This window comes from Protopterus annectens, chromosome 7.part0 (genome assembly GCF_019279795.1).
Source record: "Protopterus annectens isolate FY-2018-M chromosome 7.part0, PAN1.0, whole genome shotgun sequence".
NCBI lineage: Eukaryota > Metazoa > Chordata > Ceratodontiformes > Protopteridae > Protopterus > Protopterus annectens.
The window spans coordinates 254919061-255063239 of NC_056739.1; the positions used below are offsets into that span (position 1 = coordinate 254919061).

Below are 144179 nucleotides of genomic sequence, written 5' to 3' on the forward strand. Positions count from 1 at the left end.
GCACTACAGCTGTCAGGTTTTTGTTAAAAAAAAGATTGTCTTTTACTTTTAAAACTGTAGAAAACTGTTGGCTGTGCAGTAGCTAGCATTTTCTACAGTTAAGACCACTCATGGAGTGCTACAGCACTAAGGTTTGACTGGTATGCACTAAAGAGCAATCGAGATGATGGATGGCCAATCACAACCCCTAACACTCTGCACCTGGGGCAGTTGCCCATCTTACCCCACCCTAGCTACACAACTGCTCCATGTTAATTTCACTGTACTTAACTGAGTGCTGTTTGTAATAATTGTCCTGAGGTGGGAAAGCCCGCTGTGCTCAACCTTGTTTTACTTCCCACCTACCCCACCTTACTAAACCATCATACCTCACACAACACCTATCACTTGTGATACCAATTCCCTGTACCATCCCAAGCAACTTTACTACTATCCATAGCTCTCAACCTCTTAGAGTAAGAAATCTGCACAAAGGCATAAATAATGGGGTGACAAAGGCCTAAAAATAGGGACAATTTGTAAATAATGCTCTTACAATCTTAGAAAGTCGATAGAATAACAGGTTTTGCATTAACATGAATTTTCTGATGGGTATGATGTCTGAAACTCAAAACTCAAATGTCTCATTATTTTCTGACCTCACACTCAATAATTTGTTAATGATTTGCCAGAACCATAACTGTATCAGAAAGACATGAAAAATATGAGGCAAAAATCTGGACAGTTGAGAGGTATGCTGCTATCAAAGAAACACTCTTGTTTCTATTCTCCCCTTTTCTACTTCCATCAAACATTTAACTCTATTTATCTGCCATTTTCCCTCCCATACAGCTTTGCATTATACCATCTCCTACTCAGACTCTTCCCCAATTGTACCTCTAGTTCATTCCAGAGCAAAATTCCCTTTTCTTTTCATCCCTGCAACCTTCTATTGTATATTACAGTCAGATTAGTAATTATCTCTTATCTTTTCCTCTATATCTCTCAGTCTTCCCCTTATCTCACTCCATACTACTTATACCTCTCTAAGCTCAATCTCTCTATATCCTTACACAATCAAATTGATACTGTGCTTCTTACTTCCTTTCCCTATCATACCTATTCTACAATGTTAAAAAGCTCCTCACTATATAATCTCATCCTTATTCATATCAATATTTCCCTAAACCTACTTATCAATCCTACCTATTATCTTACTCATCTTACTTCTCCTATTAATCTGTACTACCTATAACTGCATCCCCATACACTCACCCAACACACACTCACCTCTCCATACATCCCTCTAAACCCCATAGCTGCCACTACTTCATCTTCTACCACTAGTAGTTCTCACTATATTCACACTTTGAACCAGTTATCACAAGTTTCTCCCTGTCTGTTACATACGCACCACACAATACATAAACCAGAATACCACAACACATTTGTCTGACATCTCCCCCAGCCTACTTGACATTAATTTCATTTTCACCTTAAATATAAGTAAACAGCACATGTGCAACCATTATCCAAAATCATCTAAAAACTCAAACCAAAATATGTGTCTCTTCAATAGCAACATTGCTAACTGGACAATAATACTGGGAGAGGCTATACACCCCAAACCTGGACAAACTCATCTAACCCCAGACCCTACCAAACCAGCCCCTCTAAATTCTGAAACAGCAACAGGTTACCTTTCTAACCACCTAGGACGTCAAGTACTACACAGTATCTAACAGGGCTCTGTAACAAACCCACAGAAGTTCATCCCTGTATAGTCCACTATTCCCCTGATCTCTTTATAGCCACAGAATCCTGGTTAAAGCCAGTTATCGAAGATAGAGAAATAATCACACCAGGTTATAGTACACTCAGTCTATACAGAACTAACAAAAAAGAAGGTGAAGTTGGGCTTTCTACAGAAATGTTTGAGATCTCTCTATTTACCATGATTCCAAACCCACATTCAACATAACAGAACATTTCATCTCACGCTTCAAACTGAATATTCAAAAATCTCTAACCATCATATGTCTATACATATATACACACATCTATATACATATATATATATATATATATATATATATACACACACACACACACACACACACACACACACACACACACACACACACACACACACACACACACACACACACACACACACACATACACATACCATCTACTAACAACATTCCCATCCTGGAACAGATCATCTCTTGTTAGGACATGTTAACATAGAAAACTGACAACAGATAGCACAAGAAAATTTAAATTCAATTCATATACATGGCTTCTCTCAATTGATGAAGACTCCAACTAGAATTAACATGGCCACATCTAAAGAATCCATTCTAGATGGGATTCTAATATACACTCCCAAACAAAGTTGCCACAAGAGTCACCCTAACTGATAGTCTAAGCGACTACCAGCTAAGTAACATAATCAGACACCCCACACAACCCCTTAAGGTTCATCACTAAAACACAGTTAGGAACCTCAGTAACTTCAATAAATAAACGTTTCCTTCTAGCCTGCTCCAGGCCATCTGGTCTCCACTTAAAACTCTTTCCCTTGATAAAGCAGTAGACACATTTACTACAATATTTCTAAATATCCTGGCAGAGCAAGCACCATTAAGAACCAGAAGAGTTGCAGATAAACCAGTCCCTTTGTTAACAAAGAAGCAACTCATGCAGTTTAGACATAAAGCCTAGAAGAAGGGCTACAAAGAAAGTCTCAGACATCCCTGCAATAATGTAGGCAGTTAAAGAACAATAGCAAACAACGCATAAAACAGGATAAAAAAGCTTATAATAGCAACACCCAAAATTCATTATCCAACAATCCAAAAAAATTATATGAAATCAATATATACATTGTTCAGTCCTAGAAAATCTACCCAAATGAGCCCTAAGAATTAACTCTCAAAGTATTGCTTATCAGTTTAGCTCACATTTTATAAATACAGTAGCATAAAATTACTACAAATCCTGACATCACATGCCAATTATTGAATCCACAGCAGATCGTCCCTCTCACCACCATGCCATCATCTACAATTAAAAATATCTGTGTTCCCTCAGGACAACAATCACTGCCCCTGATCAACTTCCATATGAATACCTCAAACTCACTGCAGATAGCCATACATATCTTGTATTGACTCTAATAAACCATTCTACCAAGAAAAATATGTCCCCACCTTATGAAAAAAAAAATCCTGTATAATACCTTACCATAAAGCTGGCTCATCAACTAAGCTCACAAACTACAGACCGATTGCCATTTTCTCATCCTTATCCAAAACCCTGGAAAGTTATGTTTATTCTCAACTTACTACATATGTTACTTCTCATAACCTCCTCTCACACAGCATGGTGTCAGACCCAGTCACAGTACAACCACTGCCCTTCTAAGGTTCACAGATATAATCACAATAAAAATTCAGGTATTCTATCACAATCCCCATTTCTGGATTTATCCAAGGCATTCAACACAATCAATCAAATTTTCCTAACTAAAATATTTTCCTGTGGTTTATCACCCTCCTCATTTAACTTTTTATTTACTTCTGTGATGATATAAGGTAGTGCCATCTGTGCCAGGAAAAGTAAGGCAGTTTATGTGTGACATATGCCAGCATAGCTAGCTGGAGTTTTATGTCATTTGACTATCAGACTGATTTGTATAGATGCTTGTGTTAAAAATGTATTTGTAAATTTACTTGTGTTAAAAATGCATCAACAGTGGGTCCTGTTGGGCAGAAAAGAAAGACAGCATTATAACAGATTAAATGTATATGTTTTAACTGAGAATTCTAAAAGGGAAGAGGTTAATTTCAGTCCAGCTAATTTTAAAAATAGGTTGAAAATTAAATGGGTTGGTATAGGCCATAAAAATTTTATCTTTTTGGTCTGATTGCAGCCAGAGACAAAAATGTCTGGGAAAAAAAAGGGCTAGGAATCTTTTTATGTTGTCTTCAGGGATGAACTAACTGCTACCTTGGAAGGGTGGAAGATTTTGAAATTGATATAGTACAAACTCGGAGCTTTGCTAAGATCTGTTGCAGTATCTGAAACCTATAAAACAGAGTCAGGTGACCAGATGTGATGTCATTCTATGACCAGCACTGAAATGGATTATTTTTTCATTTATTAGTGACAAATATCCCAGAACTCTCACAGCAGCACTTTATTTTTCAGAACCTGACAGGGAAGATCTCTCACAGATCTCACATAACTGCACACCTCATCTTGCCTTGCTGTAGTAAGCAACAACACTCATCATCTTGCCTTGCTTTAGTAAGTAATCAGGGAACAGTACTTCTTTAGTCAGTCAGGAAAATATAGTGAGATTAGTTAATTACTATTTTTCTGAACTTGTGTGAATCTCTCCAACTTTGTTATTTTTTATATCTCCTTTGATTGAAACTCTGGTGTTTATTGTATAACTAGATATTCGGTATTCTCATGTTTTCTATTTTATTCTTTATTATTAAATATTTCTATACCTTTCATTGTGTCTGGTCTTTTAGAGAATAATTTTAATATATTAAGAGTACTTATGCTTATTTTTGTGACACTGTGGCCACTCCTGAAAGCCTTGCTGCATTGGTCAAACTCTACCATTTGCAATAATATTAATTTTACTCAGTATAACTGGGTACCCTTGCAAGTGCCTTAGAGTAGCTGACTGGTGGAAGCGGAATTACCTTAGTCTGGGCAGAGGGGGCAGAGCTGGTAAATCTGTGCCAGCCTTTCCCAGGTGTGTATGCATGTGTCAGCTACTTTGGCTGGGAACACAGAGCTCCAAAATTGATCAGTGTAGAGTCTTGTTTGTGGCCTGGAGAGAGACAGAGACAGAGCGAGAATGTACAGCACCACGTATGGAGTGTGCTCCCTGTGTGCTCTTAAGGGAAGCTGTGCTTGGTGCAAAAACTGTATCTGAAAATACTGTGTGTAGACTTCTGAACTCGGGCTCTAATCCCAAGGGTCTGGACACACAATAAGTCAATTTGTATTTATTTGTGCAATATATACTTACATATATTCCAAGTAAGTGGATATGTGTTTATTATATCCATAGTCAGTATTATTTAACTCACTCATGTGCAATATTAGACAAATAACTTACGCATTTCAATCTGAAGTATGTTTTGTATTACTTTAAATAGGGTAGCTAAACTCAGGGGAGAGTAATCTTTTCATATATGAGTGTTGGTAAATGTCTCTGCTCTTTCTTGCATGTATTGGGATAGTACTGTATTTGTTAGTTATATTTATTCCTCTACTTGTATGTATTGTTTCACTTTCCTTTGTAATCTCAAGAAATGATCTGATACACAAAATTTAATTTAGGCTACACATGTGTAGTTCTATATGACAACAAAGTTTACTTTGACTTTGACTGTATCCATTTTTGTTCCTAGTGTCTGTCTCTCACTGGTGTCAGTGGTGAGGAGTGATGCTCTTTGATTACTGGCCAAGAATAGGGACCATCACATATTGGTGGCAGCTGGGTGGGATATTAATTGAACTTCAGTAGTCTGTGGGAAGTTGTCACTGAAAGTGTGTGTACTCTCAGCAGCCACAAGGTAAACATACAGAGTTTCATTTTTACAACAGTTGTTTTTTTTTTTATTTTATTTTTGTTAGTTTAGTTTAGTCAGGGAAAGCAGGCAAATATGTCAGCAAAGGATTATTTCAAGCTGACAAAGAACTAGTTGCTCAAGGTGTGCAAAGCCAAAGGAATGGTGCATGCCAGCCTGACTAAAGAGGAACTTTCAGCCTTAATCGCAGCTGCAGCATGGACCAACAACCAATCTGGTAATGGGGATGTGCAGCCTTCAGAAACAGGACAGTTCATCTTTTCCTCAGACTACTTAAAGCCCCATCTGGAATTAAAGATACTTGAACTGGAGGACAACTGTGGAATTAGAATCAGCAGAGAGACTGAAGAAAATGAGAAACAGCACCAACATGAGAGGGAGATGCTGACTCTTCATCAGGATCATGGACGTAATGGGGAAGGGAATAACTGAACCCCAGAAGCAATAAAGGTCAGTAAATTTCTTCCACAGTTTACAGAGGGTGACAATTTTGATAGTTTTATTCATATATTTGAAAGAGTATGTAAACAGTATAATGTTGACCAAGGGCTCTGGGCATGGTTCCTGACCATGCTACTCTATGGTAAAGCCGTAAGTGCTGTTTCTAAATTGTCTGCTACTGAGTCTTTAAACTATGATAAAGTTGAACAATGTTTATTGGAATGTTTTAATACCTGAAGCTTACAGAAGAACGTTTCCTGAGCATAGATGCAGGACAGATAAAAGTGTATGCAATTATATTGCTGAGTTAAGCACGTATTTTCATAGGTGGGTGAGTGGATGGTCAGGTCACCACTTTTGAAAGGCTGGAAGACCTTTGTGTGAGGGAACAAGCCCTTAGTACTTTGCCTGAGGACATGAGAATTCACTCTGCAGATGAAAAGGGTATCTATACTTAGCAAACAGGGCACCACTGCAGCAGGGGATACCTAGTGCTGCACATGACAATAAGGGAACCCATGGTGGGCAGCCTAAACTACCCAAACAGAGTCCACCAGTAACAGGGGAAGCTCATTAGTTAGTTGCACACTGAAAACAGACAGCATGAGCAACAGTAAACTTATCTTCCCTTGAAACTCACAATTCCATGAAAATGAAATGAAACTCATTCCCTTGAAAATGCACTGAAACTCATAATTCCCTGAAAATGTGCTGAAATTCAAACTCACAGTTCCGTTCGTAGTTTGGTAGTCAGTGTAGCGGATTCAAACTCTTGTCTCCACTGGAGCTCACAGTTCCTGCAGCAGTCTGGTAGTTGGTATAGAGGATTCAGGCTCTTTTCTCCTTTAACCAAGTTACAGAGTCAAGGCTGATCAAGTTAATTGACTAACCTGCCCTCCCCCTTAATTAGAGCATTACACACCACACCTCCATACTGCTCAACCTCTTAGCATAAGAAATCTGTACAAAAGTTAATGTACTATTATCATAACTATATCCTTCTCTATTATCTCATCTCCTTTATCTTCCTTGTGCCTCCTCCCCTCTTTCCTTTCTTTCTTTGGGCTGCTTTAAGTCTATCTTGTCTTCCTACATATTAGATTATGAACATGTCTTTATAGTAACAAATGTTGTTGCATAAAACTTGACAATCTATGCATACTGATTACATTGCACTGCATGTACCTCCCTGTATTTATAAAAATATGTTTCTATACGACTCACGTAGCTGTTATTTTTAATTTAAACTCTTTGTAAATGATGTAACCAATGTCAACAATGCCTGAATAATGGAACTGTTACTCGCGAATGAGACTGGCTGCAACTTATGAAATAATGCAATGATATCCGTGGTGTCTGTATAATGAAACTTTTCACCACAGACCTCTGCTGAAAAAGGGTACTGCTCAGTCAACAAATACCAATAAATGAAACTATGTATCAGCCCTCTCCTGGCCAACTGGCTAGTTTGTCATCCCCTATCACTGGGGTGAGGACAAGTATCATTTTGATGGCAATTAAGGTGATTTAAGAGTTTTTTGTTTTGGCTCTACCTTTTGTCTATGGCTTCCCAACTTGTCAGCTGGAGGGGATATGCTATGAGCTGTCTGCACAATCATACCTCACTTCCTCAAGGGACATTGCTGCAAGCAGCCTTGCCCCTTTATACCACATCTGATGTTTGAAGAATCAGTTTCCAACAAAGAAATCACTCTTTCTTATGCTTTCCAAGCATCCACTGCACTTTACCCCCGCCCGGAGAGGTGAGCAAACCATGATCCTTCACTCAGCCAGGATGCCCAGAGATTTCAAATGCTAATTATTCTTATTAAATTCAGAACATCACGTCTTCTAATTAGATCAAGTTTAATATTGCAGCTCTTTTCACCCCTCCCAACCTTCCTACTTTTCCATCAATAAACAGCTTGCTCTGACACTGTTCAGCTGCTATTTTTTTTTTTTTTGGGGGGGGGGGGGGTTATGATGAAAATATTTGAGTTATCTCTAGCCTGTATAGTTAATGCCAGAGAACCAGTATGAAAAAAATATTACACCAAAGATTGATGGTCATCATACAAAGTAAATGAGACAGTTATGGAATACATGCAAAAATGAAGTTGTGCCAAAGAAAGATCGCAGCTGAAAAAAAAAAAACAATCTTTCAATATTAGTGCTGAAAACAACATGTAAAGGAATAATTTCCTACTGAGAATATTTTTCTTTGAGAAAATATGTTATTCTATGACTACATTAAGAATATTAAATGCATTGTTTTGCTTCTGTAGATTTGCACACATTGCTTATCCTTGGATTCAAGCCCTGATATTTGCAGTTCAGGAAATTAACCGGAATCAGCATCTGTTACCCAACATCACCTTGGGATTTAGAATATTTGACTGCTGCACTATGGAAGCAAGAGCAATACAAGGAGCTTTCTGGATGCTTTCCAGCCAGGAAAATCCAATTCCCAACTACAAATGTGAGAAAATGTCAAGGTTAGTGGCTGTACTTGGAGGGTCTCTGTCATCAACTACTGTCCCCCTGGCACGTATCCTTGGTCTCTACAGGTACCCACAGGTGACTATTTTTTAATATATAAAAGTGAAATGATGCATTTATTATAGTCTAAGCACGCTGACAACTCATCATTTCTAATAGTCTTCCTTGAAATCAGAAATGCTTCTGGTAATAAATTCCCTATGAAGCTCAGGCTCATTTACCAATGAACAGGAAGGCCATAACAGACTGCATTGTACTGTACATAACTGTGGGCTGTCAGCAGTGTTAGCAAGTGTTACAACTTAGTATAACAATTTGGCAATATATTTAGATCTTGATAAATTCCGAATTTGCTAAAGTGCCTGCAAAGAATATTTAACCAGACATGTTTGTTTCTCTTCAAATAATTTTGTATTTCTGCTCAGATTTTTTTTTCTGTACAGGGTTTTTAAACAAAATTATTTTTACATTATGTACATAGTAACAGGAAATTCACTAAAACATTTCATGATTTCTGAATTTATTTACCATTTACTTGTTCATTTGTTGACCTTGTAATGTGATGGGGCTGGAGTTATTTTTAGTGGAGACCTGGAGTGAAAAAAAAGTTCAAAACTGAAAATACTAGTTACATATAGACAAGTTACTTACTAAAAAGCACTATTAGAAACAATCCAAGTTCAATCAAGAGTTACGACAGTGGACTGTTAATGTCCAGTGCAGGCAGTGCAGAGGTCTTTCAGTATACTACTACTTAACAAGTGCAGCAAAACAGCAGAATTCAAGAGTTCACAGTTTCCTATGAGAAAGACAAAAGTTCACAAGAGCAAATGTCAAAAGACCAAACTGGGAACAATGAAAACCCAGAAGGTGGAATAACAGAGACCTTGGTTATGTGTGATTATGGTTTTGCTTTTATAGGTTCATAGGTTTATATGAGGTTGCTCGGCTAACGACGTTAGAACCGTTACAAGCGTAGCCATGTTAATCCCAAGTATCCCCATTTGTTCATTTTTGGATAGTTCACAGAACGAATTTATGAAAAGAGTGGGTCTGTGATAAACATTGACTACCCCTATCCATTAGGGACATAGGTGCCACCCCAGGGGTGAATTTGCAGTCTCCCATCCAATTATCTTGGTTGTGTATGAATAGGGTCAGTGAGGAGCTATGTTTTACGTGAATCGGGAGTCTATTCCACAAAAGCGGCAAACTCTGGAAGATATTTCTGTCTCTTGAACATGATCTGTTAATATCACAAGCTAGGTTGAGATCCCTAGAGAGAGACAGAAAGTCTTGAGCCATTTGACTTGTGGATGTGCATTAATTCAATTAGGGCAGGGTTGGAGATTGCCCTATAGGCCAGGCCAAGTCACTTCTCAGCAGCCTATAAGATACAAAGAGAAGTGACAGGGCTTTCAGCCAGTCTATGTAGGTCATGGTTTGGAGTCCCTGTATTTTCTTAGTGAGAAATCTCTGAGTTTTCTCCAGCTGCTGCAGGTGTCTGGTGAGGTACATGCAAAAGGGTGCATTATACTCTACTAATGATCTGATGAGAGTCAAGTACAGTGGAGTTATAAAATCCCTTAACATGGATGCTATGCCCTTGCTTATGAGGTGTGCTACGTAGAATACTTTCCTTACCACTGTTGAAACTTGGAGGTCAAAGTTCAGATTGCTATGAATCTGTGTTACCAAGTCTCACACCACTGGGTTGGAACTCGGGGGGGGGGGGGGTGTGCTGTCAATATTGTAATTTGTAGGAAATTCTGTTTTCCCAAAGGAAATAATAATGCATTTTTTGTATTTAGTTTTAGACCATGGCTTTGGCATTAGTCATTTGTTTGTGTTAGCCCTTCTTGTAATATGTTGACATCAGTGAGGGACTCAACAATTGCTCCCAGTTTGCAATCATCAGTGATCTTAGTGAGCCAAAGGCCATCTACTTTGTAGCTTGGAATTCTGAGAAATAGATGCCAAACAGTAAGAGGCCCAGCACAGACCCCTGTGGTACTTCACTGGTGATGGGTCTACTGGTGGAGGTGGAGTTACCAATTTTGGCAAGAGTGTGTTCTGTCGGTGAGCCAATTGGCTACCCATCTAGTAACATAAGGGTTAATCCTTATCTGGGAGAGTTTCTCAGTGATGTCAGAGTGGGGAATTGTGTTGAAAGCCTTGGCAGGCTTGAGATAGGCTGTGTGCACTGTCTTACTTTTGCCCATGGCTTTGGTGATATTTTCAAAGAAGTCTATCAGGTTTAATGAGCATGATCGACCCTTAATGAAGGCAAACTGTGTTGGGTCCAGCATTTGAAGGTTGCCTATGTCCTTGTTGTTAAGTTCCATCATAATTCTTTCCATGGCCTTGCAGATGAGGATGGTTAGACTTATGGGTCTGTAGTTCAATGGGTCAATTGATGCCCCACCCCCTTTGTGCAGAGGAATTACTGTTGCTGTTCTCCATTCTGCAGGCACATAGCCAGTTCTCAAGCTATGATTAATGAGAACACCAAGTGGGTCCAATAAGTCTTGTATTAGATTGTTTAGTAAACAACCTGGGATATTATCTGGTCCCACTGATGCTGTGTTTTTGGCCTAGGCAAGTGCAGGGATGAACTGATCTCTAGAGATACTAGGCAGAACACTGGTCAGGTATCCTTTGGGATATGGTAGGTGTGGTTATCTGGGTGATTATTGCACTGAATATGTCAGCTAACAAGTTGGCAATATCTTCCTGTGTAGTATGAGTTATCCCATCTCCAAACAGCTTGGCACATAGCTGGGCATTCCCTTTAAGGCTTCAGATGTAGTTAAAGAATGCCTTATAATTATCCTTGGCAAAGAATGTGATTTTAATTTCATAATTTGCTTTAGAAGACTTTATAAGCTTTTTGATTTTCCTGTTTAGGCTTAGGAGGGAACTCTTTCTCTGCAGAGTGATATTCCTTCTTGCTTTTGGACAACAGTTTCTTCCTCTTGTTATATAATCTGTTTATACTTGAAGTCCACCATGGTGGCTTGTTTTTATGGGAAGAACTGGTTTTGATCCAGTCAGGTACAGCAGAGATGATGTAGTCACTTAAGTGTTTGTACAGGGCATTTGCAAACACTTCTGCATAGTGATCATTCATTTAGTAGGCTGTATTTGGCTTTGCTGAAGTCTTTTTTATAATTTTTGTTCTTGATAGGGTGTATGTTCCAGTAATTACTTCAAATGAGATTGATATGTGGTCTGACTTAACCAGGGAGCGCATCACACATGAGGAAGTAGTGACCTCTACGTTGGTGAGTACTATGTCCAGAACATTAGAGCCCCTAGTGAGGATGCAGACTATCTGCTCCAGAACATTTGTGTTAAACTCCAGGAGCCTCAGGGTGAGCATGCTTTTACTTGTGCATGTCCCCTGGTCTGCGGAAGGATAGTTGAAATCTGCCATGACTAAGCTGCATGGCAAGGGATTCTAGTAAATCAAGGTAGGTGGTGTACTTATCCTGGTTCATGGTGGGGGAGCTATAGCTAGTAATGATGTGGTATAATACTTTCCCAATAGTTAATTGGCATGAAGTAATTTGAGCGAATCATGCTGTTTGACCAGTCTCAAAGTGGATTTGGTTTTAAGGAAGATGGATACACCTCCACCTTTGGTTCCTTTATGCTCATTTTGAGGTCTGAACATGTGGAAGGCATTATAGCCTTGCACAGTCAGGGTGCTCTCAGCAGCCTTTTACCAGTTCTCAGTAACAGCACAGATGTCAGCATTCTCCAAGGTGAGAGGTGCTTTCAGGGAGTGGAGTTTCTTATTTAAACTCCTAGAATTAAGCAGCACAGGTCTCAATTAAATTTTGTTACACTTGAAAATTTGTTGTTTTGACATTGCTTAAAAAAGGCACTATGAGAGAGGCAGGACCTTTGCCAGTATCTGAAAGTCTAGGTGGGATAAGTGCAGACCATCTCTACCTAAGCAGCAAGGTCTGTCTACCATATCCTCACAGGCTTACAGGACTGAAACCAGAAGCTGATCTAATTGTTGAATTCAATCATTTTTTGTTTATATTGTGGCATCATTCTGAGAAAGGGTAGGATACTGCTTAGAGCTAGGGACATATCTGCCTGGGACACATAATCAGAGAGTTCTGGCATGTCTCTCTTCATATAGTCCAGAGAGGTATATGTCAAATTATTCACTTCCGTGTGGACTATGACAGAGTCAGAACAGTACTTGTTGTTGAGTGAATTGAGTGCATGCATGATATGTTGGATCTTGGCACCTGATAGACAGCTGAGCATGACCTTCTCCTTGCTCAGTCTGGTGGGGGGAACATCTGTGTGTCTTACTATGGAGCCGCCGATGACCAAGACATTTGATGTGTTTCGACTTAGGGGCCTATTTGTTGAGACACGGATATGTGTGTATTCATAGGTTCATAGGTAGGTACTAGGCTATTGGCCCTAGGGCCTATATAAGCCTAGCCAAAGGTACCCTGGCTTTCGCCATCCAAGAAAATTATTTTCCTGTGCCACTGTTGAGCAGAGCCACAGAAGTGATCCCCGGGGTGAATTTCCTATCTCCCATCCAATCATCAAGATTTTTCTTGAACAGTGCTAATGAGGAGCTTTGTTTGATATAGATAGGTAGTTTGTTCCAGAGTATGGGAAGTCTCTGGGACAGGAATCTATCCCTCCAGCATGTTCTGTTTATTGTGGTGATAAGGTTTAGGTCCCTAGAGCATGTAGCTCGTAGGGATTGGCATTTCTTTAAGTGGAGCATGTCCAAAAGCTCTGGGTTTGACATAGCTTTGTGTGTTAGGCAGAGATTGCCTCTGAGTAGGCGATATGCAACAGAGTAAAGCTGCAGTTTTTTGAGACGGTCTGCATAGGGGATCTCTTTGAGGCCAGTAATCCTCTTTGTGAGGTATTTCTGTGGCCTTTCCAGTTGTTGTAGATGTCTTGTGAGGTACATACCAAAAGGGGCATTGTACTCTATAATGGGTCTAATGAGTAGAGGTGAACAATGACCTCTTTTTTCCTGGATGAGAAACCTTTTGTGATGAGGTGTGCCACATAGAAGGATTTCCTGACTACTGCGGCGATGTGATTATCAAAGGAGAGACTACTGTCCACCTGTGTCCCAAGATCTCTTATCACACTTTCAGTGTTAAGTAGACTACCACCTATGTGGTAGTTCATGGGTACTGAGTTTTTACCAAAAGGAATGACAATGCACTTTTTGGCATTGAGCTTGAGGCCATGGCTTTGACACCAGGCATCTGTCTCAGCAAGGCCCTTTTGTAGGATGTCCACATCTTTTGGAGTTTTGATTATGGCTCCTAGTTTGCAGTCATCTGCAAACTTCGTTAGCCAAAGACCTGCTGTTTTGGCCTGTACTTCAGAGAAGTAGATACCAAACAGGAGAGGACCCAGGACTGAACCCTGTGGTACTCCACTTGTCACTGATCTGAAGCTGGATTTGGAGTCTACTACTTTCACAGTGTGGGTTATGTCAGTGAGCCAGTTGGCAACCCATCTTGTGACGTAGGGATTTATAACAAGTTTAGTGAGTTTATCTATAATTCCAGAGTGGGGGATGGTGTCAAAAGACTTGGCGAGATCTAGATAGGCTGTGTGAACCACCTTACCCTCATCTACGGCTTTGGTGACTGCTTCAAAGAAGTCTATCAGGTTTAGGAGACATGATCTGCCTTTTACAAACCCGAACTGGGTGGGGTCCTATGTTTGGAGATTACCAATGTCATTGTTTATAAGTTCCATGATGATACGCTCCATAGCTTTGCAGACCAGGCTCGTTAGGCTAATTGGGCGGTAGTTTCCAGGGTCTGTGGTGGCTCCCCCTATGTGGAGTGGGATAACTGTCGCTGTGCGCCATTCAGTGGGCACATAGCCTGAGGTGAGGCTATGATTGAACATGGTACTTAGGTGGGGTGCCAGTTAGTTCTGTAGTTCATGTAGAACACAGCCTGGGATATCGTCAGGTCCCATGGATGCTGTGCCCTTGGCTTTGGATAGTGTGTTTTTTACCTGTGCAGCCGTGATTACAGGAACTTTGCATTCTTCTGGTATAGAGATGGGCCCTTTAGGGGATGACAGAGGGGTAAAGTTAGCACTGAACCTATCTGCCAGGATGTTGGCAATATCCATTGGTTCTGTATATTTAGTGCCATTGTGCTGTAACTCAGAGCAGATCTGAGTGTTGCCATTGAGATTCTTGATATAGCTATAGAATGCTTTGTGGTTGTCTTTAGAGTCAGTGGCGATTTTGTTTTCATAATTAGCTTTGGAGAATTTTATGAGGGATCTCAGCTTCTTACTGAAGCTGACCAGGGAATTTCTCCATTCATGGGATTTTACTCTTTTTTGCAACAGTTTCTTTCTTCTGTTGTAGAGTTTGTTTATGGCAGGGGACCACCAGATTGGCTTTTTTTTTTTTGGAGGATAGCATCTTGGTTCTGTTAGGGATTGCACGATCCATGCCCTCATGTAAGTGCTTATAAAGTGCATTTGTGTAGGATTCAGCAGTCATACCTCTATTGTCCGTCAGCATGGGTGTCGTGAAGTTTGCCACTTCTGTCTTAAGAAGCGTGAAGTTGGCTTTGGAGAAATTTTTTACTGTGGTTTCCCTAATTGGGGGTGGGGGAGGAATGTGGATGTCTAGGGTGATTAGCTTATGGTCAGATCTGACCAACGAGGAATTGACCTCTGGTGTGGAGCACCAGTTGCCCATGTTGGTAATAACCAGGTCTAGGATATTGCTGCCCCTGGTGGGGGTGTGGATAAGTTGATCCATGGCATTGGAATTTATGAATTCCAGAAAACGTTGAGCACAACAGTTGGTACATGAGTAGTTTTCCCAGTTAATGGTAGGGTAGTTGAAATCGCCCATTATTAGGGTGTTAGGTTGTACCCTAATATTTTCCAGTGTATTAAGAAATGAGGAGTGGGAATCCTGGGGAATGGTGGGGGATCTGTAGCAAGCTACAATTCGGATTGCGGTCTTAACCAGAGTTAGTTGCACTTGGATAATCTCGGATGCATTATGCTGAGCAACTAGCCTGGAGGTGTGGATATCCTTAATGAATATGGACACGTCTCCGCCTTTAGTGTTTCGGTCCTGGTTAGGTGGCCGAAAGGTTTGGTATGAATTATAGCCTGGTAATTCAGGGGTACTCTCTGGAGCCTTGAACCAGGCCTCTGTCACTGCACAGATGCCAATGTTCTCCATTTTAAGGAGTGCCTCGAGAGAGTGCATTTTGAGGTTTAGACTTCTAGCATTGAGTAGCAATACCCTCAGATTCTTCTTGCCTGTACCTGTTAGGGTGGTGAATTTGTCATTTGAACCTTGCCTAAAAAAGGCACTATAGGGGTGGCTAGAGCCTTAGCCAGTATCCGGAATCCCAGGGGCGACAGGTGCAGGCCATCTCTGGCAAAGCATCGTGGCTTGTCGATCATGTCATCCCAGGCAGACAGATACTGGATCCCTTTAGAATGACACCAGAAGTTTAGCCAATTGTTGAACTCAATCATTTTATCCTTGTACTGTGGTATCATTCTGGGTGATGGCAGGATGCTACTCAGGGCTAGGGTCATACCTGCCTGGGCTACAAGATTGGACAGCTCCTCCATGTCCCTTTTCATGTAGTCCAAGAGATACATCTCAGGTCATTCACACCAACATAGACAATGAGAGAGTCATATTTGTACTTGTTGTGGAGTGACCTGAGTGCATGCGTTATGTGGCGGATCCTGGCACCCGACAGACAGCTGACAGTAACTTTCTCTTTGTTTAGCCTGGTGAGTGGAACATCAGTGTGCCTGACTATAGAGTCACCTATGACTAGAGTGTTGGGTACGTTGTTATGCCTTATGGGCTGTGGTTGAGTGGCACACTGAGTTTGTGGGCTATGTGTCATTTGTATTGTGTTGGGGGGTGGAGGTTGCTTGTGTTTCTGCTTTGGAGGTCTCTGTTGCTTGGGCATGTTTTTACTGAGAGCCTCCACGAATGTGTGTTTTGTGTTTCTATGTGTGTGTTTTGGTGGTGTAGGTTTTGAGGGACTATGTGCTGAGTGTGGTGTGGTGCAAGTGTTTACCTTCTCCTCTTGACTGTCTAGTCCAGTCTTGGGGGAAGAGAGCTTTGCTTCCAGTTTGGCTATATAAGTGCATCTCTCACAGGTTGTAGTGTTGGGTGGTAGGAGAAGAAGGTTGTCTGTGTACATGAGGCAATTACTGCATTGCCCCAAGATGCCCAGATTCATCAGGTAGACAGGAGAAAACACCGGGGGCTGACCCTTAGACATGCCTGGATAGGTGCTTATTTGTTAAGTACTAGAAACTGTTTTCCTCTAGACAGTGAAAAAAGTTGAGTGCTGTAGTAATTTGTAGCTTATTTAGTGCTTGCAATAAGTTCTGAACAAATGCTGAAACAAAAAACTGGCTAGTTCCAATAAACAAAATTAAGCTATAAGGCTTCCCTCCAACACAGAAAGGCTTGGGCCCTAGAAGCCTACAAATAGTCCTGGACACAACAAATCTATATCCAGGCTAGACTACCCACAGGAAGGGCAGGAAACAAGCTTAGAAAAAGTTTTTTTTTTTTTTTTTTTTTTTTTTTTTAGTGGAAAGAGAGAAAGGAGTAGCAGAAACTAAGCTGATTGGCTTTCTCAAATGTTCTCCCTGTACTGGGTAGAATGAGGTAATGACACTAGACTGGGAGGAGGGTCCCACATCAAATTTACACTAGGGGCGGGGAACTGCAAAGCCATCAACTATAAAAACACTATACCAACAGCGAGGGAGGGTGGGAAACAAACTGCAGAAATGCTTCTCACAGCTGAAAAGCAACAGTGAGCCTTTAAATGAAAGTTTTAAACAGCTAAAGGAGCCTCTAGAAAAAAAGAGTTTAACTGCAACAACTTATCAGAAACAAACAACCCAACGGATGCTTAATAAAAGTGGACAATTTCCAGTTAATACCTCACACACAGTGAAACTAGCTAGAAAAATACACAGTACACAAAGTGCTATAAATAACAAAGAAATAAAGAACAAAATAAACAAAAAACAGGATACTTAATGTTATATATTATAGCTCCGAGTTTGCTGAGTGTCCTTCCTTCAATTAGCTCAGTGTAAAATTGCAGAACACTCACAAATGGACTTCTTAGGTAACAGAAAGTTGAAACCTGAGGCAGCTTTTAAGAAAAAAATCTCAAAAGAACCAATGAGGTGCTTAGTCTAAGCTGTAGTCCAGGTGACCTCAGTCAGCCAATGACCTCAAACAATTCTCTCTCACTGAAATGCCCGATGGCTTTGGCTAAACCAAAATGTCCCTGAATATGTGCTCAGACACACAGCCTCCACAAACACTAGGCCCAAATACAAGCCTGAATATGGAAATGCTACAAATATCCCCACTACTTAGAAACAAACTGCAGAAATGTTTCTCACAGCTGAAAAGCAGCAGTGAGCTTTTAAATGAAAGTTTTAAACAGCTAAAGGAGCCTCTAGAAAAAAAGAGTTTAACTGCAACAAGTTATCAGAAACAAACAACCCAACAGATGCTTAATAAAAGTGGACAATTTCCAGTTGATACCTCACACACAGTGAAACTAGCTAGAAAAATACACAGTACACAAAGTGCTATAAATAAAGAAATAAAGAACAAAATAAACAAAAAACAGGACTGGCACATTGGCACAGATGTGTAATGGTTTTTTTATGCTTAGCGGTGAGTGTGGATGGTGTGCATTTGGGAGGTCTCTGTTCTTCTGTTAGGCTTTTACTGAGTACCTCCGTGTATGTGGGTTTATGTGTCATGACCTTATTTTGTGTGAAAGGTGAGTTTTACTGTACATGAGAGGTGAAGAGTGTGCTGGCAACCTGTTTGATGTCTAGTTTGTTTTTACATCAGAGAAGTGACTCCAATTCCACAGTGTATTTGCATCTCTCACATAGGTTGCTAGTTTGCTTTAGGAGTAAATGATTGTCAGTATACATGAAGCAATTGCTACATTGCCTCAAGATGCCCATATCAATCAAGCTGACAGGTGAAATGATGGGTAACTGCCTGTCCATTGTGGCATGATTTTTCTGAATGTGGTATTTGGGAGATCGCAGATATACCCCAGGGATTACCTCAGTGTCACTGCTCGACAGAGGCACAGCAAAATAATGGGTATAGTTCCCCATACTAAAGGGGTGGCGTAAGCCACAAAACTATGGGCTAGGCTTGTAAATGCCCTCGGGCAGATAGCCTAGTATGAACCTATGAACCTAAGTGAGCTAGCTGGACTTAGTCACAAACAGCAAAAATGAAACAGCAAAAATGAAACATCAATTCAATTAAATACAGTTAAAGTACAGCGCTGGCTTAAAATATACTTATTTTTCAGTTTATTTTTCAGTGGATGCCTTGGATTTTAGTGCAGATGCCCTCCAAACCTCTGGCTAAAGTTGCCAAACGCTGAGCAGCTCCAGTAAACTGAGTGCAAATCTGTGCAAATATGAGGCTTATATATAGGCAAATTTAAAAGTTTTAACAATTACCAATGGGAAAGCCCCAAACTGAGCCATTTTTCAGCAGTCTCTACCTCAGATGGGTCCTGAGCTGCACACTTCTACCACAAGGGTGAAAGGAGGCCCTCTTAATGTAAGATGGCTGGTTTAAGAGCACAGTGATACCAAACAGTATAGATTCAGCAGGTCTGAATCTAGCCTATGATATGTATGACAAGGAAATACAATTTATAAATGGGAAGGAGTAAGAGAGAGTCACTTAAAGGTCAAAGTGAGAGTGTTTAGTAGTATATTATTAGATTACCTTCAGTGGTACCACCCTCTGCACAAACTGGCAGCTCTTCGAGCAGCTGTGAACAGTGGGAGACTGTGGAGAGCATTTCCTATAGAGGATTCTAAACTAGAGAGGTTTGCTTATATGCAAGAAAGGGGAACCCTGTTTGCAGGAGGCTTTTACACGAGCAGAATGAAAGACTTTTATAAAGTTAAACCCGCAGTCCAGTCAAATAAACACAATTGGCTATAGACCACTAGTTCCCATCTTGGATGGGTTGAATTTAGCTCTCTGCTCCCACCAGAGTGCAAAATAACCCTTCCAATATAGAAAAAACTGTCTCTGAGCTCAAGTGCAGTAACAAATGCTTTACAACACCAGTAAGAATTCTTGCAATGTTAGGCAACTTTGGAAATAAGTTTACTAACCATGAGAAATGTTCATAACACACAAATACTTTGGAAAACTTAGAAATATTTTGGCAGACGCAGTATCAGAGGAGATTAGGAAATATCAGAATATTGTTAAAACAAACCAACAGCAGTACAGTAACAGACAGATGGAGTTTCTTTAACAAGTGCAGGCTGAAAAACAGTGACAAATTCGACAAGATAAATAAATGCAGCACAGAAGTGTTAAATATGACTGAAACAGTTATAACAAGCATGAAATATGTATTTATTTTTGTAGGCTGGATGATTTTAGAAGCAGTCTAAGTCTTGTAATGACTGGTGTCCAAGCCAGGCACAAGGAAGCTCTGAATAAATCAGCCATCTACTCTATAGAGCTCATCTACTCTTTTCCCCACTGCAGTGCATTTTCATAGTTTGAAAATATAATTATAAGGAGGTTTTGAGGGTACAGAGGGGCTCTTGTGAGCCCTCATTCTTCTGCTAGGTTCTTCTGTGTGTGTGTGTGTGTGTGTGTGTGTGTGTGTGTGTGTGTGTGTGCGTGTGTATATGTATATATATATATATATATATATATATATATATATATATATATAGAGAGAGAGAGAGAGCTAGCTAAATGGGCACCTATCCCAAAAAATATTACCCACCTTTCCAATCAATATCCATATATCCATGTCTTTCCTCAGATATTTCTATAGTTGCTTCCTTCTGTTGTTTTCCTCCTTGTCTATATTGTCCTATACTCCATTTTACACTCTTATCTCTATCCATCCTTTTGCACATGAGGTTGGGGTGTCACTTCAACAGAGACAATTATCTCAAGCCAAGTTTTACACCACTGTGTGGTTAGCCCTGCCATGGTAGTTTATCCATACCACTCATCCACACACACACACATACCTACGGGCAATTTAGTGTGTCCAGTTCACCTACTGTGAGTCTTTGAAATGTGGAAGGAAACCCCAGCACCCCTCTTTTATCTGATAGATTTAAATAACACAGTAGTCCATTGCTTTGCATCATATACTTTTCCAGATTGCTGCTTTTATGCATGCGTAATGGCTGACACCTGTCAAGGTACACTTAAGCATCATGCACAACCGAAATACATGCAGCATGACTTATTACTGGAGTTGTGTTCCTTAATTGCATATCCATTTCTGGTTAATAATGAAATTAAAAATGAGCTCTGATTTCTACAAAACCTTTGACCTCATAACCACGTCACACACAGGAGTTAAATAGTGAACAGCTCAGCAAGGTCAGAGGTGCCACGTTTATGAATCCTTGGAGTAAGTATTTTGTGACTGTGCCCATCCGCATCTCGTAAACAGGTTTCCTATTGTCAAGATTGCTCCTTATATTTGTGTCAGATTTTTTCTGCAATTGCAGCTCTGCTGTGTTTGATGCATATAGCACAGAGAAATAAGTCTTAATTTGAAAGGGGAAATGGCTTCATTTTTTTCTGAATTAGTATTCATATTTTCCTTGATACTGGTGCTTAATATTATGTCATCTTTTCAGCTAGGCCTGATTCTCATTAACCAACAGTTCTAGTGTTATGTAAATTTTGAGAATGTACAAAATATCAAAATCAACTTTGTGGATCCCTGAAATGCAAAACCACTGACCAGAAATAGTTATAGCAGGCTTTGTAGGAGTGATAATTGCCATCTAGCAAATAAAGGAGATATGGAGTGTGCCTGGACTCCACTCATGAGTGGAACCCAGTATACTACTCTCACAATGCACTTCAACAGAATAGTGTTCCCCTTGCATTCCTCATTATTAAAGGAATACTTTGTTCTGGGTAGTTTTCTAAATTTTAATAGATAATAGTGTGTGTGTTTCAGAGGTATGGAGAGCTACACTCATTAAAGAGATGGCTATTAGGTTGTCATTTTGTATAGGAACTGATTACTGGCTTGTTACTTTGCTATAGGACAAGTAACACTCCTTCATCTTAAGGGTAGTTTCAGAAAGTACATTAATAACTTGCCATACTGGGAAGCAGCCTTTTACTGACAAAGTAGTCTGGCTGGGTGGGAGACTATGAACAACTCTGAGATATGTCAAGAAACATAGGGTTGTCTCTGTTCACTTAAATGTTAGTGAGTGGAAAATAAAACTATTGAGAAATAGTAAAGGGAATAAGCACATGGCTATGGTCACTACCAAGATGCACAAGGGTGTGGGTCTTCTTTGTTTACCAGGGTGGAAATGGTATACTTATAAATGTAAGTTTGTTTTTTTGGGGGGAGGGGTGTTTAGAGCGCCATATGCTGACAGGTTGAATAGGGGTGTGAATATTGAAACATATTATCCCAAGAAGAGAGTCAGTTTTGAAGTGGAGGTCATAGGTTGCTGCTGCTTGTGTGTGTGTGTGTGTGTGTGTGTGTGTGTGTGTGTGTGTGTGTGTGTGTGTGTCTGTGTGTGTGTGTGTGTGTGTGAGTGTGTGTGTGTGTGTATGTTTGAGCGCATGTATGTATGTGTGTGTGTAGGTGCTACTTGTAAACATCTGATTTCCCAGGCTAAGGAAAGTATGCCTTTCTTGTTGTTCAGTCTCTCTATATGGTAGCTTTCTCGTGTACATTCTGCAGTGAGTTGTAACCTATAAAAATATATCACCCCATCACCCACATCTCCATGTATATTTAAGTAGACTTCATATACTATTTAGGTAGAAACTAAATAAGCATGCATGTCCAGGTGCAGTGTGGCTTTATGAATCAGCATTCCTCCATTCTGAACATATGCTTGGTGCAAGCTTGCATCAAAGTGCATGAATTACATACAAGATGTTCATAAACCCCAAATAACAATTTCTTCCACTTTCATTTGACTTACTAAACTACTCAGAATTAGTTTGTAATGAACATTGAATTTTGCAAAGCCTTTACTGGGTGATCATGCATCAGTCTCTGCAGCAATCATCCTGCTAATTTAATATGTTGTCTTTTACTTTAGATGAGCCATGCTGCTATTCTTCCCAGTCTAAGTGACAAGTACAGCTTCCCTTCATTCTTAAGAACAATGCCAAATGGAGAGGTCATTGCCCAGGCAACAGCCAGTCTCCTCCTTCAATATGACTGGATATGGCTTGGTCTCTTATATGTTGATAATGATTTTGGACATCAGAATTATCAAATCCTAAGAAGCAAAATTATTCAAAATGGTGGATGCATTGAGTTTTCTGAAATTATTCCTATTGTATATACAAAAGAAAAGAACCAGCATATTGTTGATACTATAAAACATTCAACTGCTAAGGTGGTTGTTGTTATCACAAATGAAGCCCCTCTGATCCCGTTAATTGGGGAGATTTCCAGGCAGAACATAACTGGAAAGGTCTGGGTTGCCTATCACAGCTTGTGTACCTATGCAAGTCTTTACAACAAAGATCTGATTCCAACTCTTAGTGGTATGCTTGACATTTCTGTTCACAAAGGTGATATCTTTCATTTTCAAGAATATATTTATAGTCTTCATCCTTGGAAGGTCCCAGATGATATTTTTACCAAACAATTTTGGGAATCAGCATTCAGCTGCAAACTGTTATATAATACAAGTGCTGGTACATTACCCTTCAGTGGCACGATTGATGAAAACTGGATTTGTACTGGTGAAGAAAGACTGGAATTACTCCCGCCTTCTGTTTTAGATATTTATCAGTTAAGGTTTACCTACAATGTCTACAATGCCATTTATGCATTTGCTCATGCTTTACATAACATGTTTTTATGTCACTCAGGAAATGGCCCATTTTATAACTCTACTTGTACCAGCTATCAAGATTTTCAGCCCTGGGAGGTAAAATATATTTTTGTGAACAGAATTAAAGGTTTAAAGGTAACCACACAGAGACTGAATAGCTGAAAAAGCAGGCTTACATATAGTAGATCTATGTCCAAGATGGCAGTTTCTTGGTATATTCAAATACTTAGGAATACTTAGGACTTCAGCCAATCCTCACAAAGAATATTAACATCTACCTAGCCTGTCTTCCTCCATAACACCCTACCTCCACAAACAAACCACATCTGATTTATTTTTCTATAAATATCTTAAAACCGAACATCCAAATTTATGATCAAATATCAAACCAAGACCAAAATATAACTAGCCACACACTTTTCTCTGTAAAATATCAATTCAAAAAATTAGTGGAGATATTCACTCCAACCCCGTTCACACTGTTCATAAAACCATCACTTCCAACCCCAAAATAAACCAGTCACCTAATAAATCTCTGCAAAAAACAGAACCCAAACCTTACTAAATATGAAGCTAAAAGTATGTGCAATGAAGTCTATGACATATGTGCTTATCTTGCTACATTCACACTCCTGATGTAGTCATAGCTACTAAAACCTGGTTAAAAAAAAAAAAAAAAAAAAAAAAATTGGGATACAATATACTCAGGCATGACAGACAAAAGAATTGTGCAGGTGATGTAAAAATCATCTATAAAAATTCCCTAACCATTACCTTACTTCCACCAGAAATACCCAAATTTAACAATGCTGAACAACTACTAACAGACCTAAAAATCAATAATAGGAAAACGATATGTTTAACAGCAATTTACATAGCACCAGAGAATAATGCTGATACTGCTAAAAGCATGCTGTATCAGATATCCCAACAAATTAACCATGAAACTATAATACTTGGAGACTTAAATACAGACTGACAACTCAAATTCCACTACTCCCACTGACTCCATAAACTTGCACAACTTCAGACAATTAATAACCACACCTAGTAGAATCAATAAAACTTCAGGGAGACTCTCAATATTAGACTGGATTCTTACAAACACACCTGACATACTGAAAAAAGTAGGCTGCCTCTCAGATAGCATAAACAACCACATACTAATGTATGGTATTAGAACTCTCAATAACTTAGATAAACATATTATCTATAATCAAATACAAAATACAACCAATTTCAGCCAAGATATTTTCAATGAAACACTAAAAAAATTTCACTGGAATGTACTTAGACCAATGCCACTAGATACTGCAGTAGAACACTTTAATATATTCTTAGTGACCTTAAATAATATAGCACCAGTATGTAATAAAAGAGTAAAGTCCACCCCCACACCATGGCTGAAAAAAGGAAATGAAAAAATAATAATAATAAAAAGGGATAACAAATGGAAAAAAAATGATATAAAAATAGAACTGAAAATGCCCTCCAGCATCTTAGGAACCTTGCAAAACTCCATGCCCCAAATGATGTGGATATTCTAAAAAAGGGCCTTACAGAAACAGATGCTTGGTGCCAGAGCCATGGGCTCAAGCTTAATGTCAAGAAATGTATAGTTATCCCCTTTGGGAAAAACCATGTACCCATGAATTACCACATAGGTGGCAGTACACTAAACACTATAAGTGTGATGAGAGACTTAGGGACACAGGTGGACAGTGGTCTCACCTTCGATAACCACATTACCACAACAGTCAGGAAACCCTTCAGTTTGGCACACCTCATCACTAAGGGCTTTTCATCCAGAAAAAATGAGGTAATTGTCCCACTGTACTCATCCCTCATTAGACCCATTATAGAGTACAATGCCCCGTTTGGTATGTATCTCACAAGACATCTGCAACAGCTGGAAAGGCCGCAGAAATACCTCACTAAAAGAATCACAGGCCTAAAGCAGATGCCCTATGCTGACTGTCTAAAAAACTCCAGCTATACTCTGTGGCATATTGTCTACTCACAGGCGATCTCTGCTTAACATACAAGGTCATGTCAAACCCTGAGCTGTTGGACATGCTCCACTTAAAGAAATCCCAATCCCCCAGAGCCACATGCTCCAGGGATCTAAACCTTGTCATCACAATGAACAAAACATGCTGGAGGGATAGGTTCCTGATCCAGAGACTCCCCATACTCTGGAATAGACTGCCTATACACGTCAAGCAGAGCACCTTGGCCCTCTTCAAAAGGAACCTTGACAATTGGATGGGAGATAGGAAAGTCACCCTGCTAGACAGTGGTCCAGGGAAGTAAATATTATGGGAAGAAATATCTGGGGAATTGTTTGGCTAGGCTTGTATAGGCCCTAGGGCTGATAGCCTAGTACCAACCTATGAACCTATATCAAACTAGATAAGCAAACATACTATACCAGCCTACAAGACAAACATATAAACAACCCAAAACCTTTTTGGTCTTCACTACTCCACCCTGTCAAGACCATTAATCCCTGCTCCAAAAACAGACAATACAACAGACTCTATCCCTACACAGTTTAATTTCTGCTTTATACACTCAATATTATCTTTCTTAGACACTAACACATCTGCCCTGCTCACTCTACCCCTGGCCAGTCAAAACCACCCACAGCTCTTCATTTTTAGTTCATCCTTGGGATTCACTCGTAAGGAAGTTGCTCCTTAAACTAAAAGCTACTTCTGTGGCTGTAGACCAACTACCATCAGACTACCTAAAAATGGCTGCAGAAGTCATAGCATTCCCTGTGTCCATAATACATAATAGGTCCATAGCAGAAGATACATTCCATCAAAAAATCCTTCATCCTACCACAGCACAAAGAATGCACATCTACAGAGTTTAATAACTATAGATCAATAGTGATTTTCTTCCCCCTCTCCAAAATGTTAGAAAAATGCATACATATGCAGCTGATGCAATAATACCCGACCTCAAATAACTTGCTCTCAGAAACACAACATAGTTTTAGGCCCCATGACAGCACCACTACTACTCGACTACATTTTACCAATATAATAAAACAACACAGAAACGATGGTTTGCTTGTGTCCACCATGTTCTTATACTTGTCAAAGGCATTTGATACGGTCTCACACCAGCGACTGCTCGTTCGACTCTCCTCAATAGGACTTTCACAATACTCATCGTGGTTCCTTAGTTACCTGTCTGGAAGGCAACACGCCATTAAATGGCAAGAAACCTACTCTTCCTTTCAACCAGTTACTACAGGTGTCTCTCAGGGCTCTATCCTGGGCCCTGTCCTATTTAATATATTTAGTAATGAACTCCACACCTCTACACCTCCACTCACCTTGCCAATTTAGTTCAGTATGCAGATGGCTCAACATTAATATGTGCAGCCTCACCACTAAATAAGCTCCAACACATTACCAAAAAAAATGTATCTCCTTTGTAAAAACCTGGCTCAAAGAATCAAACCTCCTATTCAACCCAAAGAAAACTAAGTTAATGCTTTTCACCTTAAAAAGTTGCCAAAATCAAAAGCAGTCCTTTACCATAAAGTCATTAAATAATACTGTCATTGGAACTGTAACTCACGGTAAACATCTCGGCGTATTAATAGATGACAATCTCAAGTATAACCATATACTGCACAACATTAAATCTGCACACCAGAAACAAAGTCCCTTTATAGGATCAATGGATTCCTTACAGAAACTTCTAGAAAAACTCTAGCCACCACTTTCTTACTGCAGAGTCTCCTATACACCACTCCGATACTAGCATAAACAATACTCAAAAAAACTTGCCTCCTGCTACAACAAAATAGTTAAATTTGCCACCAGTCTCCCTCATAGGATCCACCATTGTCTTAGATTAAAGCAAATAAACTGGCTTGAGCTGCACAACTGTATAACATTCTCACAAATGACTATAGCACACAAACTCAATCATCCAAAAAAACACCCCACACTAAAAAACATATTACTACCCTACTGTCCAGCAAGGGACCTCTGTTCTAGTAACAAATTCATATTACTTACAAATAAGCTAAATAATGTTCAGGAGACTCGCTCTATTGCTATTGCATTGGTATACTCTGGAGTAGTATCCCCATATAAATAAAACTCTCCAGCAAACTCAGTAGTTTTACACCACAGCTTAAACAACATATTAACTGATGCTTATCCTGTATATGCTCATCGCAGGGATAAAACTTTTTCACTGTCAAATACTATCTAATTACTCTCCTTAAACATAATATTCTCAACCTCTTACTGAAATGACAAAACAATTTTTATACATAACTAAGTTGCACGTGTGCTGCCTCTTTAGTAACTTCCACCTCTGTAAAATCTTAGAATGCATATGTATAAATATAACTACTGTTTGTGTACAAATGTAACTACAGTTTGTGTCTAATGTAAATAGAAACGCAACTGCTCTGTGCTTGACTAGAGCTTATTATAATGCAATGAAAGCAAATTAAGCTTTTTCTCCAAGCCTCTGCTCAAAATGGCTATTACCCCGATGGACTTTCCCAGTGAACAAAGAGACATAAATAAATAAATAAATATTCCCTTTTCTCTGAGGTATGGTAATTATTAAGTTAGCATATACAAGTTCTGGGGTGTGGGGAAGCTTGGCTCCTGCTTCAGGTGGTGCAAGCACCCCTGCAAAAAAGAAGTTTAAAGGAGAAGAGCGATGTTAGAGATTCACTAGTCTCCTGAACGTTCTACTTTTTTTTTCAGTCTGTCAGCAATTGACATTGAGTGCCGACGCTTCAATAGGGAGTCTCATTAAAACATAACACTCATACAGTTAACAGTAATGTATAACCAAAAGAAAACACCCAAAATCCAGGAACTGTGACACAAACAGTTTAATAACAAGAATAATGCTGAAAAATTCCTCAGGAATTCCTGAGGAATTTTTCAGCGTTATTCTTGTTATTAAACTGTTCGTGTCACAGTTCCTGGATTTTGGGTGCTTTCTTTTGGTTATTAGTGAATACTTTGCACCTGCCTTTCTTATCTGTTTATTAGTTAACAGGAATGTGGTTGATTTCTATTTTGTAGCTAAAGATTGCACATTGTAAAGGGATAAGTTGCTGCAAGCATAAGAGACTTGAATGATGCATTTTTAAATCATTTCTGCTTCTGATTGCTTCAGATCAAAAGTCTCCAGTTTTACTAGGGTTGCACAACATTGATTATTTAAAGTTTGTGAAACTGGGTGTGGGTCTTCACATAGGAGAGAATATGCATTTAACCCTAAAAGCAAAAAATGTACATTATGTTCATTCCTTGAGTACTATCTCAACAGAATGTACTGTTAAGGAAAATGCCTGCAGAAGTAGAATCCAGAAAAAACATTTCCAGCAGTGGTACTCTTAACAGAATATCTGCAAATATTCCAAGTATGGCTAATTAGATGGCCATGAAAGACTAATTTTGAAACTGAACATTGTTGTGAAGAAATAGTTTTCTTTGTACAAATTTATGTAAACATATAAACAACTGATATATTCAAGTGAATAACAGAAACTAAAGATTTAAAGATCTAACATACGGGGAAGGAAATATGGCTAAAGAAAATGTTTATGTATAAGAAAACATTAAAGCATAATAATAGCAATTGCTTTGAAAACACTTATCACATTAAGAACAGCAATGTCAGTTATTTTAAAAAGTAAAGCAATCAATCAAAAATTAAACAAACAAGGAAACAGATTGCATTGTACAATAGGTAAACTAAACCAGAATTATAAGTCAGAAGGTTATAACTCAAATGTGCAAATTTTTAAATACTGCCTCTACAGCATCCTGCATACTTAACTCATTCCCTCCAGTACAGCTCTTTTGAGTGGGTACCTTTAACTCAGAGCGGGTGTGACTTGAGCCTTTGAAAAAATAAAGTTATCACTTTAAAGTTCAAACAAATATTCATATGTCTAGAACCGTAAGTGTTACTAAAAAACTATAAATGGCAAACTATTCAAGATAAATTATCTTTACATCAGTGGCATTCATTCAGTTTGATGCTTTAAACTGGATTTTTTAAGTCAAAATAAAGGCAGTGAATATTAATTTTGTAATGTTGCATAAACAGTCTGTGACATCTCAGTAGCCATTCAAGCAAAACACATACTGCCAGCAGAATTTTCTTCATACAGATGTGAGTTTTCAAGTGAGGCAATGGAGATCTGTCTGTACTACCTGGAAGCTGAGATATTTAGAGAAATGAAAATTATTACATTACAAGCAAACTGTATTCAAATAATATTCAATATCTTTTTATCTGCATTAGACAGAAGTCAAATATCAGTACAGTTGTGTTTGTCATTATATATGCTTTAAGATGAAATCTTCTGATACATTGTATGTAGCATGGTTTTGGAATCATTAATGCAAATATGAACAAGAAATATTTGACACCTAGAGGCATCAGTAGGAGGTAACTGCAGAAACACTTGAAGGTGCACTTAGCTGTAATGAATAACAATCTAACATTGATGCCAAAAATATTAGAAATAACAACTATCAAATATGGAATTAAAGTAGAGATCATGGCATTAAATATTCTAGGAGTCATGGAACTGTAAAACATTTTATTTCCCCCCTCAGGGTTGTGCTTCTGCTACTGTCTTATATAAAGGCTCAGTTGCCTAAAATAATGTTTCTTACAAAACTGTGCTTTGAATATATGTAAGAAACTAGTGAATATAGTAAGTAAGCACATGGGGTACTAAAGATGTAAATTTAAACACATCTCTCCGTCTGTACAGATAACAAACAAACCATACCAGTATTATGACAGGTAACACCATTGCTAACATCAAACTAAAAACTCATCACTAAGGATCATAATTCTCTGCAACTTTAGTAACAAAAAGTTTAGCATTTTCATTATAGCATAAGAAAAAGATTTATGTAGGAGCATATAATAACTTTTATGTGGTTCTTGGTTGTTTTGTGTAATAATACTATTACAAACATTTTTCTTATAAAATCCTCCGTAGATGCCACATTGAAAGCACTCGTTTAAATATCCCAATAGAATTCAGCCATCTCAGCTTAGTAGATGCAGCTATTCTCTCTACTTCCCCATTCTAAGTAAAGGGATATTACTAAAATCCAAGTTGTAGTATTAACCTCTGACAAGGCTATTACTTACCTCTTGTCACTAATAAGGCATAATTCAAATGTAAAACTCAAAAAATCTGCAGGTATTGAAATGATAAAAAATCTCAGTTTAAAATCCAGAAATAAAACATAAAAAAATGCCAATATATAATGAATTAAAAAGATTTTTCAATATGATGACAGATAAAATCATGCACTCAATCCCATAGTAAATAATAATATTAAAACCTATGTGGCACAATAAAAAACGTTTACCCCCTTCCTTTTAACAAATGTTTATACCACTTCTGTTCAGCAACATCTTAAAATACAAATTAAAAATAAAGCAGAATCAATACTAGCACACAGCCTTAATTGTAATCATTTCTCAGCACACTATCAAAAATGTATCTACCTGCATGGCATGACATCACCGTTGCTAAAACTCATCATGCTGATGCTGTTCACTAAAAATAAAAACAAAAGTTCATACTGTTTGCATAAAACACAGACATATTCAAAGCCGCAGACCATAGTAGTTCATTTAAAACAACCCTCCAATCTCAAAACATCCAGACACACACAAGATAATACATTCATAAAAAGCCTGTGCAATCAAAAATGCAAGTTAATGAAAGTCAATAAATTAATATACACAATAAAGTAAATACAAAAGAAACAAAAAACAGCTATTGTGTGGGAAAACATACAAAAAAGATAACAGATACAGCTTTGGGGTTTTGAAGAACTCTTATTTCATAGTAAGGGTGGTGGATGGTCACACAACATAATACAATCAAAATAGTAATATAAAACAGTTCTGGGAGGTCAAATAGGTAAAACAATAATAAAAAAAAAAAATGAACAAACTTGTGGAGCTGTACAGTCCTGAATAGAATATATTTCTCTGAGGTCATTAAATCATCAATGAGACTGGTCACTGAGAACTAGAAGTATAAAGAACTTGTATATTTCCCAAACTTGCCTAATACAGCAACTTCAACTTTTGATGGCTCATTGGGGGCAGCTAATTCTTTAAATAGTGAATTTGATGCATTTTTAATTAGGAAATGAAGCAAAAGGAGTGTTACAAGAACATAATTAGACATTTCCTTTCCTTTGTTAGCAACATTTGGAGAACTATCCATATAGACCTGCGCTAATCAAATTTTCTTCGCAAGCATAGACATTATGGATATTATGGAGCTGCATAACTCAATTCAAGATTAGAATTTTCTAATACTGTAGAAGGACATTTTTATCTAGCCGACAAAGAGTGAACAAAATAGTGAGTGGAAATCTTCAGGAAATACTGAGCAAAAATATCTCCATTATCAATGGTGGATTTTATTTTTAAAGATAGGAAATATCTATAAAAACATACTTCGAAAGGAAATTTACTCTGTCATAGTACATGCTGGTGTGTATGAATTGAGATGCACCTCTCTGGACTATATGAAGAGAGACATGACTGAACTCTCAGTCCTGGGCAGGTATGTCCTTAGCCATAAGCAGCATTCTACCTTCACCAAGGATGATGCCACAATACAGACAAATAATGATAGATACTGGATCCCCCTGGAGTGACACCAGAAGCTAAGCCAATTACTGAAATCTGTCTGCCTGGGAAGACATGGTTGACAGTGCACAAGAGATTGCCTTTACTTGTCTCCTCAAGGCTTCCGGATACTGGCAAGACACTTGCCTCCTCCATAGTGCCTTTCTTAGGCAATGTCCAAACAACAAAACTTCTGACATAAAGAAATCCACTAAAGGCAAACTCAAGGTCATGCTGCTTAATGCTAGGAGCTTAAACAGTAAACTGCACTCCATGGAAGCACTCCTCACCTTGGAAGATGCTGACGTTTGTGTAGTCACTGAGACTTGGTTCAAGGCTACTGAGAGCAGCCTAGCCATACAAGGCTACTAGGCCTTTCACATGTTTTGACCCCAAAATGACCATGAAAGAGTCAGAGGTGGAGGTGAAACAGTGTGACTCTCTGGAGCTACTCCAGATCCAGTTAACTATAGGTAAAATACCCTCCAAGTCATCACTAGCTAAAGGTCCCCTATCATGAACCAGGAGAAGAGCAATGCCTAAGTGGACTTGCTAGAGTCACTCAGTATACAGCCAAACACCTTGGTCATGGGAGATTTCAACTATCCTTCTGTCATATGGCCGACTTACATGAGCACAAAAATGATCACTATGAGGTTCCTAAACTTTTTTAATTCAAATGCCCTGGAACAGTTGGTCTGCACCCCCACAAGAGGCTCAAATGTCCAAGACTTAGTGTTCATCAACATGGGGGGGGGGTTACTTGACTACCACATGTGTGTTGACCTATTTGGTAAGGTCAGATCTCAAATCTGTCTCATCTGAAGTAAATATCAAACCTGATACCCCTACAGTAGTAAAAAACTGAAAACTTTCTTCAAAGCAAACTATTTCCTACTAAGCGATGGTATAAAAAGTTTCAAAGTCCCTGCCAACATAGTCAACAATGACTCCTATGCAGGTGAATACACAAATGCCTTATACAGCCACGTAAACAAATTCATTGACTCTGCTGTACCCAACAGGTACAAACTAGGTCTTCCTGAAAAAACAAGCCACCCTAGTAGACCGTAAGTATAAATAAGCTATACAAAAAGGAAAGTAACTAATATCTAAAAATAGGATAGAACTTACTCATAAGAAGACTACCCTCTACAGTTTGAACAAGCAAATCAGATATCTTGTTAATTCTTCTAAGGCTAACTATGCATCTAAATTAGCATCCCTAGCTAAAGTCAGCCATAAGGCATTCTTTAGCTACGTCTGAAACCTAAAAGGGAATGCCCAACTAAGTGCTGAACTTATAGTAGATGGTACCACTCACAATGAACCTGAGGAAACTGCCAACCTGATAGCTGACAGATTTGGCAATAACTTCACCACCTGTCCCCACCAGACATACCTAAAGGCATTCCTGACACCAATCCTCTACTGAATATCTCCAAAGAACAGTTCATACAAGCACTCTCCAAGGCCAAAAATGACCTCTATGGGACCAGATAACATAACACAAGCTGCTTAATAAACAATCTAAAATAAGACCTACTGGATTCACTTGGCACTTTCTCTTTACCTGGGCAAAGCCAGTTCTCAAGCTATTGTTAGAGTGGGGAACAGCAACAGTAATCCCCTTGCACAAAGCGGGTCTATGAACTGACCCTGGGAACTATCGACCATAAGCCTAACCAGCCTTATCTACAAGGCCATGGAAAGAATTATCATGGACCTAATCCATAAGGATATAGGCGACCTTCAAACCCTTGACCTGACTCAGTTTGGTTTCCTCAAGGGTAGATATTGCTTATTAAAGCTAGTGGACTTCTTGGAGAATGTCACCAAAGCCCTGGATGAGGGCAAAATAGTACATATCACCTATCTTGATTTAGCCAAGGCCTTTGGCACAATCCCTCATTGAGGTATCTCTCCCAGCTGGGGATTAACCCATACATTACTAGATGGGTAGCAAACTGTCTCACTGACAGAACACACAGAGTTGGGGAGTCCACCTTCACCAGTAGAGCAGTAGAACAGTTACCAGTCCAGAACTAGAAGGAAGTGTGCTGGGCCCTCTACTATTTGGAATCTATTTATCTGAAGTCCAGGTGAGGGTAGATGACATGTGGCTTACCAAGTTTGTAGATGACTGAAAACTGGGCACAATCAGAGTCCCCAGTGATGTTGACATATTACAGAAAGGTCTGACACAGATACATAATTGGTGACAAGCCCACAGACTAAAACTTAATGCAAAAAAATGCCTCATTATCCCCTTTTGTAAACAAGTAGCCCCTGCTAATTATGATACAGATAACACCCCTGTAAGCTCAAACTCAGTGGTGAAAGACTTGGGAACACAGGCTGATAGAAATCTAAACTTCGATAACCATGTGTCTTTAGTGGTAAGAAAAGCATTCTGCTTTGCACATCTAAAAATAAGGGCATCGCATCCAGGACCAAGGAAGTTATAGCTCTACTGTACTAGACTTTTATCAGACCACTAACTGGGTACAATGCTCTATTCTATATGTAGCTCACCAAACACCTGCAGCAAATGGGGACCACAGAGGGTTCTAGTCAAAAGAATCCAGGGCTTACAAAACATGACATACATGGAAAGACTGAAAGCCCCGTCACTATACTCTGTATCATACATGCTGGTGAGAGGCGACCTATGCCTGGGCTACTGAGCAGTCTCAGACCCTGCCCTAATGGAAATGTGGCACATCTGGAAATTAAATGGGACAAGAATAACTCACTCCAGGTATTTCAACTTAGCCTGTGACATTAACAGAACATGCTGGAATGACAGATACATCTCCCAGCAACTGCCACGCCTCTGGATAAGCTCCCACTTTTTGTGAAGCAGAGCTTCTCAATGACAAGAACAACCTTGACAAATGGTTGGTTGACCATAAATTCACTCTGGGGGTGGCACCTATGTCCATCATGGACACATGGTGATTGAAGTTTAGATTGCTATCAACCTGTGTCCCATGTCTTGCACCACTGAGTGTGAACTTAGAGAGGTGTTATCTACATCACAGACTCACTCTGCTAATATCAACCATCTAACTATGGTCAATAATGTTAGTCAGGTTATTACCCGGCTAGGCTTGTAAAGGCCCTAGGGCCACTTGCCTAGTAACCTCCTATGAACCTTTGAACATATAAAAACATTACTTAAAGAAAATATCTGGATAAAATTGAGCAATTCATTCCTTCCTTGCTGTTGCCTTTCCTTTTATCTAGCTGCACTGGTGACAGAGAAGGATAAAACCTTAAATACATCACAGAAGACCTGAATTTAATTAGTGGCTTTGGGATTGGATTTTTCAGGTAGGGAGGACAGATGTGCTTATTCTGTGGTTTAGCATTCTGGGCATGTCTGAAGTGGCACTCTGCTGTAGACCAGAACCAGAGATTAAGTCAGGCTAGGGGGATGGGAGAACAAAGAGGATGTGATCTGGGGCAGTGCACACACTTAAGGATACTCCCCATTACATTGTCTGGTCTCATGTGATGAACCCCGCATGTGATTAATGATGGTGGCAGGAAAATCCACCACAAGCTGTAATCTTAAAGATTCTTCCTGTCCCATTTCACTCCACTTGTCTGGCAAACCTCTTACCCTCTGAGCCCTTACATGGAGGGTGATGACTTTATACTCTGGAACTTTCTTTGTGTGGGTTAGACCAGGGTGATGTCAAAATAGGATTTGTGGAGACTAAGGACTACAGAGAAAGGCAGGGCTTAAAGTCAGTGGCAGTAATAAAAAAATATGTGCCTGTGTGTGTGTGTATTTTTTATATATATATATATATATATATATATATATATATATATATATATATATATATATATATATATATATATATATACACACACACACACACATATATATATATATATATATATATATATATATATATATATATATATATATGTGTGTGTGTGTGTGTACCCATGAACTACCACATAGGCAGCAATCTACGTAACACCGAATGCGTGATAAGAGACTTTGGGACCGAGGTGGACAGTAGTCTCTCCTTTGATAGTCACATCGCCACAGTAGTCAGGAAGCCCTTCTATGTGGCACACCTCATCATAAAAGGGTTCACATCCAGGAAAAAAGAGGTCATTGTTCCCCTCTACTCGACGCTCATTAGACCCATTATAGAGTACAACTCCCCTTTTGGAAAGTACTTCACAAGACATCTGCAGCAGCTGGAAAGGCCACAGAAGTACCTCACAAAGAGGATTACTGGCCTCAAACAAATGCCCTACACTGACCGCCTCAAAAAACTCCAGCTTTACTCCGTAGCATATCGCCTACTCCGAGGTGATCTCTGCCTAACATATAAAGCTATGTCAAACCCAGAGCTGTTGGACATGCTACACCTAAAGAAATCTCAATCCCTCCGAACTACACACTCTAGGGACATAAACCTTGTCACCACAATAAACAGGACATGCTGGAGGGATAGATTTCTGTCCCAAAGACTTCCTATACTCTGGAACAAGCTACCCATCTATGTCAAGCAAAGTTCTTCATTAGCACTCTTCAAGAAAAATCTTAATGAGTGGATGGGAAATAGGAAATACACCCTGGGGATCACTTCTGTGCCTCTGCTCGACAGTGGCATAGGAAAATAACTTTCTTGGGTGGTGTAAGCCATGGAACCTTGTTGGCTAGACTTACATAGGCCCTTGGACCGATAGCCTAGTACCTACCTATGAACCTATGAACCTATATATATAAATATATATATATGTGTGTGTGTATACATATGCACACACACATACTAAATAGTTGCTTGTGTGTATATTTATATAGGTAAACCTGAAATTATATAAGCATAAGATCAACAGTAAAAAGATCTATAGAAAAATGGTATATATTGTATGGTGTGTGTGTATGTGTGTGTGTATATTTATATATATATATAGTTTGCAGGTGATGTTGTGGGTGCAGAAAGGCTTGCCCTCCTGCAAAAACATTGAAAAACATGATTCAGTTTTTCAGATTTTTCAGTGATTTTCTATGTAGTTAGATTATGTCACATGTTGAAATGTTTTTTTTTTTTTTTAACACCAACTCAGAGATCTCACAACAGTGGGAAAACAGCGTAAAACCTCTCCTGGTATAACTTTAATTTTCTCAGTGTTTTTCTGTTAAGATACTTTTCAGTTTAGAACTTTTTACTTTTAGATATTTTTCTGTTGCTCTTATGTTGTTTAGATCATTTCAGGTACAAATATATATATATATATATATATATATATATATATATATATATATATATATATATATATATATATATATATATATATATATATATACATATATATATATATATATATATATATAGTAGATACATAGAGAGACATATACATATACATATAAAATTGGCTTATAAGAAGCTAAAAGTAATATTTCTGTCAGTTCATAAAACTCATAGTTTGATTTGTCTTTGTAATAATTCCCATAGCTTGAAGATATTCATGAAATAACATATAATCAATTACTAATCATCTCAGAAAAAAAAATTAAATTACATCAAAACTTTACTTAAAAAAGAAACAAAAACAGTACACTAGTTTGATGACCAAAACAGTATGTCAAAGGCAAGGTATAGCTATAACACACTGAAATTATTTGTTTAGCAGTCATCTGAATGTCCATAATGACCTCTTCAGGATATCTTAGTGATGAGACACATTTTATAATCCGTTGAAATGAATTAACCTACCTAAAGCTGTATTTTTGTATTTCTGGACTGTCACATTATTAATTCAAGAATCAAAGAGTAGGCATAAATTTTCTTCTTTTGCATTGTATTGGAAGACAGAACACATCTAAACACATAAATAAACATATATATATATATATATATATATATATATATATATATATATATATATATATATAAGAATTACAATATCTGATTTGTTTACTCAGTGTATGTTGCCACCACTTCCTTCTGTTACAGTTTTTATTGAACTTCAACAATACTATGTGAACTTATATGGCGGTTTTCTCTTGGAGCTGACTTAAAGGTTTGAATAATACTTTAAACATTAAAAGGCACTGCATAGCATCAGGAAAACCCTGAACAGCCACCTCCTTTTTGATCCTAGTAACATCTTTATGCTAAATTTTACCATGGTTTATTTGTTAGCACTAACCAGTTTTACAATTTTGTTGTTTAATCATGGGTTGTAGAAAATATTTGGTTTAATATTTTACATAATAACTGAATTTATTAGCTGTTTTTATGGATTGCTTTTCTAGATTCAGTGGTCCACACACTATGTACTCACTCATTGCAGTTTTTTCTGAAGAAGTTTTTGACACTAATAAAGAAAACAAAGCGTTTAAAACCAGTTCAGCTCAAGTGCTCATAAATTCTGCGCTTCAGATGTCGCTTAGTTTTGCCAACATAGAAGGCATCACAAGAGCCGTATGTAGCTACATATATTAATCCTTGTGAATTATAGTTAGAATAATTGTTGATAACAATTATCCTATTCCTAGCCTCTATGCAAAATTCTTCACCCTGTTATATATGTTTACACTGATTACAGGCCCCACATTTAAAAGTCCCCCTTCTTTTATCTGTGAACAATCTGTGAATTAGCTGCATATTCCAGTACATTTTTAATGTTCTGACCTTTCTTAAACACCAACTTGAGAGGCTTATATTTAAACAATTCCAAATCTGTAAGCTCAGAAAATTGTTTCCATTCCCTTTCCAATATGGATTTAACCTGGTATGCAGTCCCACTAAAATTAGTAACAAAAGCCCTACTAAAATCTCCATTAATAATACTTTTTTTCTGAAATGTTGGGTGTGCACTGCCATAACCAATTTAAGTATTTGAAAATGTAGGTTTCCTATAGCCCATTGATTTAAACCCATTTCCAATATTGTATAATGTCACATGCAGGTAATTACATTGCCCTGTTGTCACTTGGTGTGTAAACTGGAGGACATTTGTAGTTTGAAATAAATAATTCATAAACTCCTCCAATTTAATCATATCTGCGATCCAAAATATGCAGATATCATCCAGGTATCTGGTGTATAGATTCCAACATTGTGCATAAGGACATGTATGTATAAATTTATATTCCCAAACTGACAATAATATCGGCATAAGTGGGGGCACAACTGGCCGCCATAGCTACCCATTGTTCCTACTGAAAAAATCCCCCCTCAAAAAATAGAAAATTATTTCTTAACACTAGTTCTGCTAATTCCAAACAAAGAAAATGTAATTTTCAGAGATATTTACCCACTTTCTTAATGCTTCCTCAAGCCACAATAATCCTATGTCATGTGGAATAACTGAAAATAGATCCACAATTGCAATGCACAAAAATACTAAACCATCCACACTGTATTCGGGCTGTATTCTGCCCTGAAAATCCAAGGAATCTGTAAAGATATGTGGGTGCCCCCACCCCCATATAGCCTTTAAATTCTAATCCAGTAATTTTTCTATAGGTGCTATCTTAGAGCCTTCTGAGGCTACATCAGGCTTAAATGGGGGGGTCATCCACATCCTTATGTACCTTGGGTATACAGAATATTGAAGGAACCCTAGGTGAATTATTTTGTTAATATGAGTATGTCTGAAAATCAATCACCCTTTGATCAAATAAGTCCTTCATTGCTAAATCAATTTTCATATAAGCTACTGTATTTATCTACACCATGTAATAGAGAAAGCATTTTGCCCTCATATGCAATTTTATCCATGAGGACAATGTCCCAATCCCTTGTCAGGTTCCATTACATTTACTTTAGAATTAGAACATAACTGATTCAATAGGGTACCCTCTTCCTTAGTCAAATTCTTTCTAGTGCAAATTTCTTCTTGATTTTTATACAAGTTTCTAATTTCATTTTCCAATACACTTTCCAGGTTTTTTAACTGTGGATTGAACACACTACTTTTCCTGGGTACCCCAACATTAGAGGTTATTGTTCCATTTCCACTGAAAAATTGTTCCAAATGAATTTTTCTGGTAAACAACTTAACATCGATAAAAGTTTGTGATAAATTACCTTTTTTCATGGGTATATATTTAAACCCCTTCATAAACAAACTAAAAAGTTCCTGTGTTACTTCTAAGGTACTATAATTAAAAATGTGGAAACCTTGTCAGCTTGCAATATGTGAACTATTTAGAATACAGGTTTCAGTACCCACTTGTGTTCCTACCTGTATATCCCCTGTTGCTCCCTCCCCTCTGTTGGAGGGGGGCTTTTAAAAAATGGTGATTATTTTTATTTTTCTGCCTGAATCTTTCTGACCCTCTTGGGGATATATAATCATTGTCACTGTGGTGTTGCATTTCCATCCCTTTGGAATTAACTGATATGTTATTATTCTGCCCTAATTGTTCTGATTCCTGCAAAACCTGTGAATAGGCTCTACCACTGTGTAAATTATTATGCTGTGACCTAGGCAATGGATATTGTTTACCTTCTCCATATTCTTTCAGGTTGCGATCTAATTTTTTACATTTCCTGTCTAGAATATCTTCACATTTTTTATCTATGGCACTTCTGAGATTAAAGTACTTGTCCTGCTCATTCTGCACTCCAAACAGCAAGTCATTTTTAATGCATGTGTTCAACACATCAGTATGCTCCTGTAAACTTTTCATCTCTCTTTCATTGTTACGAATAATAGCTTTTAAAATTTCTAAACCACATCTGTCAAAAATCACAAGTAACTCTTTATGAAATTCAGATCCCACTGATACATTGTTCAGGTATTTATATACCCTCAGTCCTTTAGGCACTATCCCCTGCCTTATACATTCCCCCAAATAAGCATTTTCAATTTTTAAAATCTTAAATTTAACCAAAGCCTCTTGCAATTTATTAAGGCTTATGCCGCAAGTGTCCGTGTTTCCACCATTGACCTGTTGCGATGTGGTTTTGTGAAAAAATGGCTTCTGTTGCTGCCATTCATTGAGTTCCTGCTGAACTGGGTTGACAGCCTCAGCGGTTACATCATCTCCTGGTTCATTCACTTCCTTGGCCCCTTCATGTTGCCACAAAACCAACGGCATGCTATTTCAGGACTGTTCTACTTGTGCTGTGCCATTATTAATGGCTATAGAATCCTTATGGCGTTCACGGCGCCTGAAGTCTTCCTGGTTCCCAGGCACACTCGTGTTGGTTAGCAGCATGGCTACTCCCCACACAATGGGAGTCAAAACCTTCATCAGCTGTGTTAGCTGACTCTAAATCCTGCACAGTTCACCCATTTCCTTGCCCCGAGGAGCAGTGGGCCTTTCCTGGAGTGAATTTAACTCTTCAATGAGCTCCATGAAAAAACAAAAACCACAAAAGTAGAGCTAATCCAGAAAGTTGAAACCAATGAACCACGAATAACTGGATGGTAGATGATCTCCACGCAGGATACCAATAAATTGTAGAAAACAGCTTTATTAATAAGTATTTAATGCCGAACATACACAGTGCGTTTTCATTCGAGTATCCCCCTGACTTCGTAAGAAACAAACACAAGAACATCCACATTTACCTTATTTATACTGATCCCTTAATTGATAAATTGACTGTTTTTTTAAAGAAATACTGTTCATAATATTCATATATATAAAATAAAGTGCCTATCTAAGCAGAATCAAATACAAATATGATACAAGAATGTCTGAAGTCATAATAAAACAAGCTTAAAAATTTGAATTAATAATAATCATCTAAATACATAATAAATATTTATATAGTCATTAAACCCTGGGAATCTATTCGCTAACTTTTTTGCAAAATACATTGTAAGCCAATAGATTCCCAGGGTTAAATGACTCTATCTCCATTTTACCCATCATAAAGCTCAGATCAGCTAAATTATAAATTTATTTTTACATAATTCGTGGTACTTATTTCCCAATTCAATATGAACTATTATATCTTATTTTATATATTATATATTTATATTGTGTTTATTTGTGAAATTATATAATATTTATATAAATATTTATTATGTATGTATCTGATTATTATTAATTCAAAAGTTTAAGCTTATTTTATTATGGCTTCAGACACTCTTGTATCATATTTGTATTTGATTCTGCTTAGGTAGGCAGTTTATTTTATATATATGAATTTTATGAACAGTATTTCTTTAAAATTTTTACCACTCAATTTATTAATTAAGGGATCAGTATAAATAAAGTAAATGTGCATGTTCTTGGGTTTGTTTCTGATGAAGTCTGGGGGATACTCAGATGTAAATGCTCTTTTACCATCCAGTTACTTGTGGTTTATTAGGTTCACATTCTGGATTAGCTCTTCTTTTGTGTTTTTTGTCTTTTCATGCTGCTCGTTGAAGAGTTAAATTCACCCCAGCAAAACCCCAGTGTTCCTCGGGGGCAGGAAATGCATGAACTGTGCAGGATTTTGAGTCAGCTAACACAGCTGATGGAGGTTTTGACTCCCATTGGGCGGGGAGTAGCCATGCTTCTAACCAAAGTGAGTGTGCCTGGGAACCTGGAAGACTTCAGGTGCAGTGAACATCATATGGATTCTATAGCCGTTAATAACGGCACAGCACAAGAAGAACAGTCCTGGAATAGCACGCCGCTGGTTTTGCGGCAACATGAAGGGATCGAGGAAGTGACTGGTTTGACAGCCTTTGCGGTTACACTTTCTCCTGGTTCAGTTTGCCAGGAACGCAATGAATGGCTGCAACAGAAGCCGTTTTTTCACAAAACTACACCACAACAGGTCAACACTGGAAACACAGACATTTACAGAGTAAGCCTTAATAAATTACAAGATGCTTTGACTAAATTTAAGACTTTAAACATTGAAAATGCTTATTTGGGGAATTGTATAAGGCAGGGGATAGTGCCTAAAGGACTGATGGTATATAAATACCTGAATAATGTTTCAGTGGGATCTGAATTTCATAAAGAGTTACTTGTGATTTATGACAGATGTGGTTTAGAATTTTTAAATGCTATTATACATAACAATGAAAGATTGTTGAAAAGTTTACAGGAGCATATTGATGTGTTGAACAAATGAATTAAAAATGACTTGCTATTTGGAGTGCAGAATAAGCAGGACAAGTACTTCAATCTCAGAACTGCCATAGATAAAAAATGTGAAGATATTCTAGAGAGGAAATGTAAAAAATTAGGTTGCAACCTGAAAGAACATGGAGAAGGTAAACAATATTCATTGCCCAGGTCACAGCATAATAATTTACACAGTGGTAGAACCTATTCACATGTTTTACAGGAATCAGAACAATTAGGGCAGAATAATAACGTATCAGTTAATTCCAATGGGATGGAAGTGCAGCACAATGGTGACAATGGTTATATATCCCCAAGAAGGTCAGAAAGACTCAGGCAGAAAAATAATAATAATAACCATTTTTTCAAACCCCCCTCCAACAGAGGGGAGGGGGCAACAGGGGAATATACAGGTAGGAACACAAGTGGGTAATGAAGCCTGTATTCAAAATAGTTCACATACTGTATGCTGGCAAGGTTTTCACATTTTTAATTATAGTACCATAGAAGTAACAAAGGAATTTTTTAGTTTGTTTATGAAGGATTAAATATATGCCTATGAAAAATGGTAATTTATCACAAACTAATATCGATGTTAAGTTGTTTATCAGAAAAATAAATTTGGAACAATTTTTCACTGGAAATGCTAAATTAACCCCTAATGTTGGGGTACCCAGGAAAAGTAGTGTGTTCAACCCGCAATTACACCCACAGTTAAAAAACCTGGAAAGTGTATTGAAAATGAAATTAAAAACGTATATAAAAATCAAGAAAAAAATTTGACTAAGGAAGAGGGTACCCTATTGAATCAGATATGGTCTAATTCTAAAGTATCTGTAATGGAACCTGACAAGGGAGGGGGCATTGCCCCCATGAATAAAATTGTATATGAGGGAAAAATGCTTTTCCTATTACATGATGTAGATAAATACAGTCAGGTGTCCATTAATGAAATTAATACAGCCTATATGAAAATTGATTTATCATTGAAGGACTTATTTGATCAAGGGGTTCCTTCAATATTCGGTATACCTAAGGTACATAAGGATGTGGATGACCCCCCATTTAGGCCTGTTGTAGCCTCAGGAGGCTCTAAGATAGCACCTATAGCAAAATTTCTGAATTGGAAATTAAAGGCTATATGTGGGAGGGAGCCCACATATCTTTAAAGATTCCTGGGATTTTTGGGGCAGAATACAGCCTGAATACAGTGTGGATGGTTTAGTATTTTTGTGCATTGCTGTTGGGGATCTATTTTCAGTTATTCCACATGACATAGAATTATTGTGGCTTGAGGAAGCATTAAGAAAGTGGTAAATATCTCTGAAAATTACATTTTTCTTTGTTCAAAATTAGCAGAACTAGTGTTAAGAAATAATTTTCTATTTTTTTGAGGGGGAATTTTATCAGCAGGAACAAGGGGTAGCTATGGGGGCCAGTTGTGCCCCCACTTATGCCGATATTATTCTGTCAGTTTGGGAATATAAATTTATACATACATGTCCTTATGCTCAATTTTGGAATCTATACACCAGATACCTGGATGATAACTGCATATTTTGGATAGCAGATATGATTAAATTGTTGGAATTTATGAATTATTTATTTCAAACTACAAATTTCCTCCAGTTTACACACCCAGTGACAACAGGGCAATGTAATTACCTGCATGTGACAATATACAATTTTGGAAATGGGTTTAAATCAGTGGTCTATAGGAAACCTACATTTTCAAATACTTCTATCCGTTATGGCAGTGAACACCCAACATTTCAGAAAAAAAGTACTGTTAAGGGACAATATGTCTTTGTACGTCATCTGACATCTTGTGACGAAGATTTTCAGAAGGAATGTTTGGTCCTACAAAGTATGTTTAAGGACAGGGGTTACCCAACAGAACTTATAGATAGTATACAGACAGAGGTTACACAAGGGAAAAAGGATAAATATACTCCAGTTTTGGGTACGGGTTTATTTACACCTACAACAGGAATAACACAAAATGTTGTGCAAGAAGAGTTTAGTAGGGCTTTTGTTACTAATTTTAGTGGGACTGCATACCAGGTTAAATCCATATCGGAAAGGGAATGGAAACAATTTTCTGAGCTTACAGATTTGCAAGTGTTTAAAAATAAGCCTCTCAAGGTGGTGTTTAAGAATGGTCAGAACATTACAAAATTACTGGAATATCAGTTAATTCACAGGTGTTCACACATAAAAGAAGAGGGACTTTTAAATGAGGGGCCTGTAATCAGTGTAAACATATATTACAGGTGAAAAATTGTGCATAGAGGCTAGGAATAGGATAATTGTTAACAATTATTCCAACTGTAATTGAAAAGGTTTAATATATGTGGCTACATGTGGATCTTGTGATGCCTTCCATGTTGGCAAAACTGAGCGATATCTGAAGTGCAGAATTTATGAGCACTTAAATGATGTTAAAAAGAAAAATAATATCAATGCCCTCTATAGACATACACTAGAATGGAATAATGCCCAGTTCTTTTTCTCTGTTATTGAAATGGTCCCAAGAGAAGTAAGAGGTGGTCCCTGGGAAACTAAATTAGAGTTTAGGGAAACTTTTTGGCAAATTACATTGTAAGCCAATAGATTCCCAACGTTAAATGACTATTTCCATTTTCCCCCTGCTAAAGCTTAGATCAGCTAAATTATAAATGTATAATTACATCATTCATGGTACTGATTTTCCAATTCAATATGAAATATGTTATTTTATATATTATATATTTATATTGTATTTATTTGTGAAATTATATAATACAAATATAAATATTATGTATTTATCTGATTATTATTAATTCAAAATTTTAAGCTTATTTTATTATGGCTTCAGACATTCTTGTATCATATTTGTATTTGATTCTGCCTAGGTGAGCAGTTTATTTTATATATCTGAATTTTATGAATGGTATTTCTTTTAAATTTTAACCAGTCACTTTATCAATTAAGGGATCAGTATAAATAAGGTAAATGTGGATGTTTTTGTGTTTGTTTCTAATGAAGTCTGGGGGATACTCAGATGAAAACGTTCTGTGTATGTTCAGCGTTAAATACGTATTAATAAAGCTGTTTTCTACAATTTATTGGTGTCCTGTGTGGAGCTCTTCTACCATCCAGTTACTCGTGGTTTATTGGTTTCAACTTTCTGGATTAGCTCTACTTTTTTGTTTTTTGTCTTTTCGTGGAGCTCGTTGAAGAGTTAAATTCACCCCAGCAAAGCCCCAATTCTCCTCGGGGCCAGGAAATGGGTGAACTGTGCAGGATTTTGAGTCAGCTAACCCAGCAGATGGAGGTTTTGACTCCCAATGGGCAGGAAGTAGCCGTGCTGCTAACCAATGTGAGTGTGCCTGGGAACCAGGAAGACTTCAGGCACCATGAATGCCATATGGATTCTATAGCCATTAATAATGGCACAGCTCAAGTAGAACAGTCCTGGAATAGCACACTGTTGGTTTTGCGGAAACATGAAGGGGCCGAGGAAGTGAATGAACCAGGAGACAGTGTAACTGTCAAAGCTGTCAACCCAGTTCGGCAGGTACTCAATGAATGGCTGCAATAGAAGCCGTTTTTTCAGAAAACCACACCGCAGCAGGTCAACGCTGGAAACACAGACACAGAGTAAGCCTTAAATTTAGTCAAAGCCTCTTGTAATTTATTAAGACTTTAAACATTGAAAATGTTTATTTGGGGGAATGTATAAGGCAGGGGATAGTGCCTAAAGGATTGAGAGTATATAAATACCCGAACAATGTGTCAGTGGGATCTGAGTTTCATAAAGAGTCACTTGTGATTTTTGACAGATGTGGTTTAGACATTTTAAAAGCTATTATTCATAACAATGAAAGAGAGATGAAAAGTTTACAGGAGCATATTGATGTGTTAAACACATGCATTAAAAATGACTTGCTATTTGGAGTGCAGAATGAGCAGGACAAGTACTTCAATCTCAGAACTGCCATAGATAAAAAAATGTGAAGATATTCTAGACAGGAAATATAAAAAATTAGATCGCGACCTGAAAGAATATGGAGAAGGTAAACAATATCCATTGTCCAGGTCACAGCATAATAATTTACACAGTGGTAGAACCTATTCACAGGTTTTACAGGAATCAGAACAATTAGGGCACAATAATAACGTATCAGTTAATTCCAATGGGATGGAAGTGCAGGACAATGGTGACAATGGTTATATATCCCCAAGAAGGTCAGAAAGACTCAGGCAGAAAAATAATGATAATAACCATTTTTTCAAACACCCCCCCCCTCCAACAGAGGGGAGGGGGCAACAGGGGGATATACATGTAGGAACACAAGTGGGTAATGAAGCCTGTATTCAAAATAGTTCACATATTGTAAGCTAGCAAGGTTTCCATATTTTTAATTATAGTACCTTAGAAGTAACACAGGAATTTTTTAGTTTGTTTATGAAGGGGATTAAATATATACCCATGAAAAATGGTAATTTATCACAAACTATTATTGATGTTAAGTTGTTTATCAGAAAAGTACATTTGGAACAATTTTAAAAAGTAAAATGTTAAATTAACCCCTAACGTTGGGGTACCTAGGAAAAGTAATGTGTTCAACCCGCAATTATACCCACAGTTAAAATACCTGGAAAGTGTATTGGAAAATGAAATTAGAAATGTATATAAAAATCAAGAAAAAAATTGCACTAGAAAAAATTTGACTAAGGAAGAAGGTACCCTATTGAATCAGTTATGTTCTAATTCTAAAGTACGTGTAATGGAACCTGACAAGGGAGGGGGCATTGTCCTCATGGATAAAATTGAATATGAGGGAAAAATGATTTCCCTATTACATGATGTAGATAAATACAGTCAGTTGTCCATTAATGACATTAATATAGCCTATAAGAAAATTGATTTATCATTGAAGGACTTATTTGATCAAGGATCAGAGGTGATTGATTTTCAGACATACTCATATTTACAAAATAATTCACCCAGGGTTCCTTCAATATTCTGTATACCCAAGGTACTTAAGGATGTGGATGACCCCCGTTTAGGCCTGTTGTAGCCTCAGAAGGCTCTAAGATAGCACGTATAGCAAAATTACTGGATTAGAATTTAAAGGCTATATGGGGGTGGGGCCACCCATATATCCTTAAAGATTCCTTGGATTTTCTAAGCAGAATACAGCCTGAATACAGTGTGGATGGTTTAGTATTTTGTGCATTGCTATTGTGGATCTATTTTCAGTTATTCCACATGACATAGGATTACTGTGGCTTGAGGAAGCATTAAGAAAGCGGGTAAATATCTCTGAAAATTACATTTTTCTTTGTTCAGAATTAGCAGAACTAGTGTTAAGAAATAATTTTCTATTTTTTGAGGGCGAATTTTATTGACAGGAACAAGGGGTAGCTATGGCGCCCAGTTGTGCCCCCACTTATGCTGATATTATTCTGTCAGTTTGGGAATATAAATTTATACATACATGTCCTTATGCACAATGCTGGAATCTACACACCAGATACCTGGATGATATCTACATATTTTGGATAGCAGATATGATTGAAATAAATAATTCATAAATTCCTCCAATTTAAACTAAAAATTTCCTCCAGTTTACACACCAAATGACATCAGGGCAATGTAATTACCTGCATGTGGCAATATACAATATTGGAAATTGGTTTAAATCAGTGGGCTATAGCAGTAAACACACAATATTTTAGGAAAAAAAAAGTATTATTAAGGGACAATATGTCCGTGTAAGTCATATGACATCCTGTGATAAAGATTTTCAGAAGGAATGTTTGGTCCTACAAAGTATGTTTAAGGACAGGGGTTACCCAACAGAACTTATAGATAGTATACAGACAGAGGTTACACAAGGGAAAAAGGATAAATACACTCCAGTTTTGGGTACGGGTTTATTTACACATACAACAGGAATAACTAAAATGTTGTGCAAGAAGATTTTAGTAGGGCTTTTGTTACTAATTTTAGTGAGACTGCATACCAGGTTAAATCTATATCGGAAAGGGAATGGAAAAAAAATTCTGAGCTTACAGATTTCCAATGAGTGACCTCCCAAACATCCTGTGCAGAGGCACATAGGATATATGCAAATGACCCACCTGATGTTTATAAGGGTCATTTGCATATATCCCACGTGCCTCTGTCACAGGAGGTTTGGGAGGTCACTCATTGGAAGTTCTAGCTTGGCTGGAGTTTTCATTTAGATTTTACTGATTGTTTTTTCAGTGTGACCTTCTCACTCTTTATTTTAATTTGTTAGTTGGGATATTTTGCAGTCACCCTAATGATAATGGACATCAGCTGGGTAGAACAACCCCGTGTTTCTTATGCTTAGTCAAACAAGGCCGAAATATGCATATCTATAGCTATAGGAGTTTGGCTTTATTGGCCTGAAATTGTCCATTTAAACAACTTCAAATGTAAAAGTCATGGGCGATCAGAATCGCTGTATAGCTGAAACACCTGATGTTCATAAGTGGCATTTGCATATATATCCTATGTGCCTCTGTCACAGGATGTTTGGGAGGTCACTTATTGAAAGTTCTAGCTTGGCTGGAGTTTTCATTTAGTTTTTACTGATTGGTTTTTCAGTGTGACCTTCTCACTCTTTGTTTTAATGATCTTACAGATTTGAAAGTGTTTAAAAATAAGCCTCTCAAGGTGATGTTTAAGAAAGGTCAGAACATTAAAAATTTACTGGAATATGCAGCTAATTCACAGGTGTTCACCCATAAAAGAAGAGGGACTTTTAAATGTGGCGCTTGTAATCAGTGTAAACATATATTACAGGGTGAAGAATTGTGCATACAGGCTAGGAATAGAATAATTGTTAACAATTATTCCAACTGTAATTCACATATGTGGCTACATGCGGATCTTGTGATGTCTTCTATGTTGGCAAAACTTAGCAACATCTTAAGCGCAATATTTATGAGCACTTAAATGATGTTAAAAAGAAAAATAATACCAATGCCCTGTAGAGACATACTTATTTTGGGACCATTTCAATAACAGTGAAAAAGAACTGGGCATTATTCCATTCTAGTGGAAGAGGTGGTCCCTGGGAAACTAAATTAGAGTTTAGGGAAACTTTTTGGCAAATTACATTGTAAGCCAATAGATTCCCAAGGTTAAATGTCTATCTCCATTTTACCCCTCCTAAAGCTTAGATCAGCTAAATTATAAATGTATTTTTACATCATTCATGGTACTGATTTTCCAATTCAATATGAACTGTTATATGTTATTTTATATATTATATATTTATATTGTATTTATTTGTGAAATGATATAATATTTATATAAATATTTATTACGTATTTATCTGATTATTATTAATTCAAAATTTTAAGCTTATTTTATTATGGCTTCAGACATTCTTGTATCATATTTGTATTTGATTCTGCTTAGGTAAGCAGTTTATTTTATATATATATATATATATATATATATCTATATATATATGAATTTTATGAACAGTATTTCTTTAAAATTTTAACTAGTCAATTTATCAATTAAGGGATCAGTATAAATAAGGTAAATGCGGATGTTCTTGGGTTTGTTTCTAATGAAATCTGGGGTATACTCAGATGAAAACGCTCTGTGTATGTTCGGCATTAAATACGTATTAATAAAGCTGTTTTCTGCAATTTATTGGTGTCCTGCATGGAGCTCTTCTACCATCCAGTTACTCATGGTTTATTGGTTTCAACTTTCTGGATAAGCTATATGGCCAGTATGGAAAGCTGCCTAGAGCAAACAACAGACTCCATCATTGGGTCACCACCAATGATCGTGTAATCTATTCCATTGGTTGTAGGTGATTTAATCATGTTGACTAATGTCACCGACTTTATATGGGTATTTGCCAATGATAAGTCGGTTGAGGACTCAGGCCACTCCGACTTATGCCAGGGACCCATGCTAACAGTGAGAAGTTTGGATGTGCCCCTATTGGCCCATGTGTGCCCACCATAAAGTCCAGTAACCTTTGTTCAGTAAGCTGTTGTCCAGTTGCATAGCATGGTTTACCTGGGATAGCAAAAGCTGGACGTAAAACCAATCAACCTGCCAAACATGAACTATGGATTGCTACAATCGATGCAGGTTCACTGACAGGATGCAACTTGGAAGTGGGTGACATGGTACAGGGAAGATGAACATCTGAGAGACTAGATGGAAGGGCAGTGCAGCAAAGATGCTTGGCTTGGGATCTAGAGCCTACTACTCAGGAGGAGGACAGGCTAGAAATGGTGTAGGAATTGTAGTGAGGGAGATGCTTCAGAAGGTAGTGAGGGATACCATTAGAACTGATAACAGACTCATGGCTATCAGACTCCAGACCAATGATAGGCTGAGATCACAAATACTGCTGTATGCACAGCAGGGTTGTGATAGCTAGGAAAAGAGTGCTTTCATTCAGCAGCTGCAGGACCTACTTGATAAACCAAGACAATCATGAATTGGTGTTGATAATGGGTGACTTGAATGCACATATCAGGACAGACAGAACAAGATATGAGAACTGCCTGGATCCACATGTGTGGGGCAACAAGAATAAAGGATAGGCCATTCTAGATTTTTAAACAGCAAGAAAAGAAAAAGTAAATCATTCAGTTAAGGCTGGAGTAACAGTATAAGTCAGATCCAAAATGGTAACAAAAGCTCCTCCCAAACACAGCTTTAAATCACTACATATAGAAGTAACCTTATTAAAACAGAAGGTAAGTGCTTTTGCAGAGTAACCTCTGCTTCATCAGACCATGACAGAACACAAAGTCGAGCTTCTATTTAAAATAAAAACTCAACCAGTCACAGAGAGTTCAGCAATCATGTAGAGACCTCTCAATGTCTTTTATAATTTATTACTATGTTTGGAATAAATTTAACAAATATTCTATATTTGATAATGGAAATATTGTTTTTATTTCTCTGTCTTTAACAAATGATAGGCTGCTTTTATTGACTGGGATGTTTTTTTTTTTATTGTCATCACATGATTGCTGAACTCTCTGCGATTGGCTGAGTTTTTTATTTTAAATAGAACCTAGACTTTGTGTTCTGTCATTGGAATGATGCAGCAGGGATTACTCTGCAAAAGTGCTTACTTTCTGTTTTAATAAAGTTACTTCTATATATATAGTGATATAAAGCCATGTTTGAGAGGAGTATTGTTACCATTCATTATAGATTTCTGTCTGGCAAATGGTTTGATAGTAGCCAACATATGGTTCAGAAAGAGACAGTCACAAGAATTTATACAAAAGTTGCCAATATGTAACTCGGGTAGACTTCCTCCTAGTAAGGAAAGGGCAAAGGTGTAGAATCAATGATTGTAAAGGTATCCCCAGTGAAACTGTTGGAACCAGTGGTTTATGCTGTGCAACAACTATCAGCTGCAAACAGTGGTCAAATAACAGCTCTACGATCAACAGAGACAAGGCTGAAGACCTAGAAGTTGACTGGAGCAAAAGCACAAGAGTTCAAGGAATTACTCAGGGCTCTAGAACCTCAAGAAGAGGAGGAAATAGATGGAGTTGAAGAAGAAAGGCAGAGCCTCAAAACAGCATGTGTGTGGACTGCAGAAGAGATATGCAGCTGAGACAGGGATGCAAATAAGGTATGTAAGGAAAGCTGGTGGTGGAATGCAGAAGTCCATGAAGTCATCTAAAGAAAGAAGTAGTGGAGGAAAAAGTGGGAGATAGGAAAGATCAACCAGGCTAGGAAGGAATACTGGTTGACTAACAAAGAAGCTAAGAAAGGAGTTGCAATAGCAAAGAACAGGGCATCAGAGGCACCCTACCAGCATTTGGAAAGTGACTGAGTGGGCGGCACAAAAAACTCAGAAAGATAAAGGTAGACACCCTTTATAAGAGATGCTAACAGCAACCTGCTCAGCAGTCCACAAGACATCAAATGCAGATGAAAGGAGTACTTCCAGCAGCTTCCGAATGACAAAAACCCCACCCAAGCTGTACTGACCCAGGCACAACCTACAATGAGAGAAGAGGAGGAACACACCCTAGAAGAATTAAGAATAGCACTAAGGAAAATGTAGTCAGGGAAAGCAGAAGGCTCAGATGAGGTCATAGTAGATATGATAAAGATGCTGGATGGGATAGGGGAAAAATGGCTCCTATGGGTAGTTAACAGCAGTGTGGAGAGAAAGGCATATTCAGGATTACTAGAAAATAAGAATACACATGTCAGTGTAAAAGAACAAAGGGGACATCCACACCTGTGAGCAGTACAGAGGTATCAAACTCCTGTCACATTTCATGAAAGTTCGGCAGAGGATGATTGATAAATGGATATGCAGAGCGGTAGAAAGTAAGATGGGAGATGAGCAGTTTCGATTCAAATGAGGATGCAGAACAATGGACATGATGTCTGCAGTGAGACAGATAGTTGTGAAGAAGCTAGAGATGACAGAGTCCAAATGGGCATTCCTAGACTTAGAGAAATCATATGACAAGGTCCCAAGAAAGCTAATTTGGGCAGTAATGTGGTGGTTTGATGTCCTAGAAACATTGGTAGAATTAGTGTAGGCTATATACAAGGACTCAGTGACTCAAGTATGAACAGTGTTCAGTCTCACAAAGGGGTTACCACTGAGAGTTGGTGTGCATCAGTGTTCAGCTCTGAGCCCATTGCTGTTCATTCTGGTGATGGACTACATTAGCAAACAGGTTGGAGGGGACAGATCAACAAAGTTGCTGTATACAGATGATGTGATGATGTGGCATTACAGGCAGTCTCTGAGCAAGAGCTCCAGCAAAGTATAGAGCAACAGAATGCAAAACTGAAGGCACATGGGTTGAAACTAAGTACAGATAATACAGTGGTAATGGCAGCAAATTGGGAAAATCAGAAGAAGCCAAGAATTGAGACAGAAGGGAAGATACTTGAACAGGTTAACATCTTCAAGTATTTGTGAGGAGTGGTTGAGGAGAAAGGAAGTCTGAATGAAGAGGTCAAAGCTAGAATCAGAGGGGCTGCAGCCAACTGTCATAAAGTGTTAGGTGTAGTGTGTGACAGAAGAATGCCAAACAAACTGAGAAGTAAGGTGTACAAAACAGTGGTGTGACCGGTGCTACTGTATGATAGAGAAACCCGGGCAGTAAAGGCGGAGCAGATGAGAATGCTAGAGGTGATGGAAGAGAAGTGCTTGAGAATGGTGGTATGATGCACATTGTGGGACAGATTGAAAAAATGAGGACATAAAAGCAGAAGACAAAGTGGCTCCAATTGAAGAAAAGATCAAAGAGAACAGATTACGGTGGTTTGGGCACATGTGAAAAAAAGCAGAAGACAGTCTGGTGAAGAAGAATTGGGATAGACAGGAAGAAGATAAGAGGAAAATAGGATGTCCAGCAAAGAGGTGGCTGGATTGTATGAGAGAAAATCTGCGACAGTCAGGTACGAGTGCTGAAGAAGGCAAGAGGGTGGCATTGAATTGAGAGAGATGGTGAAAGTTAACATGACACTCCTTTCCATTTTTTACATGGGATTGGGTTGAAGGGGAGGGGGTGATGATGATGATGACAGTGATGATGATGAATAGGGTTAGGACAATTGCTGACTGTGGGAGTGGAGGCTGGGAGAAGGAGGAGCTTTTAAACAAGTAGGGGCTTTTTCATTGTTTCCAAGGCATAGTGTTGCTGAAAAAGTAGATGAAAATGTACATGGGATTAGTATCTATAGTGAAATGGAAATGAAAGTAAATGGCAGCATTGCCCTGACACTAGTTGAAAATTTCAAGCAGGAAGAAAAATAGGTAGTTATGCCGAATCTGTCAAAAGGAACATCAAATGAAGAAATACAGAAAACAGGGAGGAAAACTGGATACAAAGAATAACGTTTGACAAGATTTGGGTGAGGAAAGGATCACTGTGTTATGAAGGTGACCAAGAAAGAACAGAGAAGGAAGGTAATAACAATGATGACTGGTAATTAAGGTAGAAAGGAAGTAAACAAAACAGACAATTAATACCAGGACTGTGGGTATGAAAAAGAGGGAGAACTGAGAATATAAAATTTCCAAAAGGCACAGTTAAGTGGCAAAGAAAGAGAGGCGCTAATGTAGATAAGAAGTCTCAGCAGAGGGGTATATATAAACATGGCAGTGAGAAGGGGAAGACTCACAGTTGCTAGAAATCTGTAGAGAGTCTCCTTTGATGGAAGCCCTGGTACATGATGGAGAAGCAGATATATTCAAGATAATTAAGATACAAACCATCAGTGAGGTAGGGTATGACAATGGTAGTATAGATGCTATTTAGGAAGGATAATGAAGGCAGGAAGGGAATAGTAGTAGAAGTTCAGAAGCTTTAAAGGGGTAGGTTGCCTAGAAACAAGAGTCTGAACAATCATAAAAGAATGAATGACTTGAAAGTATGAGATAAGGAAAAGCATAATATTAACTCCTAAGTCGTAAAGTCACTTGGGGAAAATGTCAGAGATGGTATACTGACACCCTATAAAGGCTACTCATTTTTGTGTGATCACTGATGACTTGCTTAATGACTAATTCTTGAAGTAAGAGAGGAAAAGGGTGATTATGACGAGACATCCAAGTCTTCCCAAGACAGACTGGAACATTCCATCTTCTAAGGCAGACAGAGAAAACAGTTTTATTGAAAAATTCTTTCTAGTAGATTTAGAAAAGAAGTCATTGCTTTGAGCCAGAGAGTTGAAAGTCTTCAAATTGGTTATAGGGGCTTCTAAACTGTACCATTAACATTTTCTCACTGGAATTACTGATATGGTCTTGGCTGTGAATGTCTGCATATCAGTATATATTTATATTTATGTACAGCTAGTAGGTAGTGTTGTCACCCCACATCAAGAAGTTGTCCAAATCAATGTTTGACCAATGTGGATTCTGTGTGGAGTCTGCATCTCCTCCCTGTGTTCATGTGGGTTTTCTCCAGGTGCTTAGTTTTTTCTACCACATTCCCAAGTGGTTAATAAGTGAAACTGACTCTCTAAATTGGTTGCAGGTGTGATTATGCATGTGTGTGTGTGTGTGTGTGTGAGTGTGTGTGTGTGTGTTTGTGTGTGTCTGTGTGTAGTATGCAAGAAAAGCCTGCAATGGGGCTACCCAGCTAGAATTGTGAAAATTGGTTCTTGATGGTCGTCACTGTTGAAGTGACACCTCAACCTCGTGCAAAAATGGGAAAAGTGGTGCTGGATGGATTGATGAAACAGTGATGGGTGGATAAAGCAGGGCATTATAATACCTTCAACACATTTGGACCAGGAACTACATAGAAAGGAACAAAAGTTGGATGCATCTCAGGTTATACCAAAAACAAAGACACCTCAGCACTGGTCAAGCAGTATGATGTTCTTGAGCCTCTCACATCCAAATTATGATAGACAAAGTCCCACACCATATCCTTGAAAGCCTTAACTACCCCATCTATGGCCCAGGAAACCCATAGCACTTACTTGAATGCATTGGAGACACCCCTCATCCATCCCATCATCATATTCACAGGTAACTAACTACCCCACTATAAACTGCAAATCATACACAACACTACACATGCGAGCACAGGGATTCTTGAACATTGTAAACACAAATTCCCTGGACCAGATATAGTCAGTATGCCCACTACAGGTGCTAACATCCTTGACATGGTCCTCACAAACATGGGAGAATGTTTCATCCCCCTAGTGTAATATCCTTACTGGCCCAGTTGGACTATAAAGCAGTCTCCTTTGAAATAAAAATAAAATTCAGGACCCCAGCTAACTCTAGCACTTGTAGTAATCAAGTAATCATTCTAAGGCAAAATTCTTACTATTAGGTGAAAACTTGGCAAAATTCTAAGATCCCCCCAAACCTTGAGAATACTGCTGCCTATGAAGAATTTTCAGGGAAACTCTGTGCAATCATGTCAATAGCTGAAAAGCAACAGCTGTACCTACTTGGAAAAAAGCACACGACAAATTCTAAAATACAAGAAATCTCTTCTGGAATCCTATCATCAATACACTGCATAATGTAAAAAAATTATGGTAATAATCAGGAAGTGCAATGCCCTGTAAGAGAAGACCTCCCTCATCAATCTAAACAAGGAACCCACGGGGTTAATCACGTCTACCTAAGGCAAGTAAGAGATAAAAATAGCCTCCTAGGCCAAGGGCAATCACAAGGCTTTTTTTAGCTATGTTTATAGCCTGAAAAGCAATACACAGAAATGTGTGAATGAATTGTAAATGAATCCACCAATACTGAGCTGAAAGATATAGCAGTCTATTGGAAGACACATTTAGCTTCAATTTTACACCCGTCTCCCCCATGACATCTCTCAGGAGATACCATCCCCCAACTATCACTAGGGAGCAGGTCTTCATTGCACCTTCCAAGGTCATGAACACTGCATCCATGGGTCCCAGTAATATTCCAGGGTGCCTCCTTAACATGAAATATGACCTATATGGATTACTAGAACACAATTTAACTGTAGCCTCCAGCCAGGCTTTGTACCTAATGAATACACCATGGCAACCGTCATCCCTCTGCACAAGGATGCTCCATCCATGGACCCAGGTAACTACAGACCAATAAGTCTGACTACTAAAATATGCAAAACCATGGAAAGAATTTTCATGGAAATAAGTAATGATGTAGGAAACTTTAAGACACATATCCAACCAAGAATGGTTTCAGCAAGGGCAAGTCATGGCTACTTAACCTGGTGGACGACTTCTAGGAGGTCACCTTCTTGGTAGCCAGGGATCACAGAGATATGACCCATGGGTAGTGGAGTCTATCTCAACAAAGAGGCCAGTGGCTATTGGAGTTCCACATGGCTTGGTGCCAATGTCAGTTCTTTTTAGCATCTAATTTTCTGATGTCAGGGCTAATGTCAATGGCTTTTTACTGACTAAGTTTGCAGACTTTTGCAAACTAGATGAAGTTATAGAATTCCCCAGTAACATAAGTACTCTCCAAGAAGGCCTGACACAGACACATAACTATTGCCAGATCCATGGTTTATTGCTCATTGTCAAGAAATACATAACAGTATCCTTCACAAATACAACTACACCTGGAAACTACCACATTGATAATACAGCTCTAAGAATAGACCCAGTGGTTATGGATTAGGAAACACATGTAGACAGAGACCTGCTCCTTGACCATCATGTGCCAAAGTCGGTAAAGAAATCATTCCATATTGTGTAACTTATAGGAAAGGGTTATGCCATGAAGATCCAAGGATATCATTGTTATGCTGTATGTGACCCTAATTAGACCAATCATTAGGTATAATGTCATCTTTGGGTGTACCTGACCAGGCACACACTTCAGTTGGAGTGTACACAGAAGTTACTCAGAAAAAGAATATAGGACATAAACAACATTCCCTATGTGGGCCATCTAAGAGTCCTATTCCTGTACTCGGTATCCTACTGGCTGCTTATAGGAGATCTACATATGGCCTACAAAGAAAGCATCCTTGTATCCCACTCTGATGGACCTGTTGCACATCCACAAATCAAATAGTACCAGAATTATCTGATCTAGGTACCTAAACCTTGCAACATAAATAGGACATGCGGGAAGGACTGACATATTACTTCTCTGGAACAGGCTTCCCATCCATGTCAAGCAGAGTTCTCCCCTAACCCAATTCAAGCATAACATTGGTTGGAGTATGGGAAATTTATCCCTGATCGTCATGTAAATTCTTGATGACCCATACTGAAGCCTACATAAAATCTATAAAACAACCCTAGTTTATCAAAACTTGCCAGATACATTTGGACAGAATGGCTAAGCTTAAAAATAGCTCCCTTGGGTCACTAGCCTAGTAACAACCTATGAATAAGGTATGAATTTTACAAATTAAGGACCCACTGCAAAACAATAACTATGTAACTATGTGGTTCTGGCCAGGCATAGAAAAGTTTTAAACAGACTTGATCACAAAGGGTAGACTATGGTACTTGGGACTATAAGGGACTCAGCTCTGGAAAAATGGGGTGTCTATAGACAAGGGTCTTTTGATATGGGGGGGGGGGAAAAAGAAAAAAAGTGAGCGAGTTATGGTATATAATAAAGTGAACTATCTTGTACAATATGAAAAGGAATGATTATATGTGTAAATTTCCTTACCAGTCACTCAACGTAGATGTCTTACGCCTTAGCAAAACTCTTTACTCTTCAAAATATCTCCTCTAAACTGTCATCTGATAACAGCGTATTAGTTCTGGATAGAACATTCTTTAAGACTGTTAGATTATGCTTCGACTCACATTTCCTGTAAACTAAAGATGGATTGTAAATATATGAACAATTTTAATGTGTATTTTTTCTCTAAGCTTGTAATTACCTAACTGAATAGGCTTATGTGAACTTTTCATTTTATTTGAACATCTGAATATGTAACTTTTTAATGTACTGTACTGTACAACATTTTGGAGCTTTTCTCCCCTGGCCTATGCTGAAAAAGGGCTATTTTCAGCTCAGTTGGATTATTTTCCCGGTCAACAAATGTAAAAATTAAATAAATAAATAAAATGCTATGAGAAAGAAGAGACCTGCAGGATCACTCCTGAGGAGAAAGTATAAGTAAGGGATAAAAAAAGAAGATACAAGTCGCTGAGTGACGGGAAAGGTCAATGGTCAGTTTATGCAAAGGACAATAAAAAAGGCAGCAAATCTGCTCTGACACCTAGTAAGAAAAGTAATCACAATAGAAGGTTTATTTTCTCATTACGTGTCACAGCAATCTCAGGATGATATATTTTCTGTCAAAGTACATATAACCTGGTCTTCTAAAATTTCAGGCTCACAATTTTTTTAAATTCCAAGATAGTTTGCCACTTTATGCACATTTGTAAATTCAATTTGTTTTATATATGTGAGCTGATTTATAATTTAATAGCTATACAGCTGTGTACTCCAAATAGGGAAGAGGAAAAAGTATGTTTCATTGACCCAATGTAGGTAAAGAAAAATCTTTGTTACATAACTTTACGGGTTGGGAGGGTGGCCTAATGGTTAAGGTGTTTGCCTTGCAAACACAAGGTGCAAGGGACAATTGGCTAGGCTTAAAATGGCTCCCAAGGGCAATTAGCTTAGTACTAATCTATGAACCTATGAACCTATAACTTAGAGAATGAATAGAATAAGAGTATAGGTTGTATTGTTTGTGCTGACAATACTGCAGCTTTCTATTTGGCAAAACAATTGGTAATGTATCAAGAAAAGCAATTAAAATCATCTAGAATTTTTCTCAAGATTGTGTGTATTTTACAATTTTAGTCTTATTAGTTTGAATGAGTTTATATTTTTAATAGCTACTTCTTTAAAATTCCCCCAAATAATTACAGACATGTCCAGCCAGCTTTGTGTTAAATATGTTATTAGGTTAAACAATGTTACCAATATTTTCTTTTCATAATAATCTAAACCTTCAAGAAAAAAATAGATAATTGCCAATTCCAAGGTGAAATATCTAGACCTGCTTTATTTAATTTGGTATAAGGTATGTCCCACAAGTTCTTTAGCATCTGTATTTTTTTTCTGTTTATTTCATGAATAATCATTATGTTGTCGTTATATTGCTTTTTGAAGCTTCTACAATGTTTAAACAACAACATTTAGTTGGTTCTATTTGTTATAGAAAATACTGAATAAAATAATATTTTGAAAAAAAAAATTCTGACTCATACACTCAATTGCAGCAGTTCATGAGTGCACAGGTCCAGTAAATGATATTGTATCCCATCTGTGTTCCTATGTTTGTTTTCCATTAGTGAAACAACACAGCATTTTACATTTTTTCCACCTTGCACGAGAGAAAATGAGCCTACCATCAGCTCCACCTTATCTGACCAAACAAGAATATGGGGAAGACAAAATTCGTCTAAGCAGTTAAGAAGTTTCTCTCTGTGTTGTTCAATTCACAGGAAGGTCTGACCAGAGTGTATTCTAGAATGATCTCATTAAGTTGACTGGAAGCATACCTCTCAACTGTCCAGGTGTTTGCCTGATATTTTTGTCCAGTTCCTCATAAAATGCATGGTTTTATGACAAATCCTTGAGGATCAAAAGTCACTAAAGAATGACAAGCATTTTAGTTTCAGACTCCATATCCATCAGAAAAAGCATGCTAATGCAAAACCTTTACCCTATCAACTTTCTAAGTTTATAAGAGCAACATTTAAAATCTATTTTTGAGTCTTTGTTCCCCAATTATTTTTGCCTTTGTCCAGATATTTTGGGTTAAGAGGTTGAACGGTATGACTGGCAGTGAGGCTCACAGACTGTCAAAACATTCATGTTTTCACCAGGGACAAAGAGGAAAAAGTATGTTTCATTGACCCAATGTAGGTAAAGAAAAATCTTTGTTACATAACTTAGAGAATGATGCCTACAGGAATACATCAGAAGTATGCATTTCACTGTGAAAGAAATTACTTATTTATCTTCATTAAAAAGAAATTTAAACATATTTCAAAAGTATGTATTCATTTTCTGCATTCCAGCCTATTTATCTAGCGAATGCTAACAAAATCCCACCAAGGCTTTCTGAGATCACAGATTTGTGATGTTTACTGATAGCACTGCTTCCAAAGTGGGAACTGGTATTGCTTTTTGAAGCTCAGAAGACTAAGGGACTCTTTCTCACCTTGAATAAATAATGAGGTTTCTCAGTAATGATGGATAGGTGCAGGATTTTCATTCAATAAATGCAGCATTCCAAAAGTTTAAAGCAGAAACTGGCAATTGCACTACAGATGCAGAAATATAGCACTACTTTAGTGCAATGGCAGAAGGAGATGAGATTTTCTTTTCTACTCTTTTAACTGCATTCAGCATTTGACCTTCTCATCAATTTTTTTCCACGTTCCATCTCCACCTTACCCCTTCATCACCTGCCCTCTGAACTTTTCTATGGTCACATGCATTCCATCACCATCTTCATTACCTGTCCTGTACCCTGGTCTGTGGCTGCATGGATTATATTTTCACCTCTTGCCTTCTTCATCTGTCCTATGCTCTGTTCTGTAACTGCATGGATTATTTTTTCACCTCTTGCCTTCTTCATCTGTCCTATACCCTGGCCTGTGGCTGCATGAATTCTTCCTCAGCTGTCTGTCTGGACAGTCCATAACCCACTCTGTGGAGAATACTTTTGTAGATTAAGGGAGTAGTTTTGCCCCTGCCATGTGGTCCTATGCTCCTTTCATCCGCCTGTATCCTTCCTGGACAGAACTATACATTTGCATCTCCTTGATTTGATCCAGCCATCCTCAACCCCTTTTTCCTATGTTTGCACATTTTGCACATCAGTTCAGGGCATCACTTCAACAATGACAATCTTGAGCTAAGGTTTACACCATTGGGTGGGCTAGCCCTGCCTTGGTAGTTCTTCCACACCACATACTTGCATGCACACTCACACCTATGGTGGTTTATTGTCATCTTCTGAACTTTGGTCCTCAGGGCTGGTTCTTATTGAGACCACTCCTTAGCTCTGCAATTTGTCTTGGTCTACAGCATTCACTAAGGGACTTAAAACCTTTTCTTATGGTGTCCTTGAGGTACTTGCTTATGGGGTTCACAGTCTTTTTTGCTTGAGAATTGTGTGTGATTAGTTCCACTGTCGTGTCAATACAGAAACTGCTGAAACATTCCGGCTCTGTGTCTGCTACTGATTTTGAACCTGGAATGTGTACAGTACTGGATAATGTCTAGTATTATAATATATTGTGCAATTAACTTTCTGTCTGTGTGTGTCTGGAAAACTAGACTCATGATTAAACTATTTGCTTCAGTCAGCAGTTAACATAAAAAGCCGCAAACTTTTTGGGACCTCTGTTGATTAGCAGTTTCAAGCCCTTTGGTAATTTATCATTCATTTAATGATATATCTGTGTATATAATAGTGTTTAGGTATAAGTTTACTTGAACTGGGTAAGCCCTTATGGACCTTTGCTTAGACTCTTCTTATTTTATACTGCTACAGCTTTGTATCACCAGTGAAGACAATGGGCCTGTTCTCTGGTCATTCAGGTATGTTTGAAATGAGCAAACTGAATAGCACTGGACTCAACATTGGCACATACGGATACCTACTTGCCACTTTTCTTACTCCTGACACTGAAACTCTTTCCATTGGTAGAATTAGAGCAGGTTATGTACAACCAGACAACACAAATAATACGAACAGTGTTCAGACTCACAGAGGGGTTCCCAGTTAGAGTGAGTGTGCATCATGGTTCAACTCGGCGCCCTCTCCTATTCATACTGGTGGACTACATTAACAAAAAGATTGGAGGGGACAGTTCAAAAAAGCTGCTTCATGAGGATGAACTGTTACAGGCAAAAAAGGAAATTCAGGAAATAAGGGAACTAGAATTCAAGACAGGGAGACAGAAGAGATGCAAGTGAGTACAGGCACGATGGTAGTCAGGCAGCAAATGGGGTAAATGAGAAGATTTTGACATCTGAGAAAAAGTGGAGCATGTTAACATCTTCAAGTATCCAGGTCATGTGGTTGGGCTGATGGGAAGTATTAGTGAGGAAGACAAAGCTAGAATCAGAGTCACTGAAATCAACTGGGACATAGTGCCAGAAGTAGTGTGGGATAGAAGAATTCCTAAGGAGCTGAGCAGTAAGGTGCCCAGAACAGTAGTGTGACCATTTTGCTTCTAGGGCACAAAAACCTGTCCAGTAATGGCAGAGATGCTAAAGAAAGTTGAGATGATAAAGTTGAAGTGGCAAGTACAGGTAGTAGGATGCACAATGAGGGACAGATACAGAATTGACCATGTCAGAGCAGATGTCTAAATAACGTTTTTTCAGAGAAGGTAAAGGAGAAAAGATCACAGTAATTTGGTTAAGGGTAGGAAAGCAGAAGATCCGGCAAGGAAGATTTGCGTGAAACAAGAAGGCAAGAGGAGATGAGGAAATCCAGCCAAGAGATGAATGGATTGTATATTAAATGACTGGAAGACAGTCAGGCATGACTGTCAAAGACGGTAGAAGAGTAGCTCTGAATTGAAATATGTGGCAACAGCTAACAGCATCCCTGCCACTTGTAGAAATGAGAAAACGGTGGTTGATGATGAAGATGATGAACCTCTCACCACAACCCTTTTTTATCTTTTTACTCAACCCTGCAAACTCAGTTTCTTGGTCATGCTCCTAGCTCCACATACTGCAGTTTTCCTATTAACTGCCTCTCAGGACTGACTGAAGAGTTTTTCAAGGTAAGCCATGCCTACTCATCTGTTAAACTGTCCTTCATCTTCTTCTAGCCATGAATTTATTGTGGCTGTTGACCTTGTCCTATAGATTGCTGTTTTCCATGAAAGCAACCATTTTTTCTATACCTCTTCTATTAGGGCAACAGGGCAATAATTCTCTCAATTCCACCCCCCCCCCACATTACTTGGAAAAAGGGTACCACACTGGCTCCTTCCTGTATTCATTCAATTTCACTATTACTAGTGAAATACTGAAAACCTCTGTCAGGAGCTCTACAGGCACCTTTCCGAAAAGCCTATAAGGCAACCCATCTCTTTTGTGTGCTTTATCCTCCTTTGGAAGCCAATTCCTTATCATTCTCTCCTTTCTGTCCATCTGTCTATCCATCCTCTGCTCTCCTCACTTTGTCCCATCTTCTGCCCATCATAACACCCTCCCTTTGCTCCATTTCATAAATGCTGAAGTAAGATATTCATTCAGTGATTGCTTTTCCTAGTCTTCTCTGATTTCCCTGCTACCTTTGCAGAGCCTGGTGACATTTCTCACACTCTTCCTTCTTTCTGCTGCACAGGTGGATAAGACTCTGCTTCCATTATTGCTGACCATCCTTGTGCTTTCATCTCCGTTATTGCCTTCCCACTTACTTTTCATGTACTGTGTTTCATTTAGCTCAACACCTCTTCCATTCCACATTGTAAGCCCTGTCTTCTCCTACAAGGGCTAACTCACCTTAATGTGTAGCTATATTGCCCTTCTAATCCTTTGTGCATATTCCCAAGCCACTCCCACAGATTATGCCTTTCTTTCCTCATACCCTTAATTCTCCTATGACCCTCTTCTGTGTTCAACAAAATCCAACTCCCTAAAATGCTATATCATAATCTTTGCCCTCATGAGTTTAACTTTTCCTTAGCGAATGGACATGCATCAACACACTGATTGGAGAGAAAATGTTCTCCAGTAGGGTATTAATGTACAAGTGATGTCCACTGATAAACGAGTCTTCCAGTTCATGGCAGCATATCAAGCTGCCGTGGAGCTCGGACTGAAAAAAAAAACTAATGGCCGCCATTATTTTACATTCACTAAGCAGCGGTTCTGCCGTTTAGCGAGCATAAAATGTAAAACAAAAAAAAAGAGAGACAGTGTCTGTGTGTGTATGAAAGTAGAGGAGACTGTGTGTATGAGAGAGACTGATAGAGAGTGAGTGCAGTCTTGTGTGAGTAAATGCTTGTATGAAAACAGAAGAGCTTATGTGTGTGAGAGATTGAGAGTGAGAGCGATCTTATGTTAGAGAATGTGTATGAAAGCAGAGGAGACTGTGTGCGCATGTGTGTATGAAAGCAGAGGAGACTGTGTGCGCATGTGTGTATGAAAGCAGAGGAGACTGTGTGCACGTATGTGTGTGTGTGAAAGCAGAGGAGACTGTGTGCGCATATGTGTGTGTATGAAAGCAGAGCTGACTGTGTGTGCGTATGTGTGTGTGAAAGCAGAGGAGACTGTGTGCGCGTATGTGTGTGTGAAATCAGAGAAGACTGTGTGCACGTATGTGCGTGTGTGAACGCAGAGGAGACTGTGTGCACGTATGTGTGTGTGTGAAAGCAGAGGAGACTGTGTGCGCATATGTGTGTGTATGAAAGCAGAGCTGACTGTGTGTGCGTATGTGTGTGTGAAAGCAGAGGAGACTGTGTGCGCGTATGTGTGTGTGAAAGCAGAGAAGACTGTGTGCACGTATGTGCGTGTGTGAACGCAGAGGAGACTGTGTGCACGTATGTGTGTGTATGAAAGCAGAGGAGACTGTGTGCGTGTATGTGTGTGTGTGAAAGCAGAGGAGATTGTGTGCGCGTATGTGTGTGCGTGTGAAAGCAGAGGAGACTGTGTGCACGTATGTGTGTTTGTGAAAGCAGAGGAGACTGTGTGCACGTATGTGTGTTTGTGAAAGCAGAGGAGACTGTGTGCACGTATGTGTGTTTGTGAAAGCAGAGGAGACTGTGTGCGCGTATGTGTGTGTGTGAAAGCAGAGGAGACTGTGTGCGCGTATGTGTGTGTGTGAAAGCAGAGGAGACTGTGTGCATGTATGTGTGTTTGTGAAAGCAGAGGAGACTGTGTGCACGTATGTGTGTTTGTGAAAGCAGAGGAGACTGTGTGCGCGTATGTGTGTGTGTGAAAGCAGAGGGGACTGTGTGCGCGTGTGTGTGAAGGCAGAGGAGACTGTGTGCGCGTATGTGTGTGTGTGAAAGCGGAAGAGACTGTGTGCGTGTATGTGTGTGTGTGAAAGCGGAAGAGACGGCGTATGTGTGTATGAGACAGAGAATGGGCTCTGTGTAAAATTGTGTTTTACTTGGTTATTATTTTTTAAGCACTATATTATTTTTTTATATATGTTTGATATAAAATGCTTCCTCCCATCAATGATATTATAGCAAGTTTGAAACATTAAGTGGAGAACTATTTTACATGAAAAATATATATAAAAAATAATATAGTACTTAAAAAAAAAGCAAGTAAAACACAACAATTTTACAGAGATGCCATTCTCTAAGCAGAATAATGCCATCCAGAGTGTATGTTAATGTGTAATTAATGCCTTTCCGGGGGTGTAGAGGCTCTTCACCTGCAGCATCGGGCTTCATAGCACCCCTGGGTGGGCGTTAATTACACATTAACACACACCCTGGAGGGCATTATTGCTTGCTTTTGTCATGCTGATTTTTGACTAATGATACCTTTACCTTAACAAATCTAATCCTCTTAACCTTAGTTTGACATATAGAATTATATCCTGTCTGATATGAGCTCACACCACAGGTAAAACACTACTTGGAGAGGACGTTTTTAAGCTCCATACTCCTCTCTTCCCTGGAGTGCAGAATCCCATAGCATGCTCCTTGTAGAGTCAGATCCTGCAAAAATAACCCTCTTCTTCATGGCTCACTGCTTTACTCTCTCCCTCTACTCTTATCTTTTTAGGTTGTGGTCTACAATACAGTCATCATTCACCAGCATCCATCTTTTCTCTGACTTTGCCACAAGGACATTTAATCTAAGGATTATACTGTCCACTTCTTCAAACCTTCCACAGGGTTGTGCTCCTTATTCTCTCCAAACATGATGCTGTCCTTTATCTAGATTACTACTCACCCTCCATCCCTTCCATCTCTCTCACACATTCTTAGACAACTCCTTTTGTTATGCCCTCAACTAACCCCTCATCAATAGCCATCCTCCCTGTCTGAAACACTGGATACATCCCCCTTCCCAGCACAATCCCATTGCACTGACTACAGTAATATCCCAGCATGCTACAGGTCAGTGTATCTGTTCCTTTCCTATTCTCTCTCTATCTCTCTCTCTCTCTCTCTCTCTCTCTTTTTCACTTCTTTCTACTGCTCATATACCTAGTCCATTTTCCTCATTTCTGACAGCTCCTTCCCTCGCCATTTTAAAGGTATAGATAATCACCGAGATGGAAAGTTTTAATCCAGCCCTGAACAATGCTGTCCTTTATGGTCTAAGACTATGACTAACAGAGCTGGTTCAACAAGCCATTTTATTTCCTAATCCTAGTGTGCTGACTGCCAGGAGTGGCAAGAAATTCTGAGAATACTTCCATCCTAAATCTATATCCTGATGTCTTTCTGCTGCCTTCCAGGACCTGATTACTATGTTGGCTGTCTCAACTAGTTCTCAGTTTATTGAAAATACCCTGACAGCACCAGATCTCAGTCAGCTATGTATGAAATCTAATAATTGAGTGGGGTAATGAATATCTGTATACAGTAAGCAGGTATAAGCAACGGTCACAACTCTTGCACACTAAGGCAGGTAGAAGAAAGTAGAAGTAAAATAATCCACTGACCTTAGCCTGCCAAGCAATGGACATCATACTAATTACAATACTGACAGAGATAAGCACCTGTGAAAATAAACTTAACACAGCAAATACTCCCATACTAAAAAAGCCTGCAGCTTATGCTTCATTAACCTCTTGAAAGATGATTACCCCTCCAGAAGCGAGCATGAATCTGAGTTGCTTATCAGTGTTAAATACTAAGCTGTTTGTCAAATATGTTTTACTTACTTCTTTATCCTTTACTCATCAGGGTAGTCCCACCAGGCTGGTGGCTTCTTTTCAGGGGAGACCCAAGGTGGTAGTTCGGCTCCTATCGGAAATTTGAGCAGGTCATCCCAGAATTTCCCATAATATTTTTGGCAGATACCAAGGGTCCTTTACATCCGCCTGATGGCACCTTGGTTTAACATTTTATCTGAAAGACACGATACTCAGGAGCATACCTCTCAACCTCTTAGAGCAAAAAGTCTGGACAAAGCCATAAATAATGCGGGGACAAAGGCCTACAAATAGGGACCCTTTTTAAATATTGCTCTTACCAACTTAGAAAGTTGATACAATAACAGGTTTTGCATTCGCATGAATTTTCAGAAGGGTATGAATTCTGAAACTCAAACATCTGTCATTATTTTCTGACTTCAACCCTCAATGATTGACCAACAGTTTGTCAGAAAATCAAAATTTATTATAAACAAACCAAAAATATGAGGCAAAGATCTGGACATTCTGCAAAAATCTGCACAGTTAAGAGGTATGCTCAGGAGTGCAACACTTCCCTAATGCTGTACTACAGTGTCAGCAATCATCTGAAGTGGGAAAAAACTCACAACCTTCTGGTCCATTTAACACAACAAGTGGATTACCTGTAATGCCTGTGATACTACAAAGTAATCCCCTAACAGGTTGAACACAGTTCTGACTTCTCCATCATCTTGAGACTCTTCTTCCGTCTAGTGTCAAGTTTTTACTGCAATTTAATTCCCTGCATCTCTTGTTGCCTTGGCAACACAGCTTTAATTCATAAAAACCCTCTTCTCCCTCCCACATTGGTCCTCACTACCTTGCCTTCACAACTTCTTCCAGGTCCATATTCCTTCTGTCTATTAATTGCAAATGTTCATATGGTTTTGTTAAGTATTTTGTGTATGTCAGATCATGTTACAAAGAATTATAAGGAAGATTTGATCGACATACATTAAAAAATGCATTGCTACATTTTTCATGGTATTTTTAAATTTTTATGCATTTTTGGTTTGATCCTGTATATACAATCCTACATAAAAAAATAGCATACATGCATATTTTCTGTACTACAATTATAATTACCTTTGACATTAAATTATCTATTGATATTTCAGGCAATGTTTACAGATTAAAATGCTTAAGTCAGCAATTCTTCTATTGAAAAATTCTTGATCAGTGACAGACTATTCAAGGGGATCATTTTCTAAAACGGTATTGATAAATAGAAAAATATTGTATTGTGACTTGCTTAATATTTATTACATGTGCTCCATGATTGGTGTTTTTAAACTTTAAATAACCGTCCTACCTCGTTATTCAGTTTTACTCTGAACAAGTCTCAAGTCTAAGCTAAGTGAGGGACAAAAGCGTTCAGTAATAAAGTGGATTGTTTGACAGTTTGTTTCTGCCTGGTTTTTACTGTCTGCCCCAGTTCTTTGTTTCTGCCTGGTTTTTACTGCCTGCCCCAGTTCGTTGTTTTGTTTAGAGTGAAGAAAAATAGTATTTTGGTTGTTTTCCTTCAGAATATATAAATGTGTTACACATTTCTAGGTAATGCACATGCTAACTTGTTATATTCTGCTAAGAAATGATGATTTTACTTAACTACACAAAAAAGTTCCAGGGTTCATACGCAAGTGTAGGAGTTCAACATAGAAATAAATCCAAGAAAATAAATCCAAAGAGATTTAGAATAAGGGAGCATCTCTTAGGTATTAAAAATAGAGATGTAAATAATGCCTTGGCTTAACATGTAGTGAGGAAAGGAGAAGAAAACATTTTTAAATCTATGGCAATCAAAATAGTTAATGAAAATGAAAGAGGGGGTGATCATGCCAATAAAAGAGAGACATCAGAAGCACAATGGATAATATGACTACAAGCTGATCGAGGTAGTGGTCTTAACGATAGAGTACCCCTTAAACCCATTCTTAAGAATAGGGGCATACATAAATAATGTGTCTTTTACATGTATATATATTTTGTATATATTCTGTTACAAGCTGTAACTTGTGTGTGTGTGTGTGTGTGTGTGTGTGTGTGTGTGTGTGTATATATATATATATATATATATATATATATATATATATATATATATATATATATATATTCTTATACATTTATATTAGGTACTGTATTTTTAGTAATTAATGAATTTTAGTAAAAAATTGACTTTAGAATAAGTTTTATAACAACAATTTTACATAAGTTGTATATAAGTGAATTGCTGTTGATTTATTTACTTTGTTTATATTATATTATTTTTTCTAGCTATATACAGAGACAACTAAGAATGTATATATATTAGCTGATATACCTTTAAGAGAAAAACAAGGGAAACTTGGTTAATTGGGAATGTTTTAATTGCTTTAATTGTTTCATATAAAAGTATACAATGAAGTTGCATTTTATTGTAAGGTCTGAGGAAGTGAGTTTAATGCTCATGAAAGTGCTAACCGAATAAACTATTTGGATTTATTTTTTTGGATTAATTTCTATGTTGAACTCCTACACTTGCGTATGAACCCTGGAAGGTTTTTGTGTTGTTGAATATTTTTCATTTTTCTGGGCTCATTTAATCCAAGCCGCATTCATTTATTTTGTGTAATTGTTTGTGTCTTTCGGCTTTTCCCGGTTAGGGGTCGCCACAGCGGAACTCCGGTCATCTAATGATTGGCAGTAGATTTTTACGTGCTGGCTTACCGGGCCTTATGCACAACCTTCAGCAAAGGAACGCCCATTCATGCATGTCACCACACAGAAGATGCTCTAACTGAGAATCGAATGGGCAACATCTAACTGTGAGGCGACAAGGCTACTGCAGCACCACCACCGCAGTCCTACCATTTATTTTGTGTAATGATTTTACTTAATTGACTGGAATATACTTTTTTTTCTATCCATCATTTCCCTAGGGGCAGCCACGGTGGTGCAGCGATTAGCATTGCTGCCTCACAGCAAGAGATTCTCCAGTTCGATCCTTGACTGGGGTGCCTTCTGTGCAGAGTCTGCATGTCCTCCCTCTGGTCGTTTGGGTTTCCTCCGGGTGCTTCGGTTTCCTCCCACATCCCAAAGACATGCTGTAGGTGGATTGGATACTATAAATTGGCCCTAGGTGTGAGTGTGTGCATGTTTGTACCTTCAATGGAAGGTTGGGCATCGGGCTGGCAACTCAACACTGTAAAACCTCTACTGACAATCATGAGCAGACAGGTGATCTGCTGTGGCAACACCTAACCGGGAAAAGCCGAAAGAAGAAGAAGAAGCTATCCATCATTTCCCTCCGGTGGTTGACTTAAAAAGTGCAGTCATTCATTTATTCTGCTGAATTTTTCTGCCTATTATATACATAAAATTCTTATTGTCTCTTAATACTCATTGTAAACCTTCAGCTTGGCTGTCTCTGCTGTATTCACTAAGTCTGAGTTACCTTAAAATGCAATTACCTTCGATGAAAAACATCCAAGACATTATACATGCATCTTGTTCCATTTTTCTAATGTTACATGTATAATTTAGCCTGTAATGGATGTCTTATCCATATAAAACAAGCATGCACCAGAGCTTGTTTGCAATAAAGTTTGGGAGGAATGGAGTACCTTTCACATCTGTTAAACAAATTAATATATTTAAGCTGTTGGTCAAAATGGAATGCAAGAAGGTATGAAACCTGTCAGCAGTAATTTCTGCAAATTGCAAAAATTTTTATTGCAGAGGCAGAAGTTAATATTAGCAAACTATGCATTTATTAGCCATTTAAGCCCACTGGATACACAGTTCCATTCCAGGTGTGACCAGGAAGCACTGTCTGGTTATGTGACTTGCTCAATGTCACACAGCTGGCAGATGAGGGCAGAGAGAATCAAACAGTGCATCAGACGTACTTCAGCTCATGGATACACAGTTCCATTCCAGGTGTGACCAGGAAGCACTGTCTGGTTATGTGACTTGCACAACGTCACACAGCTGGCAGATGAGGGCAGAGAGAATCAAACAGTGCATCAGAGGTACTTCAGCTCATGGATACACAGTTCCATTCCAGGTGTGACCAGGAAGCACTGTCTGGTTATGTGACTTGCTCAACGTCACACAGCTGGCAGATGAGGGCAGAGAGAATCAAACAGTGCATCAGAGGTACTTCAGTTCATAGCCTTAACCGTCTGTACCAACTGCCATGCACTGCTGTCTATAAATAAAGGGACATGGCATCTACAATTGTCTATCATATCTTACTGCACAATTTGTATTACTCTCTAACTCAAGACTGTAGAGTGTCACAGCCAGTCTCATTCATATACCAGTAATACAGGATTTACTCATGGCTATCGTGGATTAATCAGGCAGGTGAAGCCCTATTGCTCAGTCTAAGCTGGCTGTGGGTAAATCCTACACTAATTACTCCAGACACGGTTAAACAACCCCATCATTATAAAAATAAATTTCTTACCTTTTTGAAATAACATCATTAAGTTAACTAGATGAGGTCACCCAACAGAGTGCCAACAGTATTAAAAATAAGAAAATGCACACCTAGGAACAACATACAAATTATCCTGCAGAATTTTTTTTATACTTATGTTTGCACTTCATGGGTTGATCTTGGAAATAACAGTTTATTTAGAATATTTTTCTGTTGCATCACTTGACACTTTCAGGAGAAGTTAGGCTACAATTGTTTAGTTTATTGTGCATCTTACACTTCTATTATGCATTTGACTATTTTTTTTTTTTTTTGCTAATGAAGAACTAAATTATCGAGTCTGCATTAAAAATATTACCCTGACACTTGTGTTGCCTATGTTTAAGTGTGGTGGCAAAATTTCTAATTTGGATGTGCAATTTTATTTTTGCAGTTATCATTAAGAGCATTGGCAGGGAATTTATTTAACATTTGTTTAACGGGGAAGTCGAAATAGGAGAAAGGCCATTTTCAGTAGAGGCCCAGGAAGAAATGCTGTAGATGCATATCTCTGGAATGTGGGAGGAAACCGGTGTACCGGTGTACCCAGAGGAAACCTTCATGAATGCAGGGAGGACATACAGACTCCACAGAGAACTGAACTGGAGAACCTTTTACAGTGAGGCGATAACACTAAGAGCTGCACCGCTGCACTGTCCATGGGTTAGCATAGAGAAACAACGTACTCGTGGTCTGATGCTGATAAATGTTTAGCTAAGTAAAATCAGCTGATTAATGAATTTCAATATTATTTTAAGTTTAGAAAGTGAAAAAAAAATATTTCCATTGGTTATATGGCTCTTTTATTAACGATCATGGCAGCTGAACTGCTTTCTGTGACTATTGATCTATTTACAAATGTCAAGCTGATTGTTCTGTTCAATCATCATACATGTTTTTATAGAAAATAGAAAACAGAGTTGTACAATGACTAGGATAAATAGCTGCTTTCTTTAAAACGGCCATATATATCAAGACCTTACTTAAGGCATACTAGTTAATTGGGGAGGTATGCAATTTAAAAAATCACAGCAAAAAGCTAATATAACAGGACATGATACCATTGTTTTAACAGTTTAGATGTAAAACACTGCCATATTATAAATACATAGCTCTATGTACTGCCTTGGTAAATATGGGATCACATGACAGGTCTTGAAAATCATTTTAAATAGTTTCATGCATATTGATTGTGGCTTTAATAATATCAAACGACTGTTCTAATTTACGTACAGCTTGTCAATCTTTTATTGTACTGTTTCTTAACTTATAATATTTGCAGACAGACAAAGAATGAGTCATCACATTCCTGACTGTGACAGGCTAGAGAGCAAATGCCTGCATCTTAGAAGGAAAAAAATGTTCTTACTCAAAAAGTAACGTAGCTTTTTGCCTGACTTGACTTGCTCAGTTAATACAATTTGGTCACATTTAAATTGCTTAATTTTGTCACTGATCGAAACTAAGTATATTGACTAAGCTATACTGAAACAAAAAAGCACTTGCATAATCTGACTTTCAAGTGCTATAGACTTCAGTAAAACAAAGAAAGTCACATAATTAGCACTGCAGGAATGAAGCAGCAAACAGAGGATTATAGGTGTGAATGAGCTAATCCCAGAAAACTTTTAGAATGCAATTATTTCTCTGACTTAACAGCTGTTAAGATTTGTTCTGCAAACATGAGCCAAATGGTATTATGATCATTAGAATCTTTTAATAATGCAAGCTTATTCGGAAATCACTTGCACTTTTGATGGAAATAAACAATCGTTCTTAAAATAAGTTTCCATGGCATTAACTTGCATATTCTATAGAACTACATAAAATGTCTGACAGTACTTTATGCATATTTTGTTAAATATTTTATGAAAGTATATTATTATATCTCATAGACAAGGTAAGTGTAGTGGATTAAACTTTAGACTAGACAATAACAGTTTCTTGTGATCTATCACCAGTTAATATATCATATACATTCTTATTTCACTTTTCTTGGTTATAACATTCCCTGGTACGGTACAGAAGGCACTTCAGTAATCTTCTAGTATTTTTGTTTAGGAAAAGAAATAGCTTCACTTCTAAAGACTTTTGCAGTCACAGTTTTACTTAATACTGTACTATAATGTCTTCCACTAATGTTAATTCAGAAGCAAGAAATAATGATGCTTTGGAGAATGACATTAGGATGCATTCCTTTGGAAGAGGCTATGGGTACTGTATCTGCTGTGATAGTGGCTTAAAGAACATTGCACTCTGTTGTATTAAGTGAGTGAATGGGCAGTACTGGCATGTAATATTTTCTGTGGGTATGCTGTCCACTATGATGGAGTCCATATAGTATCCAGTCATAATCAGCATAACACAAGATGGCCAGCAAATACTGGCCTGATATTTATGTACAGTACTCTATTAACTATGGTCCTGTCAGACATGGGAAGTGCTGATAGGATTCTCCAATCAAACTTTGTTTTTTGGTCTTGCAATGTATAAATTCAGGGGACAGTCTGGATAATGAGACATTGGCATAAGGGTGGTTAAATGCTTCAACTTCTAGAATATAACCATGGCTGCATGTGGAAGGGAGAACCCTTTGTGGCAAACTGACTGTCATCTGTGCTAGTCAAAACATATTCCCCTCCCAGAGGTCATTTATACCTATGTGGTACTGAATTAGCATGCCTGCATGGGTAAGATGCTCCACAATAACTGAATTTGTGTAGGTAGACTGTTCTATGCAGTTCTGGGCAGCAAAAGCATACCGAAGTACATGGCAATTTGAAACCGATAGGAGCACTCTGTGTCTTATCTGTCATGCAACTATATCCTCCTTAGAAGCCTGAACAGTCAATATTATGTCACTGATATTAAACCATAATGCTGATACCCCGTTTGTGACTATGCAGTCCATATTTACTTACCACATGATCTACGGTTTCCATAATAGCATACTAATAATAGTTGTCTAGTCTTCCATCATTCCAGAATACACTTAACGTTTATGTTATTGTTGCTGCTTTCTCACTAAACAGACAGCTAATTACTGTTAACTTTATGCATTGTACTGGTATGATATTTTATATTAAGCTCTATGTCTCACACTAACCATACAGAGTTCTCTGGCTATAATCTTCATTGGCCCATTCACTTCTTTTATCCATATTGAGTCACACTGTTTTGAATGGGTTGCCTATTTAAACATGGTCCATGGCAGCTTTGACTGAGGCCACTGCGGTTGTTGCAATTTGCTGTTTATCTCCTGGGAGATCTTTGAAGCGAAGTAATATTAGATGGATTGACCATTAAGTCAGGCTGTACCAGTGGCAGGCTGCTCTGGTTTACAATGAAAAATTGTCTTAAAGGTCTGTCGACTTTTCCCAGTTAGGGGTTACCACAGCGGAACTCTGGACTGCTCATGACTGGCAGTGGATTTGATGGTGCTGAGTTGCCAGCCCGATGTCCAACCTTTAACAAAGGTACGCCCATTCACGCTCGAACCTACCTGCATGTCTTTAACGTCACTCGACCGCGGGGAGGACATGCAGACTCCACACAGAAGGTGCTCCAGCTGAGAATCGAATGGGAGAACCTCTTGCTGTGAGGCAACAATGCTAACTGCTGCACCACCGCGGCTTTACAATGATGAAAAATGGTAATGAGACTAAATGAATGGGTAAAAAATATGGCATTTACTATAAAAGCATAAGGTGATATCCGTAGGATATCTTTTCCTTTATTGATTTATTTACCATTTGATTATGTAATTTATGAAATGGACCTTAGGTCATTTTCAGTCTTGGCCTGGAGTAAGATAATAGTATAATTTTATTTGAAGTCATTTTAATTATTTTATTTATTACCCTGGTAACCATGTTAATGGACTGATCTGAGATCTTTTGAAGTCATGACCTGGGCAGGAGGAAGACAAATTCTACCTAATCAGATTACAGCAAATTAAAATACATGGAATTTAAAATGTTTCAGCACATACAAAAGGCTGATAATGTGGGACAATTACAGCTAAAATAGAATATAATATATATATAGTAAAAAGAAAAAAGAAGTTAAATATGCCCATTCAAGCTACAATAAATGTTAATAGTTAGTTGTGGAGAATATATTATTAATAGCAATTTAAAATATCCTGATGCAGTCAGCTCAGGCATTATCTAGGTTACATTTTTTAATTAGGAGGCTTCAAAATATATGACAAGTCATTCCTGAAGTGGGGCTGGGGCAAGATGGTAGATTATTTTTAGTCTAGTGGGAAGTATATTTTGTGCTATAGCTGCTATACTGGAGAAATCCCTTTCAACAGAAGTGAGAGAGAAGAGTTGCACAAGGAATACTGTTATATGCTGTTGTGGCCTTAAGTAATGAGTAGTTTCTTGTGGGGGGTAGAGATATATGAATTAAGTAAATGCAAAAGAATGCAAGACAATTTTAGGTAGACAGTGTCAATGATTAATGCTTTTTGGGAAGTGTTTTCTTTATTTACTTATCTGTTTATTTTTGTCATATTGCAGCTAGAGTGGGAAACTGGCATTACGAATAATAAAAGTGATAAGAAAGAGTAAAGTAAGCCAGTCAAGTAAGTTCGAAGAGGCAGAGACATATATAGAAAGAAAGTGTGGCTAGTCATTGCCATCCTGCGGTGGCAAAGAAATATTTTCTCTAGTTGTGGAAACATTTTTTTTCTTTTAATTTATTTATATATTTATTTATTTAGTATAAACAGAGCTATGGATAGCTGTGGTGGTCCAGCAGTAGCATTGTCGCCTCACAGCAAGAGGCTCTCCCATTCGATTGTCGGCTGGAGCACATTCTGTGTGGAGTCTGCATGTCCTCCCTGTGGTCAAGTGGCATTCAAAAGACATGTGTAGGGCATGCCTTCATTGAAGGTTGGGGTCCAGCTGGCACCTCGGCACCATAAAAAAAATGAAAATCTACTGCCGATCATTAGCAGACCGGCGGTCCACTGTGGAGACCCCTAACTGAAAGAAGAACAAGTATAAACAGAACTAGACATTGGTGTGGCTTGTAAACCACTGAGGAATATTTTTATAGACTGCAGGGAATTCTTTCGGCACTGCATACCTTGAACAATGATTTTTGTAGTGTAACAGACTGGGAAGGCTATGATTTAAGTCAGTATTGCAGATAATAAAACTATGCATGAGTAATAGGCAAAAAAGGCGCACACATTTGACTAATCTGTAAGAGAGATGCAATAAAGAATGTAGCACCTTCTTTTTACAGAAAGCATACTGGCAAAGAATTGAAACCATTATTACAGGTTCTGTTAGGCACATGGTTCTGCAGAATTTACTCCCTTTTTTGGATTTGAAAGGTAATAGAGCAATAAAAAAATGTGTATATTATAGATTTGCCATTAGTAATATAACTGACAGATTTTAAAGCTTCAGTCACAAGCATGCTTGTGAGATAGTATGCACTTTTTAGTTGTTACAGAAATTTCTAGTTATGAGATCACTGTAGAGAAAAACAATGATGTCAATATTTATCTAGGCACTATTTGGCTAACTCAGTCAACAATAAACAGAAAACAGAAAATTCTAAGGATGAATATAGTGGAAGTTTGTGGAAAGCTCTAAATACTGTAGTGGTTATTTTTGAGTAAATGACTATGAATTTTTAGTTTTTAAGCTAGTTACAAATTCATAGAAAGGTATGCTTAAGTAGTGTCACCAGGCTGAGGTGAGTTATTCCCATCTATGCAGAGCAAGTCACGAGCACAGAGAATAATGCTGAGCTGGGGAGAAACCGCAGGTATACTATTAATAAAGAGATTGAAGGTTGTGAGCCATAATGCCAATCCCTGAACTGACGGAAAGTAAATTAAGCCAGACTTGAATTTTCATATCTGTACAGTACTGTTTGAATCACAGAAGTACATCAGTGAAAAAATATATAGCTGGTGGAACAGTAAGGAATTATTAACAAGGTTAAAATCTCTTTTTTAGATCAATGAACACTGCATTAGTGAGGAAAGTTGGTTTACAACCTTAGATTGGTAGGAGAGGTCACCTTTCACACAGTTATAGGAAAAGTTGGCAATCAAGACATCATATTCTGTTAAAGACTAAAAATAAAAGGCTTTTAAAAGAAGACACATGCCCTGCATTGTCAAGTGAGGGACTTGCTTAATATCCCTAGATCTATAAATGCTACTTTTAGGATCATACCACCTTTGGGTGGCCATGGTGGTGCAGCAGTTAGCGTTGCCACCTCACAAAAAGAGGTTCTCCAGTTCGATTCTCGGCTGGGGTGCCTTCTGTGCGGAGTCTGCATGTCCTCTCTGTGGTCGTGTGGGTTTCCTCCGGATGCTCCGGTTTCCTCCCACATCCCAAAGACATGCTGTAGGTGGATTGGACACTCTAAATTGGCCCTAGGCATTAGTGTGTATGTGTGTGTGTCTTCTGTGGAAGGTTGGGCGCTGGGCTGGCAACTCAACACCGTAAAACTTCACTGCCAATCATGAGCAGACAGGTGATCCGCTGTGGTGACCCCTAACCGGGAAAAGCCAAAAGAAGAAGAAGGATCATACCACCTTGAGTTAAAGAACAAACTCTATACCAAATGCTGTACAGTCATTTCTTTTAATACAGCATCTGCCTGTTCACCAACCTTATGTCCTTAGCAAAGTGAAATGTGACCTCCCAAGTCATGACAGCACAAATGTAGTTTGCGAGAAAAATCTGCCAGCATCTTTACATTATGGTGACCTTAAACAAACAGGAAGTCATTTGAATGACAAAAGCCAATAACTGAGTCCAAGATAATTACTGAGATTGTGTCCGAAATAATAGGACTTGGATATAGACCTCTGTGGTTATTTAGAATGTTCACCACTGAGACAGGGATTTTGTTTTCTTACATGAATAGATGTGTTACAGATTTTTGAGTATCTAGCAGGATGTTCTTGAAAAATGACAGAGCATGTCAAGTGGAATATGTATTTTTGGAAATAAGAAGCAGAAATTATTTCTTTGATCATACAAGTGCCTACAGTCCTAAAGGATATAACAAAATGTTTTGAAGTCTGTGAAATAACTTCAGTAACTTTTAATAACATAATACTGGGTAAAAACAAATCACTTTGGCAAGACTGGAACCTAGACTTTCATGGTTTTAGTAGGTCTCTAACATCTAATGAAGAAAACTATGACTAAGCAAAGTTGTTATAGTAATATTTATGTCAGACTAGTGGTACATAAGCACATCTTTACACTAAAAAGTTCTTTGTTTAATAGTGATGACAAAAGAGTACAAATAATGCTTGGAAAACAATTCTGAAAGACGATGATAAACAGCTAGAGAAGAACCCCGTGGGAGTATACCTTCAGAAATGAAGATAATGAGAGAGTGACACTGAAATAACACGACAGGATACGTTTATAGCAGAGAGAAAGGGGATTTGTTACAGAGATTAACAACGTTTTAAAAATCATAAGGCAAAAGGAAATGAGCCTGTGGAAAAAGGGTTTAAGTTGGGAGTGGTTTGCCATTTATGAACATATACATTTATAAAAGTAAACACACGACTACAAAGAAGTTGAAAATCATAACTTGGCACATTAAAGATAAAGGTAGTGAGATTACTTTCTCAGTAAAATCAGTAGATTGAAGTTGGACTAGTTACAATTACTTGAGCAATTTATGGTAAAACATATCAGCATCATTGATTAATAAGGCACTTAAAGGGACGTCCAGTCCAAAAGTATGGAAGTAAAGTAGTAAAGAGTCCATCCATTAATACAGTCATAAGTATGAGAGTATTCTGTACAGCAAACTCAAAATGTTCTAGACTGGACAGAGCGGAAAATGTGGAGATAGTTTAGAATAAGTATTATTTAAACCTAGAAAATATTTTGTGAATAAGGAATTCAAGATTTGTAATCTATTCTTTTGTGAAGAGACTTTGAAAGACTTGACATATTTGAAGCATAAAAGATTACTGTTGTAAGCAATTTGAACTTTATTTGACATGAAATAATGATATTCAATGATGACAGCTGATGAACTGGTATTTACTTATTTTAGCAAACTGCCAAGTTATGGCTTTCAAAATGTGAGCTGCTTCTAGGGGAAACCTCCTCTTATGCAGAGGAAGCACGGCAGACACCGAAGAATGCCCATGGAATAAAAAGCTTTTTAATTCTAGATGAAAGCTTTGCATGTAACAAGACACTAGGAGTAGTACTATTTTACTGCATGGTATCCTAAAAGATTTGAAGGCAGAACTTGGTAGAATGCAATGTTCTCATTACTGAATTAGCACGCATCTAATGATTAAGTAATTATAGAAATGAGAGCGGGACACAAGCTTCAGATATTTTCAGACAGCTATACATCAAACTGTTCAACTATTAGGATCTTATAAAAGTCCAGACACTAAACAAAAATTTTGTAGGGAATGGTTTGTTTCTGTTTCACATACCATAGAAATACAAGCTTAAAAAATAAACAATGGAAATAATGTTTCAGTTTTTTTTTAGATACGTTAGAGGGGTAAGAAAAACTTGCAATTGTTTTGGCATGGTCAAATTCTATGTCTCTGTAGTTTTATAAGTAGCCATTCTTGGTGAGGGAGTTCTGACAAGAACACTTTGTATCTATTTCTGACAAGGAAATGTATCTTTTCTTTTTGTTCAGCTCATTCTACATAATGCATTTCCTGAAATAGCTTGAATTGCTTCTGTATGGGTTTAACAGTATAGCAGAATTCATTTTGCTTGTTTGGATTAATCTAATTTTCCTAATATCTTTTTACAAGATAACCCACCCAGTATTTATCGGGCATATCTTTTAAAATAAGGTGTTGAATGTATTAATGGAATTATATGCCATTCATTAAATTATTTAATAATACACATATGATTTATCACAATGCTTATCTAACCTCCTTCAAGTTATCAACCCATTTCCATGGGCCTTACTCTGTGCATAGTTTTTTTTGTAGCACATATATGTTGCATATCATTTGGTTCTTAGTATTTTCAAAGAATTCTGCAATTCATAAATGGCAAATTGAAGCACTTTTAGTGTTATACAAGCTGACAACCTGGTAACAGGTAAACGAAGGGAAGTTACATTTCAGTTTTAATAATGATACATCAATTTTAATTGTTTGCCTTATTTGCAATGGTTTAATTATATATTACCACTCATTGGATTAATTCATTTGATGATTTTTCTTGTAGTATAAATAATCATTTAAAGTCATTAATTTCCACTTAATTTCAACATATTTGACACTGTCCACTTAAGGTTCCTGTAGCCAATTTGTAAGGATTCCATTAATTGTTTAGTATATGCACCGGCATGATTATTTATAAATTTAACATGCTGCATGTAAAAAAGCTTACTGTTTTATCTTATATGTCCTATATAATTCTATAAACTTTACAGTCTTCATATATGCTATATTTTCTAGATAATTTCAGCAAATTGGAATATATGTAATTATTTGTATGTTGAATTGTTTTGCTACATATGTTTGTTAAGCACTGCTGTGTTTTTCTTTGTATTATGCTGAAACCAGTAAAGTAGTTATGAGATTAAAAATAATCAGGACATCACTATTAACTTGTACATTAACATCAAGCATAAATGGTCAGCATCTACTATTCTTTTATAAAAAATTCTTTAAGAATTCAGACAAGTTGCACTGAATAAATAATTGAATATACTAACAATATTTCATAGTATGAAAGTTGCAAAGCCTTGTGGCTATATTCTATAATTATCAAATCTGTAGAGGCGATACAATGTGTTTTTCTCTAAAAGTACACTTCTCAGTTATGCAACTTGATCCACAATGAAAAAGCTGTTGTAAAAATTAGAGTAATGTAAACCCAGAAAATGACTGTCAGATGTTATTAGTCTTGATAAAAATACTGATAAATGTACACCACTGTTAGCTAAGTATAATTAAGAGAAGAAATATGACCACTACGTTGATAGCAGGAAGTAAACATGTCTCTTTGTCATAATCTGTAAAGTCTATTGATATTGTAAGATGTTTATTTAAGGACTGTATAAACAGATAGCTAGTTTGTCATTAGATAATTTTTTCCATCTACAAGTATGATCATACAGATTAAAGAAGCATTCTTAGCACCAAAAATGGCCTGGGAGGAAAGTGATTTAGTGGCCAGACTCCATTTGCTTTTAGTGCAAGGGCAGATATGGATAAGCCATTCATAGTTTTCTCCTGTATGACTCTAGATGACCATATGCAGTGCAGCAAACATTATAGGCATTCAAGTAGTCATCTTAATCCGGACGCAAGGGATGACTGCACATACACGCCAGTATTGAATATGCTAAAGTAACTAAAAAATTGAACACTGCAAAAATGAGAACCATATTTTTCTCTACAGAGTGGAACAATTAATTGTGGTACTTTGTAGGCAGCAACATTTTAAATAAAATATATCTTAATTTAAAAGTTACTTAGATTTTATGTCAGTATCTTTCTCCCTTGTAAACAAAAAATCCAGGTAAAGCAAGTGAGAGGCGACAGTGACAGTGTTTATTTGGTATTTTTGTCTGTTTTTTGGTTTATTGGCTGCATCTTTCTCCCTTCTTTGTCTTACAGGACAGAATTTGTTGAGTGTGCAGTTTTTAGTTTCACCAACTTTAATATATACACTGATTAGACTGTACCAGATTTGGTAACCACATTTCATTATTTACATATGTTTATTTTTACTTTTAGCTTCTTCATTATGTAAAGAATGTTCATTTCAAAAATAAAGTTGGAGACACTGTATATTTTGATAGAAATGGAGATCCAGCAGGTGTTCTTGATATTGTAAACTGGCAGATTACCACCAATAGTACGATACAGCATGTGCATGTTGGCAGTTTCAACCTCAGTGCCCCTCAAGGCCAGGAGTTCAGTCTCAACAGGAGTGCCATTGTATGGAATGTAGCCTTCCAGAAGGTATGATTCTCTTCAAATATTTTATAATTATTTTAGTAACAGTGCCTTAATGTTAACTACATTTTAGCAGTATATACCTTGATATAAGTATTAATTTAATCTTACACTAATTTTTACTCAACTGCCATAAAAGCTGTGCGACATTGGAAACTATCATGGTAAATGGTCACATATATAAATCAGGTGATATATTAAAAGAAAGACACGACAGAAATGAAAGCCACAACACAACTGTGTATCAGGAAATTTGTCTTTTAATATCTTGAGATATTATACAGGAAATAGTCTCGTAGGCTTTTTTAAATAATAGAACAAACAGATTTCTATTTGTGCAAGAAGAAACAAACATGGAATCTAATGGCAATTAATAACATTATGGCCAGCCTTCTGAGCTCAAGGGATGTTGTGAAGCCTAATGGCACAAGTGGAGGGCCTCTATGCCACCAGAGGGCCAGTTATTTCCCCAGTAACACCCAGTCTGGATAGTATTATTGTGCTTAGGAAGTGGACTCTGTTTATTTTGTTATATTTGTTTCTTACTTTTTTTTTTTGTTTATTGATGTATGTTTTTTTTTTAAATACTCGATGTAAAATAGTTCCACTGCCAAAAGTTTAAGAATTTCTGTAGCACACGTAATTGGTTTTGTAGGAACTATTTTACATCCAGAATATAAGTTTTGTGAGTAATGTTCACACACACAGACATGTAGCAGCATAAACAAACTCACACAAAGAAGCACACACACATACAGACAAAAAATGTATTCAGCAATTATAGTCACTTTCTTGACTGAACACATCAGACATCTCATTGTGATCAAATGAATGAGAAAAACAATCCAGTAAACCCTCCAAGCCTCCAACTGTCCCTGATTTTGCCTCAAACTCTTGCTCTGTCCCTTAAGAGCATTTTATTTTCTGATAAATTGCTGAAGATTACAGCCAGTTAAAGCCAGACAGAGTTTCATATTTCTTATTGTCCAGAAAATGCATGGTGATGGAAAGCCTCTTTCACTATATCTAACTCAAAGTTCTTTTTTTCTTTATTTTTTTTAAACACTGCTACTAAATTCTCACTTAAAGCATAGGCACACAAACATTAACAGGATAGATACACTTAACCTTATCAGAAAAGGAAACAAACAATAACACACATTCTGGTGTTTATTGGTTTTGTTTAACAAACAATAACACAATTTTTCATGCAGTGCACATTGCATACATGTTTTCATTCTTTGTAAGTGTCATACACTCCAACATTAACAAGTTGACAGGTAGGCTCTCTTCCTTTCTGTTGCTCACTAGCTCCGTCTTATGCTGCCTTTTATATTTTTTCCCTTTTTACCTCAATAAAAGTATATTTTTTTTAACTACACTTAGCGAGGGGAAAATAAAGCACCAAGTTCTTGTAACAGCTGTTGCAGTTTCTTTTATTATTTAAGTGTATTTTTCCTTTTTTTACTTTATTTTTTGTGCAGTAAACATCAAAGCCACATTTAGTCAGCATAGAAAGGTGACCTTTTGCCCTTTTCAGTTCCTTCACTGCAAATTACTATGTTGTTGAAGTGCTGAACTTGTTTTTGTGATTTGTGACAGATGAGTACCAGTAAGAGTGAAAGGGAAGGTCTACAAGAGGGTAATGAGACCAGCTATGTTATATGGGTTGGAGACAGTGGCACTGACAAAAAGGCTGGAGTTAGAGCTGGATGTGGTAGAGTTAAAGATGTTAAGATTTGCTCTGGGTGTGACAAGGGTTGACAGGATTAGGAATAGGTATATTACGGGGTCATCCCAAGTTGCAAGGTTTGGAGACAAAGCCAGAGAGGCAAGATTACATTGGTTTGGACATGTGCTGAGGAGGGATGAAGAGTATATTGGGAAAAAGATGCTAAGGATCAAGCTACCAAATAACAGGAAAAGAGGAAGGCCAAAGATAAGGTTTATGGATGTGGTGAGAGAGGACATGCAGGTGGTTGGTGTGACAGAGCAAGATGCAGAGGACAGGAAGAAATGAAAACAGATGATCCACTGTGGTGACCCCTAATGGGAACAGCCGAAAGAAGATGATGATCATCGTATGCACCGTGTTCTTTGGGTCTGAGCCTAGAGTTCCTTGTTGCGATGAATGTCAACAGTGTGTTTATTATTTTGCTGTGTTTACATTTGACTACATGCGAGTTTAATGTTAGCTATGAATACATTTTTTCACACACACACACACACACACACACACACACACACACACACGTGAAATGCCGTGTGTCTGAGCTATAACACTTTGTATAGCACTTGGTGTGTTTCAGCTATAACACTTTGTGTAGCACTTGGTGTGTCTGAGCTATAACACTTTGTGTAGCGCTTGGTGTGTTTCAGCTATAACACTTTGTGTAGCACTTGGTGCAGATGAGTAGGCTATGAGTAAGAAAAGATCTGCTTCCTGTAGTACATCAATTCCCTCAGCCTCATTTGTTTTTATGTGACTCTGCTGAGTTACTTCTCCAGACAGTAATCCAGGATTGATCCTGAAAAGGGACACTTGTGTCCTATGGGCTGTTCCAGGCTGTTAGCAAATGCATTAAACATTTGTCTTTTGAGTTCCTGCTTCGCACAGATGGTAATTAGCACTTCCCTATAAGCTATTTGTGAATGAATCTCAGCACATTTCTTGTAGTTTAATAGGCTGCCATATGCAAAATGTGGGAGGAAGATAAGTTTACCGTTTCTCATGACAAGTCTGTTCTCAATGGGAAAGTGTTTTGTTTAAAAAAATGGCTATCAGTGTTTTTCTATAAAATATGAAATACAAGTTTTAAATGAATCCCAAATCTCTGTAATAACTGAAAAGTAAAGATGAAAATAACTTGTAGGTTGACAGTTTTCAACAGTGTTTATGGCAGCTGAGGAGAAACAGCCAAGAATTGGATAGTGGTATGACTGGCAGGGGCCTAATTCATTCCCCTGCATAGGGCCTAATTTTTCCATAATTAGGGTCTGTTGTCTTTGGAGGTGTATGCTGCCAGAGTGCAACATTATTAACCATTCTTCAAGTAGGTCAGACCTGTAGTAAGTGATATCAGATAGAATAGCTATTCTTAATGACAGAGAAGACATAGGGAGATAAAAAAAAAATATCTCTAGGTGTCCTGCAAGCATGCAGCCCTTCCTACTAACAGTGTGTTGTATGCAATATTTATTTTATTTTATTTAACATTTGTTTACCAGGAAAGTCCGACTTTGAACGAAGCCAATTTTCAGCGGAGGCCCGTGGAGAAACACTCCAGATGCATGTCTTTGTAACATGGGAGGAAACTGGAGTACTCAGAGAAAACCACACAAATGCAGGGAGGATATGCAGACTCCGCATAGAAGACACTCCAGCCAAGAATCGAGTCAAAGAATCTCTTGCTGTGAGGTGACAACACAACCACTGCACCACTGCATCATCCAATAATATTTATTATTTTTGTATGACTTGCGGTTTGTTGAATAAAAACTGCTGCAACTATATTGTCTAATTGTTTCACTTTATTCATTACACTAAAGAGTGGATTAATTCACTAATAGGTCTAGATTATGTAATGCAGTCTAAACATGTTTTATTTTTGTAATATATTTTTTTAAATATTTTCTATACAGCCTCTGCCTCAAGCAACTGCAAAGGGATTGAAATTTGTCACGTCACATGGTCTGCATTCTTTCGAGTGATTATCAGGACCATCTGATCTTCAGCATCCATTATGTGGTCATTATTGCATATTACTGTGATACAGCCTCCTGTGAAAGATCAGACTGTAAATAATTTCAGCATTTATATACAAAATGGTATTCTGTCAGTTAGTGCAGATGACTAAAGCTCCAACTTCTTAATGAGCTGCTTCCTGTGACAAAAGGGCAGGGTTTGAATCTTTCTACCATCATTTACCTACTGTCTGACGTTGCTCAAGTCACTTAACCAGTCAGTGGTTTGGAGCAATTGGGAATTTGGGACTCCTTAACTGTCTCCAAGACTGCATGCCTAATATATATGAGCCTGTTGGAAAATTCTTTGCCAGCCATTCCCTACTGCACAGTTGATCTATGTGAGGAAATGCTATGGCAATATTACTGGCACATCAATGTTTAATTTAATATATGCAATTCATTTTTCAAATGCAACAGGACCTGCATTTGCAGATGAAACACTGAAATACAAAGTGATGTGCCAGCAGCAACCTCTGCATTAGTAATAGTCCTCTTTAATGTAGAATTATTCAGATAACTTTTACTTCTGCATGTATAGTGCATATTGACTTGGCATATGTTATCAGGTGGTTAATGTCTGTTATGCTTTCATAAATACTCTTATTTAAACAGTACTAAATGTGGATGGAATTTATAATATGATGCTAGTGAGATTTATACAAATTAATGTAGTTCATCCAAAGATACTAATTACGAATAATTTATTTCTTCATAACAATAAGGGGTCTACACAGCCAACAAAGTGGCTATAACTGCTAATGCGGATGAGGGTTGTCTGCAGTTGAAAGTACCTTAAGCTCTTATCACCTGGTCATTTTTTATGGCCTTTAATCTGGCTTTGCAAGACTAGTGTGCATGTGTGTATGTGAATTAAGCTGGAATACTTTGGCTATGGTGTGATTGTGTCAAACAAACTTGAAATACATCTTTGGTCATTATTAGTAATTTTTTGAAACAGACATCTAAGAAGTATACAGTCAACAATGTAGCTATAAATGCTGGCTTTGGGGAGGGTGTCGGGGGATGTAAATGTGTACATAATTTGCTACTTGCTGGATGCATTTCAATGAGTGAGTTTCAAGGGTTTAGAATTTTTCTTTTGTTCATCATACTAAAGTATTTTTAGGGTCAGAATTGTTTTGTTAAGTAAATGGCTATCAGTGTTTGTTGTTGTGTGCTTTAGTTCTGACAGAACTTCATCAGAGTGACAAAGTTCTGCAACTGTCAGAAAGAGCGAGCTCAGGTACTGCTTTAATAAATTAGTTTTTAGACATTGCTGTTTGCCCTGTGGATATTTTCTTTGTTTTTAATTTAAATTCTCTTTTGTATTTTCATAAAGATGTTATAATCATTGTTATTCACTACTATTGGTCTCCAGCTCATTGTCTTCTTACTTCAATATGAATTTTAATATTCCAGTACCTAATTCTTTATACATAAAACCTTCATTTATCCATTCATTCAAAATCTTTTTTTCTAACCCCTTAATTTTTTATACATTTCATATCCTATTCCATCTGGTCCTGCAGCCAAATCTAGTTTTATTTGACCTAATACTTTATTTAGGTCATGTAAAAAAAATCTCCTTTTCTAACTTGTTATTCTTTTTATCTAACGTTTTTACTTTTCATATTTTTTGCTACCCTCTTTTTCTTTAAGTATTTTTGTGCATGTTGTACTACAATATTCATAATCTTTTTCCTGACTTTTATTTATTCTTTTACATTTTTTCTACGTAGGTTCATAGGTGTGTACTAGGCTAATGGCCCCGGGGCCTTTACAAGCCTAGCCCATAGAAGTGCCCTGGCATCATGCCACCAGATGTTCATTCCCAGTGCCTCTATCATGTAGAGCCACTCGAGTGGTCCCTGGGGTGAACGTTCTATTACCCATCCACTCATCAAGATTTCTCTTGAAGAGGGCAAGTGAGGTGCTCTGCTTGACATGTATGGGAAGTCTATTCCAGAGCATGGGCAGTCTCTGGGTTATGAACCTGTCCCTCCAGCATGTTCTGTTGATTGTGGTAATGAGGTTAAGGTTTCTGGAGCATGTGGTGTGGAGGGATTGGGATTTCTTTAGATGTAGCGTTTCTAACAGAGCTGGGTCAGACATGGCTTTGTAAGTCAAGCATAGCAGAGATCACCTCTAAGTACGCGTTATGAGACAGAAAATAGTTGGAGTTTTTTTTGTGTCTGTTCATATAGGACAAGTGTTTAAGGCCTATGATCCTTTTTGTGAGATACTTTTGCAGCCTCTCCAGTTGTTTCAGGTGTCTATTGAGGTACATGCCAAATGGGGTATTATACTTGATGATTGGCCTAATGAGGGAAGAGTAGAGGGAGAGAATGACCTCTTTCTTCCTGGATGCAAAACCCTTAGTAATGAGATGTGCCACATAAAAGGACTTTCTGATGACAGTGGCAATGTGGTGGTCAAAAGACTGGTTTCTGAATGTGGTGGTCAAAAGACTGGTTTCTGTCAACCTGTGTTCCCAGATCTCTTATAATGCCTTCTGTGTTCAGTGGACTACCATTGATGTGGTAATTCAAGGGAACTGTGTTTTTCCCAAGGGGGATGACAACACATTTTTTGGCAATAAGCTTAAGGCCATGGTTCTGACAACAGTCGTTGGTCTCAGTGAGACCTTTCTGTAAGATGTCAACATCACTTGCGGAGTTAATGATAGCTCTCAACTTGCAATTGTCTGCAAACTTTGTCAGCCAGAGTCCCTTTGTGTTGGCCTGGACTTCAGAGAAGTAGATACCAAACCAGAAAGGACTCATGACTGGTCAGCAGTCTGACTTGGAGTCAGCTACTTTCACACTGTGGGTTCTGTGAGCCAGGTTGCAAACCACCTAGTGATATAGGGTTTGATGCCCAGCCTATTGAGTTTTTCTATGACTCCTGAGTGTAGAATGGTATCAAAGGCCTTGGCCAGCTCAAGGTAGGTTGTATGAACCATCTTGCCTTCATCCCCAGCTCTGGTGACTGACTCAAAGAAGTCTACCAAGTTGAGCAGGCATGATCTACCCTTCAAAAAACCAAACTGTGTAGGATCCAGAGTTTGGAGATCCCCTATATCCTTGTTTATTAGGTCCATGATGATGCATTCTATATCCTTGCATATCAGACTCATCAGGGTAATGGGGCAATAGTTCCCAGGGTCTGTAGTCACTCATCCTTTGTGGAGAGGGATGACTATAGCAGTGCGCCATTCTGTAGGGACAAAGCCTGAGGTGAGGCTGTGATTGAACGGGGCACACAGGTGAGGTGCCAGTTCACTCTGTAGTTAATGTAGAACACAACCAGGGATAGTGTCAGGTCCCATAGAAGCTGTATTTTTGGCCTTGGACAGTGCTGTTTTCACCTGTGCAGCACCAATACTGGGTGCCTGGCAATCTACTGGTATTGTGATTGGTACTTTGGGAGGGGCAGTAAAGTTGGCACTGAATCTGTCAGCCAGTATATTGGCAATATCTGTTGGCTCGGTATAAGAGGTAGCATTGTGCAGTAGCTCAGAGCAAATCTGGGTATTGGCGTGGAGATTTGTTACTTAACTATAGAAGGTCTTGTGGTTGTCTTGGTTGGTATGTTAAAATTTTTATCTCAAAGGTTTAACTTACCATATCTTACAACTAACATTTTTCTTGTATCATTTTCTTTCTTTTTATGCTTGTCTCTTAAATCACAATTAAAGCTTCCTAGTATTATAATAGTCATATTTATCACTGGATAGCCTAAAATCTGATGAAATAAGCTTTCCCTTCCTTTACAGTTAGTGTAAGCATATAATGTTATAATTCTGCATACTGTTCTTTCCCTTTTAAATCAACAATAGTTAATCTTCCCATTTTTCCTAAAGTCACATCTAATATATTTACTGTAGTTCTACAGAAAACAGCTATTCCAGAAAATCTCTCATTTTCCAAATTCCAGATTATCTTTCCTCCCTATAGTTTTTTTGTTTATAATCATTCTTCATTTGTTAAAAATATTGCGTCTTCTAATATAATTACAATACGTCATATGTATTACACTACTAAAATTCCTATTCTTCTTACTATATTCTTAATACTATTCACATTTACAGAAAGCACTCAAATTGGTTTTGTCCCTTTTCCTTAGCTTCACCGTTTCATAAGCTTATAGCTATTTAATAGGCTACCTTAATGGCTCATTTTAAGCCTAGCCAGTTCCCCTCCTAAAGGTGAGAGTCAACCACTGTATCTTGTGTATGTGAGTCAAACACCTTAACCATTATACCAACCCCCAACCAGTCGCTGCATATATACTTTTTCATCCATTTCCTTTTTTTTCTTTGTACTTGTCCCTTTAAATTTTGTCTTCTACTGTATGTGCCCTTATGGCTATACTCTAGTCTGTAGTGAATTCTCCCACCACTTGATCCCTGTACTGTTGTCAGTGCCGTCGTGGGACTTCCACTTAGATTGATTCTTGGTGTCCAGTAATCACTCCAACCCAATCCCTGTAGTGATGCTGGTGTCATTAAGTCACTTAAGGATATTGTATCCCCTTGTTTTGATTTTGGAGGCAAGCAGAAGGAAACTAATAAAGACTGTTCAGTTTGATGTGTTCCACTGACTCACATGTTTGGGTATGTATCACTGTTTTAGTACGTTAATCAAATGCAGAGAAAAATGAAATATTGAGATCTAGGCATCCAGTGGGTCTGCTTGTGTCCTCACTAGCATTGTAGCAATAACAGCATTTCCTTTTGCCTTTTTTCTTTTTAACTAGTCTCGTTCTTAGTCAGGAGTTTGGGGAGCACTAGATCTCCTCAGACACATTCAAGCTTTTTGTGCACCTGCTCATGACTTGTTGAGCAGAATGCATACAGTGGGATAAGTTTACAGCTGTAGTTAAAGGTTCTCAGGATGGGCAATCATCTTTTTTTCTAGGAGGGATGCTAACTGAGGGGATGGACACCTCTGATCAGTGATGAATCTCCCATAGAATTGTAGAAGGTATATCAAAGACAGCTGATAAATCATTTATCAAGGATCTTTAATACTGATGCCTTCACTGGAGAGTTACCAGAGTCCTTCAGAAAGGCATTAGTTGTTTTATTCTCAAAGGGTAAGCAGGACAACTAAAGGCCACAGAATTATAGGAGTATTTCTTTAATTCATATGGATATGAATTTTTATCAGCAGTATTAGTGGGGAGGTTGCAAAATATTTAACAAAGCTAATACAGGTAAACCAGAGTTCTTTGTAAAAGGGAGTTCAGCTGATATAAACTGATGGTCACTTAAAAAATTTGTGGCCTATTCAGAAGATAAAATTTGTTATAAAGTAGTTGTCATCTTTTTTGATATTAAGAAGGCACTTTATTCAGTCAAATGGGATGTTTCATTGAAAGGACTGAGAGAAGTGACATTGGGTAAGAAGTTCCTTAATTAGATTTCTGCTTTATACAGAAAGTCCAAGATACCATACTGATGGGAGTGAGGATTGTTGAGGTTATAATGTTCATTTCGATTCAATATTAGATTTTTCATGGGGATGGTATAGTATAGCTGATGTTACTGTATAATTCAATTTAAGAGAGTTATTTGTTTCATGTTAATAGGTTGATTTTAATTCCTTTTCAGAGTTTTTAATTTATATAAAAATGGAATTAACTAAAAAAATAAATAAATAAGAGTATGTTCTCTGATCCCAAGAAACCTGAGCTTTTGCTTCTACTTGTGTCAGAATGATCATATCTGTAGTTGTATAAAGGATGACTTTCCTTGTCTCTATAGCACCATGACAGAACAGCTTTTTCTGCAAGTGGAATCAATATTTCTTGCGGCAGGGTGACCATTTTGCTTACTGACAATACTCACATTCTTTCCGCAAATTTCTGAAATAACTAAAGAATATTTTATGGCTACTTTCAATCTTAGTGACCAAGTTAAACTCCTAGACAGATCTGAAAGACTTGACAAAAAGTATGCAGTTTCTTTATTTTATTTTGTTTAGACTTGTTTTTGTAATTATGTTTTTTGAAAGCCTTTTCTTTCCCTAATACATAATGGGTTGAATTCCACAAAGAGCAGTACAATACCGAGAAAAGCAGCCACCGTTTTACATCACTACACCAAATGTGAACTAACTCTACCACATTTTATGATGTCATACTAAGGGGTATAAAAAAATGTCTAATAAATGCAGTGAACTATGCAACAACTGCTAGCCTGGACAGTGTCTGCTATGTCAAGGATAAGTACAGGATTTACAGATATTCTATAGGTATGAATCCCATTACCCATTCCTGGCATATGGAAAAGATGGCCATGCCTGAGGTATGGCTCCTCCTGATACCCAGTTCTCTCAACCCCACAGTGCCCCCTGTATGTGTGCCTGAATACTGAATGCATGAGAAGTAAAACTTTGTCATGCATGCATACGTTGACCTCAAACTACACTTGTGACATGTGATAGGATGACAGCACATAACTACAGTTCAAAGTTTATAAAAAATACATAGCTTAGAGCTGCTCCATGTGTATGAAAAGGACAGTTCATATAGTACACTTAAACACAGCTCACTGTCTGACAATGCCCCTTCACCCTTTTAATACCAGAGCTCACCTCCACTTCTATTTCAGAACCACTACTGATATTAAAAGCACTTGGGCTTGCTGATCTTGAAATGCCTACAGTACTGGTGCCTGCATTTAAGGGAAGTAGTTACTATGGTGAAGAGAGAATTATGGCTTTACTTTGTTACCTTGAATTTGTTAATTTGTGTTGTACACCGATGGACAATTTCAAAGTATTGCAGTGCAGCAAGGCTGATTACAACAGGTGTCCAAGCATCCTCATTAGCATATGCATGAAATGACTCTTAAAGACCCGATTTGGATTTGGGCACATGGAGTTACAGCTTGCTGTGCCATGCTAAATTAGAGATAACTACTTTTGCAACCTATTTCTTATTAATGTTATCATAACATCAGTTGGACCTTTTGATGCATTTGTCTACATATACCAGTATGTGCTCATGAGCAAATGTTAATGATATACAGCTCTCAGATAGCATTCAGAGCAATTTTACTACACTGAAGAGGACAGTATCCTAGTCCGTATTAAACCTTCCTTTGGCAGAGTCTAGAAAGCATGAATTATTTACAAATGATTTTACTCCTAGGTTGAAGATCAAAATATCATAATTGGGTTTATTTTTAGAAAATAAAAGCAATGATGCAGAGCAGAACAATATTAGGTTTCTCTGCATCATATCAAAGCAATGTTTACTACTTTTAACTGTTTTGATTAAGACAATCAGATTCTATCTGGGCATACTTATTTGACTTTACATACTTTATCAAGTCAAATCAGAATACATTTCATTTGGAGGACAACATAATTAAAAAAATGCTTTCAGTCATCTTGATTCTTCTCACACTGGCATGAGTTTAATACTAGCTGTAAAATAAACCACGTGGAAACAAAACCCTCCACATTTCCTATTTCCACCATTTTACATTATTCCACTAGCATAGTTCACAACTACTCAGCAAAACTCTTCAAAATTTGCCAACAAATCAGATCTGTCCTGGACAATGTGCAGTAGAAATATCTCTTATTTCATTCATAGGCACTTACTATGAATGAGTACTAAAGTAATGATTCTTGTGCCTCTCAAAATATTGCATCATTTAGGTATTTTATGAACTGCTTAGTAGATAGAAAGAGTTTGATGGCCCAGGTTACTTCCCAGTTAAGAAATAAATTAATAATACTAATTGCTGATATCAAAAACGTATAAAAACCAAAGCCATTGTAGTTGTGAAAAATAAATAAATACACACACACACACAATTAATAAATAAAAGTAAAAAAGGAATAAAATTAATAAATAAAAGTTAAAGAGGAATATGATGCTGCAGGATTTGGCTTATGCTACGATGAGGCCATTCCTCTTCAGCTAAAGGTAATGTGTGCTAATGCCTTGAATACTTTTATGGTGTCAGGTGTGAAACATCACACGATCCTGCCTTATTCCTTCCTTACTTACCTAGCATTGTACTATTCAGGTGCTATATGTCTCAAACCTGCACGTTACCTGCTTCCAGTTTATACCTTTATCCAAGTATTCTTGTAGTAGATATAAGCTATTCAACAAAGTTGAAAGTATGCATGGCATTTAGAAAAATTTAGACTGAAGTCAACGTGCATACATTAACATTCATGAGCCTGTACAAGATGATATTGAATATCATACAGATGAAAAAATCAGAAATTTGGTATAGTGTAACAAAAAAATAGTGACTACATATACAGGAAAAATATTTAACAATATTTTGAACTGCAACTTCACATCAATGATATATGTGGTCAAAATACTATGTGATGAAGATAAATGTTATTGAAGTACTTAGTTCTGATTACTCACATTTCTTCTTAAGTATATAAGGTGCTGCAAGGAGTCCTTCAATTCAATGTAATTTTATATTAATTGTATTATTTCAGAAAATCCTGTACCTTGCTTAGAATATGAACTTTTCCCCTTTGACTTTACATATTAAGATTTTTAAGCAAAATAGTATTCTATTTGTTCAAGTGAGCTGCAGTTAACACAATGCATATATTTAAAATGACTTGTGATTATTTTTGTATTTTTTTTATTCTTTAGACTCCCCAGTCAGTGTGCTCTGAGAGTTGTCTTCCAGGATATCGCAAAGCTAGTCGACCTGGGCAGTCTGCCTGTTGTTTTGACTGTATCTTATGCTCTGAAGGGGAAATCACAAACCACAGTGGTGAATTTAACTCTGCAATTTATACAGTACAGTTAACGTGCTTTCCTGAGACAGTGATTAAATAAATTTGGCATATATGCAAGCATTAAAATGGTTTACTGTATAAAACATGCTCTGCTAAAGTTTATTGTATATTTATTTACAAAGATGGTGATGGGAAAGAGGAAACAGCATGTACATGCAAGAATAAATGAATGAATATACAGTGCCAAATGACAGAACCATAATTAACACAAATAAAATAAACTGACAAACATAAAAAGGAACAGTGAAAACAGTGTTTCCAATCAAATACACGTAAGTCAGGGGAAAGGTAAGGACAGCACAGAACATTATAACGTTTCAATTACTGTTGTTTGACAGAGGGAGCTGGAGAAGACACAAACTGCAAGGAAAGGCAAATGTAGCTAACCTTGCTTTGACTCATAACATGTTTTCCTTTGCAAAGTGGTAAGTGACAAAAAATTCAAGGTAGAGCTCACTTTCTGCATAGCGTAGCTATTGGAACAACCATTAAAAGAAAATTACATCCAAGACTCCAGAGACTTTGTTTTGAATTTCCATAAGACTTTTAATAAAAGTCATGCAAATAATAGTGATAGAATGTGTAACGTGAGCTTTATCTCAGCACAGAAGAATCACTTTCTAACAGAGCATGTTATATCGAAATTTAAACATTTTCAGCTCTATATAAACTTACAAACATTAATATAGCTGACATCATGTAATATACTGATGCAAAGCAAATCTAAATTAATTAGCTTTATTTTCACTAATTAATGAGTTCCATTGCAACAGATGCAATTATATGACAGAAACTACTCAGTTGTTAGAAGGTATAAACCTTTTGTTAGCACACTAAACCAGAGAATGTTATAAATGGTTTCGGTTGAAAATGACTAATGAAAATATTTTATTTACAAGATTCCCAACTAAACTTTTAGTCAGAAAATAAAATAATCAGAATAGTGAAACTAAGTACAATTAATTGATATATAAAGTTTAATGTTGCAGTATTTCCCCTTAATCACCATCACATATTAGCATAAATAAATAGTAGTAGAGTGGGGTGGTTTCAGATCTTAATCGGGGTGGGAGAGTATTGGCAAGTGAAGCCTCAATTACAAACATGATCTGGAGTCTGTTCAAGCAAGAAAGATGAGATTAGAGTTCACAATAAAATGATTAAAATAAACAATGTTTATTTTAGAAAATGTTTTACTCACTGGTGACAGCAATGCGGCAAAAATTAATAAATAATAATCATCAATAATAAAAAGAATAATCTGCATAGGATTAAGCATTAATCTTATCCAGGGTGTAATTTGATGGCAGGCAATACCAAATGTATCAGCTCCAAAAATATTTCTTAATAAAAGTAAAATACAGTTAGTTTTTTCTTTTTTTTCAGATTCAGTGGATTGTATGAAATGCCCATTGTATTACCTGTCAAGTGACGAAAGAACCTCCTGCATCCCTAAGGTAACAGAATATCTTTCATACCAAGATCCACTGGGAGCAGCATTGTCTGCAGTCTCCATTTCCTGTTCCATGATGGCAGCTTTCATTTTAGCAACTTTCATCAAAAATCGAGAGACTCCAGTTGTGAAAGCCAACAACCGTGAAATCAGTTACCTTCTCCTAGTGGCCCTACTGTTATGTTTTCTTTGTTCTTTGTTATTTATTGGTTACCCAGTGTCTACAGTCTGTATGTTCAGACAAGTTTCATTTGGTTTAATTTTTGCAGTGAGCTGTTCATGTGTTCTGGCAAAGACAATCACTGTAGCAATTGCATTTAGAGCTACAGATCCAAACAGTAACCTGAGGAGATGGGTAGGGCCAAAGCTACCATATTTGATACTCTGGTGTTGTTGCGTTTTACAGGTAACTATCTGTATTCTTTGGCTGTCCCTTTCACCTCCTTTCCAGGAAATTAATATGCTTTCCAAACCTGACAAAATAATAATCCAGTGTAATGAGGGTTCAATTCTTGCTTTCTGGCTTATGGTCGGTTACTTGGGAATTCTGGCAGGTATCAGTTTAATTGTTGCATTTATTGCTCGAAAACTGCCAGACAGCTTTAATGAGGCAAAGTTTATTACATTCAGTATACTTGTCTTCATAACTGTCTGGCTATCCTTTGTGCCTGCATATCTGAGCACCAAAGGGAAGCTTATGGTTGCAGTGGAGATTTTTGCCATTTTGTCTTCCAGTGCAGGTTTACTTGGCTGTATATTTTTTCCAAAATGTTATATAATTTTACTAAGGCCAGAAATGAATTCTAAAGAATGTTTACTAGGGAAGAAAAAATATTACAAATCATAATCATATCTAATATTCTTTCATTATAAAGGATATATAATTGTTGGTCTTAAACTCATAATACAAAGACTGAAATGAAGTAAAAGAAACTTTTTAGCAAAGCAAAGAAAGGTATGCACTTTATAATGTAAAATTCTGTCTGTTATTTAAGCAGTCAACCATAACTTTAAATAGGGTTATTATAAGATTTACTTTTGACTAGCTACTGCCCCTTGGAGTGTGACATGAGTGACAGATTCTCTAGCCAAGAAGAAGAAGCAAATCCCACAACAACTCAAGATAAGAACTACAGTAATTATACCATGGACAAAAGTTTGCTAGATAAATTTTTTTCCATGTCAATTTATGTGGATTACAATATGTTTATACCATTTACTAAAGTCTTTTGTTGTATTTCTATCTTTTAATGCTGTGTATTTCACATGTTCACAATAAATTTATTTATTCTCTTATGAGTCAATTCACATATTGCTTCTTGCTCTGTAATCAGATGTTCAGGAACTGAATATGTTTCAGTGGGCTTTCAGAGAACAGAATTTAGTTGACTAAGCCTGTTTTATTAGGTTTTCATTGTTTTTTGTGGTGCTTGTTGTAAATTAGATAACTGTATGTGGGAGGCAGAGGAAGGAGTCCTATGATTTGTTCAAGTTTGTAAAGTTTAATTGGGGAACATGGAAGCTTATGCCAAAAAGACAGCGACAACTGTTTTCATAGACTGCGTCTACATATTCTGTCGTTTGATTAAAAATGTTTTCTCATATCTTACTGTCTCCAATAACAGTGCTAATAAACTGAACTAGATTAAATTATAATGTCCGTAGCATCTGCACACACATTATACTGTCCATAAATTCTGTACTCAGAATATTATATCCATAGCTTCTGTATTCATATTCCTTTCCTGTTGAATAATATAATTAATATTCTATAATGCTGGAAATTTCACCTGACTTCTGCACTCACTCTAAAGTCTCTGTACCAAACCTCTGAAGACTACATTAGAATAACTTTCTGCATATCAGTCCAAACTAATTGTGTCTGAAGTATCTCCTAATACCAAAACCCTGTAAATTTCTACATGCCTGTTTAACCTTGGTTCCCAAGCCTCATACCATCTAAACAAGGATCTGTTTGTACACAATGTACTGCACATTCTGTTAGCATGTTTTATTTTTATCAGCATTCTTGACTGAAGGTCATGTTCACTGAGTGAAAGTGAATTTACCTAAACTGCATGCAAAATGTAAAATATATTGGACTGTTTTAAATACGGCTGCATTTCTATTCTTGTGCAAAGAAAATACTGTATTTTTGTCTAACAAACTACATTTAAATGAAACCAGATTTTATAGATGCACCACAAAATGAAAAATATACATGCATTTTCTTATACGAAGTATCAAACAGGACAAAAATCAAGCATTTCCTTATATGAATGAATATTTGTTTACCTCAGCACATAACTTGCATTATTTTCCATTTATGTTTACATCTACTATCCGAAGTGATTAAAGTCTCAGAATCAATATTTTAAGTTAGCATGTAAGAACTGTACAAAAGATAACTACATTGCTTTACTTCCATATTAGTTTAATATAATGTTTTCATTTGAAGACAAATTACAATAAACCCTGCAACCTCCTGTCTTAGTTTATTGCCATTTCTTCTCCAGCTACATTTCTTTACTCTGCCTTCTTACTAAGTTGATGTTTACAGTTTATACTCAAAACCTTCAGATATCTATCATTTCCTGTTACACATTGCTCAACAATTTTGACTTATTTATCTTCTCTTGTATGATCCCTGAATTCAGGTTGCTGGTAGCATCAAGGGATACAGTCCTGATTAAGGCCCAGAGTGTCCTTGTCCTAAAAGTCCTGTACTGCAAACCAAGGATAGGCATGTTTGGAGAAATGAAGAACACACAGATTTGCAAATAGGTAAACAGGAAGATTTACATAACACAATGTGGGAAAAGTATGTCAGGATTATTAACTTAGGGGAGGTCATGAACAGACAGTACTAAGGAAAGACTGAAGGAAGAAGCTGCTAAAGGGAACATTACTTTTTGACCTGCAGCTCCATAGGGTGCATAGAAATTGAAGGAAGACTCAAGTATCTGAGCAAAAGCAGAGACATTTATTGGTGATGTTCTAGTGTTTTCAAACAAAAAAATGTTTATTTAAGCAATATAGTTGGCAGAGGGACTTAATAATGGTTAGATATATTGTGCAAGTTTGAAGATTACTCATGACCTGTTTATCTTCAAGGCAAGAGTTTGGTGCTACTGCATGACACTTGTCAGAATATTAATAGAACGAAAAGAATCCAACCAGCAATCTTGTGAGTTATGTGGAAAAGTAGGGTTAATGACTTCAAAAATGTGGAGAAAAGAGTGAAATGTTATGAAAGATACCTATGGATGTCAGGCAGATGGTTCTTATGTAGAAGTGATGAAAAGAGAGAAATGACATTTTGCTAATCTCGCCTAGAGTGGAATAGGGCTGCCATTGGCCCAGTGTGCTAGGGCAGTTGAAAGTACTCCATATGTTTTGTGGTTAATAATAAAGTGGAGGTGTAAAAATGCCTCATCTAATATAGTAAAATGAACTAGTAAAGGACCATTCCCATAGATGAAAAAAACACAGGTACAAAAGGGTCATGTGGGGCTGTTAAGAATGAATACAACAGAAGAAAGGTATAAATATGAAAGGAAAACGGAAAGGGTGTCTGGAGAGAGGGTGCACACTTATACACGGGTGGGACAGACTAAATGATGATGATGGACTGATTACCTGTTGACCAGAAGTCATCTGCCATGGCTGAAAAGAGTGAACAGGTGTTGTCAAGTCAGTAACTGAGATTTGAGGAAGAATGGGGTTTTCTGCAATGAGAGGTTCATCCTATCAGAGTCTGATGCTTTTATATATCTATCTGCTTTTTTTTTGGATATCAACATGATATGGAAGATTACTGACAAAGCAATAAGGGCTGCTAATGAGGGTTACTCATCAGCAGCATTTTGAACAAGCTGCCTGGCTGAGGTGTAAGACAAATATGATGGACTTAAGAAATAAGTTAAGCATAGGGCATTGTGGGAAAGAAAGGAACTCATTCCATATAAATCAGTGATAATGGATGTTTGCCCATTTAAGACATCCTAATATACATATATGACATATCAGAAGAGCAATGCCTGGGTTCTGTTGTAGGTGTTATTTGTAAAATTAGCTTTAGATTTTTCTTTCTTTTTTTTATTGACTGAGCTATGAACATTTTGCAAGCTATAGTTAGGCGCTTTTATTTTTGAATGTACAGATGTGTTCTGTAATGGTCATTGGCCAAAATATGATGAATAAAGGTTCATTTGGGACTTAATAAGGCACAGACATCACAATGTTTAATACCACTGAGTCAACTTAAAAGTAGCATATACAATACAATGGGAAAGTCTGAAGTGCTGTTTGATATGTTAATAAATACTACAAAGTTTTGAGAAACAAACAGTTCACTGCATTTTTGCATGTTATTACTGGGTTTATTATCAAAATGTGGAAAATCAAAACAATTTTCCACTTTTTGATCAAATTCATTATCTGAATTTGGTAATACAGAATTACCAAAATGTCTGAAATGGTAACCACAGAATTTACATTCAAACACCGGAAGGTGCAGTGTTGCAATTCCATGTGACCAGTAATGTTTTTGCAGGGGGGCAAGCCCGCCTTCACCCCCCCTGCATATTATATATTCCAACTCAAAGATCGCATTACAGTGAGGAAAAGAGTAAATTTCCCAATTCCTACTGTACTGCAATATGTTATCAGAATGTCAATCCCACATTAACGAATACACACAACCACTCGCTAATAAGGATTCGGACATTTCCAGGTCGGCATTATGGAAACTGGAAAACACACATTCGACCATCCCAGTTTCACGTAAGTGGCGTTCCAGATTTTGATAGTAAAACCTTATACTGTTCTAGGGACATAAATATTATTTTGATACAAACTTTTATAGGTAATCTTATAGGTTCATAGAGGGATACTAGGCTATCAGCCTAAGAGCCATTTTAAGCCTAGCCAGGCTGACCTGAAATTAACCAAAATATCGGTGACATATTTCAGTACCCCAAGGAGTCTTACTATTACAATATAGGATTGTACACATTAAGTGTTCACAGGCAGGTCTACTGAAGCTATGTTCTTTGCCTTAGAGTGTGCAGTAATGACCTGCTCCATAGTGATAGTTGGTGAGCAAATTGAGGAGAATATTTCCTGGGGGCAGTTACTGAGCATAATCGGGTGGTAAACCTCGAGGAAAATTTATCAGCCAACAGATTTTCTATATCCTTTAACTCCACATACATTGTTACATTCACCATTAGTTTGGCTCTGTTAGATGTTGTCTTTAAGGTTGTGGACATAAGTGAAGATAGACATATGGTTGTCTTAAACTTAGGAGACTATTTGTATCTCATACATGGCTTTAGTGGATTTGATCAGTGCCCTGAGTTGCATGTTCAGATTGATAAGGGAGTTCTTACCTTGCTGAGCAATGCCCTTCCTGTTTTTGGACATGATTTTAGATATATATATATATATATATATATATACATACATATATATATATATATACAACCTATTTATAATGGGATTCCACAAAGGTGGCTTATTTTTGGAGGTTGTCCTATTTTTATTTCAGTTAGGTACAAGTGTCTTTATGCAGCTCTTTATATGATTCTACATGGTTTCTGTAAATAATTATGCATAGCTTTGTTCTCAAGACTTGGGAGGGCTTGGAACTTTATTAGACTGTTGCTTAGTAGGAAGCAGTTAGCCTTGGAATAGTTTTTTTTAAATGTTCCAGAGTTAGCTGGGCTCCCTAGCTAAATATTTGTGTCAAAGATGACAGCTTTGGGGTCCGACCTGACCAATAGATACTTTATGCAAGGTGGATTGCATCATTCTCTCTTTACTGTGATGATCACATCAAGGATATTTGCAGACCAGCTTTTGATGGTTGTGCTAAAGTCTAGGAATCTTTGGACCTGCATGCTTGACACTGTGTATGATTCCCAGTTTATGCTGGAGAAGTTATCACCCACGAATATTGTGTTGGTTTGAATGGGAAGTGCCTTTAGTACATTCAAGTATTTTGTATGGGTTTGCATGGTCATTGAGGGAGCCTTATAGCTTGCAAAAAAATAGTGTGTGACTTAAGTTGAAATGTTTTATACTGTTTGACCAGTCTTGAGGTGTGCTTGTGTTTTCATGTAAATGACTCCCCCATCTTTAGACTCTACCTGTACAATAACTGGTCTAAATGTGTGGAAGGCATTATAACCTTGCACTTCTGGGGTGCCTTCTGTGGCTTTAAACAAAGTATCAGTAACTGCACAGATGTCTATATTCTCCAGGGTGGGGGAAGTGAGTTCTCTCTTTAGATTCCTGGCATTAAGCAGCAATGTCTTTAGATTACTCTGAGTTGGTTTAGCTATGTCTGTGGATTTATTAGGTTGGCACTGCTTTAAAAAGACACTGTGGTGGTGGACAATGTTTTTCTAGGGATGGTATGCACCTGCCCCACTTGGTTTCCAAATATTGGCTAAAACAGTGTGCTCCGTTTACCATATTCCTCCAGGCAGAGAAATATTGCACCCTTTTGGAGAGACACCAAAATGTAAGCCAACTATTAAACTCATTAATCTTCTGTTGGTACTGCAACATCTTCCTTGGAGAAGGTAGAATGCTACTCACTGCTAAGGTCATACCATCCTGAGTGCATAGTTTGAGACCTTTATCATGTGTCTCTCCATATAGTCCAGTGAGGTATGTCTTGAGCCATTTACATTCACATGGACTATGACAGAGTCATACTGGAACTTGTGGTGCAATTACCTGAATGCATGCATGATCTAGTGGAATGTGACCCATAACAGGCAGCTAATTATAACTCTTATTTCTCAGCCTGGTGAGGATGACATCTGTATGTCTCACAATATAGTCTCCTATGGCAAATACTGTGAGACAGTTTGCCTTATGGACTTAGTGGTTGAGACATGTTGTGATTACCGTGTATGTCTCTTGGTATGTGTTATCTTAGCAGAGTGCTCTAGAGGTTGCTGAGGATATTTGGTTTGTGTGTGATGTCTGGGAGGCCTTTGAGGTTTTAGAGGATTACATTTAAGAGCCTCAGTGTATGTAGGTCTACGTGTCTGGTCCATACTCTGTGTAGTGGGTGTAGTCTGTGTGCATGACAGTTTGAACCTGGTTAATAGTGTTGTTGTGCAAAAGTGAGAGCCTTGGCTTGAATTACATTATGTAACTACATCTCACATATACTATAGAAGTTTGCTTTAGAATTAGGTGGCTGCCGGTAAACATGAAACAATTGCTGCCATGCGTCAGGACATCAAAATCCACAATGTTTGGCCTTAGAGATAGTAGGAAAGTGCATATCCATAGAGGGTGGAATTTCATGACTCACTAGGTAGTGAAAATGGACACTCACCAATGCGTCTCATGACACAGATTCAATTTCTTCTTTTTCTTTGTGAGTTTTTGGACATTATACAAGCAACTGTTAGACACTTGTTATGGTTAGAGGCACAGTTTTTAGATGTTTAATGGACATTGGGCAACTCAAGGCTTCAAAAGATTTCCTTCAAACTAAATATTTGGGAAATGAAGACTTCATTTGTGTTTTCCTGAGAGGGTATGAGCATTGCTCAGATGATGGGGCATTAAGGGTAGTCTTGTAGGCTTATTTGGGATATAGCTGTGTATTTGAGTACTGTGTAAGAGAAACTGCTTGTCACTTTCTTGTTGGTAAGTGAATAAATGAGTCATTGTGGGTTCTGTTTATGCAGCTTTATTCAATAGAAACATATCACTATAGAGGCGTATTGACTATGACTAAAGTGACTTATATACAAACTAACTACTGCAATCATACATGCTCACTCTCTGGCAACTTCTACAAAATGGCACTAGGGATTGCAAGTATCTGGAATTTATACATGTGCGCACAACCTCACATGCTTCTTAAAGACACAGCACACACACGTTACACTGTGATCTAGATCCTCCCTAATTTGAGAAAAAGATCGCTGAATTTGTCATGAGATTATTTGGCATGCAGAAATCACAGATAATCTACAGACATGCATTATACAATACTATTTATATATACACACACACACACACACACACACACACACACACACACACACACACATATACAAATTAGGAATTAGATTTAGCAACTGGGACAGTCTCCACAAAATGGTTGACCTGTGGAATGTTCGAATCACATTCTAGAACAGAATCAGACTTTGAACACATTCTGGTCTGGAAACAATGTCTGACTCATTCTTTGATTTGGAGTTTGCATTACAGATACAATGTTGTAATTTCAATGATGCAATGATGATAATTCTGGTATAGGAAGAAGATGTCTGTGATTCCTCATATAATCCACACTCTTGAAGCTTAACCAATTAGAATCTTGGCTTGGCACAGATGCTTGTAATCTGTCCTATTCGATCAAAACCTTTCGTTGTCTGAATTCGTAGCATCTCTCCTTCCCTCAATGAATGAAGTAATTTGCTTGATCTGTCGTAACTAGATTTCTGGATATTATGCTTCTTAAACAATTGAGCCTTGATGGTTTTATTGTTCTTAGATTTAGGCTGCAACAAACTTGAAGAAATAGGTAGTGTAGTTTTAGCTTGTCTGGAAAGTAATCATTGAGCAGGTGAGCCAAGAATATCATCATGAAGTATGCTTCTGTGAGTAAGTAAATTCAAGACTACATTGGTATTGTCACACTTTGACTTCAAGTAATTGCTTTGCACTCTACTGCTGGTTCAACTAGACCATTGGATTGAGGATACTCAGGACTACTAGTGGTATGATTCAGGACTACTAGTGACATGTACAAAGTCCCATTATCTTGAAAATTCCTGAAACAACTGGATAGTAAATTGAGTACCATTGTCAGAATAAAGTTTGTGTGGCCTACTATGAACTGAGAAATGACATTTTAACTTAGCAAGAACAGCTGTTGAGGTTACGTTTGGTAGTAGATCAATCTCAAACCAGTTCAAATAAGACTCTACCAAAACCAAGTAGTGTTGATTGCTCCACACAACGATATCAGTTGGTACAGTAGACCAAGGCAGTTCAGGTACTGGATTTAGCTGAAGCGGTTCTCTTTGGAAATGCGCTCTGGTACTATTAGAACAAGAAGAAAGAACTCTGTCAATGTTTTTTGATAATGACGGCCAAAATATTAATTCTCTTGCCCTTCTCTTAGTGGATAATAAACCTGGGTGACCATGATCCAGAATCTGAATATATTTTTGGTGTAAGGAAGCAGGAACAACTATTTAGGACCTTTGAAAATAATGCCATCTTACGTCAACAGTTCATCTCTGTAAGGAAAATACAATTGCACCTCATGTGATACACTAGATTGTTTTGATGGCCATCCAACATTGATATATTGAGTAAGCTTTTGTGAAATTGGATCAGTCATAGTGTGATATCTCAACTCATCAAGTCTAGTAGTGGAAACATTATGCACTGACATTACATCAAAGTCAAAGTTTCAGCATCAAGTTGTTCTGTTGTACTTCTAGCCAATCTGGGTAAGGTATCAGCCAAATAGAGAAATTTACCCTTAGTATAGACCATTTTGAAATTGTACTTTTGTGATTTGAACATCATTATTTGTAATCTCACTGAAGCGGAATCCATAGGCAATGGTAACTACAGGCTGATGATCGGTTTCGATCTGGATAGCTCAACCATAAATATAATTGTGAAACTTGGAACATGTGAAAACTATCACCAAAAGCTCTTTCTCAATTTGCATAATGCATCTCAAATTAAGTTAGTGTCCAAGATGCATAGGCTAATAGTCTGCCCTCTTGAAAAATAACTACACCAAGACCAAAATTTGAATCATCACATGGAATAACAACTGATTTATTCACATCATAGTATCTTAATGTAGGGTGGATGGCAATTTTCTGCTTAAAGTCATCAAACACTTTCTGATGATGTTCTAACCATGACCATACAACATTTTTGCATGTTACCTCTCTCAAAGGTGCTGTCAGTCTCACTGAATTCTGGTATAAATTTGCCTACATAGTTGACCATGCCCAGAAAATGCTGTAAACCTTGCACATTGCCTGCTGCTGACATCTCTAGAATAGCTGTTTGTTTGCTTGGATCAGGTCTTAACCCTGTACATGTAAACAAATGACCTATGTACATAACTTCTGGAAGTCTGAATTTGCACTTCAGAGGATTGAGCTTCATGTTTACTTCATGTGCTCTGTCTAGAACTTTCATGAGGTTTCTGTCACGCTTTGCTTTGCCATTGCCTCCAACTAATAGATTGTCTACTATTATGGCACAAGGATAACCTAAAAAAAATTGTTCCATTGCATGTTGAAAGACTTCACTTGCAGAATTAATTTCAAATGGCATCCTTATGAATCTGTATCTACCAAGCAGAGTACCAAAATGAAGTTATAAATGAAGATTTGTGATCAAGCATCACTTGCAAAAATGAACTCTCTGCACAAAAACAGAAAATACAGTGGCATTAAGAATTAGAGCTGCAAGTTCTTCAACTGTGCACATTAGATGATATGGTCTTTTAAATGCTTTGTTCAAATCTCTAGGATCAATGCATATCCTGATTTCATCTGAGCCATTCTTATGAGCAGCTACCATGGATAACACCCCATTCAGTTGTTCCTGTGACTGGACAGATCACACCTTGCTGCACCATCTTATTCAAATGAGCTTTAACTTTATTTTGCATTGCTATTGGAACTCTTTTTGCTGGTCTGACTACTGGAGTCATCTTGGGATCTAACTTCATCAAATACACAACTGGAAGTTTGCCCAACTTGTCATCAGCATACTCTGAGAAATGGCTTCGGAAAAACTGAAACTTGGAACTGCACTCACATGATGAACTTCTTTAGCGAAAGAAAGCAGATTCATTCTCAAACAATCTTTGAGACCTAATAAAGATTGCACCGATCCTCAGACTACATAGAATAATAAGTTGTAACAGTTCTCAGCCAAATGACATGAAAGTATTACTGAACCTTCGGTTTGAATTTCTTCATCTCCATATGCAAGGAGTCTCGCACTTCTGGTTACATCGAGTTGTTCATTAGTTCTTACTTTTGCAAATGCATCCACTGATATAACATTACACTTTGATCCAGTGTTTACTTTGAGCTCTGTGGATTTTCCATTGATCTGATCCATACAAAACACTGAACTCCTTGTTGATACGTTTGCTGTATCAACTCTTTCTCCAAGTACTGATACACCATCCATTGCTTTTTTGTGCAACCTTTCTTTATAACTGCATGAGGCTTACTTGATTTGGAAAACTTTTGGAAATGATCCATTTGTTTACACCTGTGGTATTGCTGACCATATGCTAAACACTTCTCTCTCTCTTAGACTCATGATTTGCACCACAATTGCAATAGTTAACAATAAAGCTAGACTTGGGTTTTGCTGACTCATGTTTGTGTTGCACTGAACTGGCAGTAGAGCTTGCACTTTTTCTGGAACTTTCTGGACAGCTTCATACCTTTTTTGTAAACCCTGTGGCTGCCTCTTGCTTAGGCCTGTTTCTGTTTGCCATGTGTTGCGTACTATCTACATTTGCTCCAGAGCTCACTGAAACCATGCTTTTGTCACTCGTACGTATATTCATATGTTTGTCAGTCATCTCATGGATCTGACAAATCTCTATTTCTTTGCTTAATGTCAAACCACTGTCATGACGTAAAATCTTTCTTACTGTAGCACTATTAATACCACACGTCTGTTCTTTATCAGCTCATCTTTAAAATCACCAAACTGACACATTTTAGCTCTGTTTCTTAAGTCAGTTATATAAGCTGCAAATGTTTCCCCTGGTTTCTGATTTCTTGTGTAAAACAAATGCCTTTCTTATATAATGTTCATCAGGGGGTTGCACATTTCTCTGAACTTATGTTTAAAACACTCGGGGTCTTCCTTTGATTCAGCTTGCACCACAATATGACGGTCTGCACCTTCACCTTCATACACTGCTGGTGCATATACAAATGAATGTTCTCTTTCTGTGGCCTCAGATCTTGCTAGAATTAGCAATATGAATGCCTTGGTGGCATGTACCTCTCCCTGATGGACACAACAGTGGAGGCTGCTGAGTTTATAGCCTGTAGCTGCTATTATCTACTTAGGACAAAAGGGAGTGCTGGCATTCTGGCAGATATTATAAGCTTCCATGGTTACCTGAATATAAGTATAAGGGATAGGACTGGCAGTGGCAACTGGTGAGGAAATAAAGGAGAGTGCAGCAGGAGCGAAGATAGGAAGTGAGGAAAGAAGAACTATATGATAGGTGGTAAAGTGAAGGGTAGTTGAAAGTGTTAGAAGAATGAAGGATATATGTCAAGCAGGGTTAACAGGAAGTCCAGTACTGGTGTTAGGAGGAGAAAGAGATGATGTTTTTGGCATGGAATATTAAAGACCAGAGGAGGTTGCTGTGGGTGGTATGAAACGAAGGGGTCCATGACAAGTAAGGGATAGTGAAAAAGGTGATAGGAGATGTCTTTTTGGAGTTATAGGAAGTTTTGGAGGATACCAGAGGGGCAAGAAATGTTGGTAGAGGAGAGGTGAAATGTGGGTGAGGATGAGGAAGATAAAATGCTGACACATAGGGATACTGGCATAGAAGAATTTGTGATTAACGTTATACTTGTAGGTCAGTACAGCAGCAGAACATGATGGCTTTTCAAGTGAAATTAACAAAATGTCAGCTCTTGATGTTTGTTCTACTGTATTAGATGCATTCACTGTGGATGTAAGGGGTAGTTGTACTCTGAGCTGTATGCGAGAGGTGACTGTCTCACCTTTCCTTTCATATGCAACAGCCACAGAGATCCCAATGAATCATACGATAAGATGTCTCTGCAATTCAAATATGAAACAACTGGTAAATGTTTTGACATTTGGGCTAAAATTTATTTTATCCTAGGTAATAAGTGGAACCCCACAAAGATTTTGAAAAAGAAAGTTCAGCTACAAATCATTGAAAGTTGTTGCTGAACTTTGTAAGGTGGACTGATTGCATGGGAAGGGAGCACAAAGTGAGTGCTGTAATTTAGGATGTACAAAAATCTTTTGATACAGGTAATTGGTATTTCTTGTTTAGTACATTAGAGTATGTTGTTGCAGTTTATTAATTGTGTAAGGCCTTTATATAGTCGGCCAGGGGTAAGAATTAAGATTAAAAGGGGTATGACAGCTGTGGATAGGTTAAGGAGTAGGACAAAGCATGGCTACTCTGTGTTCCTGGCACTTATTTTCACAGTTATAGAAAAATTAGCAACAAGGACAAGAGAGATGATATGGGGGAGTAGAGGGAGTAAAGCAGACTTGCTTGTGGATAACTAAATGTTATTGTTAGAAGATGTAGACTGAATATTACCTCATATTTAGAGCTATTTGAGGATTTTTGAAAAGTAATTGTTAGGTTATCATCCACAGAATTCTGTAATAATTAGAAATGGGGAGAGGGAGATAAATCCTGAGTTTACTTTGTGCAACGAGGATCGGGAATTACTTATGGGTAAGGGTGTACTCACTGGTTAGAAAAACCTGGAAATTTGAGGGACTGGTTGGGTAAGCTATTTCACAGGTGGTTGGAGAGAGTGGAATGACTTTTACTTTTAGGTAGGACTGCAATAATAAGAATAACGGTATTACCCATGGATCTTCTATTGAGTCGTAGCACAGTATCAGCCTGTACGACCCATGCTTAGAAAAAAGTCACTTTGTATGTAACCAATACACTTGTAAAGGGTTGATAGTTACAGACGGAAATGAATACAGGAGGTAGGAGACTGGGTTGTGCCTTATTCTTGAAAGCATTCTGTGGCAGTGAATATGGCACAGAGAATTAGAAGTGTGGAGAGTGGTTTACTGAAGTGCAAAGTCTGAGACGAGAAGTGAAAGTAATTAAAAATGGGGATTAAGAAGGTAGGGAGGGTTGCATATAAATTTGTTCACAAATATATATGTAGTAAGGTGGCACTGGAGTTGAAAGGAATAACAGTCTATTAAGTTTATTTGTTGGTGTTATAAGGGAATTATTGAAGGCAGGGTTTTAGGTAGCAGAAGATTTGCAGTTCCCAGATCAGGAGAGGGTAATAATGTGTTGAAGAAAAGATTTGTTCTAAGAGAAGTAAACTGGTTCATGTTTACAGAGTGTTGTTACATAGCTGAAAGATTACAGGGATGAGAGAAGGGAAGAGAAGAATTCTAGAAATTGCAAGGCAGACGGAGATAAGAATGTAGAAAGGGAGAACAGGGATTAAATACAAGTACATGGATCAGAAAGAAGTGAGACGTAAGAAACTAAATGGAAGAATGGGATAGGGATGAGACAGACAGATGGCAAGGTCAGGAAGGTGGTCTGGTACAGAATTTGCACTTCAGATCAATTCATAGACCATACTGAAATCTACAAGAATTGTGAGTGAAGGGTTGCTAGTAAGTGGGTGCATATTGGGAGTGTGAAAGATTTATATATGTGATAGACTTGACAGGTAGGGCAGAAATGGTTACAAGATCCATGGAATATATGGAGACAGATGAAAAATAATACTATATTTTACCTTTTTTAAAGGGGAACAGAGGAGATGGGAATGGGACCAGGCAGAATGAGTGGAAATGTTATTATCAAAGTTGTTTAATTTAGTGTTATTGGGAAGCTAGAGACAGTCATGAAGTAGAAGAGGTTAATATGGGGAGAATAAATCAGGGGTAAAACACTGAATTCTGGGAGGCAGGTAGATGTAAAGAGTTTTAGAGATGATTTTGGATGGAAAAGATTATTAAGGTAGTTGGGGATGAAGTGGATAGGGGAAGGGTTATTGTAGAGAGTGTGAGTTGGGTGGAAGGGGGGGTGACAAAGGAGGTACACAAAGGCAAAGCTGAATGTGCTTTGACAGAGTGGAGTGATGCTGGTAACACTAATGATGCCTGTTTGAGGATGAATGGTAAGTGGGGCAATAAATGGTTACAAGTAAAAAAAATAATTATGACCCTCTATTATGAAAGGTGAGTATGCTTCCTGTCGAGCCATTCAATCATACTAGAAATGGGATATGTTGACATTATAAGTTATATAGATAGGTATATGCAGAGCCATTACTATGGCAAAGCAAAGAAGGCAGCTGTCCCCAGTGCAAGCTGTTAGAGAGCATGATCAGCAGTGGCTGATGGAGCATGAGATCAGTAGTGGCTGATGGGGCATGAGATCAGTGGTGGCTGATGGGGCATGAGATCAGTGGTGGCTGATGGGGCATGAGTGCGTAAGTGGCAACCGTTTAAGAATCTGTGGGTGATATAATTGATTCCTAAATAAATGCTTGGTTTGGAGTTTATTGTGCAAAGCAGCTTGCTATATTATGGGTTTAGAATTGGAGACCTATAGAATCCCCCACCCCAACTTTGGGGTGAGAGGGGTGCCAGTCTCATGAACTTTGCAGGATACCAGATGAACTAGATATGATGCTGTGTGCATGCTGCATATTTAGTTAAGTCTTAATATAAGATGGTTAAGGATGGATATGGAAGATGACAGGAAGGGTGATGTCAGAGAAACAGAAGGCAAGATATTCCTAGGAAGTGAATAGTTTACACAGAATCAGGGTAAGTTAGGGTTGACTTTATTTTGCCAGGATTATTTTCAAAGTGGGAATGGAAGATAGGGCAACACAGATTTATCTCCAGCTTAGATAACAGTGGTCTCATGAAGTGGAAGGAGGAAGGGGGAGTTGTTTGCGGCTGTTGTAATCCTGCCAGTAATGATGTTCATAACTTTCATAAAAATGGTAGGATACATTCTAATGGCATGACATTGAGTCTTGTGGGAACAAGAAAAAAGATTATGGTTCATTCATTACACAAGTCCATTGAGATTACCAAATAAGGAAACAGGTATGTTATGTGTGAATTAGGTTTTGTCCTACAATTCTTTACATATTAGGATAATGGTGGTAGGGATGACCTGAAATTTCTTTAAGAATTTCATTATGCCAGTATCTTTATATTTATAGACACAACTGTATCTCTGAGACTTTTATATTTTTTGCATTATATGCTTGTGTCTAGGAATCATAGAGGGCTAGCTATGTAACAGTACAAAATAGTACCATTTCAGCCATGCTCAGGATGCAGGTGTTTTTAAGACACAAACAGAATGGCTGCACAATGGCAGAAATAGTGTGGCATGCAATGGATGCTGATTGCATAGTGATGTGTAAAGGAGAAAACACTTGCAAATCAACCACAAACCATATGCAAATAAAGGAACACAAAATGGTGGGCAGTTAGAGATATATAAAAAGGTGGCACAATGTGCCTGCATTTTCTCATTTTGAATGCCAAGATTTGTTGTGCATGTGATTGAAGATATCATAGGAATGGAAGCAGCAGTAGCACAGCAGCATGTGACAGGAACCACTGCTATCATCACCACAACAGGAGGCACTGACAGTACCCACTTACCTGCACCAGGCAGAGGACTGTCTTTGTGGACAAGGATACTGTAATGGACCAAGTCAAATTGTATAGCATGCATGTTATGTCCATTCATGAGGACACAAACATATGTAGCATTAATGATCTTAGCTAGAGGGACCTTCCCATGACCTAAAATAAGTATACGCCTCAAGAAGTCTAAACCAGTTCTTCAGCATTATGCTACAGCGTGAGGAGGAGCATACATTGTTCCCCAGGAAACCAGATGTGAGAATCAACATTATGCAAGCCTTCTATGACATACCCAATTTCACCCCAAAATCCCAGGTACCACATACTGCACCCATGTAACTCATAAGGCCCACACTACAAGTATCCAAAGATTCATAAACAGGAAGGGCTTCCCATAATATGCCAGGTAGTCTCAATGGTCAATAAATATAGTGTATTGTATCTGTGCATCACTCAAGCAGTGCACGCATTTCATGTACATGGGACACATCCAATGCCCATCAGTGGTTTGTGCAAGGGGACTTCCCACAGGGCCACCTGGTTCATAGTGCACAAGTCTTAGCTAGACATACATATATGTACAGGAGCTATTCATGCAGGGAATAGTCCACATATAATATACTGCTTGGTATGTGTTGTAGGTGATGCGGGAAACACCCTGGGTATTTGCTGATCAGCCCTGGAGGAAATGTGCAATATTTTAGCCCATGCAAAAGAACTCAAACTACTGATGGAACATTTCCAGTATTAATACATTTACAAAGGAAAAATAAAGTGTGCTCATATGCAGCAAGATACATCTTGTACTGTCATGTTTCACAAAATGGTATTAAATGACCATCATGGCCAAAAAACCTGCCAGAAAATTTGTAGCAGCCACATGTCAGGCTGATGTCAGGGCAGGGCCATGCAGTAGTAGAAGCACAGCTGATGCAGACATGGGTTCAAGACATTGTCACCCTGGCAAGGAGGTAGCATTTGGTTCTAAACCAGGAGACGCAACACAAACACAATAAAATAAAGTATGTACTACTACATCTAGGCTATTCAGATTTGTCAAAGTGTAAATCAACATCTCAATGCCCACACAAGTTATGGGGTAAACAGGGTACATTCCATCCCTTTGTAAAGATGGAGAGAATAGATACAGAAGGCTGCAGCACTATAATGCAGGAAAAGTCACAAAAGGTGAACACCATAGGCAAATACTCTAGGAGGTTGTGAGGGGTCAGGCATCACATCCTCCAGTGTTGGAGTGGAGATGTTATGATTTGATTATTGACAATGTCCACAGTGTTTGCTTATGATATCAGGGTGGGATTTGGTCCAGGCCAGGTGAATGGGATAGAACTACAGGATCATGCATGCATCCACACCTTAATGAGTTGAGTCAGAGAAGTGGTGCCACCTTCACCTTGAATAATGCCAAGAAACAGGGGTAGCAGACTGTATGTCTGCATGTGACACTGATATAATCACACCAATAGACTGAGGAGTCTAATGTCAGACAGTCTGTGCCTAACTACCTCCCATCTGGAGCACTGTATGACATTAACTACAGATGCAGACCAGATGTCAACTAAAATGTGCCTCATGGATGAATGTATAAAGGTAGAAGTTGTCAATACTACCCCCAAATGTAATGTTATCTCCTTATTGGTTTTCTCCAAGTCTGTGATGTTGGTGCTTATACTCCAAAGGCACCTGCTCCATAAAGCTTTGCATTGCTGCTTTCATGGCTGGATCACAGACCTGCTCATCTACAAATTGATTCAAGAGCTGTCCCTGATATGTTTGGTGCTCATAATCAAAGTGTCACTGCAAAACTTTTTGGTTCTTCCTTAAGGCAGGTGCAGTCATGTTAGATGCTGTGTGGAATGTGGACACAACCTGTACATGTGTGTTCCACATGGTTTTCACCCTCTGTCATGCTGTAGTGAAGCCATATGCTCAATCGTAATCTCTCTAAAGTGCACTCTATAATGCTGAATGTGGATGACCACCTCCTGCTATAATACTGTGGACAGTACTACCATGTTATCAGAAAATAACACATGCTGTCATCACAATCAGCTAGACATGCCCTGCTGACATCACCCTACATTGCACTGAGGAGTTTTATTCTCCACCTGTGCAATCTCTGAAAGCATGAAAACATGACACTACTATCCACATACAAATATGCATTTGTGGCATTCCCCCATGATATGTATTGTGTTACCTATGGAAACTGTGATATATAATATATGCTAAAAGATCTACCTTGAGCAGGACGTTGCACTTGCAGAAAAGAGGTTTCTGTAAGGTCAGGTATGCAGGTGGATTTTGGTGCCTCTGTGACCTTCCATCTCCCTCTCACCCACAACCATTTCCTGACAACTTCCCCAAGTACCCTTTTTAGGCAAAACTTACAAAAGGGGCTCTATCCTACAAATATACTCTGCCTTCACATACCCACCATTTATGTCTTATGTTTCCACTTCTATTTACCTTTGTCTGGTGTTCTCCTCTTTCTTCCACATTTATATGATGAACATGGTTTCTACTTTGCTGTAGAAACACATACTCAACTATATATTGGCCAAGGAAATGACCTATGATTACCATTTTGTGGTTGTGTGCAGCTGTTTGCAGATGCATTGCATCAGGTGGTGTGCACATCCTTGATCATGTTAGCATGCCTTAGCTCCCGCATCCTTCATATCCTAAATGAATGCGTTGAATTCTGCTATGTGTCATTAACCATGGGCACCCTAGACTGTATCACTACCGTGTCCTTCACATCATCTTGTGCACTGCTCTTGCCATGTGCTGCTGTTCATGTTTTTCTGCTTTTGTTTTTTTTGTTCTACATTCCTCTGCTCAGCTGCATGTAGTCACTATCCCCTGCCTGTTACATGTATAATTAGCTCTGTGGTACTTAGTGTAATGCATGTCTTGGGTAGTAGCACTTTGTGAGCATGAAGTGCTTATCTGTGAATCAAAGCCTGATTTCCTTTTTGTATAAACTAAATAAAAATGATTCAGTATAGAGGATTACGATCTGGTTGCTGATCATAACCGGTTTATTATGTTTGAGACATGGATGCCAATAAATTCACCTTGAGAGTGAAACTCAAGAGTTGAGAACACAAAATTCAAGGTTATGATCCATGACATGATCATAATTCTTTGTAGTGTATGGACTACCGGATACAGGAGGAAAATGCTGTGTTTTACCTGCTTTCAAAGCCCTAAAACACTTAGGCACTGTCAGAAGGCAGTGTAATGCAGTCCATTAGCTTACCTTTCATGCCTCTCAGCTGTCTAGATTTTTGCAGAACATCCAGATTATTGCTTCATATTTTTAGTCTGTTCCTCATAAAGTCACTAAATAAAGACAAACATTGAGTTTTAGAGTTTGTATCCTTCATAAAATTTATGCTAACACTTCCTGTTATTTTAGCAAGTTTCTATGTTTTTGGAGGAAGTTAAAGACACTTTACTGGTATGGACAACAGGCAGAAACAATTTTTTGTGCTGCTATTTGCTGGTCAGTACATCCAGATTTTACTGCCTAGCTCTAGACTGGACCTTAACAACTTAAGCATGGGGTGCATGACAATTTTTAAGGTCAGGTCTTGCACCACTCTGGTGCTTAATTTGTTTGTCTTTTTTTCAAATACTGGAGCTTAATCTGCACACTCAGTGCACTGCAGTAAAATGCCTACTGATTCTAAATGAATAGGTCTGTTTGAAGCTGTCAAAAAGCTAGTCTATATGATTGAGCAGGTTTAGCAGGACCTGACATTTTCTACACGTGAACAATAGGTTAGGAAAATACAAGCATCTAGTCTTTTCATCAGCTTATGGCAAATGTTCACAAATAACTGAGAATTATGTTTTGGAAATCATTATGCCACATTTTGCTGAGCATATTGTTCATGAGTAACATGTACACAACAACCCTATTCATCAGAAAAGATGCAAAGTCTACCTCGTATAGTAGATGGTAGCATTACAATATATATGTTTTATATTAAAAAAACTAGGATGTAGAATGTAGCTCTAAGTGTGTGCGATGAGATGCATTCCATGTGATCTCTCACATATGCCAGATATTATTTTTTTACATTTGTTAACCAGATAAGTGCATTGACCCTAGGTCTCTTTCAGGCAGGACTTATAACAATAAGGTACAACCTAATACAGTAATTTATAAAGAGCAAGGAAAAATTAAATGCCAAAACAAGTAATGAGTTTTCATAAGTAGTTCAGAAACCAAGTCAGAGATTAGTACTAGGCTAACTGCCCTTGTGGGCCTTTTTCTAAGCCTAGCCAATTACCCAATGTAAGAATCAAACCCTGCACCTTGTGTCTGTAAGGTAAACACCTTAACCATTATACCAGCCTCCGACCCTAGCAAGTATTACATAGTCACTAGCAAATATTACATAACAGAGTACCAACTTAACAATTTAAGAGGTAAAACTAGATCAGGACTTTGGTCCTGTTATTTAGGTTAGTAGCAATTAGACTAAAGTGTAGATTTAGGTAGTCTGTTCTATTGTTGTAAACTTCAAAAGGGAATCATACAAAGAAACTCAACAGGGTTAGGAAAGTAAAAGGAAAGAAGTAATCACAAAAGGAAAGTGATGGTATGGTAAAGCAGAAAGGAATGTGACAGTAGTGAAGGTACAGAAGGAAAGCAGTGACAAGTGTGATCAAAGACCTGTTTAAAGGTAGAAAGAATGCATGAAAGGGAATTTGGAAGAAAAGGTAGTGTGTGTCATCATAGGAGTAGCATTAGAAAGATAAAGCTAGCTACAAAGTAATATCTTAACGTTTATATGTTAAAATACAGAGTGTGGTGATAGTTTTGCTTTTTGTTAAATACAGAAACATATTTGAAGTCATATAAGGCAGAATACTGTGAAAAAAATGGAAGAGGGACATTAGATCATTTTAGAAGTGCATATCAGATGGTCAAAATTAAACAGCACATTTATATTTATCCTTGAGGTGCTATTTGAAAAGTTTTCTAAAAGGACTGTAAATTACTAGAGGATCTGATATTTTTGAGAACACTGTCTTGGGACTGCTGGAAGCTTGAAAACAAAGCATTTGGACCACATTTTGCATTCAAGGAAGTACATTTAAAGTATAGTGAGAATGTTGCACTCATCCTACCATTTAAATGAGTTTTATGTGCTGTATTTGCTCTATATCTGAAGTTAAAGCTGCTAATTTAAGGCATTATTATAGTCTGCAGTGCTTTTCAAATGGTTCCTGTGCTCACGGTCGATGCTAGCATTTTGGGGGCCCCCAGTAAATGTCAAGTTGGGGCCCCCCTGGACACTTTCAGTCTAAGTATCACCCTGTTACTGCCCCCCATCCATCCTTTTAGCTCTTGCTGCAAACGTTTAGGAGTAATATACACAGGCTGATCTGTAGCTACAATGCCTATATACAGCGTTATATTGACTCATCTCACAAAGTGACATTCACAGTTACTGGCATTTAGAAGTAATAATGATACATTACAACAACGCTATGTACTGGACCGGACTTATGTGAAATGGCACCCTAGACACTGTCTACTGTTTTAGCCTCTCCAAAAAACACACACACATCCTGTATGCTCCCTTCTGTTTCTCCCCATCTTGGGTTCCCCACACCATGCAAGTTATGTTTTTATTCTATTTCTCACATTTTACGTTTCTATTCAGCTTTTTCAAGAAGCAATAACTTTATATATGCTCTGAAGTGCTTTTTAAGTTTTTTTTTTTCATTTTACTCAACCTTTTCATCCAATAATGGCCTAAACAGAAATTATGATTAAAGAAAGAAATTCATTGGTGCTGTTCAGCTTTAGTTTTCCCTTGCATCCTTTCAATACACCTTTACTGACCAAGATAGCAAATTAATAAACATTTAGGAAATAACTCAGGCTGGGACCCTGAGAAGCCATAAGGGTGATAGATGCTCTAGAATGTATTGTAAAGCATTTCCCAACCTTTTAATTCAACAGTGGCCTAAACAAAAATTGTGCAAGAAAAATAATTTCAGTCTTATATTTTTCTTTCATTGAAGATGTAAGCTGTGACCAAGGCTTAATATTCAAAGCTGACAAAATAGTAGCTCACAATAAACTAACAAGCCAACTGCTATGAGGATATACCGATCCTATCTGGGAATACTGCCTGCCTCCTTAATTCCCCCTAAAAATAGTAACTGCCTGTGCATCTTTCTGGTATTAGATTGGAATGAAAGCAGAGACTCAAATGGTCACAGTCATGTATTTCAAGTGACTGCTCACACACACACACATATATATATATATATATATATTTTTTTTTATATATATATTTTTATATATATATATAGTATGCCTCCTGAGTCTTCACCCCAACCCCCAAAGGCACCTGATGTCTGATTGTGATAAAAGTGAAAATAAAATAATGTTCGCAGTAATGTATTCTACTTTGTTGCTCCTAGGCAGTACACTGCCCCAACAAGAGCTAAAGTAGCTTTCTTTGTACTTCTCTGAGTTCTGTCAGAAATGCAAAGGAAATAATGACCACACAATCCCCATCCCTCCACATAGGTTCATAGGTAGGTACTAGGCTATTGGCCATAAGGCCTGTACAAGCCTAGCCAAAAAGGTACCCTGGCTTTTGCCAGCCAAGAAAATTATTTTCCTGTGTCCCTGTCAAGCAGAACCACAGATGTGATCCCCGGGGTGAATTTCCTATTACCCATCCAATCATCAAGATTTTTCTTGAAGAGTGCTAATGAGGAGCTCTGTTTGACATAGATAGGTAGTCTGTTCCAGAGTATGGGAAGTCTCTGGGACAGGAATCTATCCCTCCAGCATGTTCTGTTTATCGTGGTGACAAGGTTTAGGTCCTTAGAGTGTGTAACTCAGTGGGATTGGGATTTCTTTAAGTGGAGCATGTCCAACAGCTCTGGGTTTGACATAGCTTTGTATGTTAGGCAGAGATCGCCTCTGAGTAGGCGATATACGACAGATAAAGCTGGAGTTTTTTGAGACGGTCTGCGTAAGGCTATTGTCTGAAGCCAGTAATCCTCTTTAGGAGGTATTTTTGTGGCTTTTCCAGTTGTTGTAGATGTCTTGTGAGGTACATACCAAAAGGGGCGTTTGTACTCTATAATGGGTCTAATGAGTGATGAGTAGAGGGGAACAATGACCTCTTTTTTTCTGGATGAGAAACCTTTTGTGATGAGGTGTGCCATGTAGAAGTATTTCCTGAACACTGTGGTAATGTGATTATCAAAGGAGAGACTACTGTCCACCTGTGTCCCAAGGTCTCTTATCACACTTTCAGTGTTAAGTAGACTACCGCCTACGTGGTAGTTCATGGGTAAAGAGTTTTTACCAAAGGGGATGACAATGCACTTTTTGGCATTGAGCTTGAGACCATGTCTTTGACACCAGGCATCTGTCTCAGTGAGGCCCTTTTGTAGGATGTCCACATCGTTAGGAGATTCGATTATGACTCGTAGTTTGCAGTCATCTGCAAATTTAGTTAGCCAAAGACCTTATGTGCTAGCCTGTACTTCAGAGAATTAGATACCAAACAGGAGAGGACCCAGGACTGAACCCTGTGGTACTCCACTTGTCACTGGTCTGAAGTCTGATTCGGAGTCTGCTACTTTCACAGTGTGGGTTCTGTCAGTAAGCCAGTTGGCAACCCATCTTGTGACATAGGGATTTATATCTAGTTTAGTGAATTTATCTATAATTCCAGAGTGGGAATGGTGTAGAATGCCTTGGCGAGATCTAGATAGGCTGTGTGAACCACCTTACCCTCATCTATGGCTTTGGTTACTACTTCAAAGAAGTCTATCAGGTTTAGGAACCAGGTTTAGCAACTTTCTGTACACACACATCTGAGCACGGCTGGTTTTAGAATGGGTGCAGTTGATAGCAGAGACCAATATCATTGTAATCAGAAAATTAAGGCATTTTTTCTCCTCATTTTTCCCCAACCAAAAACAGCTTTTGTGGGGCCACTATGCAGTCAAGGATGAAGAAGGAAGCCCCTCTCTATCCATTTATACAGACTGGGAAGTGGGGGTTACCAGATTCCTAGAAGATATAAGTGTCTGAATGTCTTGTGATACATGCTGTGCCTTACTTTTCAAATATAATTACTTGTAAGCTGCAGTTTTTACTGATGTGTTTTACCCATGTGTGTGTCCTGGCATTACTGGATGTGTGTACTGATAAAAATCTGTGATATTTTTTACACACACACACACACATACGCATGCATAAGTCACAGCCATAAAAGATGTATACTTATTTCAGCAAATAACAATATATTGTGCAACACTGGTATTACCATACCAGATCAGTGACTGCTATTTAGCAGTTATCAGACAGCAGAGGTAAATCACTTTTACTTACCTCATTAAGGAGTAAATGAATACCTGTCACTGTCCCTGATTTCACAGATATTCCCTGATTTTGCCTAATAACTTTGCTCTGTCCTTCGTAAAAAAAAGTTTTATTTGCTGGTATGTATCTCATTCAAAATTACAGACAGTCAATAAATCCAGACATCATAGCTGTATACTTATTGTACAAAAAATGTTTGCTAATGCAACACATGGTGTTCTAGTAACTTTTTAAGTGAATTACAGTAATGTTTAAAAAGTGTTCTTCATTTTGAGCCTTCATTCTGCTATTATTTTGGCACCGAAAAGAATTCTTCTGCAAAGATATTGAGAGTTATAGTATCGGATTTTTGCCAGTATTTATTAAACTCCCTGAAAAAGAAACCATCCCTGAAGATCAGAAGCATTAGCTCTTCTTAAAATCCATGGTGTGCACTATGATCAGTCACTCTGAGCTGCTGATCTCTCTAGTGCTGACCTTGCTCATGTTCATTATTAGCTTTATCCTAAACGTGTCACATCACAGTCCTGTTCAGGTAAAGAATGTAATCAAAAATACATTTTTTTCCTCATTTTTCCACTGCCAAAATCAGCTTTTGTAGGGCCCCTACACAGTCAAGGATGATTAAGTGGCCTATGAAGCCACTGGTACTGCAGGTACCTAAAGCTATGTTCTTAGTTTTAATGGAGAGAATGTCCACTAGCAGGGTTTAACTAAGCCAGGGGCATTATGTCAGTGGTTAAATATTTAATGGAATTTTGAAGCTTGTCACTTGACAAAACACTGTTACTATAACTAAATATCTTTGAATTTTGAAGGAGATATAAATAAGAGTTATTATTACCTTGTACTATGAATTGCCTGATAGTTTCTAATATTTTTCAGCCTTATTTCTATGTAAATACCACTGTCATATATGCTTGTTGATGCATGTTTACTGGCACTTTTCTCCCCGAGCTTCCACTGAAAATGCATATGTTGTCCAGTCGAACTTTCCCGGTCAACAAACGTAAAATAAAATGAATAAAATAAAATAAATTACCCACCTGGTTTATTAAGCATATAAGAGGGCTGCACTAGTTTTTTTTTGGTTTAACAGACATGTTACAAAATATCAAGATAAGATAACTTGCTGTGGTTGGGGTGCCCCCCAGAATCAGGGAGCCCCCAGTGACTGCAGGGTTTGCTGGTGCCTAAAACCAGCTATGCCTGTGCTGAGCCTGTGTTCTGAGTGGGCTCTCATTGTATTGCACTTTTATTAGCTCTCTTCTGAATCTAAAGCTACAGTTATAAAGTGATTAGGACTTTAGAGTATACATTGTTATTTTTCTGCGCTCTTAGGTGGGTAATTAGCACTGCTAATCTAATTCTGTGTTGTAGTCACTTTTCAGACTTAAAACAAAAAGGCCAGCTTTGTTCAATTATATGAGTTGTAACTAGACCTTGTGGTAATTAACCCAGCCCCCACACCTCTGGTATTTTACATCAAACGAGCAGTCAGCCATTTTAGTCTTGGGAATGCTGGAAGCTTGGAAATCTGAAAGCAAAATATTTGGACTACATATTTTCATCCAAGTACATCTGCACGACATTGAAAATACTGCAGCCATCATACCATTTAAATCAGTTTTGTGTGTTGTGTGTCCCCTTTATCAGAAGTTAAAGCTATTAATGTAAGGCTTTGCTATAGTCTTAAATGTTTCAATTTTCTGTTTTGGGCTTAAACGTTTTGAGTGAGCCCTCATTTTATTGTCATTTTTACTAGATCTCTTCTGAATTTGCTTCCCACCCACCCTTTTCCAGTTGCACTTTTAAAGTTGGAGGCATTTGAGTTGCCTGCCTCTACTGTATATCTAGTCTTGGAAGCACCTCTCAGTCTCATTTGCTGTATACTGGCCCTATAAGCTCCTCCCAGTCTTATTGCTTCTTCTCATAGGTTCATAGGTGTGCACTAGGCTAATGGCCCTGGAGCCTATATAAGCTTACCTCAAGAAGATTCCCTGGCATCATGCCACCCAAAGTTAGTTCCCAGTGTCCCTGTCAAGCAAGGCCACTGAAGTGATCCCTGGGGTGAACTTCTTATTATCCATCCACTCGTCAAACTTTCTCTTAAAGTGGGCCAGTGAAGTGATTTGCTTGATGTGAATGTAAAGTTTGTTCCAGAGTATGGGAAGTCTCAGGGTTAGGAACCTGTCCCTCCAGCATGTTCTGTTTATTGTGGCAATGAGGTTTAGGTCCCTGAAACGTATGGCATGGAGGATTGAGATTTCTTTAGGTGTAGCATATCTAACAGTTCTGGGTCAGACATGGCTTTGTAGGTCAAGCAGAGATCGCCTCTAAGTAGGTGATAAGAGAAAGAAGGTCTATATTACGATGACAAATGCTTAAATGTTTGAATCTGTAAAGGTCGACCTTTACAGATCAAACAGTTAAACGTTCGAAGTTGTAAAAATGTAAATAAAAAAAAAAAATACAAGGAAAGGGTTTAAGCCCTCCTGCACCCCCCACATCCCCCGCTACTTAAATATACCAACTCCGAGATCGCACTTCAGTGAACTACAGTATGGAAATGGGAAATTTCCCATTCCCTACAATGTAGCGCGATCTTGGAGTTGGTATATTAAAATGGGAGGGGTGTGGGGGGTGCAGGGTGGCTTGTCCCCCTGCTTAAACCCTTTAGTTTTTTTTTTTTGAGTTGTGAATTTTGTTTTTTAATTTTTTTAGAAATTTGAATGCTTAACTGTTCGATCTCTAAAGGTTGACCTTTAGAGATTCACAAATTTAAGCATTTGTGCATCTAATATAGACCTGAGACAGAGTATAGGTGGATTTTTTTGAGTCTGTCCATATAGGGCATGTGTCTAAGGCCTAAGATCCTCTTAGTGAGGTATTTTTGTGGCCTTTCCAGTTGTAGTAGGTGCCTAGTGAGGTACATACCAAATGGGGTATTGTATTCTATAATAGGTCGAATGAGGGATGAGTAGAGAGGGATTGTGACCTCTTTCTTCCTGGATGAGAAACCTTTTGTAATGAGATGTGCCACATAAAAGGATTTTCTGACTGCAGTGGCAATGTGGTTATCAAAGGAGAGGTTGCTGTCAATCTGTGTCCCCAGGTCTGTTATTGCACCATCAGTGTTTAGTGGACTATCGCCTATGTGGTAGTTCATGTGCACCGAATTTTTCCCAAAGGGAATGGCAATGCACTTTTTGGCTTTGAGCTTAAGGCCATGGTTTTGGCACCAGTCACTGGTGTCAGTGAGGCCATTTTATAGAATGTCTACATCAGTTGGAGAATCAATAATATCTCCCAGTTTGCAATCATCTGCAAACTTGGTCAGCTAGAGTCCCTTTGTGCTGGCTTAAACTTCAGAGAAGTAGATGTCAAACAGGAGAGGACCTAGGACCGATCCCTGTGGGACATCACTTGTAACTGGTCGGTAGTCAGATTTGGAGTCCGCTACTTTCGCAGTGTGGGTTCTATCAGTGAGCCAGGTGGCAACCCATCTTATGACATAGGGGTTTATGCCTAGTTTAGTCAGTCTATCTATGATTTCTGAGTGAGGGATGGAGTTGAAGGCCTTGGCAAGATCTAGGTAGGCTGTGTGAACTACCTTGCCTTCATCCACAGCTCTGATGATGGACTCGAAAAAGTCTATCAGGTTGAGCAGGCATGATCTACCTTTCACAAACCTAAACTGCATGGGGTGCAGAGCTTGGAGATTCCATATGTCATTATTTATAAGGTCCATGATGATGCGCTTCATAGCCTTACATATCAGACTCGTCAGACTAATGGGACGGTAGTTCCCATGGTCTGTAGTTGCTCCCCCTTTGTGGAGTTGGTTGACCACAGCAGTGCGCCATTCGGTAGGAACAAAACCTGAAATGAGGCAGTGATCGAACAGGGTAATCAGGTGAGGTGTGGTGCCAGCTCACTTTGTAATTCATGTAGACCACAGCCAGGGATATTATCAGGTCCCTTGGAAGCTGTATTCTTGGCTTTGGACAGTGCGTTTTATACCTGTGTAGCTGTGGTAATAGGGACTTGGCATTCCTCGGGTATTGTGATAGGCCCTTTAGGAGGTGAAAGGGAGGCAAGGTTTGCACTGAACCTGTTGACCAATATGATGGCAATATCTGTTGTTTCTGTATATGTATTGCCATTGTGCTGTAACTCAGAGCAGATCTGAGTACTGCCATGTAGATTCTTGACATAACTATAGAATGTGGCTCTCTTTAGAATCTTTGTAGATTCTTGACATAACTATAGAATGTGGCTGTCTTTAGAATCTGCAGCAATTTTGTTTCATAGCTAGCTTTAGAGGATTTGATGATGGATCTCATTTTTTTTGCTGATGCTAACAAGGGAATCTTTCCAGTCTTGGGAATTCACCCTTTTCTACAACAGTTTTTTTCCTTCTGTTGTAGACTTTGTTTATGATGGGGACCACCAGATTGGCTTCCTTTTTTTGGAAGATAGTGCCTTGGTTCTGTTTGGTATTGCCTATTCCATGCACTTGTGTATGTTCTTATACAGTGCATTGGTGTATGATTCAGCAGTCATCCACCTATTTTCCATTTCCATGGGTGTCATGAAGTTAGCCACCTCTGTTTTTAGAAGCCCAAAATTGGCTTTGGAGAAGTTTTTTATGGTGTTTCCTTTAGGTGAAGTGAGGGTGGGATGTGGGTATCCATAGTGATTAGTTTGTGGTCAGATCTGACCAGGGAGGAGTTGATTACTAGTGTAGAGCTCATGGTTATTGTCTTGCCTTTTGAGTCAAGATGCTATTTTTGTTTCTTAGGAATACAGACACACACTTCTGACTACACAGTCATTTTTACCATTGAGTCTGAAAAAGTAGTAGGCATTGAAACCCAGCAATGTGGGGTTATTATCAAAAATATGAAGGCTTATTTCAGTAACTATGTAGAAATTCATATTTTTTAGGGTAGATAAGGCCTCTAAGGAGTATTTTTTCTTATTTAGACTTCTAACACTGAGCAGTTCAATCTTTATATAGTCTTGATTTTGACTGCCTATGTTAGGCATTTGAACAGACTAACCTTGCATTAAAAAAGGCACTATGGGGGAAGAAAATATTTTGGTTGGTGTGACACCCACCACTGCTGCCAATATATGATGGGCACCACTATGTGTCGTCCCCATGTTGTGCCAGCAGTCAAGGAGCCTGAATCCTAGAGTGATATGCATTTGGAATAAAAATGGATACACTCAGTATTTCCAGATGTAGACCTTTCTGCATCAAGTACAATTTTCCTTAAGAGCACACAGGAAGCACACTCAGCCCAGGGTCTAGATGTCTCTATATCTGTCTCCCTCCGCATTCCAAATAAGACTCCCCACTGGTACAGTTGTTAAGTCCTCAGCTGAGTGTCCAAGCCAAGTCCTCCAGCACCCTGTCTATAAACCCAGTGCTTCTTGCCCTTGCCCCAAGTAGCTGACATGCACACTTTATAATATTTAATTTTCATACAGACACACACACACACACACACACACACACACACATGGGAAAGGCTGGCACAGGTTTACTCTCTCTACCAACTTTGCCCAGACTATAAGGTAGTTATCACTACCAGTCATTACTATAAGCTCTTACAAATGGTGTCCAATTATACTGTGTAATACTAATACTAATACAAATGGTAGTAGTTCAACAAGACAACTAGGCCTTCTGGAGTGGCTCACATAGTGTCACCAAATAAATATAAGTACTCTCAAATGTTAATACTTTCTAAAAAGGATCATCCACAATGGAAAGTTTAAATATATTTAATAATAAATAATAAAAGTACATAAAAATACTGAATATATATTCACAGTAAACCATTGAGTTCAAATCACAGAAAATATTGAAAACAACATTGATGGACAGATTCATGCAAATAAAGAAAAACAATATCTAAACTAAGCTTCATTATATTCCTGACTGAATCTAAGAGAATTTTACTATTCCCTAGTTAAGTTACTTACTTGGCAAGGTGAAATACATGAGCAGTCTTTCTAGTCACACCCTAAACAGAATACTCTATATTCTGACATTACTCCCTGTAAAATATAATATCCAAGATGACTTGCAGAATGACCTCGTCTGGTCACCTTACTCTAGGTTCACAGAGCATCTCCTTTTGAAGTTTGAGATGGGGCTTTAGTAGACTGCTACAATACACATTTAGAGCTTTTATGACAATGTCTGGAGCTAGAGACATTTACAACACTCCCCCCCTTCTTTACAAAAGCTAACAGATAATGGCTGTTCCCAGACATACTAGCTCTGGGCCTACTCAGCACTGTGGAGTGTCGGTTAATGATTTAACAGCTCATTTACATTTCATTCATTCTTCTTAAAATAAGCCAGCAAGTTAACCACTGTGCCTGTGTTCTCTATTAAAACATATACATTTAATTCAGACAGTATAATACATGTACATTTCTCTTCATTTCAGCAAGGTGCACTGTTGATACATTTTAACACAATTAATACAAGGGGAGCTCACAAATATATTTTCAGCACAAGCATCTATACAAATCAGGTTGATATACTAATGACATGCAATTATTTATAAAATTAGTTGTGCTGGCACAAGTCTTACATCCACTGACCTATTTCTCCCTGGCATAGCTGGCAGTACCTCCTATTGTCACAGCTGATATGCAAAAAGTCATGAGGAGAGAGGTGCAGGTCATCCCTAGCAAAAAAGATAGACCATCAATCATCTTATCTCATACTGCTTTATATACAGACATACATAAACATACTATACATACATGCATACATACAATACCTCCTTAGAGTGACCCAATAACTGAAGCCAATAGTTATATTTTGGTTGCATTGTGGTATTATTCTTGGCAATGATAGTTTCATACCAACGTCAGACACATTCGGAGAGTTCTATCATGTATCTCTGCATGTGACCCATGGAGGTGTGCTTCAAGTCATTGACTCTCATGGTCTCAATGAACAAGTCATGTTTACGTTGGGTGAAGAAAACTGAGGGCTCTAATTACATGGCAAATTCTGGCACCTGACAGACAGCTTGCCATTACCCTGTCTTTGTTGATTCAGGTGACTGGTGCTTCTTTGTGTTTTCCTGCTGCTTTAAGAGATTTGGCCTGCAAGGTGAGAGACCCCCCTTTTGCTTTACTAGAACATGTCATGTCTACAAATGTTGTTTGTTTTCAGTCTGATGCTGAGTACCCAGTATACCCAACCTACAACTTGTAGAACTTTCAGGTCTGAACAGAGATGTATTAAGTACCTTAGTCTAAGATGGCTTACTTCCTGATTTAAGATATGCCAGGCATGATAGTGTGATGCTGTTTTAATACTGACAACGTGATTGGTACTGCCAAGTTTAGGTGAGAGGCTGGCCTCCAAAGTTCATACACAGTAGATTTGCAGTCCAGGAGACCATTGAGGAACCTAGCCCAAATTCCCAGTTGCCCTTAAGTGCTGCCTGGTTAAGTGACCTGCTTATGGTCATAGAGTAAGCAAATGAGGGTTGAGGAATCAAACCCTGTACCATAGGTACTACAGTTCAGAGCCTTAACCCTCTGCACCAACTGCCAAACAAGATGGTTGATAAATGCTTGCACCTCTCACATATACATTTATCTAGGGGGAAGAAGCAAATAGTTGTCAGTAAGCGTGAGGCAGTTGTTACATTGCTTTAGGGCATCTACTGCTATTAGGCTGGCAACAGATGAGGTGACAGACTGTGATCTCATGGTTCATACAGCCCGATTTCTAAGTAGTACACATAGAGGTTTGTTGTAGGAATGCCTTTTATACTATTGTTTTAATTAGGAGAGAAGGTGATCTCTGATAGTGATGTAAGACAGTACAATAAAGATAACAGCACTAAAGTGAAGGATAGCCAAGCTTTGTTCTTATCCCTCAGTCTGACCTTTGCCATGCACCCTTCATGGGAAATATTTTCTGTTTGTCACCAGCATCACACATGATATGTCTTTCTGTACATCACTATTTTATCCCTCATCCCTCTTCTCTGTCATTCCCGATACAATCTATACCTAGGCATTTTCATGTCCCATCTCCCCTTTATGCTGGCATGCTCCTATAACAGCAATATCCACCCTTCATTTCTGTCAGAACTACAGAAAAATATGAGGATAATAAAAGACTTCAAGGTATCACAAAGTGGTGCGACATAGCAAAAGGCCATTTAGATGCTTTTACTTCAGGCCTTTACTTCTGATTGAAGAACCATTTCTCACCCCAGACTTGCTGACTGAGTCGTCACACATTATACATGTGATATCTCCTGCCTCGTTGCCTGCTGCTACCATGTCATCTATCTATCCTGCCATGCCTTAAATCACTTGCTGCTTGTTCCTACTATGTTACATGTTCCTTTTTCACTCTTCCACGTATATGACATATCTTCCAAACATCCATTTTATTTTAAAAGTACAGTCATTGAGATAGAGCTTTGTAATCTACGTCTGATCCCTGTGATCCCATCAGCTTGAACATGGCATCTAGCATAGTGCTGGCCTCTCCAATAGTAGGTTATTTAAGGTATTAATAAATAAATCTTTTGTAGACACTAACTACATATTTAGATTGCTGTAATGTAGACACTAACTACATATTTAGATTGCTGTAAGGGTGGGAGACTTTATTGCTTGTAGTCATTACCAGAAAAAATAGAGTAGGTTTGCATATTCTCATCTGCCTCTAAATTGTATGCACTCCGTGTGTTTTAGACTGCATCAAAATTGGTCCATAAGCTTTATATTCTGCTCAAGTTATGGAAGTAAGTTTTACCATCCTGAAGAATGAGTGCTTAGGTTAGGTGCTTAGGCATATTAGCTGTTCTTCAGAGAATACATTTTATAATGGACTGTGCCACATAAACAGATGTCCTTTATCACTTAATCCCTCATGTTTGAATACAACAGATGGAAGAAGGCAAAAAGGATTTATTATAGCAGCTGCTTCCAGTTTTTCCTGTTGACCACATGTGTAGAGGACACCATGATAACCGGCAACTCACATTTCACCTATTTATGACTAATTATCCTCTTACATTGCCCTAGTGCCCTATGATACAGTTTTGTTACTCCATCTATGGGTAAGAAAACTGAGGACAAGCTATCCAAAAATGTCAAATGTTAGAGACTGCTGTTAAATCCAGAGTCTCACTCACACAGTCAATCTGCTAAAAGTCAAATCACTGATCATATAAAACACTCCTTTCAATGCTCTACTCCCCAAATTAGCACTGAACTCTACATGGGGGCAAAGCTGTAATGCAATGTACCTGCTACATCATTCCATGAGATGAGAGTTGGTCTTCAGCTGCTCAGCCTTACCTCTCAGTAAACATTTCAGCTTCCAGTAACTAACCCAGATCACCAGATAGGCAACTTGTAATGCTGCATCTATGCATATAGAAGAAAAGCAGGGTTTACAGATACCTGCATTGTAAATAACTAAAATACAAAAAAAAGTTTCACCAAGAGACTCATTATGCAGTTGTATAGTTATGTGGTTGTATGGAATTATTTCTATGTGAATATACTGTTCTCAAAGTTCAGAAAAGCATCAAAATGTTCACACAATTTCAGAACTTTCAGATGATTTATTTATAACTTGGAACCAAAAAAACAAAGCACCAGTCCTTAGAGGTAAAAATAAATAAACCAACAGTTGGAATGAACAGCCGGTTATTCACATACACATAAACGCCAAATGTTCCTCTGAATACGCACAGTATTGGAATTATTATAAGCGTTATTTGGATGGTATTTGCATATTTTGGACTGGCACAGAGGCTAAATTGATGGAATCCATCCACTATTTAAACCACACTACTGAATTTTTAAAATTTACATCTCTATCACGCATCAAGAGATGTATTTCCTGGATGTGACCCTGAGGAAAGTGAAGGAGAGTCAGGGGTTTGAATCAAGAGTTTACAGGAGGAGTACCTTTTCTAACTCCTACTTGTACTTTACTAGTTAACACCCCTTTAAACAAAAAAGGAGTATCCTTAGGGGTCAGTTCATACGTAGTAGTAGGATGGCATCCAAAGTATTAGAAGAGTGAAAAGGGAGATTTTGCCCTATTTTGGGCCCTGGTGAAAACACTACAAGTACAAGTGGTAGAGATAAAGGGAACGGAGCAGAACAGGAGGGGGACTTAGCACCTACAGGGGCATTTGTTATGAAATACGACACCGTTACCCATAGAACTAGGGGTATTATTAATTAGCACTGGGAGAAGTTTAAAGAGTATTCAGACTTGGATATTTTGTTTAGAAACCTATTACAGTTTACTTATAGAAGAGGAAAGAATATCAAGGAACTTTCAGAAAATAGCAACCAAGAACCATATAACCATAGGAGGCTGCGTACTTACAAATGTGGTACCTGTGCACAATGCCTCTACATTTTGAATCAGGGGAGTGTGCATGTTGAAGTGAGGTACAGGACCATTAGAGGGAATTCATTTACTAATTGCAATAGTGAAAGTGTGGTGTATCTTGCCACATTTAAAAGCTGTGGCACATTTTACATGGGCAAGACTACACGTAAGCTTAAGAGAAGAATTTACAAACATCTGAATGCCATTAAAAACAAGGACAGTAACAACGCCCTATACAAACAAGCAGTGACATGCGCAGATGCAGGATGGTATTTTTTTGTTCTGGAAAAGGTGGAAAAGAACCCCTGGGGTGGCCCCTGGGAGACCAGAATCGAGCAGCTGGTACTGGAGGCTGGTCAATTCCCTGGTCTTAATGAACACATATCCATTGTTCCAATTTTGAAGATGAGGGCTGCTAAGTTGTAGTTGTAATATAGGGATTCGGCCACTAGATGGCAGTTTTGACCAGCAACAGGGTGGATTAGCTTGGTTGATTCTTAGGTAACAAGTTGTCTCAAAAACCTTGTATATTGTGATGTCTAGTTTTATTTTAACATTCAATTTTTATTTCGTGGTTTTAAACTTGGCTTTCATTAACATATACATTTTTAATATATGTATAAATCAAGAAGGATTTTACACATAAACCAAGTAGAATTTTAGTAAGTGTTTTGTGATTGTTAATGAGTTTGCACTGGATACTGCGGTGGTGGTGCTGCGGTAGCATTGTCGCCTCACAGTAAGACGTTGTCCTGTTCGATTCTCTGCTAAAGCGTCTTGTATGTGGAGACATGCGTGAATGGGCGTACCTTCGTTGAAGGTTGTGTGTGAGAGCTGGCAACTCAGTACGTAAAAATCTTCTGCCAATCATTAGCAGACCGAAGTTCCGCTGTGGCGACCCCTAACCGGGAAAAGCCAAAAGAAACAGCAATGAGTTTGCACTGGGTTAATTGTTCAATTAAAGGAAACGGGAAGGGTTTATATAAAAAGAAAGGAGGACTGTTTTATTCTTTATCCTTACTCTATCTGATGAAGTCCATGGGAGATGAAAATGCTTATTTTTTTATACATTTGGTGTTTATGTGTATGTGAATAAATAGCTGTTCATTCCAACCGTTGGTTTATTTATTTTTACCTCTAAGGACTGTTGCTTTGTTTTTGTTGGTTCTGAGTTTTGGTCAGCACCTTGCCTTCTTCATTATTGTCTTTGTTATTTATAACTTGTGCAACTGGATCTGGGTCTGCATTTTGTGACTCATTGGTCCCACTGACAAAGTCCTATTCAGGAACTACAATGGCAGTACACCTACAAAGAACACTTTTAAAACTATTAGAAAATGAGATTTTATAACAATAAAACCACATTGGTCACCCATTCCAAAGGGTTCAATTAATATGCTGGTAAATCCAAGTGAAAAATAATTCACAATGTGAAATCAGTGTTTCAAAGATAGATGAAGAAGATTTCATTACAGACCCTATGTTTTCATTACTATGACAAAACTATAGGTTCATACTTTTACAGTTATATACTAGAGTAATGACCACAATGGCCTTATAAGCCTAGCTGTACAATCCAACCCATCTGTGTTTCCCTCTGTATCTTGGGCATTTATTAGGAGAGGCTAGGATAGTTAGGAAGTTACTAGAGGTTAAGTGCCTGTGTGTGTGTGTGTGTGTGTGGGGGGGGGGGGAGGGGGTTGTATGTTGAGTTTGGCATTACTGTCTGCCTTTATCTACCAGAGACATGGGCCACACTTGGGATGAGTTTCTGATTTCCCATCCATTTGTCAAGATTATGCTCAAATAGAGTTAGGGGTGGACTCTGCTTCACACGGATGGGGAAACTGTTCCAGAGGATGGGGATGTTCTGAGACACATCTGCTTTAGCAACTTGTCTTATGTCACAAGCAAAAATGAAATCATTGGATCTAGTGGTCCTGATGTTTTTAATTTTTTGGATGTATAAAATCCACTCCAAATGCAGCGAAGCACTACTAAAATGAAAAACTCACGAATTATAGTCACGGAAACCAGCAGAATAAAATAATTTGTAAGTTTTTCATTTTTTGAATGTGCAAAAGATCCATCGTGGCTAGATTTAAGGATGTCTTGTATACCAGGCATAGATCACCCTCTGAGTAACCTGAAGGACATAGCGTAGAGAGCTAGGTTTTAAGACAATGTGTTTTTACCCTGGATTCTATTGGTAAGGAACCTTTGTGGGTATTCCGACTGTTGCAGGTGTCTGGTTAGGTACATACTGAAAGGGGGATTATACTCAATGATGGGTCTGATAAGGGCCAAATAAGGTATCACTATGACTTCCTTGGACCTGGCACTATACCCTTACTTATAATTTGGGTGACATAGAATGATTTTCTTACTACCTTGCCCACATGATGGTCAAAGGCTAGATTACAGTCTATATATGTTTACAGATCCTAGACCACTGGATCAACTCTTATAGGTGCCTTATCAATGGCATCATTAGTTTGGGTAGCATTTTTCCCAAAAGACGCTGTAATGCATTCCTTGGCATCAAGTTTTAGTTTGTAGCGTTGGCGCCAGTCATTTGTTTGTGTGTTAAACCCTCTTGTAAAATTTTTGTGTCATTGGGAAATCTATGACATTTGCCAATTTGCAGTTATTTGAGAACTTAGTCAGCCAAATGCCATTGACATTAACCTATACCTCTGAGAAGTAGATGCCAAACAGGAACAGTCCCAGTACTGAGCCCTGAGGTACTCCCTTGGTAACTGATGTCTTAGTGGAGATGGTATCAACAATCCTGAGTTCCTGGGTCCTGTCTATTAGCCAGCTAGCAATCCAATGAATTATATAGGAGTTTAAGTCCAATTCAGTGAGTTTGTCAACTATACCAGCATGGGGTACTGTACTGAATGCCTTATCCAGGTCCATGTATATGGTATGCACTGTTTTCCCCTCAGTCATTGCCTTAGTGACCTCTCAAAGTCCACCGTGTTTAGTAGACATGATCTTCTCTTGACAAAGCTAAACAATGTTGGATCCGGTGTCTGAAGGTTCCCAATGTCCTTGTTGATCATTTCCATGATAACTCATTCCATGGATTTGCAATTTACACTTGTCAGACTAATAGGACTGTAGTCTCAGGGTCAGTTGACGGTCCACCTTTGTGAAGTGGGATAACTGTTGCAGTCCTCTGTTCTAATGGTATAAAGCTGGTTTTGAAGTTATAGTTGAAAAGTGACTCAAATGGTCCTGATAGGTCATGTTTCTAGCTATTTAGGAAGCATCCCAGAATATCACTAGGACTGACTGAGACTGAGATTTTGGCCTTAGTGAGTGCAGCCAAGACCTGCTCTCTATTAATAATTGGTGGTGGTGGAGTTAGAGGCTGTGGGAGGGGGGGATGTTCAGTCAGAAAATTTGCTATGTCAGTCTGCTTAGGGAAAGAGGAACCACTAATCACCAGTTCAGAACATTGATGAGGTTTGGGACATAGCTGTAAGAAGGCTTTGTGGCTGTCCTTAGCCGATGAGGCTAAGCTGTAAGAAGGCTTTGTGGTTGTCCTTAGCCAATGAGGCTATCCTGAATTCATAATTTGCCTTGCTGGGCTCAGTCCTCTTACTTTCCTGTTTACTTTAATCAGTCCTCTTAGTTTCCTGTTTAGTTTAATCAGTCCTCGTAGTTTCCTGTTTACTTTAATCAGTGAGCTCCTATCATTGTGGGAGTTGCTCTTCCTGATTTTAAGCCATGACTTTTTTCCTTTTGTTATCTACTCTATTAAGGTTAGGATTACATCATTGTGGTTGTTTTTAGAGTTTATTTTGACCTTACTTCTAGTAGGTTCACCAGCATCTAAACAGTCACTAATATGGTTGTATAGGCTCTCTGTGAACAATTCCACATACATTGCTGTTGAACTTGAGGTTGGGAGGGAAATTTAATTTTAATAAACTACTGCTTAATATGGTGTAGTTTGCTTTGGGATATTTTATAAGTGTTACAGTATCTGTTGCAGTTACTGGGCTGATTTTTATCTTGAAGGGGATAACTTTGTGGTCCAATCTCACCAAAGATGCAGTGACACTTGAGGTGGGGGTGGGTTGGGTTTGCACACTCTCCCATATTAGTGAGTGCCCATTGCCCAGTATGTTTGAATCACTGGTCGGTGTGCATACTATCTGGTCAAGGATATTTTTGTAAATAAAGTCCAGGAATTATTGTGTCTGCGAGTAAGAAGCAGTATAAGCTTCCCAGTGTATAGAGAGGTAGTTAAAGTCTCCAGTGAATAGGGTATTTGCTTTAATGGTGAGCGTCTGCAGTAGCTCTAGGTATGCTCTATGTGATTATAGGGACATAGAGCGTGATCTATAACTTGCTAAGATATGGTATGGGGCTTTGTGGTGATTCGGATATGGATAACGTCCATGGAATCATCCTGTTTAACCAACACAGAATTATGCTGGTTGCTATAGACTGAGACTCCTTCATATTCTGTCCCTGTCTTTACAGCTGATGGTCTAAACAACAGTGCAAGGTTTAAGTGCCTTCAATGCAGAGTACTTTATGCAGATTTAAACCATAACTTGGTAACAACACAGATATCTATAGTCTCCAGAGTGAGGAGAGTTTGTAGGGTGTGGAATATCTTGTTAATTCTCATAGCACTGAGAAGTAACATCTTTAGGTTTCTTTTGGTTTATTTGCTATGTCTATAGGTTTTTAAATCTGGCATTTCCTAAAAAGACTCTAAGAGGTGAATGAACATTTAGCCAAAGTTTGGAAGCCTAGGAGAAACAGGTGCAGACTATCCTTTGCAAAGCAATGTGATCTGTTAACCATATCCTCCCATTTTGAGAAATACTGAATCCTCCTAGAAAGTCATCAGAAACTAAGCCAATTATTGAAATCCGTCTCCTTTAAATCATACTGTGGTATCACTTTGGATGAAGGTAGAATGCTGCTCAGTGCAAGGTACCTACATGCCTGAGGCACACATTCAGAGACATCAACAATCTCTCTCTTCATACAGTCCAGGGAGCATGTCATAGGTTATTACTCATATGGACTATGTTACAATCAAACTGGTATCTGTGGTGTAGTGACTTGAATGCATGTGTAACTTGGGGGGGTACTGACTCCAAATAAGCAACTAACTTTTATCTTCTCCTTGGTTAGTCTGGTGGGCGGGGCATCTGGGTGTCATGCAGTGGAGTCCCCAAGGACAAGAGTCCTGGGTAATGTGTTGGCTTGTCTTATGGGCTTTGCTCTTGGGGCTCCACTGGGTGTAGGAGCATGTGCACTGTTTGGTGCAGCTTTTGGCTGGTGCTTTATAGGTTGCTGAGGATGGGCAGTACAGTTTATAGGCTTAGGAGGTCCTTGAGGTATGGGAAAATTGCTTTTCAGAGACTCAGCATAGTTTGGGCTATGTGTGCAGTAGACACCATCTGTGGTAGACGTAGTGTGTGCATGCTCTTGACCACCTCGTTTGTATGCAAAATTGTGTAAGTGCGTCTCTCTTATACTGTTTGTTTTTTAAGGATTGAATGGCTATCTGTAAAAATGAGACAATTGCTAAAATTTGATAATGCTGTTTAATGTACAAACTAGCTACACAATGGTTTTGTTTTAGCCACACTAAATTACAGGGTTCAGTTCTAACAGAAGTTTTGTAAATAACATTTACTTTCCAGGCATTTGTCTGCATAAGGCACTGATAACCTCTTGATGTAATAAAACCAGGACTGCTTGTGAGTACAATACTACAACAAAACAAACTACCTTGACAAGACAATTTCAAGTATTAGGTACCTTTAGAATGATTTAAAGGCAAAATCAACAAATAAAACAGTAGCGCCCCAAACAGTTAACTGAAGTACAAAACAATAAAATAAACCTCATCTGCCAGTGATGAAGCTGGATTAAATCAGATATGACACCCAATCATTCATTACATAGCTCGGGATTCGTAGTCAATATGATAACAGTATTGGCAGTGCTATGTCTGCCTACTGGAAACTGTCCTCGAGCCATTTCTGGCTGAAACTATGACTAATATCAGGTTCCATAAATAAATTACTGAAGTTAGCCTTCATGGCTCTAAATGCAGTAAACTCGTATAATGTTCAAAACTATAAGATGCAGAGATGACTCACTATGTTTTGTGGATGTAGGACTTCCCTGACATCAGAGTTTAAGCATTCAAGTGTTTATCCATGATCAGTTTGGCTATTGCTCAAGGACTGCATGCTGTATGAATTTGGTAAGAACGACTTCTCCACAACAAATTAAGAGGCATACTTTTTGCCTGGTGAAGGAGAGTTTTAATACTGTATTATCTGCTCAATGAATATGTGAATTTTCTCAAAGGCATAACTTGCATGAATGAGGGCGCTTGTATGCAGATATGAGCAGAGTCCAGAAGATACTATTACACAAGCCTCCTGTAAGAAAGGAAAGAACTTACCCAGATGAACTTATTGCAAATTTTTTGCCACAGCAAAGGCCCATCTTTGTCCTGGTGGCAATGTACCTTTGGCCACTCTTCAGTCGCCACTTCTCACCCTCAATATTGTTAGAGCACAGCTACTGCCAATATCCCATGATGTACAGCTGGTCCACTCTTGCCCATTTTGCAGGTAACATCTGCTTTGTGAGTTGAGAAAGAAAAGGAGCAAACAATGATAACTATAGATATCTACGGGACCTAAAGTTCCTGGACCTCTAAACTGCCGAAATAACCTATTTGATCAGCAGCTGCATAATAATAATAAAACATGTCCAAGCAGGGTGCCTTAATGTATAATATGGCAAAGAAATATATTTCCAGTGGAAATGTTATTCAAAAATCATACTTTAAAACATTTTTGTTCATCTTCTTACAAACTATATTCATGTCTTGCACATGAAGCCTTCAGTTCTCACAATAACACTAATTAAGTAGTAATAGCTCAAAGACAACTAAAGAAGACTGTAAAAACGTTATCCCACTGGGTACGCTACACCACAACATATGGTCACTTGCCTTAACTTTCCCCCAGTGATCAATAATCTGCCAAATTCATAATTGTACATGTCATATATACATAATACCAATAATTCAAAATAATGTATTAACAAGACAAACCAGTCATTATTGTCAACACTGTAGGTTATAAACTGGGTGCATAACTTCATCTGACTATTTAAAGAAAAGGCATAGCTTTAAAATACGTGTGTCTGTGCCTGGTATGCTGAATACTTCCTGGCACATTTGATATGTGACATCACATTTTCTCTACAGGAATCATGATACAAACATCTCTTTAAATTAAGTATTCTTTGAATAGTATAAAAGAAAAGAACGCAAGCATTCCTATTTATTTCTGAATGGTAAGCAGTCATATGGACATATTTAACTGCTCATTTCCTCCCTTATAGTCACACTTCACATTACAGAACACTAAGTGTTGTGCTGCTGGGTAATGGATGGCTCCCGTGTCATCATAGGATTGCTCATCTTCTATCCATTCAGAATGGCATCAATGCAAGGTTGTAATCTACAGAGACTGCAAAGTACTGGAGTTGTCCAGAAGGGTGACCTTGATATTGGAGGGATCATTGCTCTTCATCATAATGCTCCTTACATTAGGTCAGACTTCCGTCAACTTCCCGAAACAAAGTTCTGTGGACAGTAAGCACTTAACCTTTTTCAAAATAGGGCGATTCTTCTTTCATTATCTAATGCAGTTTTTTTTTCTTTGTACAGTGAACAAATTGATGTTTAGAGTTAATGTTCATATTTTATTATAAAATGTTTCAAAATCTTGTAGCATTCATCTACAACAGTTTTTTTTTAAGTTGAAGCATTTATCTAAAGCTATTCATAAATTTATACTGTTTGAGGTTTAGTTAATTAAAACAAATGTACCAATCTCTTGGTCTTCTCTGGGGGTTTTAGTTCTTCAACCTCTGTTTCTATTTGAGGTGTGATTCTAAGCACTTGTTACAAGAATTGACCTGAAAAGAGACTCTTCTTTTATCTAGTGGTTCACCTGGTAAACAAACCAATAAAATTAAAAAAAAAAAAAAAAAAATATATATATATATATATATATATATATATATATATATATATAGATAAATACACACACACACACATATATATATATATATATATATGTATATATATATATAGAAAAGCCAGTTTTTTTTTTCCAAATAAACAGTACAAATTGTACCTTTACACATGCACACACAAAAGATATAAAAATACTTCTCACAAATTACATACATTTTAGTAAATTGTGTCATAATATTTTCTTTGTGTAACACAGCTTTTTTATTTTACACTACTAACTTTTGGAGAAAAAAATCATTTTCGTTATGTTAATAACTCCATAATCTGCAGTGATATTTGAGTCTTAGGTAACGCAAGGCATAAAAAAAGCATACTCACCTTTGGTGTAAAAGGCTGTGGGTTTTAATCCTACACTAGGTAGAACAATTGCTTACAATGCAGTCAGCATAATGGGGTGATGCATTTCTGAGTGTGTCATCCTTTGGATGAGCTGTTAAACTGATGAGAACAGAATAGTTCAGAACTCATGCATACATGCCTGATGTCAAAAGTGGTTAAACTTCATGTACTCAAAAAATATAAAGCAGCTATGACTCCTATAGGAAACCATGAATTAGGCAAACATATTTACAGCTATCAGAAATATTGTTGTTCTACAAAACCTTCAAGGCATTTGTATAGTTACTGCTAAAATGCTCCTGAAACTTTCTTTTACTTTCATGTATGATATTTAGGTCAACTTTGCAATGGCAAGATTTCTGAAGTGACAGTAAACATTTACTGAATCCTCTACAGTGAGCTACGTGTTCTCTTATTAGATGCTTTAGAATATTTGTAGCATAACAAGTGTTTGTTTTAAAACTTGGGTACACAGTATGTAAATCATTTTTAATGCAAACATTTGCAGAATTTCTGGGATTGCTCAAAGATTAAATTAGCACCTTAGAATATTAGATATGCAAAGCCAGTCTGAATATTTCATCAACTTTTTTTTTTGCTAATTTTTAATTTAGCATGGGTAGATTTAAAATCTGTGCAGCCTTGCTTTATCTGCATAAGATTTTGCTGGACACTCATGTTTTCTCCTATAGCAAAGGTCATCTAACAATCCTTTAAATGCCTGCAGATGTGTATTCCTTCTGTGACTGCATGAGTGAATGACTGTGAGAGTGGTTAAGTGTGACTGTATATGTTCATGCATGTTTCTGCATATCTGTCTGCCATGTTATGCACTGTCACTGTATTCTAGATTATTTCCCCTGCCTTGCACCCAGTTCATTGATAACAAATTCTGGAAAACCTCTGGTCATCAACTGAATTAAGCAGGTAATTAGAAAATAATCATTTAAAAGTTTTAAAACAAGGGGAAAAAACAGGCACTGTACTTGTTAAACCCAATGCATCTAGCATATATTTTAAATTAGAAATTGACTTAAAACTATAACAATTATATAATTTTGGATACATTATTCAGTTACTTCCTTATTTGGTAACGCTATCTAGGCCATATTCTTTATTGCCTTCTAAATAGTTCATGAATCCTTTATCTGTTTAAGGCACAGCTTTATGTAAAGCATCTATAGTACAGCTAGAGGATATGTTTTGGTAATAGGTAATCTGGTTTGTAAGTTGAGGAGAAAAATGACAATCTATATAACATTTTAGAAAGAAAAAGACAGAATGGTATAACAGAACTGAAGAGGAAAGGGGCAAAAACTGCAGTATTAGCAAACGGAGCAGAGGCAAGAATCATTAAATAAAAACAAGTTTAAATTGGTAGGGAAAAGAGTGACAGGATGATAGGAGGAAGGAATAGATTTTCTAATTTATTTATTTTTTTCTTTTTGAGAAATGTAAAGAAATATATAAAATACTAGAGAGTTAGCCGAAAGACACAAACAAACTAGAGAGTTAGTAGTGTTCCTGCAGGTAGGTGGTTTGTGCAGAAAGGAATGCCGTTAAAGGCTGGGAGAGGAGGATGGGGAATGCCATTAAACGTTGGGAGAGGCAGACGGGGAATGCCATTAAAGGTTAGGAGAGGAGGATGACAGGGAAGGGCACGAGGTAAAAGAAGGTGAAGTGAGAAAGTCAGGTGTATTCAAAAGGAATGGAATTTTCACAGGTACATTTGCTCTTTACTTTTGAAAGGAATTTAACAATTACAGACATCATTAGAGAAAACGTTAGTAGAGGCAGGCAGAAATGGCAATAAGTGTGACGCTAAAGGGCCTAGTTACTATACATGATCACTGGATACAGATATTGCACAGGTGATTTGCAACACCTGTAAGATAACATATTGCAGGGATTAAGGACAGTCTATGCTGGAGGTATGTAGTCTAGATGTGGTTTGTGTGTTTCGGAAATGCAGGTGGTTCAAAGAATTGGCAGGCAGTGAAAAAAGGATGGTGGAGAACAACTGGGAAAAAGAGAATGTTGGCTATAAATGCTGTGATAGCAGCAAAGTGAAATATGATTGTGAGTAGAAATACTATGTGACAGATACTGAGTTTGCGAAAGAAGAAGAGACTAATGATGTTATTTGTATGGGGGGGTAAAAAGAAAACACTGGAAGTAAATGAAGAAGAAAATATGAGGGAACAGTGGGAAATGAGAACAGAAGTACATCCGTGTTTGTAGAACTAAAGTGAAAAGCATTGGAGGAAAAATGGAACATGCTAGGAGATGTAAAGATAGAGATATCCGAGTTAAGACCATCGTATGCATTGTGAACTGAGGTACTGGGGGGTGATAGAAGAAGAAAGAACTAGGACAAAAAAAGAAGATGAGTGCTGAGCAATGTGTCTGATAACAGTGAAAAGGGGACAGCTGCAAAATAAACCGATATGCTCAAAATATACA

General features: G+C 37.9%; 1 protein-coding gene across 1 annotated transcript; it reads left to right on the top strand.

Annotated features, from left to right (window-relative positions):
• Positions 1-42649: 42649 nt before the first annotated feature.
• On the top strand, positions 42650-98850 carry LOC122805948 (vomeronasal type-2 receptor 26-like). Its single transcript, XM_044076192.1, has 5 exons — positions 42650-42949; positions 46427-46774; positions 83787-84014; positions 96402-96525; positions 97937-98850. The coding sequence occupies exons 1-5, from the start codon at positions 42650-42652 to the stop codon at positions 98848-98850; spliced, it is 1914 nt and encodes a 637-aa protein (XP_043932127.1).
• The last annotated feature ends 45329 nt before the right edge of the window (positions 98851-144179 follow it).

What these genes read in the sequence shown, in the direction of transcription:
- LOC122805948 (XM_044076192.1), top strand. Translation starts at nt 42,650, where the DNA reads ATGCTTCTAACCAAAGTGAGTGTGCCTGGGAACCTGGAAGACTTCAGG. An exon ending in GAAACACAGACATTTACAGA is followed by an intron (nt 42,950 to 46,426) that starts GTAAGCCTTAAT and finishes CTTTTCGTGGAG; the next exon opens with CTCGTTGAAGAGTTAAATTC. An exon ending in GGAAATCACAAACCACAGTG is followed by an intron (nt 96,526 to 97,936) that starts GTGAATTTAACT and finishes CTTTTTTTTCAG; the next exon opens with ATTCAGTGGATTGTATGAAA.